The sequence below is a fragment of the Narcine bancroftii genome, chromosome 1 (assembly GCF_036971445.1).
Source record: "Narcine bancroftii isolate sNarBan1 chromosome 1, sNarBan1.hap1, whole genome shotgun sequence".
Lineage (NCBI taxonomy): Eukaryota > Metazoa > Chordata > Chondrichthyes > Torpediniformes > Narcinidae > Narcine > Narcine bancroftii.
In genome coordinates, this window is record NC_091469.1 from 494,241,294 (window position 1) to 494,385,472 (window position 144,179).

Below are 144,179 nucleotides of genomic sequence, written 5' to 3' on the forward strand. Positions count from 1 at the left end.
CAGCTGGTCCACACCGGGGAGAGGCCATTTATCTGCCCTGAGTGCGGAAAGGGGTTCACCCAGTCCTCTAGCCTGAGGACCCACCGGCAGCGTCACACCAGGGAGGGGGCGATATCCTGCTCCAAGTGCGGGAAAGGGTTTACCCAGTTCTCTCACTTGCTGACCCACCAACAGGTTCACACCAGGGAGAGGCCATTCGCCTGCTCTGAGTGTGGAAAGAGATTTGCCCGGTCCTCCCACCTGCTGGCCCACTTGCGTGTCCACTCTGGGGAGAGGCCATTCACCTGCTCAGAGTGCGGGAAAGAGTTTGCTCAGTCCTCCAACCTGTTGACCCACCAGCGGGTCCACACCAGGGAGAAGCCATTTGTCTGTCCCCAGTGCGGAAGGGGGTTTGCCCGGTCCTCCAACCTGCTTGCCCACTTGCGGGTCCACTCTGGGGAGAGGCCATTTGTCTGCCCCCAGTGTGGAAAGGGGTTTGCCCAATCTTCCCAACTGATGACCCACCAATGGGTCCATTCCAAGGATAGGCCATTTGTTTGCCCTGAGTGTGGAAAAGGGTTTGCCCGGTCCTCTGACCTGCTGACCCACCAGCGAGAACACACTGGGGAGAGGTTGTTTACCTGTTCCGAATGCGGGAAGGGATTCACCCAGTCATACAATCTGCGGAGGCACCAGCGGAGCCACACCGGACAAAAGCCATTCACCTGCCCTGAGTGTGGCAAAGGTTTCAGCTGGCGATCAAACTTGCTGACCCACCAGAAGATTCACAGCATTGATAGGCCATTTATCTGCCCAGAATGTGGAAAGAGCTACACCCAATCATCCGACTTGCTGAGACACCAGCGGGTCCACACCATGGAGAGATCGATCATCTGCTCCGAGTGTGGGAAGGGCTTCACCCATTTGTATAACCTACTGACCCACCAGCGAGAACACACTGGGGAAAGGCCGTTCACTTGCTCCGAGTGCGGGAAAGGGTTTGTTTGGTCCTCCCACCTGCTGACCCACCAGCGAGAACACACTGGGGAGAGGCCATTCATCTGCTTCGAGTGCAGGAAGGGTTTCACCCAGTCATCCAACCTGCTGATCCACCAGCGAGAACACACCAGTGAGAGGCCATTCACCTGCGCCGAGTGCGGGAAGGAGTTTACCCAGTCGAACAGCCTGGTGAAACACTAGCAGGTTCACTCATAAAGTTTTCAGAGTGTGGAAAATTTAAACACCACTCACTCAAACACCAGGAGTGACTGGAGTCTGTGGTTATTGAGGCCACAAAGCAAAACAGGTCTTTGTATTGTTGTCAATTTGCAATGTATTTTCAGGTTCAAGTTTATTGTCACATGTACAAAGGTGCATTGAGGAAGTTTATTTTGAAGCAGTCCAGCTAGATATCCTGTACATAGTCCAGCAAATAGATCACAGTGCAGGGTTACAGGGACGGATCTGTTGGTTCAAGGCAAAAGCAGCTTATTTACAAGTGCAAGGATCATTCAAGAGTCTGATAACACAGGAAAGGAACTGTCCTTGAATCTAGTGGTGCATGATCTCACACTGGTGAATCTTCTCCATGGGGAGAATGGTGAAGAGAGGGTGTCTGGGAAGGGGGGAGTCTTTTAATATGTTGGTTGTTTTTCCAAGGCAGCAGGAAGTGGTGGAGGAATGGATGCCCTCGTCAATGTTAGTGTCTCCGATTAACTTTAAAAAAAAAATTAACAATGCAGTATGATTGAAGGCTCTCTTGTGCTGCCCACTTAACCTACCAATCACAGGGGGCGGGGCGGGGGGGGGGGTGGAAACGTACAGGCAGGACTGGATTCTAACCTGAGTCATTAGTGCTATAATAATGTTTTGGTAACCCTGCCACCCAATTACAGGAACTGAATTTCATGTCCTGGATCGATACCAAATAAAGCAGCTGTGTTTGAAACTGTCTCACCCGCTTGTATCGCTGTAATACACTCAATGAAGACAACGGACACCAGGCCATTCAGTCCATCTGGGACCACACTGTATCTCCCCTCCTGTCTGTGTTTCTGCTCCATACCAGCCCCCAACCATACTCTTCAGTTTCTTTCTTCTCTCTGTGTTCACTGAGCTGCCAATCATTAACCTCACTATAGTTACCAAAGAAAGTCAATATGCCAGACATGTCATTGGGAACTCAAAGTACCTTATTTTCTCTCTCACACTTGTTATTCCTCCTGGTGGTCATGCTTCATTTGAAAATTGCTCTATTTCTGCTACAGTGCTGGTGTTCCACATTCCTCCTGCGGGCAAGCATAGTTTGATTCTATATCCCAAGTTACTCCCTTTGTTCAGAAAGGGTACTGAGAGATCAAGGTCACTTGCCTGCCTCACTGGGCGTCATCATTGACGTGCTTAGTGGGGCCATCCCTACGCCAGTGTCCTCTCCCCCTCCATACTGTTCTTGGTAGATGGGGGAGGAGGTGGGCCATAATCCCTTCTCTTGTAGGATCTGTCATTCATTTGCTTCATAGGCATAGGGGATCTTCTTCCTCACCTCTATTTTCTGGGACAGGTGGTTGAGCCCTTTGAAACAGGACCCGAATCCTGTCTTCCCTGGCAGCTTCTCTGTTGTCCCGTAAGTCTGACCATTTGGGACAGTATTCATAAACTACGGTCCTCATCGAGAGACATCATAATGACAGAGAGGAAATTCATATTTAAATGTTGGCTTTGCTATTGGTTCTTCTTTCCTACCCTGAGGCCAGAAGGCCAGCTCTGCATATTATTGCTGTTCCCTTGAACTGTATGCCCAGTCAGGATTAGTTTTTATGAAGGTGGCCGTCTTATCAGGGAATCCCTGCATTAATATGGCATTAAATTGCACGGATGCTCCTGCATTAATTATCAATCTGATCTCACCTGCATTAGTGCAATAAGTGGTTGCAAATCTCTCCCCAAAATCCTCTGCTGCTTCCTAAGAGAGTCGGGCACTTAATCACCTTAATCAAATCTATTGGGTACTTCAGGCACTCAGCCTGCTCCTCGAGTGTGTCGTTTACTGGTGCCTATTCTGTGTTATGGGTTCAGGATGTGGGGAAATCTGTGTTTGCTGATGGTATCTCTCCCATAGCCTGCTGCATACTTAATTTCCCAGTCTCTAGGTCACAACTGCCAGAGAGTGTGATGGCAGTCTTTACCATGGTTTGGATGCAAATAACACATCTGTTGTACCAGGGTGGTCCCCATCACTTTTGTCCATAGCATGTCCTGTTTCCATAGCCTGCTTTCCTAAACGATTCTCACAATAACAATGTTTTTACCAGGCTAACAAACTATGTGACAATGAGCAGAATTCTATTCTTATCACATTTGTTGCACCCCATCACTTTTGTCCATAGTCTGTCCTGTTTCCCTAGCCTGCTTTCTGAATTAGTTAAGTAACAGTACCATTTACCCAGGCTAACAGAACTATGTGACAACGAGTCAAAAAATAATCACTTTTATTTTCTTATTACCTGGTTCTTTTCTGGATCTTGGCAGGGAACCAGATCAACCACAAATGAGAGACTGCAGTGTTCCCAGGAATCAGCTATGGAGACTGGGCTAAAGGTGCATTTCAACTCTGTCCAAAGTCTCTGTTTCCTCATGGCCTCTTACTTTATTTGTGGCAATTGCTCCAGTTTGATCCTGCCGACGACACCAATGTAAAAGTTTTCCTGCACAGCAAACTTATCTGTGAATAAAGAATACAGCAGGGAACCACAGAGCCAGTTTAAAATACAAATAGTTTATCACTTCAACAGCAGTAGCGCTAGCAGGAGAGAGGAGGCACGAGGAAACATTGCACATCTTCTCTGGTTGACAAGGTAGGAGGAATATGAGAGAAGTGAGCTGGGCTTGTTGGGAGCCTGCTGGAGGTGAGTGCTTTAAAGAGCAATTAAGGATTAAACAGGAAAGTGGTGGGAGTGTGTACTTAAGATAATTGGCAGGGACAATTAAAAGGGAGGGAAACTAAAGGAGCAGCCAGTGTGTGAGTGGCCCAGAGAAGTTTTGGCTTGAAATGCTTTGGCGAGAAGAGGAAGAGTTTGCTCCTATTGAGGTAAGGCTTGTAAGTTTATTTAATTAACTTAGGAGTGGATAATGGAGACAGGAGTTAGGCCAGTCCAGTGCTTTAGTTGTAGGATGTGGGAAGTCAGCGAGTTTTTTTAAACTTTATTTTTCATTTGCATCCATAACAAATATGTTTCTCCTTGATTGTACACAATAATAAATAATGCAAAAAGAATACATTATTTTATATTTTCTCCCCACCCTCTTCAAAAAAGTAAAACAAAGAAAAAAGCCTACCTGAATTTGTCATATATCATTCATTAATTAATTAAATTTCAAATTTACAAATATAATATTAAACCTCTAAATTAACTAGGTAGAGTTGGAGCGGGAGTGGTAGATGCTGTAGATGAACTCTTACCATTGAAATCCAGATATGGTTTCCAAATCTTGTAAAACTTTTCTGGTTGATTCTGTAAATTATACATTATTTTCTCTAACGGTATACAATTTTGTAATTCCATTTGCCATCTACTCAACCCCACATCATTGTCTCATTTCCACATTCTGCTGCTATTGCTACACTTAGAAACTTCCTCCAATAAATATTGAACTTCAAATCATGAATATCACTTAGCAAAAATATTTTTGGAACTTGTATCTTCATAATTTGTCCCAGTAAAATACTCATATCTTCCCAAAATTTTTCTACTTTTTCACATTGCCAAACTGCATGTAAAAAGGTTCCTACCTCTTTATTAAATCTAAAACATTGATCAGAGCAAATGGAATTAAGTCCATGTAATTTATGTGGATTATAATATTGGTGTAAAAAAAAATTAAATTGTACCATTTGATATCTGACATTAATTGTATTAGTTACACTTTCATAACATATCTTTGACCATTCTTCTTGAATTTATATATTTAAATCCCTTTCCCATCTCAATTTAGATTTAAATAGACCATTTTCTGTATAGTCTTGCAATTTTATTGACATATTAGTAATAAATCTTTTAATAAATGTATCAGCTATTAAATATTCAAATTGACTATTGAGGTAATCTAAAATTCAATCCTAACTTTTTAAAATATGATTTAAGTTGATAATAAGAAAAAAGGTATTAATTGGTATGTTATACTTTCCCATAAAACAATCCTTTGCCCTTTTTATTGCACAGTTATACCAAATGTCAAAAAATTGAATAAACTGTAAAAGCAATAAGAGGGTTTTGCTTTAATAACATTTTGGCCATTTGGTAATTCTTCATTCCTCTTTCTACATCTGGGATTCCCAACCTTTTTGTTCCTCTGTATCCCTTGGTCATTTTAATAGGTTCCTGTGTACCCCTAAAAATTAAGGATTAAAAAAAACACGACATTGTGCAATCTGACTGCAGATTACAACATCATGTATTGTACAGTAGTGGTTATTCTTTCAGACTCAATATACCCCCTGAAAAGTGAAAATGTAGCACCGGAGATACATGTATCCCAGGCTGGGAACCCTTGTTCTACATGGATTCCTTTCCATACCTTAAGTATATGTTTCAAAATGGTGTATCTATTTCCCTTTCAACAGTTCTTCATGCCATTTATACAAAATATGTTCAGAATTATTTTCTCCTATTTTACTTATTTCAATTTGTACCCACGCTGTCTTTTCACCAGTCTAATAACAGGATGACAAGAATCTAAGTTGAGCTGCTTTGTAATAATTTTTAAAATTAGTCATTTCTAGTCCCCCCCAATCATATTTCCATGTTAATTTTTCTAATGCTATCCTAGGCATTTTGTCTTGCCAAATAAATTTCATATATTTTTATTTAAATCTTGAAAAAACATTGTTGGTACAGAAATTGGTAATGATTGGAATAGGTATTGTATTCTAGTAAAAATATTCATCTTCACACAATTTATCCTTCCTATTAAAGAAATTGGTAAATCTTTACATCTTGCTAAGTCTTTAATTTTCTTCAATAAATGTACATAATTCAATTTAAATAAATTATTCAAATTCTTGTCAATCTTTCTTTGGCTTGGCTTCGCAGATGAAGATATATGGAGGGGTAACGTCCACGTTAGCTGCAGGCTCGTTTGTGGCTGACAAGTCCGATGCGGCACAGGCAGACACGGTTGCAGCGGTTGCAAGGGAAAATTGATGGGTTGGGTGTTGAGTTTTTCCTCCTTTGTCTTTTGTCAGTGAGGTTGGCTCTGCGGTCTTCTTCAAAGGAGGTTGCTGACTGCCGAACTGTGAGGCGCCAAGATGCACGGTTTGAGGCAATGTCAGCCCATTGGCGGTGGTCAATGTGGCAGGCACCAAGAGATTTCTTTAGGCAGTGCTTGTACCTCTTCTTTGGTGCACCTCTGTCTCGGTGGCCAGTGGAGAGCTCGCCATATAACACGATCTTGGGAAGGTGATGGTCCTCCATTCTGGAGATGTGATCTACCCAGCGCAGTTGGATCTTCAGCAGCATGGATTCGATGCTGTTGGCCTCTGCCATCTCGAGTACTTCAATGTAGGTGATGAAGTCGCTCCAATGAATGTTGAGGATGGAGCGGAGACAACGCTGGTGGAAGCGTTCTAGGAGCCATAGGTGATGCCGGTAGAGGACCCATGATTCGGAGCCGAACAGGAGTGTGGGTATGACAACGGCTCTGTATACGCTTATCTTTGTGAGGTTTTTCAGTTGGTTGTTTTTCCAGACTCTTTTGTGTAGTCTTCCAAAGGCGCTATTTGCCTTGGCGAGTCTGTTGTCTATCTCGTTGTCGATCCTTGCATCCAATGAAATGGTGCAGCCGATATAGGTAAACTGGTTGACCGTTTTGAGTTTTGTGTGCCTGATGGAGATGTGGGGGGGGGGGGGGCTGGTAGTCATGGTGGGGAGCTGGCTGATGGAGGACCTCAGTTTTCTTCAGGCTGACTTCCAGGCCAAACATCTTGGCAGTTTCCGCAAAACAGGATGTCAAGCGCTGAAGAGCTGGCTCTGAATGGGCAACTATTGATATTGATGCTTGAATATACCTGCCTCCTTCTGTCATTTAAATTTTGTAATTTTCTTCATTTGAGTATAACCAGTCTCAATTATTGGCATCACTTCACTTTTATCAATATTTACTTTATAACCTGATATTAACCCATACTCCTCCAATTGTATGTTTATTTTTTTTTAATGAAATTTCAGGGTTTGTAAGATATATTACATCTGCAAAAAGACTAATTTTATGTTCCTCATCCTCATACATATTCATGCAACCCCAGCCGCTGCTCCCCACCCTCATACATATTCATATAACCCCAGTACTGCTCCCGACCTTTGTACATATATAACAATTACAGCATGGACACAGGCCAATTTGGCCCTTCTAGTCTGCACTGATCCAAATACCCTCCTCTAATCCCACTTACCAGCACTCTGCCCATATCCCTCAATCCCCTTCCCATCCATGTACTTATCCTACTCTTTCTTAAATGACAAAATTGACCCTGCCTCCACCACCTTTCCTGGAAGCCCATTCTACACAGTAACCACTCTCTGAGTAAAGAAGTTCCCCCTCATGTTACTCCTAAACCCTGCCCGTCAACTCTCAACCCATGATCTCTTGTATCCCTCTCTCCTACTCTCAATGGGAAAAGCCTTTCCACATCAACTCTATTTATCCCTCTCATTATCTTAAACACTTCTATCAAATCCCCACTCAGCCTTCTATTTTCCAAGGAATAAAGACCTAATTTGCTCAATCTTTCCTTGTATTCCAGATGCTGCAACCCAGGAAACATTTTTGTAAATCTTCTCTGCACTCTATCTTGTTAATATCCTTCCTATAAATCGGTGACCAGAACTGCACATAGTACTCTAAATTTGGCTTCACCAATGCCTTGTACAGTTTCATCATTACTTCCCAACTCCTATATTCCATGCACTGATTTATATAAGCAAGCTTACTAAAGGCCTTCTTCACCACCCTGTCCACATGCGCTCCTACCTTCAAGGAATAATGCACTGTTATTCCTAGATCTTTCTGCTCCACTGCATTCTTCAACCCCCTCCCATTTACCATATATGTCTTGCTTTGATTATTCTTTCCAAAATGAAGCACCTCACACTTATCAGCATTAAACTCCATCTGCCATCTTTCTGCCCACTCCTCTAAGCAGTTTAAATCCCTCTGCAATCTTTGAAAACCCTCTTCATCATCCACAATTCCCCTATTTTAGCATCAACTGCATATTTACTAATCCAATTTACCACCCCATCCTCCAGATCATTAATATATATGACAAACAGCAACAGTCCCAATATCGAACCCTGAGGTACACCACTTGTCACCGGCCTCCATCCTGACAAACAGTTATCTACTCTCTGGCACCTTCCTTCCAGCCATTGTTGAATCCATTTGACTATCTCCAAATTAATACCCAAGGACTTAGCCTTCCTAACTAACTCCCATGCGGAACCTTATCGAAGGCCTTACTGAGGTCCATATAGACAACATCCACTGCTCTACCCTCATCAACATTCCTAGTCACCTCTTCAAAAAATTCAACAAGATTGGTCAAACACGACCTTCCACGCACAAATCAATGTTGAGTGTCCCTGATCTGACCCTGTCTCTCCATATACTTATATATACTATCTCTAAGATTGAGTGTCCCTGATCTGACCCTGTCCCTCCATATACTTATATATACTATCTCTAAGAACGCTTTCCATCAATTTACCTACCACAGGCATCAAACTTACAGGCTGATAATTGCTAGGCTCGCTCCTCGAACCTTTTTAAAACAAAGAAACCATATGCGCAACACGCCAATCCTCTGGCACTATACCCGTCTCTAATGACATTTGAAAAATCACTGCCAGAGCCTTTGCTATTTCCTCACTAACTTCTCTCAAGATCTTGGGGAAATTCCTGTCAGGACCTGGAGACTTATCCACCTTTATATGTTTCAAAAGCTCCAGTCAACCTCTTTCTTAAACACCATAGTCTCCATATTTACCTCCTTTGCTTCCTTTACCCTGCAGAGTTCAATATCCTTCTTCTCAGTAAATACTGAGGAAAAGAAATTGTTCAAGACCTCCCCCATCTCTTTTGGCTCCACACACATTTGTCCTTTCTGATTCTCTATTGGACCAATTTTATCTTTCACTTTTGCTATTTACATATTTGTCGAAACCCTTTGGATTTATTTTCACCCTGCTTGCTATAGCCACCTCATACCTTCTTTTAGCTTTTCTAATTTCTTTCTTAAGATTCTTTTTACATTCAATATAGTACCCAAACATCTCCTTTTTTCCCTGTTTCTTATATTTATTGCAGTACTCCCTCTTTTTTTGAACCAAGTTTCCAATATCCTTTGAGAACCATGGCTCTCTCAAACTTTTGACCTAACCTTTCAACCTAACAGGTATATAAAGATTTTGTACACTTAAAATCTCTCCTTTAAAAGACCTCCATTTCTCTATTACATCCTTCCCAGAAAACAAACTGTCCCAATCCACCCCTTGTAAATCCTTTCACATCCCCTCAAACCTAGCTTTTCCCCACTCAAAAACCTCAACTCTGGGCCCAGACCTATCCTTTTCCATAATTACCTTGAAGCTAATGGCACCATGATCACTGGACCCGAAGTGCTCCCCCACACATACCTCTGTCACCTGTCCCATCTCATTCCCCAACAGTAAATCCAATCCAGCTCCCTCTCTAGTTGGTACCTCCACATATTGATGTAAAAAGCTATCCTGCACACATTTTACAAACTCCAACCCATCCAGCCCTTTCACGGAATGGGTTTCCCAATCAATATTTGGAAAATTAAAATCCCCCACTATCACTACCCTGTGCTTATTACAAATATCTGCTATCTCCCTACTAATTAGTTCCTCTAATTCACGTTCCCCATTCGGTGGTCTATAATACACCCCTATAATTGTAACTTCCCATTCCCCAATTCCACCCAAATAGCCTCCCTGGATGAGCCTTCTATTCTATCACACCTAAGCACCACTGTAATATTTTCTCTTAACAAGTAGTGCAACACAACCTGCTCTTGCCTCCACCCCAGTTCGATCACACCTAAAGCAATTAAATCCAGGAATATTTAGCTGCCAGTCACATCCCTCCTGTAACCTTGTTTCACTAATCACTACCACATCATACTTCCAAGTGTCAATCCATACCTTCATCTCATCCACCTTCCTTTACCAACAGCTCTCTTATGATCTTTTGCAATTGACCTCTGTCCATCTTCATATAGAGGATCCCCCTTTTCTATCACCTGGCTTTCCCCCCTCAAACACTGTCTACAAGCTTTCTCTGATTGCACTCTAACCTTCTCCTTGCTGTTCTCTTTCATTTGGTTCCTCCCTCCAGCCATTCTAGTTTAAAGTCTCCTGAGTAACACTAGCAAACATCCCCGCCAGAATCCTGCTCCCCCTGGGGTTCAAATGCAACCTGTCCTTTTTGTACAGGTCACACCTACCCCAAAAATTGTCCCAGTGATCCACAAACTTGAATCCCTGCCCTTTGCTCCACCCCTTCAGCCACACATTCATCCTCCATCTCATTCTATTCCTGCTCTCACTGTCGTGTGGCACAGGCAGTAATTCCAAGATTACTCCCTTTGTGGTCATTTTTAACTCTCTACCTAACTCCCTGTACTCACTTTTCAGGACCTCTCCTCTAATCCTCCCTATGTCGTTGTACCACGACTCTGTCTTATCTCGCTCCCCCTTTAGGATGTCCTGGACTCAAGCAGCAACATCCTGGACCCTGGCACCAGGGAGGCAAACCACCATCCAGTTCTCCTTGCTCTGTCCACAGAATCCCGACTATACTCCTATCAAGTCCCCTATGACTATTGCCCCCCTTTCCTTTCCCTACCCTTGAGCCTCAGATTCATATTCATATAACCCCAGCAGCTACTCCCCACCCTCATACATATTCATGGACTTCAATGTAGACAGAAGTTCCTCAAATAACCAACTTATCAACAAACCCCCCTCACACACAGGCTGCAAGGATCCAACATGGCAGCCCCAGCAAGTGACCCCCACCAGCCAATCAGATGGATCATTAACCTGGACTGCACATACACCAGGTGGGGCTGAGAACTACATCTCCATGACGCCATCTGCTCTTTGATTTCCTGGATCAGGATCAGGATATACTGTGTGAACAAGGCCTGAAATTCGGGGTGTGTGGCAGCTCACAGGGCAAACCTGCCCATTCTAACCATCTCTCTTATCAGTGGAGCAGTGAGGCCATGTCAGGTTCACTGATCATCCCAGAATCTGGTGGCAGAGGGGAAGAAGCTGTCGGGAGCTTGTCTTCAGCCCCCTGGACCGTTTCTCTGATGGAAGCAGAGTGAAGAGGGCCCTGCCTGGGTGGGGGGTCTTTGAGGATAGAGGCTGCATAATTAAGACCCCACCTCATGTAGACATCCTCGATGGAGTGAAGTCTGGTGCCTGATGTCGCAGCTGAGTTACCAACCCTTTAGAGTTTATTCTCGTCCTGAGAGTTGGCACCTCTATAACGGAGTGCTGCAACCAGCCAGAATACTCGACACGGTCCACCTGTAGAAGTTTATGAGAGTCTTCAGTGACATAACAAACAGCCTCAGACACCTCACAATGTATAGCGACTGGGGAGCCTTATTTGTGATTGCATTAACGGGGAGGCTCCAGGACATATCCTCGGAGATGTTGTCACCCAGGAATATGAAGTTCTTGACCCTCCCCACTACTGTGCCCTCAATGAGGACTGGGTCATGTTCCCCTGACTTCCTCCTGAAGATAGGCAGAAAGCACAGGGGTTGGTGTTGGGGCAGCTTCTTTTTACAATGTATATCGATGATTTAGAGTTTGGATTAAGTGGTTTTGTGGCAAAGTTTGGAGGAGCAGGAAGTGTTGAAGAATTGAAGTATAGGGAGGAACTGAGTGGACGGATTATCAGGAACTCCATAATCACAACCTTGAAAATCATCTAAAAACATCAAACTAGTTAAAAAATAAGCGTCCAAAATCCTACTGTGATGGGAAAAATCAGAGCAGCCCCTCTGGGATCAGTTGAGACCAACAGGCAAGATGAAATGCTGTTGGAGCCATCACAAAGGAGCAGTGAGAGAGAGGAGTCTGGCATAATGTCGGAATGCTCAAGTCCAACAAGAGACAGATCAATGCCAACAATTGGCAATGTTATGAGTACCACACAGACGCTAGCAAACGGTTGAGACACTCGATGGGAGGATACTGAAGATAATGGAAGGAGTGGGTGAGTTGAAAACTGCACTCACCACTTGATGCACAATCAGTTACGCAAAGAATGAAGTTAGTGGAACTGAAGGCTTTTATTAGCAAGAGATGGACAACATCCCTTGTGTTGCTGGCTCTCCCTGACCCAGACTCGAACTGGGGGCAGGATTGTGGCAGCCTTTATGGGGATAAAGGGAAGGAGTCACCAGTCAGTGAGATTAGGGTTGCCACATCACCCCCTCTTTTATAAGAAGTCCTGGGGTGGGATGGGGGTGTTGCAGTCAGGTGACCTCATAGGTTCAGTCTTTTTGGTGGCCTCCTTTGGTGGTGTGACCATCGTACCCCTGTCCTGGGGTTTGTGGTGGTCTTTGTCTGCTGTGCTGCTTCATCTCGGTTGGCCTGGCTGGGGTGCTTGGTTGAGCTGGGAGGGTGGAATGTGTGTGTGTCAGCTGGCGGGTTGGCCAAGTTGGTGGGGGTAGGGGACTGAGGCCCTGGGGAGCTGGGGGTGGGGGTGGTTGAATGGTGGGGGGTTGGTTGTCCAGATGCTTCGCATGCTTCAGATCCAGGATGGATACTGTGTCCTCATGTCTGTCTGGGAATGCCACATAGGTGTACCATGGGTTAATGTGGAGCAGCTGGACCCTCTCGACCAGAGGGTCGAACTTATGGGTCCTCACATGCTTGCGAAGTAGGACAGGCCCAGGGAACATCAGCCAGGTGGGTAAGGTAGTTCCTGACACCTATCACCTGGGGAATGTAAAGAGTCTCTCATGAGGTACCTCGTTGGTGGCCATATACAGGAGGGAACAGATAGCACGGAGGGTCTCTGGGAGAACCTCTTGCCAGAGGGGGACAGGGAGGCCTTTGGACTTTAAGGCCAGTAGTACTGCCTTCCAGACCGTGCTGTTCTCCTACTCCATCTGGCCATTCCCTTTAGGGTTATAGCTGGTGGTCCAACTAGATGCAAAGTCTGACCTCCGACCTCAGAAACAAAATACAGCACATTCAATAGGGAACTGCTGGTACTGTACCCAGTGGTCGGACACTTCCACTATTTTTTGAAAGGCAGGGATTTCACAGTTTTTACTGAACACAAATGGCTAAAGTTCCCTGGTCAGTCCGCCAGCAACACTACCTGTGTTATATGTATCCGAGTTTTCAATCAGGATTAAACATATCTCCAGTAAGAGTAATGTGGTGGCTATGCCCTGTCCTGCTCCTCTGTTCACGCAGAATGTGCCCTCTCTCTGGGTGTAGACTACATAGCGCTCACCAAAGCTCTGTGCCAGGTTGATGAATTCCTGCCTTATAGAACTGTTGTCATGAGCCTGCAACTTGAGGATGTAACCTTTGGGCCGCAAGGTACCACTTTCCTGTGTGACACTTCCACAGGTCAGCCTCGTCCTATTGTTTCTGCTGTGTGGAGACGTGCAGTTTTGATGCCATTCACGGACTGTCCCACCCTTCCGTTCGAGCGATGGTTCGCCTGTTAACCATATAACCATATAACCACTTACAGCACAGAACAGGCCAGTTCGGCCCTACTAATCCATGCCGTAGCAAATCCCCACTCTCCTAGTCCCACTGACCAGCACCCGGTCCATACCCCTCTAGTCCCCTCCTATCCATGTAACGATCCAGTCTTTCCTTAAATGTAACCAATGATTCCGCCGACAAGATTGTATGGCATGGACTCAAAGAGTAGATCACGTACTGGGCAAGGATGTGCATGGATGGCCAATCTGCAAAAGTGCAAAGGCGCATGAAGGTGCCACTTCAGCCTTTCCAGCCACCGCAGCACAGATTCGACCATGTGCATGTTGACATTGTCAGCCCGCTTCTGGTGTCACGAGGGTCTAGAACCACGTACTTGTTAACGGTCATCAACTTGGTGGCTGGTGGCGGGTCCTATGACGGGCTCATCGACCAATTCATGTTCCAGAACTTTTATTTCTGCCTTGGTCTCTCAGTTTGGCTGAACCACACATATCACATCCGACAGAAGCCCAAAGTTTTCCTCTGTGCTCTTGGACATTTTGTCACGACTGCTGGGAATACAGCTCCATCACATGACAGCCCACCACCTGCAGTTGAATGGCCTGGTGGAATGGTTCCATAGGCACGTGAAGGCTGAGCTGATGGCCTGCCTCCAGAGGTCATCCCACTGCCATCCAGTGAAGCTAAGACATGCACCATGAGTGTTTATTGCCAATTGGATTGCAAGATTCTGAGTTCCCATACATATCACATCAGACCGTGGAGCACAATTCACCTCCGCATTATGGACTGTCCTTGTGTACTTTAGTGGCACGAAACTGCACCACACCACAGCGTACCACCCGCAGTCCAATGGTCTTGTGGAACGTTTCCATCGACAACTCAAGGCTGCATTCAAAGCCCGACTCACCAGACCCGGCTGGGTAGATGAGTTGCCATGGGTTCTGCTGTGAGTGTGCATCGCCCTCAAGGAAGGGATGCCAGCGTCATCCACAGAAATGGTTCATGGTTCAGTTCTCTCAGTTCCAGGTGGCATTCACTTCTCGTCTGACTCCTGCCCTCTGTGTATCAGCAGCTTTGAAACCACATCGCAGTAAGGAAACCAATTCCAACCAACTGGCATTGACTGTCCAAACAGCATATGCCTCCAGCCCTCCTCGACACTGACTTTGTCTTCGTGCATAGACAAGCCCCAGGAACACCATTGCAATGGCTGTACAATGGCTCTTTCCACATGATCAGTTTAGACATTGGGTGACATTCTGAACTGTTTACCATGGACAGACTCAAACCAGCACATTGGGACCCGACCCCAATATGCCACAGCTCAGGAGACAAAGGCACCCACCGAATGCTCACGCAGCCAGTTTATCATCTTTGGGTGACAATTCTGGTGTACAGGCCGAATGGCGGGCCAAATGGCCGCCAAGCAGTTGGCTGAACAGCCATGCAACATAGCGGATCAAATCACCACCCGTGCAGCTGGCCGAAGGGCTGTGCAACTCCATGATTAGGCCCGCAGCATTGCACAGCCCTTTGGCCAGCTGCACGGGTGGCGATCCGGCCTGCTACAACTTATCTAAACTTAACTAGATTTATCTACACTTATGTCACTTAAATGTGCGTGAATATATTGGTGTGTGGGGACGACCCCAAGCCATGAGAGCTCAAGGTTCAATTCTCGTAAAGCATCAGTGATGACATGATGGTTAAGGCATTAAGGCATACAGACCTTAGATGGGTCAGATATGCAGGCTTAAGATGAAGAGGGAGAAAGACATAGCGGTGGGGGGGGGGGGGGGGGGGGTTGTCAGAACGTTGATTCACTCACAAAATTCTTGTTGAGGTGCTTCAGAGAAATTCCCTTTTTAGCAAGTGTTTGATTCACTCACAAAATTCTTGTTGAGGTGCTTCAGAGAAATTCCCTTTTTAGCAAGTGCCAACCAAAACTCCACTCTTCTTTGGCACAGGGACACAAAACAAGTGATGCTCACAAATCTTCCAGAATCCTTTTTGTGGATCAGCCAAACTCGTGATCCTCACTCTGGTCCCTATCCAAGTACAGTATTTCTTCTGCAATTAGAACCTTTTTCGTGGGTCAGTTGAAGTTGTCTTCTCATCTCTCCATAACAGGTGGAAGGGATGACAATTTGTCCATAACCACACAGTGAGGCCACGTGAGTTCCTCATTCCTACAAAGGAGGTCAGAGAGCTCTTTACTCTTGTGCTGCCTTCTTAAAATAGCCTCCTGAGCAAACTGTGCACTGTCTTTTCAATAAGCTAGTCTCATGGGCTCTGCCCTGGCTTCTCCAGGGCCTCCCTTCACTCTGAAAATGCATCAACTAGTGGAACATGCTGACTTCAAAGCCTGCTGCTAGTTCAAAGTTATTTTCCAAAACCTGCAAGGTTGTATTAAATCTATTCTCTTAAAGGGACAGTCCCACATAAATAAATGAATGGAACAATGGGAGAATGTCACAGCAGGTTGATTCTGTGGTTAGGAAGGGATACCATGTATTGACCTTCATTAATCATGGAATTGAATTTAGGAGCCGAGAGGTAATGTTGCACCATCACCTCTTGGAGGACTGTGCGCAGTTCTGGTCCTCTCACTACCGAAGGATGTGGAAGCCATAGAAAAGGTGCAGAGGAGATTTACGAGGATGTTGTCTGGATTATGGAGCATACCTTATGAAAACAGGTTGAGTGAACTCAGCCTTTTCTCCTTGGAGCGGTGGAGGATGAGAGGTGGCCTGATAGAGGTGTCTAAGATGATCAGGCATTGATTGTGTAATTAGTCAGAGGCTTTTTCCCAGGGCTGAAATAGTTACCACAAGAGGACATGGGTTTAAGGTGTAACTAGTCAGAGGCTTTTTCCCAGGGCTGAAATAGTTACCACAAGAGGACATGGGTTTAAGGTGTTGGGGAGTTGGAAGAGAGATGTCAGGGTTACGCTTTTTTATATAGAGAGTGGTGGAAGCGGGTCCTTTAAGAGACTTTTGAATAGGTACATGGTGCTAAGAAAAAGAGGGGGCTATGGGCAAGCCTAGTAATTTCCAAGATGGTTCAGCAAAACTTGTCAGGCTGAAAGGCCTGTATTGTGCTGTAGGTTTTTTTTTTATGTTCAGAACTGGAGACAGAGCCTCAAGTTATGGGGGAGTAGATTTAAGACAGGCATAATGAGGACAATGCATAGAAGTGCCTGGAGGGACTCAGCAGGTCATGTGGCGTCCAGGGAAAGTGATTGGCAGTTTACATTCCAGGCCTCAGCCCTTCTAAATTACGCCAAAAATCAGGCAAACATGAAAATAGGGTGAGGGTGGGCAGAGCTCAGACCAGCAAATAGATACAGATGGATAAAGGAGCCAAGAGGTGATGGGGAAGAGTCAAATATGCTCTCTAATAAGGGAAAGGAATGGGGGAGAGAGCTGGAGGAAGGAAGTCAGAGAGATGGGAGAAAGAGAGAGATGGGGAAGGGGTGACTGAAAATTGGAGGTCGCCATTGGCACCATCTGTTTGGAGTTAAACAAGAACATCTACAGATGTGGGGTTTCGGGTTGAGTACAATACACAAACTTCCTGGAGAAACTCAGCAGGTCACGCAGCATCCGCAGGAAAGAAAGGATCAGCTGAGGCCCAAAATGTTGGTTCCCCTTCACTTTCTACGATGTTTGATGACCTGGTGAGTTTCTCCATAGCATCTCACCATCTGGGCAGAACCAGAAATTGGCTTCTCACAGAATGGTGAATCTGTGGAAATCTCTGCCTAATGAAGTATTTTCGACACAAATGGATCGATTTTTAACATATCAGCCATGATCTTATCGACTGGCAGAGCAGACTCGAGGGGCCAGATGGCCTACTCCTGTTTCTTACCCTGAAGTGGAAGTTCAGTGAACACAGAGAGGAGAAAGAAACAGAAGAGTTTTCCAGCAGGGTGAGGTGGTTGGGGGCTGGTATAGAGCAGAAACACAGACAGGAGGGAGATACCAGGATGCGCCCAGTGTGGCCCCAGATGGACTGAATGGCCGGGTCTCTGTTCTCTACATTGAGTGTATTACAGAAATACAAGGGGGTGAGACACAGTTCAAACACATCTGCTTTATTTGGTATCGATCCAGGACATGAAATTCAGTTCCTGTAAATGGTAGAACGGTTACCAGAACATTATTATAGCACCAATGACCCAGGTTCAAATCCAGTCCTACTTGTAAGGAATCTGTACGAATACCCTCCCCCCTTCCCCTCACTGGGTAGGTTAACTCAGCAGAACTGGTTTTATGATCCAGAGAGCCTTCAACTTTGCTGTATTATCAGAGTCACTAACATTGATGAGAGCATCCATTCCACCTCCACTTCCTGCAGCTTTGAAAAAGCAACCAAGACAATAAAAAGACTCCCTCCTCCTCATGGAGAAGATTCATCAGTGTGAGATCACGTACCACCAGATTCAAGGGCAGTTTCTGTCCCGTTCTCAGACTCTTGAATAATCCCCACACTTTCAAAATGCTGCTGCTTTTCCCCTATGTGGTGATACTCTTATATCATTGGTACTGTATCTCTGTGTATGACTGGCCCACCCCCTCCCTGTAACTCCTCCCCCTGGAATTCCACAATAAAGGCAATTACACCCGAGTCCCTCCCTCAGTATGAATCCTGGAATTGGGCCAGCAACAGGAGCATGTGTCCGTCTTATGGTAATAAAAGCCTGTCGTCAAGTAACTCCGCCTTTTGGTGTTATTGATAGTATCAGTTTTATTACCATGAAGTTTATTTATTGCAATGGACAAGTTGCTGAGGCCAGACAAGTGAGACATTGATTCGCAATAGCCAGAGGCTGCAGGGACGTTACTGCTGAGGTCTATACAGTGAACTCATTCAGGACACAGCATAGCAGACATCCCATCAGACTACACCAGCCGGTGACTGCTGGAACTGAACAAACTGACCTTTCAGTGGGCTTTCGAAGTAGCCCTCAGAACATGGACTTATTTTCCTCCAACAACGCGACCATCACATGGGGAACGCAGGCACTGCCATCTTGAGGAATATTGGAAATTTGGTTAGGAGAAAAAGGGAGGTGTAAAGAGCAGGGAGCTGAGAAGTTGAAGGAGGACTACAAGGAGTGTAGAAGGAATCTTAAGAAATAAATTAGAAAGGCCAAAAAAAGCCACGAAGAGGCTTTGGCTGACAGAGTAAAAATAAATCCAAAGGGTTTCTATAGGCACATTAAAAGTAAAAGATTAGTGAGAGATAAAATTGGTCCCTTGTAGATAGCGAGGGTAGGCTGAGTGAGAAGTCTGAGGAAATGGGGGAAATTTTGAATGATTTCTTTGCCTCGGTATTCACTAGGGAAAAAAATGTTGAACCAGTTGAAGTCAAGAAAAATAGTGGGGAGGTCATGAAGCATATAAGGATAACCAAGGAGGTAGTGATGGCGGTGTTAAAAAAGATAAAGGTGGATAAATCACCCGGACCGCACAAAATATTCCCTAGGACACTCAGGGAGGCTAGGGGATAGTTAGTGGGGCCATTAACAGAGATATTTAGGATGTCACTGGCCACAGGGGTGGTGCCAAAAGATTGGAGGGTGGCGCATGTGGTTCCTCTGTTTAAGAAAAGGTCCAAATGCAAACCTCGGAATTATAGGCCTGTAAGTCTGACGTCTGTGGTGGGCAAGTTGATGGAAAGTGTTCTGAGGGATGCTATTTCCAAATTTTTGGAGGTACAGGGATTGATAGGGAGTAATCAGCATGGTTTTGTCAGGGGTAGATCATGCTTGATAAACCTGATTGAGTTCTTCGAGGGGGTTACAAAAAAGGTTGATGAAGGGAAAGCTGTGGATGTTGTCTATTTGGACTTTAGTAAAGCTTTTGACAAAGTTCCCCACAGGAGGTTAGAAAAAAAGGTGGAGGCATTAGGTATAAATAAAGAGGTAGTGAAATGGATTCAGCAGTGGTTGGATGGGAGGTGTCAGAGAGTAGTGGTAGAAAATTGTTTGTCCAATTGGAGGCCGGTGACTAGTGGAGTTCCTCAGGGTTCGGTCCTGGGTCCACTATTATTTGTTATATATATTAACGATCTGGATGTAGGGGTGGAGAATTGGATAAGCAAGTTTGCGGATGATACAAAGATTGGTGGTGTTGTGGACAGTGAGGTAGATTACCATAGATTAAAAGGTGATTTAGGAAGGCTGGAGGTGTGGGCTGAGAAATGGCTGATGGAATTTAATACAGATAAATGTGAGGTGCTTCATTTTGGAAAGGCAAATTTAAATAGGTCATATACATTGAATGGTAGACAATTGAGGAGTGCAGAGCAACCAAGGGATTTAATAGTACCCTCAAGGCTGATACTCACATAGATGGTGTGGTGAACAAGGCATTTGGAATGTTGGCCTTCATAAATCGGAGTACTGAATTCAAGAGTAGGGAGGTTATGATGAAATTGTACAAGGCATTGGTGAGGCCAAATTTGGAGTATTGTGTACAGTTTTGGTCACCAAATTATAGAAAAGATATAAACAAAATAGAGAGTGCAGAGAGGGTCACGAGAATGTTGACAGGATTTCAGGGTCTGATTTACAGGGAAAGGTTGTGCAGACTGGGGCTTTTTTCTCTGGAGTGTAGAAGATTGAGAGGGGACTTGATAGAGGTGTTTAAGATTTTAAAAGAGACAGACAGAGTAAATGTGGATAGACTTTTCCAATTAAGAAAGGGGGAGATTCAAACTAGAGGACATGGTTTAAGATTGAAGGGGGAAAATTATAAGGGGAACATGAGGGGAAATTTCTTTACGCAGAGGGTGGTGGGGATGTGGAATAAGCTTCCGGCAGACGTGGTCGAGGCGGGATCATTGGTTACATTTAAGGAAAGACTGGATCGTTACATGGATAAGAGGGGACTAGAGGGGTATGGACCGGGTTCTGGTCAGTGGGACTAGGAGGGTGTGGATTTGCTACGGCATGGACTAGTAGGGCCGAACTGGCCTGTTCTGTGCTGTAAATGGTTATATGGGACATCTTGACTTCACCTCTGCCACCGCAGAACACCAGAAGTGCTACTTCTGCGGCCAACAACAACATCCCCAGAAGAGCTGCCCAGCCAAGGAAGCAGTGTGCTCAGGATGTAGGAAAAAGGGACACTCTGCCAAAGTCTGTAAGTCCAGACCTTCCCCTCTCCCCAGCAGGGCTGTGTGCAGGCAGTGGGGGCCGGCGCCATGTTGGCCAGAATCACTTCCAATTGCTGAATGACAGCTTTGCATGCAGATATAGGGGGCCGCTATCTTGGTTGGTGCCACTTCTGCCCCCGAGCAACAGTACTGCGTGCTCGCCATCTCATCAGCCTGGGTCTCAGACACCATCTTGCTGGTCCGAATCGGAGAGCAACTCCGACAACAACCTGGTCCTGGCATCGATTGTACTCAACCAGGACAGCCCCCACCAGCTCATCCATTTGATGATGGAGGTCAAGGTAAATGGTCATCTCACTAACTGCCTATTTGATAGTGGGAGCACAGAGAGCTTTATGCACCACAACACCTTGTGGAACTACTCTCCTGGCAAATTGCAACATCTCAGTTGGCGGGGAGTTGTGGCTACTGCATGGTGACAATGACCGTACACGGCACAACCTACAAAAACTTTAAACTGTTAGTAATGCTGCAGCTCTGAACCCCAATGATACTGAGGCTGGACTTCCACTGCCACCTCAGGAATGTCACTATGGAATTCTACAGGCCCCATCCCCCACCATGGTCTGCAACCTCCAGCTTTAAACTGTCTGCCCTCCCGCTGCACATGACGAAGTGGCATAGCACGATCTGCCCACCATGTCCCACCTGCGGGCTCTCCACCCTCCGGACACCACCTGTCCCTGTTCGTTAATCTCACCCGACTGAAGGCCAGTTGTTACCAATACAACACTGGAGACAGGGCATTCATTAGGTCGGAGGTGCAACAGCTTCTGCCAAGAGTGTCAATGAACCGAACATTAACCCTTGGAGAGCCCAGGTCGTGGTGGTCAAAAACAGGGAACAACTCTGCAGCCGGGTATGTATCCCCTCCTCCATACTGCCAACACAGTGAACCAGATCACCCACCATAGATTTAAAATGGCCATACCGCCTGCTCCCCATCAACCCAGAGGACTGCCACATTCACCACATTCAAGGCAGAGAGCCAACTCTACCCCTTCGGAGTCATCACTGGTGTCTCCGTCTTTCAGAGAGAAATGGACCAGATGGTGGACCAGCAGGGGTTCAAGGCCACATTCACTTATTTGGACAATGTCACCATCTGTGGCCATGACCTACAGGACCATGATGCAAACTTAGAAAAATTCCTCCAAACAGCCAAAGCTCTCAATCTCACTTATAATAAAAACAAATATATGTACTTGGCCATCCTTGGTTGCGTTGTGCAACATGGCATCATCAGTCCTCACCCCACGTGCTCCCTGATAGAGATCCCACTCCCTCACAGCCAAAAGGCCTAAAGAGGTGCCTGGGCTTCTTCTCATACTACGCCCAGTGAGTCCCCAATTATGCAGACAAGGCTCCACCCCGAGTGAAAGCCACCTCCTTCCCCTTATCAGCGGAAGCCTGGGCAGCCTTCACCTGCATCAGAGATATTGCCAAGGCCACAACTTTGTCCTGGCCGCCACTCTTAACCAAGTGGGCAGACCTATGGCGTTTTTATCCAGCACTCCTCTATCGAGGAGGCCCAGGCAGTCAGTGAGGCAGTGTGACACTGGAGGCACTACCTGGATAGCAAACGATTTACCCTGCTGACTGACCAACGTGCAGTCATTTTATGTTTAACAATTAGCAGGGGAAAATCAAAAATGATAAGATTCTGAGGTGGAGAATAGAAGTCTCCAACTATAACTATGATATCTTGTACCAGCCTGGGAAGCTCAACAAGCCCTCAGATGCCCTGTCCCAGGGGCTTGTGCCAGATTGCAGTCCAACCGACTCCAAGCTCTCCATGACGACCTCTGCCACCCTGGGGTCACTAGGCTTTTTCCTTCCAGCCTTGAAATCAAGAGACCTACTTGTTTCCCATTGGCAAGAGGTCCTCCATGTGATTAGATCTCTTCTGTGTACAATCACAAACACCATGCCACAAGAATAAATGTTTTACTTACCCAGGAAGTCCACGTCGGGGACAACGCTACCATCCTGGCTGACATCCCCTGCTCCGTAGACGTGCATGGCCGTAAGACCAACCCACTGGTTGAGAAGGTTCACGTCATCCATGCCAATCCCCAATACGCCTACATAGTGTATACCCAGATGGGCACGAAGACACAATCTCTGTCTGGGAACTGGTATGTACAGGAGATTCCAAGATCGTCACTGATCCAATGAGACCCACAACCACCATTAACCAGTACATATCCTGGCACCCTATCCTGACCAATGCACCAGCTGTCCCGATCCACGCCCCACCCCAGTCACCAGGTACATGAACTGCCAACCAGTTCCAAATCGACCAGGAACCAGTAGCAACATCGCAGCTATCACCACAGTGATCCCCAAGACACAGAAGACCACCGGATTAGGTGAATTTGTAATGGACACTAAACCCACTCCACCCCGTCGGACTTTTTTTAAACGACGGGATGAATGTGGTGATACCACTGTGATGTTGGTACTGTATGTCTGTGTACGGCAGACCTGCCGCTTCCATGTAATTCCTCCCATTGGAATTCCCCAATAAAAAAAATTAGGCCCGAGTCCCTCCCTCAGTACAAATCCTGGAATCGGACCTGTAACAGGAGCATGTGTCCAGTCTTATGGTTATAAAAGCCTGTCATCATGAAACTCCAGTCTTTTGGCATTATTGATGGTGCATAACCTTATACCAGTTGATCTGTCCCCAACTCTGCATGCTAACTTATTTGCTGGATTATGTATGGGATGTCAGCTAGACTGCTCCAAAACAAATCTTATCACTGCACCTTTGAACATGTGACAATAAACTTGAACCTGAAAACATCGCAAATTGACAATACCAAGACCTGTTTTGATTTGTGGCCTCAATAATCACGGACTCCAGTCTCTCCTGGTGTTTGAGTGAGTGATGTTTAAATATTCCACACTATGCAAACTTTACGTGTGAACTCGCTGGTGTTTCACCAGACTGTTCGACTGAGTGAACTCCTTCCCACACTCGAAGCAGGTGAACGGTTTCTCTTTGGTGTGAACTCGTTGGTGGATCAGAAGGTTGGAGGACTGGGTGAAGCCCTTCCCGCACTCGGGACAAACGAAGGGCCTCTCACCAGTGTGGAACCTCTGGTGTCTCAGCAGGTGGGAGGATTGGATGAAGCCCTTACCGCACTCGGGGCAGGTGAATGGCCTCTCCCCAGTGTGGACCCGCTGGTGGGTCAGCAGGTGGGAGGAAAGAGTGAAGCCCTTCCCGCACTCGGGGCAGACAAATGGCCTGTCACTGTTGTGAATCTTCTGGTGGGTAGTCAAGTTTGATCGCTCGCTGAAACCCTTGCCGCATTTGGGGCAGGTGTAAGGCCTCTCCCCGGTGTGGACCCGCCGGTGGGTCAGCAGATGGGACGACTCAGTGAAGCCCTTGCCACACTCGGGACAGATGAACGGCCTCTCCCCGGAGTGGAGCAGCTGGTGCCTCCGCAGGTTGGAGGTCTGAGTGAAGCCCTTGCCACACTCAGGGCAGGTAAAGGGCCTCTCCCCGGTGTGGATACGCCGGTGTTTCTTTAACTCACTCAGCCTTTTAAAGTTCTTCCCGCAGTCGCACTGAAGTGGGTTCATTGCTGTGGGGATGATAGGGTGTGAGCAGGTGATAAACAAAGTAGTCCTTTCCAGGGGCGCACAGCACAGCACAGCACGAGACTCCCAGAGAGCTTGGCAGTAGGTTAAATCAACACTGAGACTGGGACTAGGGCTAAGATCCGGGGTGAAGCGTTCTCTAGCCGGGTTTTGCAAGTCCTGGAACCACGGGAGCACTCCGTTCCGGGACCCAGTGCTGTGCTCTGCTCCCAGTGCCTGGTGCTGAATTGGCTTTGATCCCCGACAAGTGCCTTACCCAGAATGCACTGCAAACTCCCCCAAAAGGCGCACGCATGTTGCTCAGAATGGCTACTGCGGAGCCCTTTGCCAAGTGTGGGGCTTTGTGGTCAGAGAAGCCTTCATTGAACGGGTGCTTTGTGGATGGCGAGCAAACCCCTGCCTTGGGGGAAGTGGTGCAGGGCACTAGGAGCTGAGATTATCTCTGACACACAGGGGCCGATTTAAAATCCAGGTGAAGAAACTTCTCCCAGTGCTGCGAAGTTCACAGACCTGATGTCTGCTGCTGCCTGTAATATAAGAAGGTAAACAGGTTAGGCCATTTGGTCCATAAAACTTGCCCCGCCATTCCATCATGGTTGATTTACTTTTCTTTTCAACCCCATTCTTCTGCCTTTCCCCACCCCCCCCCAACCCTTGATTTGCTTCCTACCGCCGCTTTTAAATATCCCTAATGAATCAGCCTCCACAGCCACTCGTGGCAACGAATTGCCCAAATTCACAACCATCTGCGTAAAGAAATTCCTCCTCTCTGTTCTGAAGGGACGTTTTGTATTCTGAGGATGGGCCCTCTGGTCGCAGACTCCCCCACCAGAGAAAACATCTTCTCCACGTCCACAATATTCAGGCTTTTCAGTATTCTATGGGTTTCAATAAGACCCCATCCTCATTCTTCTAAACCCTAGCGAGTACAATCCTAGAGCCCCCAAATTCTCCTTGTATGAAAATTCCTCACTCCAGGGATCATCCTTGTAAATCCTCTCTGGGCCCTCTCCAATGCCAACACACCCTTCCTTTGATATGGAGCCCAAAGCTGTGCTCTCACTAATGCTTCATAAAACCTCATTACATCTCTGCTTTCATATTCTATCCATCTGGAAATGAGCCAGCATTCCATTTGCCTTCCTTCCCATTCATTCTTTGTGCGTTCACTTTTAGGGAGTCTTGCATGAGAACTCCCAAGTCCCTCTGAATGCTAAAAGTCCATGCCTTTATTCCTTCTACAAAAGTGCATGATCATACACTTCTCCACACAGCACTTTATCTGCCATTCCCTTGCCCAATCTTTCAACCTGTCTAAACCCTTCTGCAGACTTCCTGCACTACCTGCCCCTCATGATCCCACCTCTAGGCACATTCTCCCCTCTCTGCTTTCCACAGGGACCACACCTCCAAGACTCCCTTGTCCACTCCTCCCTTCCCACCCACTGTCCACTTGGAACCTACTCCTGTATCCGCATGAGATGCTCCACTGTGCCCACTCGGGCCTCATCACCATTCAGGGCCCCAAACTGTCCTTCCACGTGAAGCAACATTTCACTTGTGAGTCTGCAGGGGTCAACGACTGCATCCGGTGCTCCTCTACATCGGAAATATTGGACACAGACTGGAAGATCGATTTGGCTTTGTCCAACACAATAATGTGGATCTCCCAGTGGCCACCTATTTCAGTTCCCCATCCCATTCTCTTGTTGACATGTCTGACCATGGTCTCATGTGCCAGACTGAGAATTGGAGGAACAACACCTCATCTTCCCACTGGGCACCTTCCAACTGGATGGCATTGACTTCTTTGGCTTTTGTTAATCTCCTTTGCCCTGTGACCTTTCCTTATCTCCGTCTCTACATTCCCTGTCTCCTTTCGTACAAACATGATCAATTCTCACCTTCTCTTGTCATATCCAATTAACACCTTTTGTTGGCCTGGGTTCCTGTCTCTTTGCTTGAATTCTGAGATTTCCAGTTTCTGTAATATATCTTTGTCTCCTACAGACGCTAAAAAGACCAGCTGAGTTTTGGTGTGTTTTTAACTAAATGCCTCTCGTCCCATCTTTGCATCATTGGGGCAAAGGAAAAACCTCTTTAGGTGTGAATTGCTTGAAGAGACTTCGCGGTGGAGCAGCTGAACGGAGTTAAAGAGGGAAGTTTGCAGTTGCTGCTTGAGAGCAGAGCATTCCAGAGGGGGAACAGTTAGAGAGACTCTCACAGAATTCCCTTCAAAGAGAGACTTGTATGTTAGTCTGACTTTGGTGGTTGGGAAGATATTAGAGTCGATCCTCAAGGATGTGATGAACTACCTAGAGATGCATGACAGGGTAGGTCCAAGTCAGCATGGTTTTTTAAAGGGTAGATCCTGCTTGACCAACCTATTAGAGTTTCTTGAAGAAATTTCATGCGACAAAGGAGAGACTGTGGATGTTGTATAATTTAGATTTTCAAAAGGTTTTCAATAAGGTGCCACACATTAGGCTGCTAAATAAGATGAGGGCCCATGGAATTACAGGGAAGTTATTAAACTGGATAGAGAAGTGGCTGATAGGCAGGAAGCAAAGGGTTGAAATTAAGGGTTCTCATTCTGGATGGCTGCCTGTAACGAGTGGTGTTCCGCAGGGGTCGGTATTGGGGCCACTGCTGTTTACAATTTATATTAATGATTTGGATGGTGGTATCAGTGGTCTTGTGGCCAAATTTGCAGATGACACCAAGATAGGTGGCATAGCAGGAAGTGTGGTAGAAAACATAAAGTGGCAGAAGGATATAGACAGATTAGGAGACTGGGCAAAATTATGGCAGATGAGATTTAACATAGAGAAACGTATAGTTGTACATTTTGGCAGTGGAAATAAACAGGCAAAATACTATTTGGATGGGGTGAAGATTCAGACCTCGGAGGTGCAAAGGGACCTGGGTGTCCTTGTGCAAGGAAACCTAAAAGTTAATGACCAGATGAAACTGGTATTGAAGAAAGTGAATGTGAATGCTATGTTGGCCTTCATTTCAAGAGGAATAGTGTATAAGAGCAGAGAGGTGTTGATGAGGCTCCATGGGGAACTGGTGAGGCCTCATTTGAAGTACTGTGTGGAGTTTTGGGCCCCCTATCTTAGAAAGGATGTGATGTTGTTGGAAAGGGTGCAGAGGAGATTGACTAGTATGATTCCCAGAATGCAAGGGATAATGTACGAGGAGCGTTTGGCAGCTCTTGGGTTGTATTCATTGGAGTTGAACAGCTACAAATTGAAAGATAGGACATTGTGGCCATCGCTGAGGCATGACTTAATGATGGATGTAATTGGGAGCTAAATGTCCAAGGGGAGAGATAGGCAGTTAGGTAGAGGGGGTCATGTGGCCCTAATGGAAAGTGATGATGTTAAATCACTAGAAAGAAGTGACATAGGGTCAGAAGGGGTAGAATCCTTATGGGTTGAGTCACGGTTAGTGCTAGGGGGAGGGGCATTCGTGGGCTTGACCCCTCATGGGCTAGATATAGGTTTGATTTAAATGATGCTGGAGAAATTACAATGGGTAACAAAGAGATGGCAGAGGAACTAAATGAGGATTTTGCCTCAGTCTTCACTGAGGAAGACAATAGCAATATAGCCGATAGTCAGGGGTCTCAGAATAGAATAAAGTACAGTCAATATTATGAGAGAGAAAGTGCTTGTTAAGCTAAATAGACTAAAGATAGATAAGTCTCTCAGACCAGATGAGGTGACCAACGGATCCTGAAGGAGGTGGCTTTGGAGATTGTGGAGGCATTGGAAATGATTTTCCAAGAACCAATAGATTCTGGCACGGTTCCAGAGGACTGGAAGGTCACAAATGTAGTTCCGCTGTTTAAGAAAGGAGGGAGGCAGAAAAAAAGGAAATTATAGGCTGACATCGGTAGTTGGAAAGTTATTGGAGTCGATCCTCAAGGGCAAGGTTATGAAATACCTCAAGGAGCATGACATGACAGGTCCAAGCAGGCATGAGTTCATGAAGGAAGCATCCTGCCTGACCAACCTATAGGAATTTTTTGAGGAAATCCCAAGTAGGATGGACAAAGGAGAGGCTGTGGATGTTGTGTATTTAAATTTCCAAAAGGCCTTCGATAAGGTGCTGCATAAGAGGCTGCTTAATAAGATGGGAGCCCATGGAATTTCAGGAAAGATATTAAATTGGATGGAACATTGGCTGATAGACAGGAAGCAAAGGATGGGAATAAAGGGATCCTGTTCTGGTGGGTTGCCAGTTATTAGTGATGTCCACAGCATTCGGAGTTGGGGCAACTTCTTTTTACAACATATATCAATGAGTTAGATTATGGATTGAATGGTTTTGTGGCAAAGTTTGCAGATGACACCAAGATAGGTGATGGAGTAGGAAGTGTTGAAAAAACTGAAAGGTTGCAGAGATTTGGAGTTTATGAGAGCGGGTAAAGAAATGGCAGATGAGATTCAATGTGGAGAAATGTGCAGTTATACACTTTGGAAGAGGAAATAAACAGGTAGATTATTATTTGCATGGGGAGAAAATTCAAAATTTGGAAGTGCAAAGAGATTTGGGGGTCCTCATGCAGGATAACCTAAAGATTAACCACCTGGTTGGATCGGCAGTAAAGAAAGCGAATGCTATATTGGTCTTCATTTCAAGAGGAATAGTGTTTCAGAGTAAAGGGGCATTGATGAGGCTCTAGGGCAGGGGCGTCAAACTCCAATTCACAGAGGGCCAAAATTAAAAACTTGGACTAAGTCGTGGGCCAAACTAAATATTTATTGAAAATTTTCAACAACATCTGCATGTTTTCTCTTTCAACATATGTAATGTTAAACTTTTTCTTATTAAAATAAATGTTTAATAATAGTTTGGGTTAAACTCTTTCCAGAAGAAGCATGAACAAACGAGAAATAAAATATTCAATAAATAATATTTCTCTCTAGCCTTTAAGCTCCTTTTAAATGTATTTTTTTTCACAAGCCAACAAGTCAAAAAAATAACAACTTGCTTCAATGAAAATCCAATCTTTCAACTACGAACAGTCCAAAGTGAACCAAAGAAAATATGAATCCAAGCTTAGCTTGCTCCACTGTGATTTACTCTGATGCACCTGGGTCTAAACCAGATACTTGGCATCTCTTCTTAGATGCAAGTTCATCAAACTCTGGGGTCAGAGTTTGCCTCCCACCTGTCTTGAAAGGTCCTGTTTTCTGTCTTTCGTTTGGCCATTTTTCGTGAGGGGTTTATTACATGTGAGTTGGGTGACAGGTCACAGATGCTAATGAAAGTAAAGAGAGGAGGTGGGGGCGATTAGCGGGCTGACGGGCCGACACCAACGCATTTGCAAAGCATTCTGGGATTTGTAGTATTAGCTGTGCATGCGCTATACTGGCGCAGTGGCCAGCGGGCCAGCTCTAATACATATTTGATATGATCTTGCGGGCCAAATATAATTATATCACGGGCCAAATTTGGCCCGCGGGCCTGAGTTTGACATGTGTGCTCTATGGGGTACTGGTGAGACCTCATTTGGAGAACTGTGCGCAGTTTTGGGTCCTTTATCTGAGAAGGGATGCAATAATGTTGGAGAGATGTCAGAGAAGATTTATCAGGATGATTCCTGGAAAGCAAGGGGCTAACATGTGAGGAACATTTAGTGACCCTTGGACAATATTAATTAGAGTCTAGAAGAATGAGAGGGAATCGCATAGAAACATATCAAATGCTGAAAGGATTAGACAGAGTGGAGGTGAATAAGATTTTTCCCTTGGTGGGTGAGTTGAGGACAAGAGGGCACAGTCTTAGAATGAGAAGGGACCCATTAAAAATAGAGATGAGGAGACATTTCTTTCGCCAGAGGGTCGTGAATTTGTGGAATTCATCACCACATACAGCTATAGAGGCCTGTTCTTTTGGGGAGTTTAAGGAGGAGATTGATAGGTATCTAATTAGTCAGGGTATCAAGGGATATGGGGAAAAGGTCAAAATTTGGAATTAGAGGTGTGACTGGTTTAGCTCATGTTGGAGTGGCAGAGTAGACTCAATGGGCCGAATGACCTTCTTCTGTTCCTTGATCTCGTGACTGCAAATTTTAGAATGTGAAGCAAATCCAATCTGCTGGAGGAAGTAAATGCCTCAAGGGACTTTAGTGGGAGGAAAAGAATTGTCAACACATGGAGTTCGAGCCCTTAGACCAGTGGTTCTTGACCTTTATCTGCTCCCACTCAAACTACTTGAAGAAATCCCTTACTAATCACAGAGCACCTGCAGCATGCAATGTAAGGGATTAGTAAGGGATTACTTCAACTGGTATGTGAGTGGAAAGAAAAAGGTGGAGAACCACTGCCTTCCACGCTGCCAGTGTTTTCTGCTTTGTGTCAGTTCCAACTGTAGCCAAATTCCTACCAGGGTTTGGATCCCAGCAAGGTCTGTAGAACTGAATAGCCACAATTCGCCTGTCCACCTTCCCGGACTCCGTCAGCTGAGCAAAGGAAAGAGAAAGTAATGGTCTTTGTTACACATAAACCCCCACATAGCCAGAACCGCTCTGCCAGCACCAGAGAAATGCACGTGCCTGCCGCCCACAATGCATCACAGCAAGATTGATGATACAAAGCAGAAGAAATCTATGGGGGCCATGGATGAGGAGTACAGGGTGGGAGGCATCAGTGCAGCAGCCCACGGCATCGCATGCACCCTGTGGTGCTGAGAAGTGCCTGTTGAACCAGACTTGGTCTCTGCACTGATGGAAGTTGTTCCCCTGTGCTGCCATCCTACCTCCCGCCTGTCAGGGAAGAACACACTTCGCATGCCTGTGAACTCCCTTCCAGCGTCAGCATCGGGTCTCGGGACCAGGCGCCCTGCTCTCCTTCAGGAATTCTTGGGTATCCGCAGGGTCCCAGCGCTGTTCGAGGTGTATGATTCACGGAGCCTGTCCAAATGTTTCTATAATCCCCATTTGCATTGTGTCGTAGTCTGTGATAAACAGTGCCAAAAGCAAGACTTTCTTCTTTTCTCTACACTGCAATTCAAATTCAGTTGATTATCATCTGTCTGTACATCTACAACCAGATGAAACAGCATTCTTCCACAGGCAAGTGGAACAGAAGCTGCACTTCCTGAGAAGAATGAAGCACTCACCATTATGTCAACCTTCTATTGATCTGCATTAGTGTGATACAGTTGCTGCAGAGAACTGGATTGGAAGTCAATCCACAGGATCATAAGGAGTGTCAGAGAGGATCACTGGAGTCTCCCCCCCCCCCCCCCCCCCCCAGCCATCAACATGATTTAACAGGATTGTTGAATGAAAAAATGCACAAAAATCATTGAGGATCCCCTCCACCGTGCACACAGCATCTTTCAGCTGCTCCTGTCAGGGAAAAGATATAGGAGGATCAGAGCCAGCACCACCAGGCTGAGGAACAACTTCTTCCCATGGGCAGTGAGAATGCTGAATGACCAAAGGAACGTCTCCCACTGACCATCCGAGACTCTCCTTTGTACAAAACAATATGTGTATTGTTTGTCTGTACGTGTGTTATGTCTGATTATGTGTCTGCATGTTTTGCACCGAGGACCGGAAAACGCTATTTCATCGGGTTGTTCTTGTACAATGAGATGACAATAAACTGGACTTGTAAAAAGCTCGGTCACCAGAGACTGCTGGAGTCTGGAGCTAAACATCATCTGTTGAATGGTCAACACTTTGAGCCAAACCACTTTATCGAGTCTCGATGAAGGTTCCTGGCCTGAAACACTATTATTTTTCTACCACTGATGATACCTGAACCACTGAGTTTCTGCAGCTGCCGGTATCTTTGACCCACTGGTAGAAGATATTAGAGCATCAAAATCAGGGCTGCCAGGCTGGGAAACAGCTTCTTCCTGCAAGCTCTGAGATTCTTTTTTTATAATTTTTTATTTTTCACACTGTGAACCATATCAACCAAAATATGTACAAACGTATCTCATTAAATTTACAAAGTGATCTTTCCTCCCCTTTTCCCTCCCTCCCCTCGACCCACCCCCTCCAAAACCTATAAATATTCCACATATACAATACAATAAAACCATAAAACAATATTTTCACACAAAGAAAAATAAACAAGAAAAATGTGTCATCTATTTATTACACACTGAATCTAGTCATTTTGTCTTATCATTTTCATTCTCATTTTAGGGGATGGAGGTCGTAGGCAAGCTCTCTCTGATATGTTCCATGTAGGGTTCCGAAATTTGTTCAAACATTGTGACTTTATTTTTTAAATTATATGTTATTTTTTCCAATGGAATCCATTTATTCATTTCCATGTACCATTGCTGTATTGTCAGGCTCTCTTCCATTTTCCAAGTTGACATTATACATTTTTTTTGCTATCGCTAAGGCTATCATAATGAATTTTTTTTGCACTTTATCCAATTTGAGGCCTAATTCTCTACTTCTTATGTTACTTAAAAGAAATATCTCTGGTTTTTTTGGTATGTTATTTTTTGTAATTTTATTTAGTATCTGATTTAATTTTCCCAAAATGTATTTACTTTCGTACATGCCCAAGTTGCATGTAATGTTGTTCCCATTTCCTTCTTACAGCGAAAACATCTTTCTGATAATGTTGAATCCCATTTTTATTTTTTTTTTATTTTTCACCCATTCTTTTAATTTTTGAAGAGTAATATATACCCGGTGTAACCAATTATACTGTATCATGCGTAACCTTGTGTTTATTGAATTCTTCATAGTTCCAGAACATAACTTTTCCCATACTTCATTTTTTATCTTTATGTTTAAATCCTTTCCCACTTCTGCTTAGGTTTATAGTTTATTTCATTTTCCTTCTCTTGTAGCTTAATGTACATGTTGGTTATAAATCTTTTAATTATCATTGTGTCTGTAATCACGTATTCAAAGCTGCGTCCTTCAGGTAATCTCAAGCTGTTTCCCAATTTATCCTTTAAATAAGCTTTCAATTGATGATATGCAAACATTGTACCATGAGTTATTCCATATTTGTACTTTAACTGTTCAAATGTTAATAAATTATTTCCCAAAAAAGTTTTCTATTCTTTTAATTCCTTTTCTCTCCCATTCTCTAAAGGAAAGGTTGTCTATTGTAAAAGGGATTAGCAGATTTTGCGTCAATAGTAATTTTGGTGTTTAATAATTTGTTTTTTTCCTTTCTAAGTGGATCTTCTTCCATGTATTAAGTAAATGATGCAGTACTGGTGAGTTTTTATATTGCACCAGTTTTTCATCCCACTTATAAAGTATATGTTCCGGTACCTTCTCCCCTATTTCATCTAGTTCTATCTTAGTCCAGTCTGGTTTTTCCCTTGTCTGGTAAAAATCTGATGAATACCTTAATTGTGTGGTTCTATAATAATTTCTAAAATTTGGTAACTGTAAACCACCTTGATTATACCTCTCTGCTAATTTATCTAATGCTACCCTTGGATCCCTCCCTTTCCACAAGAATTTCCTTATTATTCTCTTTAGTTCCTTAAAGAATTTTTTTGTTAAGGGAATTGGTAATGTTTGAAATAACTATTGTATCCTTGGGAACAAGGATACAATAGTTTACCCTCCCTATCAATGCTAGTGGCAATTCTTTCCAATGTTCTAAGTTTTCCTGCAATTTCTTTATTAGTGGGTGATAATTTAGTTTGTATAAGTGGCTTAAGTTATTATGTAATCTGATCCCTCGGTATTGGATTGCCTGTGCTTGCCATTTAAATGGTGATTCTTTTAATTTAAAGTGACTCAATACATATCCATTTACTGTTACCTTTGCCAACAGTCCATCATACAATGCTTTAATCCAATTTATATATTTTTCTGGTAGACTGAACTTCTGTAATACTTTAAATAAGTAATTCCACTCTACTCTGTCAATGGCTTTTTCTGCGTCTAGAGCAATAGCCACTGTTGGTTTCTTATTTCCTTGAACCGCATAGATTAGATTAACAAGTTTGTAGACATTCTCTGCTGTTCGTCTTTTCTTAATAAATCCAGTTTGATCTTGTTTTACTATTTTAGGTGCACAATCAGCCAATCTGTTTTGCATGAATCTGCCAAGTTTTGTGTTTCTTCTATCTAGTTCATTACTTCCAGGAGAGGAGGAATTAATAACTCTTTAAATGTTTTATAAAATTCTATTGGAAATCCATCCTCTCCTGGTGTTTTATTGTTCCGCAGCTTTTTAAAAATATATCCTGAACTTCTTCTATTTCAAATGGTTTTATTAGCTTGTTTTGTTCCTCTTCTTGCAATTTCGGCAGTTCAATTTTATCATCTTTCCCCTCGTTCTCAGTTTGATACAATTGTTCAGAAAATTCCTTAAAATTTTCATTAATCTCTGTTGGACTATATGTAATTTGTTTGTCCTTTTTCCTTGATGCCAATATCATTCTTTTATCTTGTTCTGTTTTAAGTTGGCAGGCTAATATTTTGTGTTTTTTCTCCCAGTTCATAATACTTTTGCTTTGTTTTCATTATGTTCTTCTCCACCTTGTACGTTTGTAATGTAACATTTTTAATGTAATGTTTCTTTAATTTTTTTGTCTGCCAATTCTCTCCTTTTCATTATATCATCCCTTTCCACTAATTCCTTTTCTGTACTTACTATCTCCTTACCAACTGCTCTATTTCCTAATTGTAATCCTTTTTCATCTTAGTCACATAACTTATTATCTGCCCTCTAATGAAGGCTTTCATTGCGTCCCATAATATAAATTCACTGATCCTGTGTTTATTTCAAAATATGTTTTAATTTGGCATTCAATAAACTCCCTAAATTCCTGCCTTTTAAGTAACATGGAGTTTAACCTCCATCTATATGTTCTTGGTTGGATGTCCTCCAGTTCTATTGCTAATAATCGGGGTGAATGATCCGATAGTAATCTAGCTTTATATTCTGTTTTCCTAACTCTCCCTTGAATATGGGCCGACAACAAAAACATATCAATCCTTGAGTAAGTTTTGTGCCGACTCGAATATTATGAAAATTCCTTCTCTCTTGGGTGTTGCCTCCTCCATAAGTTTCATTTTCTGCATTGGTTTAACCATAAATTTGGCTACTTTATTCTTTTTACTTGTCTTTTGTCCAGTTTTATCTAACATTGGATCCAAATTAAGGTTAAAATCCCCTTCTATCAATATATTTCCTTGTGTGTCTGCAATCTTCAAAAAAATATCCTGCATAAACCTTTGATCCTCCTCGTTAGGTGCGTATATATTGAGCAAATTCCAAAATTCTGAGTATATCTGACACTTTATCATTGCATATCTCCCTGCTGGATCTATTATTTCCTCCTCTATTTTGATAGGTACATTTTTGTTAATTAGTATGGCTACAACTTTTGCTTTTGAATTATAGGATGCTCCCGTTATGTGTCATATAACCATCTAACTATATAACCACTTACAGCACAGAACAGGCCAGTTCAGCCGTACTAGTCCATGCCGTAACAAATCCCCACCCTCCTAGTCCCACTGACCAGCACCTGGTCCATACCCCTCTAGTCCCCTCCTATCCATGTAACGATCCAGTCTTTCCTTAAATGTAACCAATGATCCCACCTCAACCACGTCTGTCGGAAGCTCATTCCACATCCCCACCACCCTTTGCATAAAGAAATTTCCCCTCATGTTCCCCTTATAATTTTCCCCCTTCAATCTTAAACCATGCCCTCTAGTTTGAATCTCCCCCTTTCTTAATTGAAAAAGCCTATCCACGTTTACTGTCTGTCCCTTTTAAAATCTTAAACACCTCTATCAAGTCCTCTCTCAATCTTCTATGCTCCAGAGAAAAAAGCCCCAGTCTGCACAACCTTTCCCTGTAATTCAAACCCTGAAATCCTGTCAACATTCTCGTGAACCTTCTCTGCACTCTCTCTATTTTGTTTACATCTTTCCTATAATTTGGTGACCAAAACTGTACACAGTACTCCAAATTTGGCCTCACCAATGCCTTGTACAATTTCATCATAACCTCCCTACTCTTGAATTCAATACTCCGATTTATGAAGGCCAACATTCCAAATGCCTTCTTCACCACACCATCTACCTGAGTATCAGCCTTGAGGGTACTATTTACCATAACTCCTAAATCCCTTTGTTGCTCTGCACTCCTCAATTTTCTACCATTCAATGTATATGACCTATTTAAATTTGCCTTTCCAAAATGTAACACCTCACCCTTATCTGTATTAAATTCCATCAGCCATTTCTCAGCCCACACCTCCAGCCTTCCTAAATCACCTTTTAATCTACGGTAATCTTCCTCACTGTCCACAACACCACCAATCTTTTTATCATCCGCAAACTTGCTTATCCAATTCTCCATCTCTTCTTCCAGATCGTTAATATATATAACAAACAATAGTGGACCCAGGACCGATCCCTGAGGAACTCCACTAGTCACCAGCCTCCAATTGGACAAACAATTTTCTACCACTACTCTCTGACACTTCCCATCCAACCATTGCTGAATCCATTTCACTACCTCCTTATTTATACTTAATCCCTCCACCTTTTTTCCTAACCTCCTGTGGGGAACTTTGTCAAAAGCTTTACTAAAGTCTAAATAGACAACATCCACAGCTTTCCCTTCATCAGCCTTTTTTGTAACCCCCTCGAAAAAACTCAATCAGGTTTGTCAAGCATGATCTACCCCTGACAAAACCATGCTGATTACTCCCTATCAATCCCTGTACCTCCAAATATTTGTAAATACCATCCCTCAGAACACTTTCCATTAACTTGCCCACCACAGACGTCAGAATCACGGGCCTCTAATTCCCAGGTTTACATTTGGACCCTTTCTTAAACAGCGGAACCACATGCGCAACCCTCCAATCCTTTGCCACTACCCCCATGGCCAGTGACATCCTAAATATCTCTGTTAATAGCCCCACTCTCTGTCCACAAGCCTCCCTGAGTGTCCTTGGGAATATTTTGTCCGGTCCCGGAGATTTATCCACCTTTATCTTTTTCAACACAGCCATCACTACCTCCTTGGTTATCCTTATATGCTTCATGACCTCCCCACTATTTTTCTTTACTTCAAATGGTTCCCTAGTGAATACCAAGGCAAAGAAATCATTCAAAATTTCCCCCATTTCCTCTGACTTCTCACTCAGCCTACCCTCGCTATCTACAAGGGGTCCAATTTTATCCCTCACTAACCTTTTACTTTTAATGTACCTATAGAAACCCTTTGGATTTATTTTTTACTCTTCTGCCAAAGCCTCTTCGTGCCTTTTTTTGGCCTTTCTAATTTCTTTCTTAAATTCCTTCTACATTCCTTGTAGTCCTCCTTCAAATTCTCAGCTCCTTGCTCTTTATACCTCTTGTACACTTCCCTTTTTCTCCTAATCAAATTTCCAATATTCCTCGAAAACCAAGCCTCCCTATGACTTCCAGCCTTTCCTTTGATCCTCACTGGGACATATCTACTCTGTACCCTCAAAATTTCTTTTTTAATATCCTCCATTTTTCATTTACATCCTTACATGAAAATATCCTGTTCCACTCAATACTCCCCAAATCCCATCTCATTCCTTCAAAATTTGCTCTTCTGCAATGCAGAAGCTCAACTTTAGGCCCTTCCTTGCTTTTACCTAAAACTAACAGAGTTATGATTACTAGACTCAATTTGTTCTCCAACAATAATGTCCGATACCTGACCTAGCTCGTTCCCTAACAGGAGATCCAGTATTACACTGTCCCGAGTCGGTTCTTCTACTAATTGATTCAGAAAACAATCTTGAACACATTTAACGAACTCTAGCCCATCCAGCCCTCTAACTGTATGGGTATCCCAATCAATGTGAGGGAAGTTAAAATCTCCCATGATCACTACCTTATGATTCTCACACATATACGTTATCTCCCTACAAATTTGTTCCTCCAATTTTCTTGGTCCATTTGGTGGTCTGTAATACACCCCTATTAGCACCCTCATGCCTCCTTCACCCCTCAATTCCACCCAAAGAGCCTCACTGGACGATCCCTCCAGACCATCCTGCCACCTCACGGCAGTAATGTCCTCCTTAACAAGCAAAGCAACTCCTCCCCCTTTTTTACCCCCTGATCTATCACATCTAAAACAAATGTATCCTGGAATATTAAGTTGCCAGTCCTGCCCCTCCTGTAGTCAGGTCTCACTAATTGCCACAATATCATGACCCCAAGTATCTGTCCATGCTCTAAGCTCATCTACCTTGTTCACTATGCTTCTTGCATTAAAAGATATGCATTTCAGAGAATGACCCTCACATATATTCTCTCTTCTACCTTTTACCCTAATCGCCATCCTACCTTTGTTACAGTTATTATTCCTAACTAGGTGGCCATGCTCCCTTGACTCTGCTCTCACACTCTGTTCCCACCCCCCCTGCCAAACTAGTTTAAACCTTCCCCCACAGCTCTAGCAAATCTGCTTGCCAGCACATTGGTCCCCCTCCAGTTCAAATGGAGTCCGTCCCTTTTGTACTGATTCGACCTTCCCCAGAAGAGATCCCAATGATCCAGAAATCTTATCCCTTGCCCCCTGCACCATCTTGTTAGCCACGCATTCATCCTCCTATTTCTACCCTCACTAGCACATGGCACCGGCAGCAAACCAGAGATTACTACCTTGGAGGTCCTGTTTTTTAACTTCCTACCTAATTCCACATAATCCTGTTTCAGGACCTCTTCCCCACTTCTAACTAAGTCATTGGTCCCCACATGGACCACGACTTCTGGCTGTTCTCCTTCCCCTTGCAGAATGCTATGAACTCGATCAGAGATATCCTACCCAGACTTGCTTTAGTTTATGTTCTGCTTCAGTTAGATGCATTTCCTACACAAATGCTCTATCTATTTTGTCCTTCTTCAATAAATTTAGTAGCCTCTTCCTTTTAATTTGGTTATGTATTCCATTAATGTTTATGGCCATCTTATATCTTGCATACACCTCTTTGCCTCCTCTATCCCCCTTTTCCCCATTTTCATCTCTTAGTTTTCTCTTATTACACTTAATGTACGACAACACATTTAAGACATAAAGTACCCCCGCAGTTCCCACATTCACTAATAACTTAACCCCAATAGTTCCCCCCCTCTCTGAGTTGCCCCATACCCTTGCCGGGCAACCACAACTCCCCTTTTCATTTGGATTGCGATCTTGTTCACAGCGTCAACTGATTTTGCAGTGACGGTTTTCCCCCTCTACCCAGTCCTCTCCAGAAAACACTTTCTTTAAAAAACACATAAAGCAAAACTCTCTCTCTTCTTTTTCTCCCCTTACTCCCTTCCTTCCCTTCTCTTTCCCTCTTTAGTTCTTTACATATACATTGTTTTTACATCTTTATATACACTTTATCGCCATTCTTCATTCTTGTTACATCTCTTCATCTCTTCTCCTGTCCTGCAAACATTCTGCGAATTCTTGCACTTTCTCTGGATCCGAGAACAGTTTGTTTTGCTCCCTGGGTATAAATATTTTAAGCAAGGCTGGATGTCTTGATATGAATTTGTAACCTTTTTTCCATAAAGTTGATTTCACTGTATTAAATTCCCTCCTCCTCTTTAAGAGTTCAAAACTTATGTCTGGGTAAAAAAATATTTTTTGGCCCTTGTTTTCCCATGGTTTATTATCTTCTCTAATTTCATTCCTTGCCCGTTCCAGTATATTTTCTCTTGTCGTGTATCTCAAAAATTTTACAAAGTTGGATCTTGATTTTTGATGTCTCTGTGGTTTCGGAGCTAATGCTCTGTGTGCCCTTTCTATTTCCATTTCTTCCTGTATTTCTGTTATTTCCAGGACCTTTGGGATACATCCTTTTATAAATTCCTTCATGTCTGTGCCTTCTTCATCTTCCTTCAGGCCCACTATTTTTATGTTGTTTTGCCTACTATAATTTTCCAACATATCAATTTTCTGAGAGAACAACTCTTGTGTCCCTTTAATTTTTTGTCACCTTTCTTCCAATTTTTCTCGTCATTTACTGCCATTTCTACAGCCGTTTCCCTCTCTTCCACACTCTCTACTCTTTTCCCTAATTCTGTCATTACCAGTTCTAACCTTTGCATTTTATCTTCTGTTCTTTTCATTTTCCTTTTAATTGCATTAAACTCTAATGATGACCATTCTTTTAATGATCTCATTTGTTCTTCAAAAAAGTCTATCTATATTCAGTTCATCAGTTTTACCTTTTATTTCTCTTTGTTCATCAGTTTTACCTTCTATTTCTGTGAAGATCTTGGTCTTCTTCTTCCTCTTTTTCTGTGTCTGTATCTGTGTTTGTGTCTTCTTCTTCTCTTCTTTGTTTTTCCTGATGAGCTGCTTGTATCTCTTTGTCAGGCCTCTTCTTGCTGTTCCTCCCCTCCTGGGCTGCTCGTCTGTTGTGCTTCCTGACATTGGTCTTCTTGTCGATCTTCCCTCTGTCTGTCTTCCATGTCTGTTTTGTCGCTCCCTCTTCTGCTGTCTTCCTTATCCTCCAGCTGAGAGCCCTGGTATCGGGCATCCCTCAGCTGCTCGCTCTGTGACAGCCCGCTCCTCTGCTGAGCCCCCCTCCTGCTGGTGTCCTCTTTCTCCTTTGATTGAGCACTGTGCATGCGCGACTCCTTGTGCATGCGCCGTTGCGCACTTTTGTTTGGCTCTGAGCACCATTTTTGTAGTGCACTGGCTGGTGGGGCAGGCACTGACCTCGAGGGTCGGGCGCTCCTCATCACCACAGCGTTCTGTTCCTTCCTGCAGGTAAGGCCTTCTTCTTTCTTCTCCGGCGACTTTTTTACTACTTTTTTTCCCAGTTGCTCTTACTTTCTCCTTCTTGGAAGCCATCTTCTTTCTCTTTGTATCTTTATCTTCTATTTCTTGTACTCTATTTTTGTTATGCTTTGCTCTTTCCTAACTTTTTTCCTATTTTCCTGGAGAGGGCTGGTTTTTCCGACCGGTTACTACTCCATCACGTGACTCCTCAAGCTCTCAGATTTTTGAGTAGTACCTTGCTCCCGAGTAAAATATTTATACATAAATATTCACACATGGGTGGCATGGTTAGTGCAGTGATTAGTGCAATGTTGTAACCGAGACAGGGGTTCAAATCCCAGAGTCTGTAAGGAGTTTGGACATCCTCCACATGTCTGAATGGGTTTTCCCTGGGGGCTCCAGTTTCCATAAAATATACGGGGGAATTGTAGGTCATTTGGGTGGCACAATGGCTCATGGGATGAAAGTGCTTCTTACCATGCTGTATATCTAAATGTAAGCTTAAATAAATAATTTGCTTCATGCTGTTTTTCTGGTTGTATCAGTGAGACGATAATAAACGAACCTATTAAATGAGAGGGTTAATGACACATCTTTTTGTTTAAAATGGAGCTGTCTGATCACAGATCTCAAAACAAGCAGGCATATTAACTGAGAAGATAAACAAGGTCCTGTTTTATGAAGTGCATGAGACCTTCAAACCTGCACACGAGACACAAAGCATTGTAATAAGATGAATTATGTGTGAACAATGCAAGGCCTGCCTTTCACTAGTGGTGTTGAGAGTTATGGCCAACTGGAATGTGTAGATTAGGACAGAACCTCATTCAGATATACCCTGGCTTACAAAATTTTGAAGTTACGATGGTTGAAATCTGTACTTTCAATTTTGAGTTCCAATGTTCATCTGCACTTGCGATGTCCGTACACTACTCGAACGCATACAGCACACTCTCTCACGTTTCTGACTCAATCCACTACTCTCACACTCCTCGCCCCTGCCGCTTGCTCATCCGATCCCCCAACCGTTCATCCTTGTCCCAGCCACCCGCCCATTCGGACTCATGACGCTTCAGTCACCCGTTCGTCCAAGCTCCCGACACCCCAGCCGCTCACCCATTCAATCTTCCAAGCGTGGATCCTCGCCCCGGCCATCCACCTGGGCCCCTGATGCCCGGGCCACCAGCCCATCTAGGCTGCCGTCACCCCGGCCACTCGCTCGTCCAAGCTCCTGACATCCCAGCCACCCGCCCATCCAATCTCCTATCTGCGGATCCTCGCCCTGGCCACCCGCCCATCCAGACTTACGATGTCCCAGCTGCCCACCTGGGCTCCCGATACCCTAGCCACCTGCCCATCCAATCTCCCAACAGTGAATCCTCACCCCGGCCATCCATTCGAGTTTCTGACGCCCTGGCCACCTGAGCTCCCAATGCCCCGGCCGCCTGCCCATCCGAGCTCCTGATGCCCCAGCCTCCGCCCATCCAAGCTCCCAATGTTCCGGCCGCCCACCCGTCCAAGCTCCTGACACCCCGGCTGTCCGCGCAACAATTTCCACTGCTGTTCTTACATGCTACTCACTGCACTTTACTACATTTCTGCACCCTGGAAGTGTTATTTCCCCCTCAATGATCTGAGTCCTTGAAAACCTGCAGATTTTATCTCATTACAACTTGCACTTGAAATTGGACAAGGTGCTGAGCTGCTCCCATACGATCCTTCCAAATTTTCTTTTGACATACTGCATGTTAACAGGCCTTTTCAACCCACAAGCCAGTGCTGCCCAATCACACCCAACTGACCTACAAACCCACGATGCTTGATGATCTGGTTTCTCCAGCACATTAGTTTCTCGCCATCTGGGCGGAACTGGAAATTGGCTTCTCACAGATTGGTGAATCTGTGGAATTCTCTGCCCAATGAAGTACTTTCAACACAAATGGATAGATTTTAACGGATTGGGGAATTAAGGGTTGCAGTGGAGTTGAGTCCACAGCCAGATCAGCCGTGACCTTATTGACTGGCAGAGCAGGCTAGAGGGGCCGGGTGGTAAACTCCTACTCCTGTTTCTTTCCCTGAGGTGAACAGCACAGCTGTCCAGAAGTGTAAGTTCAGTGAACACAGAGAGGAGAAAGAAACAGAAGAGTATTCCAGCAGGGTGAGGTGGTTGGGGGCTGGTATAGAGCAGAAACACAGACAGGAGGGAGATACCAGGATGCGCCCAGTGTGGCCCCAGATAGACTGAATAGCCTGGTCTCTGTTCTCTACATTGAGTGTATTACAGCAATACAAGGGGGTGAGACACAGTTCAAACACAGCTGGTTTATTTGGACTTGATCCAGGACAGAAAATTCAGTTCCTGTAATTGGGTGGTAGGGTTACCAAAACATTATTATAGCACCAATGACCCAGGTTAGAATCCAGTCGTGCTTGTAAGGAATTTGTACATTCCCCCAGTGATTGGGTAGGTTAATTGGGCAGCACGGATTTCATAGGCCAGAGAGTCTTCAAACGTGCTGTATTGTTATTATAAACAGAGTCACTAACATTGATGGAGAGGATCCATTCCACCTCCAATTCCTGCCACCTTGGAAAAGCAACCAACATATTAAAAGATTCCACCCTCCCTTTACCCTCCTCCCCATGGAGAAGAAAATTCACCAGTGTGAGATCATGCACCACCAGATTCAAGGACAGTTTCTTTCCCCTTTTATCAGACTCTTGAATGATCCTCTCACATAAAGTAATGCTGCTTTTGCCTTGTACCAACAGATCGGTCCCTGTAACCCTGCATTGTGATCTATTTGCTGGACTACATACAGGATATCTAGCTGGACTGCTTCAAAACAAACTTCCTCAATGCACCTGTGTACATGTGACAATAAACTTGAACCTGAAAACACATTGCAAATTGACAATACCAAGACCTGTTTTGATTTGTTGCCTTAATAACCATAGACTCCAGTCGCTTCTGGTGTTTGAGTGAGTGATGTTTAAATATTCCACACACTGCAAACTTTATGAGTGAACCTGCTAGTGTTTCACCAGGCTGTTCGACTGGGTAAATTCCGTCCCGCACTCAGCGCAGGCAAATGGTCTCTTCCTGGCAGAGTCAGCTTCGGAAGAGATCTAATCGGGGAGAGGGACATTAGGGGAACTGGGGTGGTGGTGAGGAGGCATCAAGGGGAATGAGGTTGAGGGGGAATTTGGGGAACTGTGGTGGGGTGAGGGGGCATTTGGAGAACCGTGGTGGGGTGAGGGGGCATTTGGGGAATCGTGGTGGGGTGAGGGGGCATTGAGGGAACCGTGGTGGGGTGAGGGGGCATTTGGAGAACCGTGGTGGGGTGAGGGGGCATTTGGAGAACCGTGGTGGGGTGAGGGGGCATTTGGAGAACCGTGGTGGGGTGAGGGGGCATTTGGGGAATCGTGGTGGGTTGAGGGGGCATTTGGAGAACCGTGGTGGGGGTGAGGGGGCATTTGGGGAACTGTGGTGGGGTGAGGGGGCATTTGGGGAACCGTGGTGGGGTGAGGGGGCATTTGGGGAACCGTGGTGGGGTGAGGGGGCATTTGGGGAACCGTGGTGGGGTGAGGGGGCATTTGGAGAACCGTGGTGGGGTGAGGGGGCATTTGGAGAACCGTGTTGGGGTGAGGGGGCATTTGGAGAACCGTGGTGGGGGTGAGGGGGAATTTGGGGAACCGTGGTGGGGTGAGGGGGAATTTGGGGAACCGTGGTGGGGTGAGGGTGCATTTGGAGAACCATGGGGGGTGAGGGGGCATTTGGAGAACCGTGGTGGGGTGAGGGGGCATTTGGAGAACCGTGGTGGGGGTGAGGGGGCATTTGGGGAACCGTGGTGGGGTGAGGGGGCATTTGGAGAACCGTGGTGGGGTGAGGGGGCATTTGGCGAACCGTGGTGAGGGTGAGGTGGCATTTGGGGAACCGTGGTGAGGGTGAGGTGGCATTTGGGGAACCGTTGTGGGGTGAGGGGGCATTTGGAGAACCGTGGTGGGGTGAGGGGGCACTTGGAAAACCGGGGTGAGGGTGAGGGTGAGGGGGTATTTGGAGAACAGTGATGGGGTGAGGGGGCATTTTGGAGAACCGTGGTGGGGTGAGGGGGCATTTGGAGAACCGTGGTGGGGTGAGGGGGCATTTGGAGAACCGTGGTGAGGGTGAGGGGGCATTTGGGGAACCGTGGTGGGGGTGAGGGGGCATTTGGGGAACCGTGGTGAGGGTGAGGGGGCATTTGGGGAACCGTGGTGAGGGTGAGGGGGAATTTGGGGAACCGTGGTGAGGGGGCATTTGGGGAACCGTGGTGGGGGTGAGGGGGCATTTGGAGAACAGTGGTGGGGTGAGGGGGCATTTGGAGAACCGTGGTGAGGGTGAGGGGGCATTTGGGGAACCGTGGTGAGGGTAAGGGGGCATTTGGGGAACCGTAGTGAGGGTGAGGGGGCATTTGGGGAACCGTGGTGGGGGTGAGGGGGCATTTGGGGAACTGTGGTGGGGGTGAGGGGGCATTTGGAGAACCGTGGTGGGGGTGATGGGGCATTTGGAGAAACGTGGTGGGGTGAGGGGGCATTTGGAGAACCGTGGTGGGGTGTGGGGGCATTTGGGGAACCGTGGTGGGGTGAGGGGGCATTTGGGGAACCGTGGTGGGGTGAGGGGGCATTTGGAGAGCCGTGGTGGGGGTGAGGGGGCATTTGGAGAACCGTGGTGGGGTGAGGGGGCATTTGGAGAAAAGTGGTGGGGTGAGGGGGGCATTTGGAGAACCGTGGTGGGGTGAGGGGACATTTGGAGAACCGTGGTGGGGTGAGGGGACATTTGGAGAACCATGGTGGGGTGAGGGGACATTTGGAGAAACGTGGTGGGGTGAGGGGACATTTGGAGAACCGTGGTGGGGTGAGGGGGCATTTGGAGAACCGTGGTGGGGTGAGGGGGCATTTGGAGAACCGTGGTGGGGTGAGGGGGCATTTGGAGAACCGTGGTGGGGTGAGGGGGCATTTGGAGAACCGTGGTGGGGTGAGGGGACATTTGGAGAACCGTGGTGGGGTGTGGGGGCATTTGGGGAACCGTGGTGGGGTGAGGGGGGCATTTGGAGAACCGTGGTGGGGTGAGGGGGCATTTGGAGAACCGTGGTGGGGTGAGGCGGCATTTGGAGAACCGTGGTGGGGTGAGGCGGCATTTGGAGAACCGTGGTGGGGTGAGGGGGCATTTGGAGAACCGTGGTGGGGTGAGGGGGCATTTGGAGAACCGTGGTGGGGTGAGGGGGCATTTGGAGAACCGTGGTGGGGTGAGGGGGCATTTGGAGAACCGTGGTGGGGTGAGGGGGCATTTGGGGAACCGTGGTGGGGTGAGGGGGCATTTGGGGAACCGTGGTGGGGTGAGGGGGGCATTTGGAGAACCGTGGTGGGGTGAGGGGGCATTTGGAGAACTGTGGTGGGGTGAGGGGGCATTTGGAGAACCGTGGTGGGGTGAGGGGGCATTTGGAGAACCGTGGTGGGGTGAGGGGGCATTTGGAGAACCGTGGTGGGGTGAGGGGGCATTTGGAGAACCGTGGTGGGGTGAGGGGGCATTTGGAGAACCGTGGTGGGGTGAGGGGGCATTTGGAGAACCGTGGTGGGGTGAGGGGGCATTTGGAGAACCGTGGTGGGGTGAGGGGGCATTTGGAGAACCGTGGTGGGGTGAGGGGGCATTTGGAGAACCGTGGTGGGGTGAGGGGGCATTTGGAGACCGTGGTGGGGTGAGGGGGCATTTGGAGAACCGTGATGGGGTGAGGGGGCATTTGGGGAACCGTGGTGTGGTGAGGGGGCATTTGGGGAACCGTGGTGGGGTGAGGGGGCATTTGGGGAACCGTGGTAGAGTGAGGGGGCATTTGGAGAACCGTGGAGAGGTGAGGGAGCATTTGGGGAACGGTGGTGGGGTGAGGGGGCATTTGGGGAACCGTGGTGGGGTGAGGGGGCATTAGGGGAACCGTGGTGGGGTGAGGGGGCATTTGGGGAACCGTGGTGGGGTGAGGGGCATTAGGTGAACCGTGGTGGGGTGAGGGGGAATTTGGAGAACCGTGGAGGGGTGAGGGGGCATTTGGGGAAACGTGGTGTGGTGAGGGGGCATTTGGGGAACCGTGGTGGGGTGAGGGGGCATTTGGGGAACCGTGGAGAGGTGAGGGGGCATTTGGGGAACCGTGGTGGGGTGAGGGGGCATTTGGGGAACCGTGGTGGGGTGAGGGGGCATTAGGGGAACCGTGGTGGGGTGAGGGGGAATTTGGGGAACCGTGGTGGGGTGAGGGTGCATTTGGAGAACCGTGGGGTGTGAGGGGGCATTTGGAGAAACGTGGTGGGGTGAGGGGGCATTTGGAGAACCGTGGTGGGGTGAGGGGGCATTTGGAGAACCGTGGTGGGGTGAGGGGGCATTTGGAGAACCGTGGTGGGGTGAGGGGGCATTTGGAGAACCGTGGTGGGGTGAGGGGGCATTTGGAGACCGTGGTGGGGTGAGGGGGCATTTGGGGAACCGTGGTGGGGTGAGGGGGCATTTGGGGAACCGTGGTGGGGTGAGGGGGCATTTGGGGAACCGTGGTGGGGTGAGGGGGCATTTGGGGAACCGTGGTGGGGTGAGGGGGCATTTGGAGAACCGTGGAGAGGTGAGGGGGCATTTGGGGAACCGTGGTGGGGTGAGGGGGAATTTGGGGAACCGTGGTGGGGTGAGGGGGCATTTGGGGAACCGTGGTGGGGCGAGGGGGCATTAGGGGAACCGTGGTGGGGTGAGGGGGCATTTGGGGAACCGTGGTGGGGTGAGGGGGCATTTGGGGAACCGTGGTGGGGTGAGGGGCATTAGGGGAACCGTGGTGGGGTGAGGGGGCATTTGGAGAACCGTGGAGGGGTGAGGGGGCATTTGGGGAACCGTGGTGGGGTGAGGGGGCATTTGGGGAACCGTGGTGGGGTGAGGGGGCATTTGGGGAACCGTGGAGAGGTGAGGGGGCATTTGGGGAACCGTGGTGGGGTGAAGGGGCATTTGGGGAACCGTGGTGGGGTGAGGGGGCATTAGGGGAACCGTGGTGGGGTGAGTGGGCATTTGGAGAACTGTGGAGTCGTGAGGGGGCATTTGGGGAACCGTGGTGGGGTGAGGGGGCATTTGGAGAACCGTGGTGGGGTGAGGGGGCATTTGGAGACCGTGGTGGGGTGAGGGGGCATTTGGAGAACCGTGATGGGGTGAGGGGGCATTTGGGGAACCGTGGTGGGGTGAGGGGGCATTTGGGGAACCGTGGTGGGGTGAGGGGGCATTTGGGGAACCGTGGTGGGGTGAGGGGGCATTTGGAGAACCGTGGTGGGGTGAGGGGGCATTTGGGGAACCGTGGTGGGGTGAGGGGGCATTTGGGGAACCGTGGTGGGGTGAGGGGGCATTTGGGGAACCGTGGTGGGGTGAGGGGGCATTTGGAGAACCGTGGTGGGGTGAGGGGGCATTAGGGGAACCGTGGTGGGGTGAGGGGGCATTTGGGGAACCGTGGTGGGGTGAGGGGCATTAGGGGAACCGTGGTGGGGTGAGGGGGAATTTGGAGAACCGTGGAGGGGTGAGGGGGCATTTGGGGAAACGTGGTGGGGTGAGGGGGCATTTGGGGAACCGTGGTGGGGTGAGGGGGCATTTGGGGAACCGTGGAGAGGTGAGGGGTCATTTGGGGACCCGTGGTGGGGTGAGGGGGCATTTGGGGAACCGTGGTGGGGTGAGGGGGCATTAGGGGAACCGTGGTGGGGTGAGGGGGAATTTGGGGAACCGTGGTGGGGTGAGGGGGCATTTGGAGAACTGTGGGGTGTGAGGGGGCATTTGGAGAAACGTGGTGGGGTGAGAGGGAATTTGGAGAACCGTGGTGGGGTGAGGGGGCATTTGGAGAACCGTGGTGGGGTGAGGGGGCATTTGGAGAACCGTGGTGGGGTGAGGGGGCATTTGGAGACCGTGGTGGGGTGAGGGGGCATTTGGAGAACCGTGATGGGGTGAGGGGGCATTTGGGGAACCGTGGTGGGGTGAGGGGGCATTTGGGGAACCGTGGTGGGGTGAGGGGGCATTTGGGGAACCGTGGTGGGGTGAGGGGGCATTTGGAGAACCGTGGAGAGGTGAGGGGGCATTTGGGGAACCGTGGTGGGGTGAGGGGGAATTTGGGGAACCGTGGTGGGGTGAGGGGGAATTTGGGGAACCGTGGTGTGGTGAGGGGGCATTTGGGGAACCGTGGTGGGGTGAGGGGGCATTAGGGGAACCGTGGTGGGGTGAGGGGGCATTTGGGGAACCGTGGTGGGGTGAGGGGCATTAGGGGAACCGTGGTGGGGTGAGGGGGCATTTGGAGAACCGTGGAGGGGTGAGGGGGCATTTGGGGATCCGTGGTGGGGTGAGGGGGCATTTGGGGGTACCGTGGTGGGGTGAGGGGGCATTTGGGGAACCGTGGAGAGGTGAGGGGGCATTTGGGGAACCGTGGTGGGGTGAGGGGGCATTAGGGGAACCGTGGTGGGGTGAGGGGGCATTTGGAGAACCGTGGAGGCGTGAGGGGGCATTTGGGGAACCGTGGTGGGGTGAGGGGGCACTTGGAGAACCGTGGTGGGGTGAGGGGGCATTTGGAGACCGTGGTGGGGTGAGGGGGCATTTGGAGAACCGTGATGGGGTGAGGGGGCATTTGGGGAACCGTGGTGGGGTGAGGGGGCATTTGGGGAACCGTGGTGGGGTGAGGGGGCATTTGGGGAACCGTGGTGGGGTGAGGGGGCATTTGGAGAACCGTGGTGGGGTGAGGGGGCATTTGGGGAACCGTGGTGGGGTGAGGGGGCATTTGGGGAACCGTGGTGGGGTGAGGGGGCATTAGGGGAACCGTGGTGGGGTGAGGGGGCATTTGGAGAACCGTGGAGGCGTGAGGGGGCATTTGGGGAACCGTGGTGGGGTGAGGGGGCATTTGGAGAACCGTGGTGGGGTGAGGGGGCATTTGGAGACCGTGGTGGGGTGAGGGGGCATTTGGAGAACCGTGATGGGGTGAGGGGGCATTTGGGGAACCGTGGTGGGGTGATGGGGCATTTGGGGAACCGTGGTGGGGTGAGGGGGCATTTGGGGAACCGTGGTGGGGTGAGGGGGCATTTGGAGAACCGTGGTGGGGTGAGGGGGCATTTGGGGAACCGTGGTGGGGTGAGGGGGCATTTGGGGAACCGTGGTGGGGTGAGGGGGCATTTGGGGAACCGTGGTGGGGTGAGGGGGCATTTGGGGAACCGTGGTGGGGTGAGGGGGCATTTGGGGAACCGTGGTGGGGTGAGGGGGCATTTGGAGAACCGTGGTGGGGTGAGGGGGCATTTGGAGAACCGTGGAGGGGTGAGGGGGCATTTGGGGAACCGTGGTGGGGTGAGGGGGCATTTGGGGAACCGTGGTGGGGTGAGGGGGCATTTGGGGAACCGTGGTGGGGTGAGGGGGCATTTGGGGAACCGTGGTGGGGTGAGGGGGCATTAGGGGAACCGTGGTGGGGTGAGGGGGCATTTGGAGAACCGTGGAGGCGTGAGGGGGCATTTGGGGAACCGTGGTGGGGTGAGGGGGCATTTGGAGAACCGTGGTGGGGTGAGGGGGCATTTGGAGACCGTGGTGGGGTGAGGGGGCATTTGGAGAACCGTGAGGGGGCATTTGGGGAACCGTGGTGGGGTGATGGGGCATTTGGGGAACCGTGGTGGGGTGAGGGGGCATTTGGGGAACCGTGGTGGGGTGAGGGGGCATTTGGAGAACCGTGGTGGGGTGAGGGGGCATTTGGGGAACCGTGGTGGGGTGAGGGGGCATTTGGGGAACCGTGGTGGGGTGAGGGGGCATTTGGGGAACCGTGGTGGGGTGAGGGGGCATTTGGGGAACCGTGGTGGGGTGAGGGGGCATTTGGGGAACCGTGGTGGGGTGAGGGGGCATTTGGAGAACCGTGGTGGGGTGAGGGGGCATTTGGAGAACCGTGGAGGGGTGAGGGGGCATTTGGGGAACCGTGGTGGGGTGAGGGGGCATTTGGGGAACCGTGGAGGGGTGAGGGGGCATTTGGAGAACCGTGGTGGGGTGAGGGGGCATTTGGAGAACCGTGGAGGGGTGAGGGGGCATTTGGAGAACCGTGGAGGGGTGAGGGGGCATTTGGGGAACCGTGGAGGGGTGAGGGGGCATTTGGGGAACCGTGGTGGGGTGAGGGGGCATTTGGGGAACCGTGGAGGTGTGAGGGGGCATTAGGGGACCGGGGGATGGGGCCGGGTGGTGCCGGGGGTCGATGGGTGGGTATGAGGGGGTGGCGGCCGGTCCGCCCCTCACACTTGCCATGTGTGGGAGCCCGTCTGCCTTGTGTCCGCCCCGTCCCTCCTTCCCCTTCCCTCCCTCGACCCAACCCTCACCGCCCGGGGCAAGTCTCACCTCTCACCCTGGACAAGCCGCGGCCTCCTCCGTGGACCGGCCCGTTGCCGAGGTAACGGCCTCAGGGGCGCTCGCGGACCCGGTGACATCAGCGCGCACACGTTTCGGATGGGGCACGGCGTCACGTGTCGGGGCGCATGCGCACAGGGACTTCTGCAGCCCTCTCCAGACGTCATCTGTACCGGGAAAGAGAAGGGGGAGAGGAACAAGGGGATAAAGGGGCGAAGGGAGGGGATCAGGGGGGATAAAGGGGAAAAGGGAGGGGAACAAGGGGATAAAGGGGCGAAGGGAGGGGAACAAGGGGGATAAAGGGGTGAAGGGGAGGGGAACAAGGGGGATAAAGGGGTGAAGGGGAGGGGGAACAAGGGGGATAAAGGGGTGAAGGGGAGGGGAACAAGGGGGATAAAGGGGTAAAGGGAGGGGGAACAAGGGGGATAAAGGGGTGAAGGGGAGGGGGAACAAGAGGGATAAAGGGGCGAAGGGGAGGGGAACAAGGGGGATAAAGGGGTGAAGGGGAGGGGGAACAAGAGGGATAAAGGGGCGAAGGGGAGGGGAACAAGGGGGATAAAGGGGTGAAGGGGAGGGGAACAAGGGGGATAAAGGGGTAAAGGGAGGGGGAACAAGGGGGATAAAGGGGTGAAGGGGAGGGGGAACAAGAGGGATAAAGGGGCGAAGGGGAGGGGAACAAGGGGGATAAAGGGGTGAAGGGGAGGGGGAACAAGGGGATAAAGGGGTGAAGGGGAGGGGGAACAAGAGGGATAAAGGGGCGAAGGGGAGGGGAACAAGGGGGATAAAGGGGTGAAGGGGAGGGGAACAAGGGGGATAAAGGGGTAAAGGGAGGGGGAACAAGGGGGATAAAGGGGTGAAGGGGAGGGGGAACAAGAGGGATAAAGGGGCGAAGGGGAGGGGAACAAGGGGGATAAAGGAGTAAAGGGAGGGGGAACAAGGGGGGTGAAGGGGAGGGGAACAAGGGGGATAAAGGTGTAAAGGGAGGGGGAACAAGGGGGATAAAGGGGTGAAGGGGAGGGGGAACAAGAGGGATAAAGGGGCGAAGGGGAGGGGAACAAGGGGGATAAAGGAGTAAAGGGAGGGGGAACAAGGGGGGTGAAGGGGAGGGGAACAAGGGGTTAAGGGGAGGGGAACAAGGGGGATAAAGGGATGAAGGGGAGGGGAACACGGGGATAAAGGGGTGAAGGGGAGGGGAACACGGGGATAAAGGGGTGAAGGGGAGGGGGAACAAGGGGGATAAAGGGGTGAAGGGGAGGGGAACACGGGGATAAAGGGGTGAAGGGGAGGGGAACGGGGATAAAGGGGTGAAGGGGAGGGGGAACAAGGGGGATAAAGGGGTGAAGGGGAGGGGAACAAGGGGGATAAAGGGGTGAAGGGGAGGGGAACAAGGGGGATAAAGGGGTAAAGGGAGGGGGAACAAGGGGGATAAAGGGGCAAAGGGAGGGGGAACAAGGGGGATAAAGGGGAGGGGAACAAGGGGGATAAAGGGGTAAAGGGAGGGGGAACAAGGGGGATAAAGGGGCAAAGGGGAGGGGGAACAAGGGGGATAAAGGGGTGAAGGGGAGGGGAACAAGGGGGATAAAGGGGTGAAGGGGAGGGGAACAAGGGGGATAAAGTGGTAAAGGGAGGGGGAACAAGGGGGATAAAGAGGCAAAGGGAGGGGAACAAGGGGGATAAAGGGGCAAAGGGAGGGGAACAAGGGGGATAAAGGGGTGAAGGGAGGGGGAACAAGGGGAACAAGAGGAATAAAGGGGAGGGGGAACAAGGGGGATAAAGGGGTAAAGGGAGGAGGAACAAGGGGGATAAAGCGGCGAAGGGAGGGGAACAAGGGGGATAAAGGGGCAAAGGGGAGGGGGAACAAGGGGGATAAAGAGGTGAAGGGAGGGGGAACAAGGGGGATAAAGGGGAGGGGGAACAAGGGGGATAAAGGGGCAAAGGGGAGGGGGAACAAGGGGGATAAAGGGGCGAAGGGAGGGGGAACAAGGGGATAAAGGGGCGAAGGGGAGGGGGAACAAGGGGGATAAAGGGGCGAAGGGAGGGGAACAAGAGGGATAAAGGGGAGGGGGAACAAGGGGGATAAAGGGGCAAAGGGGAGGGGGAACAAGGGGGATAAAGGGGTGAAGGGGAGGGGAACAAGGGGGATAAAGGGGTGAAGGGGAGGGGAACAAGGGGGATAAAGGGGTGAAGGGAGGGGAACAAGGGGGATAAAGGGGTGAAGGGAGGGGAACAAGGGGGGTAAAGGGAGGGGAACAAGGGGGATAAAGGGGTAAAGGGTGGGAACAAGGGGGATAAAGGGGTCAAGGGAGGGGAACAAGGGGGATATGAAGGGAGGGGGATAAAGGGTCAAAGTGGATTCACCAGGAGGTTGCCTTGAATGGAGCCTTTGAGCAGGGGTGTAGTCATGTTCTGGTCCCAAAAACAAGGAGTCACACTGGTTCAGGGTGGGGGGGCTGGGCGAATGGATGTGGGTTGGTGTTCGGTCGCACCCCTGCTCTCCACACCTTCAAATATACCATGAGGTTACTTTAAATAGAGTCATTGCAGGATGAGGAGGCAATCTCTTTGTGACAGGAGATGCTTTCACCTTAAGGGTGGCAGCAGGAGCCGATCTTAACTTGTTTGCAGTGTTGCCTGGTCCATCTGAACGAGCCGAATTCTGCCACATTCAGGTGAGTACGTCTTTAGCCATGAGGAGGGAGATTATGTGGCTTTACAATGGGGTGTTAAGCCCACCTGAAAGGACCTGTTGCTGTGAGAATGAACCAGGTTAATGAAGCAGGTTAATAAGATGGGTTTGAACCAGGTTAATGAGGTGGGTTAATAAGTTGGGTTTGAGCCGGGTTAATAAGTTGGGTTTGAGGCGGGTTAATAAGTCGGGTTTGAGGCGGGTTAATGAGTCGGATTTGAGCCTGGTTAATGACTTGGGTTAATGAGCTGGGTTAATGACACGGGTTAATAAGTCAGGTTTGCGCCGGCTTAATGAGCCAGGTTTGAGCTAGGTTAATGAGGTGGGTTAATGAGTCAGGTTTGAGCTGAGTTAATGAGCCAGGTTTGAGCTGGGTTAACGAGGCGGGTTTGAGCTGGTTTAATGAGGCGGGTTTGAGCCGGGTTAATGAGATGGGTTAATGTTGGGTTTGAGCCGGGTTAATGATCCGGGTACATGAGCCAGGTTAATGAGGTGGGTTAATAAGTCTGGTTTGAGCCGGGTTAATGAGCTGGGTTAGTAAATTGGGTTTGAGCCGGGTTAATGAGCTGGGTTTATGAGCTGGGTTAATAAGTTGGGTTTGAGCCCGGTTAATGAGCTGGGTTAATGAGCTGGGTTAATGAGCTGGGTTAATGAGCTGGGTTAATGAGCTGGGTTAATGAGCTGGGTTAATGAGCTGGGTTAATGAGCTGGGTTAATGAGCTGGGTTTGAGGTGGGTTAATAACACGGGTTTGAGCTGGGTTAATGTGCCAAGTTTGAGCTGGGTTAATGAGGCGGGTTAATAAGTCAGGTTTGAACCGGGTTAATGAGCTGGGTTAATGAGCTGGGTTAATGAGCTGGGTTAATGAGCTGGGTTAATGAGCTGGGTTAATGAGCTGGGTTAATGAGCTGGGTTAATGAGCTGGGTTAATGAGCTGGGTTAATTATCTGGGTTAATGAGGTGGGTTAATAAGTCTGGTTTGAACCGGATTAATGGGCTGGGTTAGTAAATTGGGTTTGAGCGAGGTAATGATCCGGGTTAATGAACCAGGTTAATGAAGTGGGTTAATAAGTCTAGTTTGAGCCGAGTTAATGAGCTGGGTTAATGAGGCAGGTTAATGAGCTGGGTTTGATGTGGGTTAATAACGCGGGTTAATAAGTCAGGTTTGGGCTGGGTTAATGTCTCAGGTTTGAGCCCGGTTAATGAGCTGGGTTAATGAGCTGGGTTTGAGGTGGGTTAAGAACGTGGGTTAATAAGTCGGGTTTGAGCCGGGTTAATGAGCTGGGTTAATGAGGCGGGTTAATGAGGTGGGTTTGTAACGCGGGTTAATAAGTCGGGTTTGAGCTGGGTTAATGTGCCAGGTTTGAGCCGGGTTAATGAGCTGGGTTAATGAGGCGGGTTAATAAGTCAGGTTTGAATCGGGTTAATGAGTCTGGTTTGAGCCAGGTTAATGAGTCGGGTTTGAGCCGGGTTAATGAGTCAGGTTAATAAGTCGGGTTTGAGTTGGGTTAACGAGGCAGGTTTGAGCCGAGTTAATGAGCTGGGTGTGGAAGAAATTGAAAGTGTTGGACTAAGCAAAAGGGCATGGCTCAGCTTAAAACATGTTATTGCAGGGAATGATTAATCAATAGGGGTCTTCCAAGAACAAACAAGTCGAAACCAACTGTTAGATAAGAACCAAATGCTCTCTAATCACCAATCTTTGTGTGTTCCCATGATCATGTTAAACACACCTTTCTGTAAAAACTGTTTGTCTCAGTAATTTCGTGATCATGTCAAATAAGAGAAAAGACCTTGCCTATAAAAGATCGAATTCTGTAACATTAGGTCTGGCGAGACTCTTGCAGATGCTGGACCGCTGTGGGACACTCCCTCAATAAAGTGGAGGCTTGAATCTTACCACTTGTGTTAGTTATTTAATTAACTAAGTCTAGAAGAATTTTCTTGACATAAACTTGGCACCCAACATGGGGCCTGACATCACTGTGAAGCAGTCCTGGTCTACTGTAAGGGAGTTCCAAGTAAGTAACCAGACTGCATTGAGAATGACGGGACAAGATGTACTCACAACAAGTGGTAGGATTTTGGCATTCGTTCAAGAGAGAGAACTGACCTGATTATTTAATTGCGTGATTTTTTAATAGAAAATTAATCGGAGAGGATTAATTGAGTGGTTGGACCATTCCGAAATCTGGGACTTTACCAAGTTGGACTTGGTACAAATGAAATAAATTAAGGTCACACAATGGGGTCGGCTTTCTCTAAAGAAATTTTAACTGGAACAAAAAATTTATGAAACATCAGGACCTCAAGAATTGTAAATATGTTATAATGTGGAAAATGCACTATGGGTTTGGGGGAAAACTTAATGTAGATGACTGTTGTAAATTAATTGTTGCTATAGTAAAAGACACTCATCAGAAAATAAAAGATAAAAGTAAATTAGAACATGGTAAAGCTTTTAGAAGCACAAAACAGAAAAGGAGAATTTAAAAAGAAAACCGCGGATGAACATAATAATGAAAATAAAACAGTTAACAAAGTAACTAATGCAAAGTAACTAAAGAAGATAATGAAGTGTGTTGGTGTTCACATCCGCCGAGGCTTCAAGCGGAAACGAACAGACCATAACAATTATGACATCCAATGCCGAGTGTCCCTCCGCCATATACTGCAGATACACAGAGTGTGATCTCTGGCACAGAACAACTGTATCCATCACTGAAAGAGAGGGATTGTGAAGGCGGACGGGAACTGATTCCGAAATAGTCGCCTAGTCCAAACCCTCTGCCTGAAGAAACATCAGGAAACAATCGCATATACAGGTAATCCTGTATATGTATTCAGACCACGGACAGTGAAGGATGTTAAAAAAGCTACTGAAGGAATTGTCCATCCAAAATAAAATGTTAACTGATTGCCACAAGATTTTAATAACTTAATAGCAAGTTACCGACAACGCTGTCGAGTTGGAACAAGCCTTAAGATCGATGTTGGGATGTGATTGGTGTTTGGTAGAAAGGGATTGGAATCCCTTGGGGGCCAACCATGAGCCATTATTATGGGTGGCAGGAAATGGAGATTACCAAACAAGAAAAAATAACCTCTTTGATAGAGTACGATGACATTACCAGGACTGTAACAAGGTGCATGAAACAATTCAATCCAAAGACGAAACAGTCTTACATTTCTTTGTAGAATGAAAAAAGCCTTTGAATTAAATAGTGGTCAAACAGCACCCATTCTGTTGGATGATCAAGGATCATATGCCCAACAACTAAAAATTGAATTTCTGAATGGAGTAAGGCCAGAAATAAGTGGTCAGGTTAAAAGACACCTAGTGGGGTCGCGAACTAAGTCACTTTCAGATGTAAAAGATTGGGCTGTACATGCCGAAAAAAAACTGTCAGCAAAAAAGGACTGTCCAGAATGTGGTTGTGTACGATGAAAGGACAGAGGATGATTCAGAAATATCTCTATACTCTGCGGAAGAAGATAATAGAAGAGGAAATCATAAAGGAAGAGGTAGAGGACGGGGAGGAAGGCCGAACAAAAGATCAGAAGGGTGTTTAGTGTGTGGAAAATTTGGACATTGGGCGAGAGACTGTCCGAAAGCAAAGCACAATGTTGCTCGAGAAGCAGACGATGATAAATAACTAACTGACAAAAAGAAATTCTGTGACAACTCAGAGAATGCAGAGGTTATCCAGATATTGGACCTCGAAGAAATATTTAGTATATTTAAAAATACTAATGAAAATACAAGACCAAATGTTGATTTAAGAATAGAAAATAAGAAGTTGATAACGTTCCTGTTCGACACCGGCGACCACAACTCAAGATGCACGCAACGAGATAGAATTATCCTCAGATTATATAATAGCGAAGTCTGCATCAGAACATTTGATGCCAGAACAACTCACAGAACCTGTAGAAATTGATGATCCACTCACCGGAAGAAGATGTAGGGAACAAATTCTCATATCTAAGTCCTGTACAGGGAATTTGTTGGGAAGGGATGCTATGGGTTTCCTGGGAATAGGTGTGGTGCCAGGACCTAAAGGAATGCGAGCTGTGTGGATACAGGGCAAAGAAGCATTCGTACAAGAGGCAAGTGGGTCACCATACTATTACTATTCCATTGACCCTATCACTCGTGGGCCACGATCTATATCCAAGGCCCTAATACAGGAAGGAAAAAGGAGAGCAACAGGAATATTTGATTGAAAAACTGAAGAAAAGTCACATTGTACTATGGAGTTTAAACTAACTCCAGGACCAAATAAAACCTATGAGAAGGAGTTCTTTAAAGAACGAACATCGATATTGTGTTTACCAGTTCTCCTTTGGGATAGTCAAAGGAATACAGTGGCTGCTGTACAACTGAGTTCCCAAGATCAGAAAGTTTTCCGTCCCTGCTTGGCAGGTCCACACATTTCAGTCACCAAGAAGAAGACAGGGTCATGGTGGTACTTTGGAGAAATGGTGGCTAACGGCGAGAGAGCGAAGAACTGGGAGGAGACCAGTCCCGGATCCAGGATCTGGTACAAGAAAGAACAAGGGTTATTTAAACGAGACCTGAACTGGTCTACGGTGGGAACTAAGGAGATCCATCTGGAAGGAGGCAGAGTTTGGGAAACATACACTCTCACAGCAGAGGAGGAGGAATTGTTGTCTGACCTACTGTCTTGGGTAAACTTATACCTCTCATTTTGTTCATTTTAGATTGGTCACAGTGTTTGAGCTACTGAAAGAAAACAGAGACACGCACCGAGAGCACTTCAGTTTACACAAATCTTTATTACAAAGTCTTAAGCAGATTTCAAACTACAATATGTGAGCCCTCCCTAATCATAATTAACAACGCCTGGACTGGTCCCAACTGCCAAAGCGAGGCAATGACGGCACACTTGTAGTAGGTTGCCGGGGCGCCGGTAGCAGCTTCTTCACTTCCCCCGACTGGGACGTTGCTCGGACTCTGGCTGTTCTTCCTTCTTGACAAGGGGTGTTCCCACCCCTCAGAGAGTCTAAACTTCAGCAGCAGGACCACAGGCTTATATACCCCAAAAACAATTAATCATGCACCTACTCCTTCTAATATTTGTCAGTCAAAATCAAAACTGAACATTATATTCTACAATTTAGAAGATTAATTATTATGGAACCAGGATGCTATGATTTCCTGGTTTATCTCGTAGATACAAAGACTTATTAACACTTCTCAGACTTTGCAATGCCATGCTATCCTACATTTAGGAAAGAACAATTAATCATGCGCCTACTCCTTTTAACATTTGTCAGTCAAAATCAAAGCTGAACATACTACAATTTAGAAGATTAATTATTACGGAACCAGGATGCTATGATTTCCTGGTTTATCTCATAGATACAAAGTCTTATTAAAACTTCTCGAGCAAGAAAGGTTGTGACCAATTCGTCAATTTGAGTGTCGCATTTGACAACTGCTTTCCCTGGGCCTCACAGTGGAATTCCATTTCAAAGTGCATCTTCAGATAAATCCCCATGGCTGAGCTTAATTACATCTGCTAGTTCTGACAGTAAGGTGACCTGAGTGTGGACCCAGTGTCGTCAGTTCCACATAAGCAAAAAAGCATCTGGGCACATGGTTTTAATCTTCCATTACACCTACCAGAAGGGTTGTGGTTGTCCAAACCACCTGATGTGGGACTGATGCAAGGAGTTGCACCAGTACATGTCAGCCCCGGTCTACCTATCGACCCTATCAAAGATAATATCCTCTGAAGAAGGAAGCCATTGAAGGCATACAACCAGTGTTTGAGGACCTCTGCCGAAAGGGAGTAATTGTTGCCTGTCCAGATTTCCCATGTAATACTCCAATGTTCCCTGTGAAGAAGGCACCCCCTTCTAACGGATGGCATATGGTACAAGACCTACAAGCTGTGAACCGAGCCATCATTCCCCATGCCCCGTGTATCCCTGAGCCTAGCATTTTACTGAATGACATGGGACCACAACATAAATACTTCAGCATCATTGATTTAGCACAATTTTGGTTCTCAGTCTCCTTTGAAGGGAAAAGATGGACCTCTACCAGACTGCCACAAGGTTATACTGAAAGCCCGACTATCTTCTGCTTATCTGGAGCATTTTGAGCATTCACCTACCACTTTGTTATTACTGTATGTAGATGACATACTCCGACATTCTCCTACTAAGACTGACTGTCTGTGAAACCCCTTGGCCTTCCTGAAAGTCCTGTATGAACAAGGACATAAGGTGAGCAAAAATAAACTACAATTGTGCCAGACCACGGTAAAATATCTGGGATATCACATCTCTTGGGAAGGATGTGAATTGGATCCAGAAAGAAAGCAAGCCATTCTCACTGCACCCAAACCCCGCATCAAGAAAGAGGAAACTGTTTGTGTGTCTTTTGGTCAGTATGGTTCAATGTGTGAAAAATTTTTTTTTAATTTAAAAAAAGAAAGAGAGTTGCAATTTCTTGGAATAACGACCTTCTGCAGATAGAGAAAAGGCTTTCAAAGAGGTCAAACCAACTCTTGTGTCTTCTACCATGCTTGCATTACCAAACTCTGATAAACCATTTATTGCAAGGAGTCGTACATGACTTCTATATTGCTACAAACCCATGGGGGAACAATTTAAACCTGTAGCTTATTATTCATCTCAGCTGGATCAAGTAGCACGCGTATTCCCTCCATGCTTGCGCGCTTCAGCTACCAGACCCCTGACTCTGCCAGTTCTCCATGCAGTCGCAATTAAAGTGATCTTACCTTTCACCAGCACATCTGTCTTGTATGATAGTGTTATTATCTCAACCTAACCCTACCATTGAGCGGTGTAACACTCTTAATCCTGCTACTTTGCTTCTAACTGCAGAAGATGGGGAACCACATGACTGTTTGGCGGAAACAGACCAACTTGTTACGCTATGACCTGATTGAAAGGACGAATCACTTACTAATGCAGATCTAATACTCTATGTTGATGATTCCTGCAGGAAAAACAATCTGGGACAAAATCAAACTGGCTATGCAGTGGTAGAAAAAGATGAAGTCAGGAAATCTGGTTACCTACGGACCCACAACTCTGCTGAGTTTGTGGCACTTACCAAAGCTTTCATTTTAATAGCAGGACTGTCAGTTACCATCAACACTGAGAGTGCCCACACATTCCCTACAGTGCATGTTTTTGCAGCTCAATGGCAGAACAGAGGGATGGTCACATCAACTGGGAAGCCCACACAGCACACCACTCTGATACTAGCACTACTGGATGCTTTCTTGAAACCCAAAAGATTGGCCATTTGTAAATGTGCGGCGCAGATGAAGGGAACAGACGATATTGCCTGTGGAAATAGACTTGCTGATGAGGACGCAAAACAGGCTTCCCAGAGACCATTGGAAACAGAAGAAGATTTAACGTTACAAGAGATTGACCGTGAAGTTCTCCGCACCGTGCAGCATTCTGCACCGCCTACTGAAAAACACATTTAGTCCACCCATGAAGCAAGTCGCCATACAGATGGTTTGTGGTGATCGAAAGAGGGTAAATGGATACTGCCTAAATCATTATTTAGATTTGCTGCATTAATGAGTCGTGGGGTAACCCATGTCTCATCAGAGAGGATGGTACAAATGATTAACCAAGTATTCCAAACATATGGGTTTGTAGCCTCGGCACAAAGACATTGTGCTCCATGTGAGATATGCACCAGGTACAATCCACAGGGACAGATAAGGCAAAGGGAAGGGCCAATTCCTACAACCAAATGACCCTTTTCCAATTTTACACATGGACTTTATTGAGCTATCTCCATGCCAAGGTTCACAACATTGCTCAGTAATAATTGATGTTTTTTCTAGATGGACTGATGTATACATCTGCAAAGGCCTATGCTTCCACAGTAGCAAAAGCTTTACTGAAAGATATAATACCGAGATATGGCATACCGGAAAAATTATATAGAAGTAATGGGCATCTCTTTGGAAATGAAATAATTGATCGACTCACTATGACTTTAACTATTCAGTGTAGACATTACTGTGCCTTTCACCCTTCATCTGCAGGTTTAGTGGAAAGAACTAATGGGACAATTAAGAACAAATTAAGAAAAGCAATGGCAGGCACAGGTCTTTCCTGGCTTGGTTGCCTTCCATTGATACTGTTAAACATAAATGATGCCCAGTGTAAAAGGGATATCACCTTATAAGGTCCTGTTTGGGAGACCTCATCAATACCCTCCCTTACAGGGCATCACTAAAACAGTACAGAAAGAATGTACATTGGCCGAATACATGAGAAATTTGCTGATTAAAAAATCTTCTGTATTCAGACCCCCAACAGGTAAAGGGGGAACAGACCGCACCTTGGATCAACTGCTCAGACCAGGAGATTGGGTCTTTATCAAGGTCATCAAGAAAAAGAGGTGGTCAAATCCCAGGTGGGAGAATCCATTCCAGGTATTATTAACAACACCAACTGCAGTAGGCATTGCTGAAGGAAGCAGCTGGATACATATTACACATTGTAAAAAGGTAAAAGGAGACCTTTCAGGACCAAGCTAAGGGACACTCAGGTCTGGCCGATGGCAGTATCTGCCCGGTAACGACTGGGAGTCCTGGCTCTTGGAACTGTCCAGTAAAATGAGAACTTTAACTCTCACAGGAATATGGATAACCTTGACTATTGCCATGGTAACAGCTAAAAACTTACAAAAATGTATAGAAAAGAGTGAAATATGTGCCTTTGAAGTGGATTTGTGTCCTGAGAAGCACATAGTGGGTTCCAGGCAAGTTGGGGAAGGAATCCTATTCAAATGTACCATAGCTGTGGGAGCATTTGTATGTTGTGGAAGGTGCACCAGCTGGTGGTCTGTATTCTAGCACTCTCAACCTGAGGGATAGAAAAGTCAAATAGATGGTCTGTTTTAAAGCCAAGAGGGAGAAGAAATAATGTAATAGTTACCATTAGGAATGTTAAGAAGGAAGATGAATTCAGATATGGGTATGTTCTGATGAAGTTGGGAAAGATATTTGCGAGGAAGTAAACATTATATTTCCGAGGAAGTAAACCAGCGTCCACTCCCACTGCAGCACCAAAAGTACCAGAACCAGAAGCAAAACAAGATCAAACAAGAGTTAAAACTAGATCCTTAAAAGACCTAAAGGACACAGTAGCTCTCAAGGCAGGATTTAGAGACGACAAGCATGGTTAGAATGGGTATCCTATACAGTTAGGTCTCAGAATAGAAAGAATTGCTGCAGCCAGAGGACAACTATTACCTGCACCCTTTCCACTTTACTAATTCCCCTCAAGGAGTCACTCTCTACACCACAAAAAATAAGCCGACTAATGCCAATTGTAGTGACCTACATGACCTCTTCCCTCTCATAACTGATCGAGTCCCTCCTCCATTTATGGTACCCAAGGGTGGAAATTTTAGTTGCTTTACTCATATAGAAACAATGGGAAAAAAGGCAACTGTGGGTGAGATACAAGGATGTGCTGAAGTAATAAACTTGAGCAACACAAATGGGGCAAAGAAATTACTGCCTTGTCTTAATAAGACATGGATGACCAGCCAGAAGGTCAGAAGAGCTGATGTATGGGAGTATTGTGGAGGGAAAATCATACATCCTAAGTGACCACATAACTGGGAAGGTAGATGTGCAATGATCAAACTATTAATACCTTTTTCCATTATAACACGAAGAACAAACCGCTGCATCAGATCATACAAAAATAATGAAACGTGCAATAGAGCCCAAGGGTAACTTTGACCCTCACATATACATAGATTCTAGTTGTGACTAGTTTGGCCCTACTAGTCCATGCCGGAACAAATCCCCACCCTCCTAGTCCCACTGACCAGCACCTGGTCCATACCCCTCCAATATTCTCCCCTCCATGTAATTATCCAGTCTTTCCTTAAATGTAAATAACGTTCCTGCTTCAACCACCTCCGCTGGAAGCTTATTCCACACCCCAACCACCCTTTGCGTGAAGAAATTTCCCCTCATGTTCCCCTTATAATTTTCCCCTTTCAATCTCAAACCATGGCCTCTGGTTTGAATATCCCCCACTCTTAATTGAAAAAGCCTATCCACGTTGACTCTCTCTGTCCCTTTTAAAATCTTGAACACCTCCATCAAATCCCCCCTCAATCTTCTACGCTCCAGAGAAAAAAGCCCCAGGCTGCTCAACCTTTCTCTGTAACTCAAACCCTGACATCCTGTCAACATTCTCGTGAACCTTCTCTGCACTCTCTCTATTTTGTTTATATCCTTCCTTTCATTTGGTGACCAAAACTGTACACAGTACTCCAAATTTGGCCTCACCAATGCCTTGTACAATTTCATCATAACCTCCCTACTCTTGAATTCAATACTCCGATTTATGAAGGCCAACATTCCAAATGCCTTCTTCACCACACCATCTACCTGAGTATCAACTTTGAGGGTACTATTTACCACAACTCCTAAATCCCTTTGTTGCTCTGCACTCCTCAGTTGTCTACCATTCAATGTATATGACCTATTTAGATTTGCCTTTCCAAAATGCAACACTTCAAACTTATCCGTATTAAATTCCATCAATCATTTCTCATCCCACTCCTCTAGCTTTCCTATCTCTCTTTTTAAGCTATGGTAATCTTCCTCACTGACCACAATACCAACAATCTTTGTATCATCTGCAAACTTACTTATCCAATTCAGCACCCCTTCTTCCAGATCGTTAATATATATAACAAACAATAGTGGACCCAGGACTGATCCCTGAGGAACTCCACTTGTCACCGGCCTCCAATTGGACAAACAATTTTCTACCACTACTCTCTGACACCTTCCATCCAACCATTGCTGAATCCATTTCACTACCTCCTTATTTATACCTAATGCCTCCACCTTTTTTCCTAACCTCCTGTGGGGAACTTTGTCAAAAGCTTTACTAAAGTCTAAATAGACAACATCCACAGCCTTTCCTTCATCAATCTTTTTCTTAACCCCCCTCGAAAAACTCTATAAGGTTTGTTAAGCATGATCTACCCCTGACAAAACCATGCTGACTACTACCTATCAATCCCTGTTCATCCAAATATTAGTAAATGCCATCCCTCAGAATACTTTCCATCAACTTACCCACCACAGATGTCAGACTCACAGGTCTATAATTTCCAGGCTTACATTTGGACCCTTTCTTAAACAGCGGAACAATATGAGCCACCCTCCAATCCTCTGGGACTACCCTGTGACCAGTGACATCCTAAATATCTCTGTTAATGGCCCCACTATCTGTACACTAGTCTCCCTGAGTGTCCTTGGGAATACATTGTCTGGATCCGGAGATTTGTCCACCTTTATCTTTTTTAACACAGCCATCACTACCTCCTCGGTTATCCTTACATGATTCATGACCTTCCCGCTATTTTTCTTTACTTCAACTGGTACAATATTTTTTTCCCTAGTGAATACCGAGGAAAAGAAATAATTTAAAATTTCCCCCATTTCCTCTGACTTCTCACTCAGCCTACCCTCGCTATCTACAAGGGGTCCAATTTTATCCCTCACTAATGTACCTATAGAAACCCTTTGGATTTATTTTTACTCTGTCAGCCAAAGCCTCTTCGTGCCTCTTTTTGGCCTTTCTAATTTCTTCCTTAAGATTTTTTCTACACTCCTTGCAGTTCTCTTTCAATTTCTCATCACTCTGCTGTTTATACCTCTTGTACATTTCTCTCTTTCTCCTAAATAACGAGGATAAATTCAGAGAAAAGTTTCAAAAGTGTTCACATCTTTTCCATGGTGATTCCAAGAATGAGAACAAGTTTCTCGTCCGTTTGGATATTACATCATATGACATCAAAGTAACTCTAAAAAAACAATGAATCCTTAAAGGAAAAGTCACAAACACAAGGTTTTACCTATACAGACGCTCCTCCACCTCCCTCAACCACACTTTCACTGTCTTCACCACTGGTGCTGTGATCCACAGTCTCTGTACAGCAGGAGTAGAAGTTCAGCTAGGTGATCAGACTTGCCGAAGTGCGGTCGAGGCATGGCTCAATAGACATTTTTCATGGTGGGTAGCAGTGGTCAAATATGTTGGTTTCCTTGGTCTCTCATGTGACATGTTGGTTGTAGTTTGTGTAACAGAGTATATAGATCTGTTTTTGGGAGATAAATTGGGGCAGGTTTTTTTTAGTGTAGTCACATACAAACACTTTAAAACAGATCTTATTTAAAATACTGGAGCTCTGTTCATGCTAGACATGCTGGGGCCAATAGCCTTTGCAAAACCTTTCGAGAGTGCCCAATAGACTTCCCTAATGGATTGTTGTTTACAAAAAGGCAACAAATGAAAAATCTTGTCAGAGCTGCATTCTGTCTGGAGTGGAAGGTCATAGAGGGTCATGTGGTTTTGCAAGCAGAGAGAGTCAATCAGGGTTTCTTTCTGAATTCTACAGTCAGCAGCAGCAGCTTGGTCTGGAACAGGACAAGCTAGCAAGCTTGTGGAAAACCCCTATTTGGGTTGTGAGTGCTTGGTTCAGTTTGGTCAAAGCCCTTGTGGTTCATGCAAGAGAAGAGGACTGGCTGTCTAATGTTTCACTTGGAATAAGTGAATCAAGAAGGAACTCTGTAGTGACCTGAAAGAAAGAGGTGATCATCTGGAGAACCCTGAGGGGGCAAGTTTCAACAGCAAGTCACTGAAGTGGCTGATTAAAAATGATTCAGTTGTGGGTGTCCAGGAACAGCAAATCTCTCTCTGAAACCCAACAGGAACCTTCCTGAGCAGTAACCATTTACCTTTCAAGCACCAAAGCCTGGTGAACTTTATAAATGTTAAATTCTGTGCACAGTATAAGAATTGCCTGCAACCAATTAGAAGGGGGTTGAGTTAGATTAGTTAAGTCAATAGTGATAAGTTAAAGTTTGATTCTGTTTTCATGTTTAAAGATAATTAAAAGCAACTTTTGTTTAAGTAACTATTTGTCCTGGTGAATATCTATTGCTGCTGGGTTTATGGGTCCTCTGGGCCCATAACATTTGTCAGATACATCTTCAGGGTGACCTGATTGATAGCAATGATCAGGAAAGTGCTGTCTCATGGTTGTTTATCACAGAGCTCAGTCCTTCCAGTATCAGCCTGATATTGGTGCGGGGGGAGGTATTTACACTGTGACCAGGATGATGGGGTGAACTCCCTCGGCAGATAGAATGGGCGACACTTGATCACCAGATGTTCCAGGACAGGCGAGCAGGACTGAGAAATCACTGTGCACCATGACATCCCCTGGCTTTCCAGGTGCCAGTGTCCAGTCAGCGTGATGGAAGGTGACGTCCTTTTGAGCATCTCCAGGTCCGGAATGTCCAAGTTTAACCATGTTTCTGTAAAGCACATCATGTGGCACTTCCTGATGTCTCTTTGATTTGAAATTTGGCTTGGAATTCATCAAGTTTGTTCACCAAGGACTGTACGTTGGCCAGGATGGTAGGGAGTAGAAGCCTCAGGTCCTTGGTCTCAGCTTGACCAAAATCCCCCCTCCCCCAAATGTGTTCATGTGGTTGGGTCTTCTTTACATGGCTTGTGGGTCTACTGCTGGTCACTCCTGTGTGTTTAAATGGTCCGTGTGCTGCCCCTTTAAATCCTCTGAGATGTTTAAATGTGCTGAGTGTCTATGTCTGCGACTCCTGTAAAGTTTAAATGGGCCGATCGTAAAACTCCCGCAGTGTTGTTGTTGGACTTGCAATGAGCTGTTTAAAGGTCCCACAGCCCAACAGAGATGGCTAGTTCTAAGGTCTGCCAGCAATATTTGGACTCCCATGTTGTTGGGTAAGTTTGATTTTCTGTTTCTTCTTTGATTTGTAGAATTTCCGAATGGGAATATTTGATTATTCCCCGAAGCTGCTCACAGAGACCGCGCTGGAAGGCGACATGATCAACACTGTCTCGCTGTTGTAACCTGTGTCTCTTCATAGTGCTCACAATCTTCATTTTCTTTAACTCTCTCGGGTCTCTTTCTCTCTGCACGATGTTATAAATACTGCTCTCCAGTTGAAATTTGCCTCCACTCAGTTCCCTTGTGGATTCTGTAACGTGCTGATCAAGGACGTGAGCACGGATCTGTGAGAGATGAGTAACACTGATCTAAAAGAAAAGTGAGGATTATGAGAGATGAGTTAAACTGATATAAAAATATGAAAGATGAGGAAACTAGTATGGATATATGTGTAATGAATAAAGCCAGGATGAATAGAAGAAGAATAGATATTAGAATGTGGGAAGTAAAGTTAGTCTGAATAAGATAAGGGTCTTCTAGCCTTAGACAGAATTAGCAAGTTCACCAGGTATGAATAAGATAAGGATAGATAATAGATAATAGAATGTAGGAAGTAAAGTTAGCCTGAATAAGATTAGGGTCTTCTAGCCTTAGACAGAATTAGCAAGTTCTGCATGTAAGAAGTTAGTCAGCCCTGAGAGTCAGGAAGGTGTGAATAAGGACAATGACATGATGGGACACCGACAGGATACCCCCTGGTCCTCCAAGTTCACAGAAACAGCACGTAGGTAGACAGGATTACCTAATGCCAAACTCATCCAGGAGGCAGAAGAATGTAAGGGGGAGGGGTCTTCTATACTGAAATCAACTGTATAAGAGTTGGGTGAGCCCCAGAGTATGTGTGTATTCCCAGGGTAAGGGGAAGCACCCAACTTTGCATTGTTGGATAATAAATGTTCTTTGTTCTCAATTTTTGTCTCGAGCAATTGCTGTTTTATTTTCGAAACTTTATTTATTAATTTTAACATATGAAAAAAGTAAGTAATTCACGTACAGAAAAAATACAAAATAAAGTAATACAAGTACAAAGTAACATAGTTAATACAGTACCAATCTCGGCATCTCCCCCTAACAACTAAAAACTAAGACTAAAAAAAAAACTATTTTTAACCCCTAAACACCTCCTCCCCACCCCACAATAAAGAGTGAAGAATTAATACTATTAGTATAATAAAAAAAATAAAAAATAAAAATATATATCTTAAAAAAGAGATCGATATATATATAAAAAAACAAAAAAATTTTTAATTAAGTATTAATTATTAATCCAAAAAAATTTATTATATAAGAATATATATGAAAAAACAAAAACAAAAAGAACTTAAACAAAAAAAACAACTAATAAAAAAAACTAAAAAAAAGGAAAAAAAGAAAGAAAAAAAGAAAACATATATATAGAAAAAATATATAATAAAAAAAAGTTTTTTTGAAGAAAAAAAATGATTAATTCAAACTTATTTAAATTGTATATAATCAATAAATGGGATCCATTTTAACTCATAAAAAGACATCTTATCTTGCATAGAAAAAGATATTCTTTCCATAACCAAACAAAACTTCATCTCTGAATACCACCTATCTAAAGACAATACATTTCTATTCTTCCAAGTCATCGCTATACATTTCTTGGCCACTGCCAGCGCTAAGTAAATAAAAGAGATCTGGTAATTATCTAATTCAAAATCCATCAACGGTTGCATATTCCCTAATAAAAATATATCAGGGTCTAATACAATATGAAGATTATATAGATTATTAAATACAGATTGAATACCTTTCCAAAATTGTTGTAACCGATCACACAACCAAACAGCATGTAAAAAAGTACCAGAAACCTGATCACAACGAAAACAAAGATCTGACTTACTTAAAACAAATTTTTAAAATTTTTCAGGTGTTAAATATAATTGATGTATAAAACTATAATTAATCATCGCCAATCTAGCATTAATCAATTTTCGAACACTATTACAGCAGATTTCAGACCAATCTTATCCAGTTATTGTTAAACTTAAATCTTTTTCCCATTTCATTTTATCTTTATCCCAATCTATTTTACTTTCACTTTCCAACAAAATACGATACAAACCTGATATATAACCCTTTTTTGGAAATGAGAGCACATATTTCTCAAAATCAGTTTCAGACAGTAAATTCATTTGACGACCGCATACCTGTTTTACAAAAGATCTTAACTGATAATACACAAATATAGAATAACCACTTATATCAAATCTTTTTTGCAATTCTACAAAAGAACAAAAATGACCTTCTAAAAAGCAGTCAGATAAATTATGTATTCCTTTCTCCTCCCATTGTTTCAAAATAGTATTAGATGCTGTGAAAGGAACAAGCTGATTATTATATAATGGTAATCTTCCCGACCACTTATTTTTCAATCCCATTTTATGTAATTTACTTGTCCATAAATTCATTAAATGTTTCAATATTGGTACATCATAAGTTCGTAACAAGTTTTTATTCCATCGAAATAAAAATTCATTCGAAAATTTTTCAGAAATAACTGCCAATTCTATCTGTGCCCAACCACACTCCTGTTCAGCTCCGAATCATGGGTCCTCTACCGGCATCACCTACGGCTCCTAGAACGCTTCCACCAGCGTTGTCTCCGCTCCATCCTCAACATCCATTGGAGCGCTTTCATCCCTAACGTCGAAGTACTCGAGATGGCAGAGGTCGACAGCATCGAGTCCACGCTGCTGAAGATCCAGCTGCGCTGGGTGGGTCACGTCTCCAGAATGGAGGACCATCACCTTCCCAAGATCGTGTTATATGGTGAGCTCTCCACTGGACACCGTGACAGAGGTGCACCAAAGAAAAGGTACAAGGACTGCCTAAAGAAATCTCTTGGTGCCTGCCACATTGACCACCGCCAGTGGGCTGATATCGCCTCAAACCATGGATCTTGGCGCCTCACAGTTTGGCGGGCAGCAACCTCCTTTGAAGAAGACCGCAGAGCCCACCTCACTGACAAAAGGCAAAGGAGGAAAAACCCAACACCCAACTCCAGCCAACCAATTTTCCCCTGCAGCCGCTGCAACCGTGTCTGCCTGTCCCGCATCGGACTTGTCAGCCACAAATGAGCCTGCAGCAGACGTGGACTTTTACCCCCTCCATAAATCTTCGTCCGCGAAGCCAAGCCAAAGAAAAGAACTAGGCGTATCTTGTGTGGCCATTAATGCGCTAAGAAATCTAAATTGAGCTGTTTCATAATAAAATTGAAAGTTAGGTAGCCGTAACCCTCCAAATTGAAAATCTCACATCAATTTTTTCAACGCCACCCTAGGAAATTTTCCTTTCCACAAAAAATCCCTAATTACTTTATGTAAATCCTTAAAAAATCTTTTTTGTAAACAACAAGGAATTGATTGAAATAAATATTGTATATGAGGAAAAATATTCGTTTTTATAGTATTATTTCTTCCTAATAAACCCAAAGGTAAATCTTTCCATTTAACTAAATCTGCCTTAATCTTCTTCATTAATGGAAGATAATTAAGTGAATATAAATTTTGGTAGTCAGTATTAACATTAATTCCCAAATATTTAATTTGTTTCGTCCACTTCAAATTCGTAATATTTCTAAACATTGAATAATCATCTTTACTAATTGATAAAATTTCACTTTTAGTCCAATTAACTTTATAACCAGATAATTGACCATAAATCTCTAAGGAATCTTGAAGTGCTGGCAGAGAAACATCAGGATCCACCAAATACAGCAAAACATCATCCGCAAATAAATTTATTTTATAATCTTCATTCAAGACTCTCATACCTTTGATACTATCATTCTGACGTATTAATTGTGCTAGAGGTTCAATAACTAAAGCAAACAAGGTGGGTGATAATGGACATCCTTGTCTAGTAGATCTTGTTAAATTAAAGGATTCTGAAAGCAAACCATTAGTAACAACTCTAGCTTTCGGATCATTATACAGAGCCCTAATCATACCAATAAATGAGAGACTAAACAAAAACTTTTCAAGTACTTTAAATAAAAACTTCCATTCTACTCTATCGAATGCCTTTTCTGCATCCAATGAAACCACCATTGGATAATTCTTCTGAGATTTAGATCTATTTATCAAAGTAATTAATCGTAGAATATTATCCGAAGCATACCTATTTTTTATAAAACCTGTTTGATCACGATGTATTATCTTTGGTAACTGAGCCAACCTATTAGCCATAACTTTAGCCACTATTTTATACTCTACATATAGGACGGTAAGAAGCTACCTGTTCTTCTTTGGCTTGGCTTCGCGGACGAAGATTTATGGAGGGGGTAAAAGTCCACGTCAGCTGCAGGCTCGTTTGTGGCTGACAAGTCCGATGCGGGACAGGCAGACACGGTTGCAGCGGCTGCAGGGGAAAATTGGTTGGTTGGGGGTGGGTGTTGGGTTTTTCCTCCTTTGCCTTTTGTCAGTGAGGTGGGCTCTGCGGTCTTCTTCAAAGGAGGTTGCTGCCCGCCAAACTGTGAAGCTACCTGTAAGGGATCTTTATCTTTTTTTGGTATAACTGTAATTATAGCATTAGAACAGGACTCAGGTAATTGAAAAGTATCATAAAGTTGTTGTATTACATTCTTGAATAAGGAAGATATATCAACATAAAAAGTCTTGTAAAACTCAATAGAAAAACCATCTCCACCAGGCGCCTTTCCATTTGGCATATCTTTTATAGCCATTTCAATTCCACTATCCATAAAAGGATTACCTAACTTGTCTGTCTTCTTGAGATAACTGTGGTAAATTAATATTTTTCAAAAAAGAGTCTATTGCATCTTCTTTTATCTCTTTACATTCAGTCAAATAAAGTTTTTTGTAAAAATTACAAAATTCATCATTAATTTCTTTTTGACTAAAAGTAATACCCGATTTATTTCTAATAGCTGGTATAATCCTAGATAACTGTTCTTTTTTTAATTGCCAAGCTAATACTTTCTGGGCTTTCTCACCCCATTCATAAAATTTATTTTTTGAACGATTCAACAAACATTCAAATCGATATGACTGTAACTTATTATACTTCAACTTTAAATTAGTTAATTGGATCTTTTGGAATTCAGTAGCTTTCTTTTGAAATTCTTTTTCACAGATTGTTATTTTCTTCTCCAAATCCTCAGTTTCTCTAACTCTCTCTTTCTTCAGTTTGGATGCATAACTGATAATTTGACCTCGTAAAAAAGCTTTCATTGCGTCCCACAAAACAAACTGATCAGAAACAACGCTCAGGGAAGTGCTTACCCCTGGATTGGGGGGGGGGTGGGTCAGGTAAGTGGACTACTGTCAGGGGAGGTGGGAAAGTTGCTAGCTCTGTGGTAAGCACCCCGGTGGCTACTGCTCTTAGCAACAAATATAGTGTATTGGATGTAGTTGGGGAAGATAACCTGCCAGAGGTTGCACCAAGGGAACCGGTGGTGCGGAAAGGAAGGAAGGGGAACAAGGTGGTCATTGGGGACTCCATCGTCAGGGGAACAGACAAAAGATTCTGCGAACCTGACAAGTGTTCCCGTATGGTGTGTTGCCTCCCAGGAGCCAGGGTGTGAGATGTCTCGGATAGGGTTCAGAGTATCCTGGGGGTGGAAGGTGAACGGCCAGAAGTCCTGATACACGTGGGTACAAATGACGTGGATAAGATGAAGGAGGAGAACCTGAAGAGGGACTACCATGAGCTCGGAAGGAGGTTAAGAAGCAGAACCTCCAGGATTGTAATCTCGGGGCTGCTACCTGTGCTGTACATGGGTGGGGGCAAAAATAATAAAATCAGGAGGTTAAATGTGTGGCTGGAGGAATGGTGCAGAATGCAGGGATTCAGGTTCATTGACCATTGGGATCTCTTCTGGGGAAGACAAGACCTCTACAGGAGGGATGGTTTACACCTGAATGCAATGGGGGCCAATATACTGGCAGTTAGGTTTAAAAATGCTGTCAGATTTAATTTAAACTAATTTGGCAGGGGGAAGGGAACAGGACTGATAGGGAAGCAGATAGGAGAGTGAATATAGGGGTGGTTCCGTTAGACAGTGAAACAATAAGGAAAAAGGGAACTAAAAAGAATAGGAGAGTAGGGGGAAGTGCATCGAGAACAAAGGTGGAGGGAGAAAGGAGATATGGTATCAAGGTATGGTGTATGAATGCACGGAGTGTAAGGAATAAAATGGATGAGCTTGAGGCACAAATGGCAATGGGAGGTTATGATATTGTCGGAGTAATGGAGACATGGCTGCGGGAAGGGCAGGATTGGGAAATAAATGTTCCCGGGTACACGTCCTATAGAAAAGACAGAAAGTTAGGAAGAGGAGGTGGGGTAGCTCTGTTGGTAAGAAATGAAATTCAGGCGTTTGAAAGGAAAGACATTGAAACAGGTGGGGTAGAGTCTGTTTGGATAGAATTAAGAAATTGTAAAGGCATGAGGACCATAATGGGGGTCATTTACAGGCCTCCGAAAAGTAGCTCAGATATCGGTAGAAGTATAAATCAGGAATTAAGAGTGGCATGTCAAAGTGGTAGCAATACGGTAGTTATGGGGGACTTTAACATGAAGGTGGACTGGGATAATCAGACGGGGGCAGGAGCACAAGAGACTGAGTTTATTGAATGTCTACGAGATACTTTCTTGGAGCAGCTAGTGGAGGAACCTACCAGGGGGAAGTCGATTCTGGACTTGGTGCTCTGCAGTGACGCAGAGTTAATAAGTGACCTCGATGTAGGAGAGCCATTAGGGAATAGTGACCATGGTATGGTTATTTTTGAGCTGCAATTAGAAAGGGAAAAAGAAAGGAAGTCGGAAGCATCTGTACTGCAGTTAAATAAAGGGGATTATGCAGCTATGAGGGAGGAGCTAGCCAAAATAAAATGGAAAGATACACTAGCTGGGAGGACAACTGGGGAAAAATGGCAGGTATTTTGGGACATTTTTCACAGGTTTCAGGACAAATTTATTCCAAAGTGGAGGAAAGGCTCTAGGAGATGCAAATGGCAGCCATGGCTAACTAATGAAATCAAGTGCAATATCAAATCCAAAGGGTGTAAGTATAGGATAGAGAAGCGGAGTGGGAAGTTAGAGGATTGGGAAACCTTCAAAAAGCATCAGAGGGTAACTAAGAAAGTCATAAGAGAGGGGAAAATGAACTACGAGAGGAAATTAGCAAATGATATAATGGAGGATAGCAAAAGCTTTTTTAAATATGTGAAGAGGAAGAAATTGGTTCGGTCTAAAATTGGTCCATTAAGAATGGAAAAGGGTGTAATTATTACCGGAAACAAGGAGATGGCTGAGGAATTTAACAAATACTTTGCAACGGTCTTCACCAAGGAGGATATAGGTTATGGTCAGTTAGGGGGTAGTGGTCATGCGGTATCAAGAGACTTGGGGAACTTTCCTGGGGAAGTAGGGGATCTAATAGATATCCGGATCCATAAGCAGGAGGTTGTGAGTAAATTGTTGGGACTGAGGGCTGATAAATCCCCAGGGCCTGATGGGCTGCATCCCAGGGTGCTTAAAGAAGTTGCTATGGAAATTGTGGAGGCACTAGTCGACTTTTTCCAAAGTTCCATAGATTCGGGGGAGGTCCCTGAGGATTGGAGAGTGGCTGATGTGGTGCCGATTTTTAAGAAGGGAGGGAGGGAGAAAACGGGAAATTATAGACCGGTCAGCCTGACGTCAGTGGTGGGGAAGATATTGGAATCTATCATAAAAGGAGTAATAGCAGAACACTTAGGCAGAAATAATAGTATAAGGGCTAGTCAGCATGGATTCCTTAAGGGTAAGTCATGCTTGACTAACCTTCTGGAATTTTTCGAGGATGTGACAAAGAGGGTGGACTTGGGAGAGCCAGTGGATGTGGTGTATTTGGACTTCCAGAAGGCCTTTGATAAGGCACCGCACGGGAGACTAGTGGGCAAGATCAGGGAGCATGGTATTGGAGGTAAGGTGCTGACATGGATAGGAAATTGGTTAAGAAATAGGAAACAAAGGGTTGGAGTAAGCGGGTCTTTTTCATGATGGCAGGATGTGACGAGTGGATTGCCGCAGGAATCGGTATTGGGTCCTCAGTTGTTTGTAATTTATGTAAATGATTTGGATGAGGGGATTATTAATAACTTGAGCAAATTTGCAGATGACACTAAACTGGGTGGCGGTGTGGGGTGTGAGGAGGATGTCAGGAAAATGCAGAGGGACTTGGACAGGTTGGGGGAGTGGGCGGCTGAATGGAAGATGACGTTCAATGTGAGCAAATGTGAGGTTATCCATTTTGGGGGCAATAATAGGAAAGCTGAGTATTATTTAAATGGAGACAAGCTAGGGAGTGGGGAGGAGCAAATGGATCTGGGAGTACTTGTTCACCGGTCATTGAAGGCTAACATGCAGGTTCAGAAAGCTGTGAAGAAGGGAAATGGCATGTTGGCTTTCATAAAGAGGGGATTGGAGTATAGTTACAGAGACGCCCTTCTGCAGTTGTACAGGGCCCTGGTGAGACCCCACCTGGAGTATTGCGTCCAGTTCTGGTCTCCAATTTTGAGGAAGGACATACTAGCTATAGAGGGTGTGCAGCGCAGATTTACAAGGTTGGTTCCAGGGATGGCGGGGTTGACATATGCTGAAAGGCTAGAAAAACTGGACTTGTATCCGATGGAGTTTAGAAGGATGAGGGGGGACATGATTGAGGTATATAAAATCATCAGGGGGATAGACAGGGTGAAGTCTGATTACTTGTTCCCAATGATGGGGGAGACGAGGACCAGAGGGCATAGTTTAAGAATACAGGGTAAGCCCTTTAGGATGGAGATGAGAAAACATTTTTTTACCCAGAGAAGTGTGAATCTGTGGAATGCTCTGCCACAGAGGGTGGTAGAGGCAGATTCGCTGATTATGTTCAAAAGAGAGTTAGATAAGACTCTAGTGGGCAAAGGAGTTAAGGGTTATGGGGATAAGGCTGGAAAGGGGTACTGATAGTAGTGATCAGCCATGATCTGTAAAATGGCGGTGCTGGCTCGACGGGCCGAAGGGCCTACTCCAGCTCCTATTGTCTATTGTTTATTGTCAGAGTGAACATTATTAGCAATGAAATCCTCAATTTGTTTTCTCAAATAAACAATAAATTCTGGTTTTTGTAGTAACATAGTATTAAATCTCCATCTTAAAGTATGTTGTGTAACTTGAGAACTTTGATATTCCAGTAATAACAATGAATGGTCTGAGACTAACCTTGCCTTATAATCCACAGATATAACCTTATCCTGTAAATGTGCTGAAATTAAAAAATAATCAAGTCTTGAAAAAGAATTATGTCGAGAAGAATAAAAGGAAAAGTATTTCTGTGTAGGATTAAATCTACGCCAAATATCAACTAAATTCAAATCTTTCATCATATTAGCCATATGTATCGCCATCTTAGATTTCTTAATTACCTTTGGATACTTATCCAATAACGGTTCTAATACCATATTTAAATCCCCCCAATCATCACATTGGAATTAGCTTGTCCCAATAATAAATATATTTCTGTAATAAAAGCAGTGTCTTCAACATTTGGAGCATAAACATCAATCAAAGTCCAGGCTTCATTAGAGATCATACAATTCAACTTAAGTAGTCTTCCTCCATTTTTCTCCTCGTCTTGCAATTGAAACGGTAAATTGTTATGTACCAAAACCGCAACTCCTTTTGCCTTTGAATTAAATGAAGAATAGAAGACTTGTCCAACCCAGTCCCGCTTAAGTTTCAAATGTTCTTTATCTGTCAAATGAGTTTCCTGTAAAAAGGCCACATCTACTTTAAATTTTTTAAAATAAGCAAGTACTTTCTTACGCTTTATAGGATTATTCAAACCCTGAACATTAAGAGAAGCAAATTTAAATTTCGACATGTCTTACAACAGTTAGAAAAAAAACCCTAACTCTTACCCCCTTACCCTCTCTTAATACGATCAAAAAAAAAGAAAAAAAAGAAAGAAAAGAAAAAAAAGGAAAAAACGGGTAGGAGGTTAAAAATACTCCCTCCCGTCTAAACCGTGCAATGCGGTAACTCCCAAAAAAAAATGGGTGTGAGATAACTCACACGTAGCAGATGACTTTCAGAAAATAGTGCCTATCCAGTTCTCTCCCCCAACTCTCACTTCATCTTAAACTAACATCATCATTATTTAATATCCCTTTTTTTAAAAAAAAGCATTAGAATAAAAAAGGACAACTCTTCTTTTAATCAGCTCCAACTGCCGAGTCACCATTATGACCATTCCTTCTTGGAGCACGGCTCTTTTCTTCCATCTCTTGTCTCCTTGGAGATCGCGGCGGACTATATCTCTGTTGAAACTGAGTGATTGGGAACTCTTGAGCAAATGCTATAGCTTCCTTTGGAGAATCAAAGAACTTTGGTTGGTAACCATCTTGAAAAACCTTCAAAACAGCTGGATATCTAAAGGTTGCCTTATAACCTTTCTTCCACAACAACTCTTTAGCAGGGTTGAATTCCCGTCGTTGGAACATAACCTCTTGACTCAAATCCGCATAGAAGAAAACTCGATTATTTTGAATCATCAAGGTTGATTTTCTCTGTTGTGCATTTCTAATAGCCACTCGTAAAATTATTTCTCTGTCATAATAATTCAAGCAACAAACCAAAACAGGTCTTGGACTTTGACCTGAAATAGGTCTTGGACTTTGACCTGAAATAGGTCTTCTACGCAAAGCTCTGTGAGCACATTCCAGTATTATACCTTCTGGGAAATGTTCTTGACCCAGCACCTGCGGAATCCATTAACATAACAATTACAGCACGGAAACAGGCCATTAGGCCCTTCTAGTCCGCACCGAACCAAACACCCCTTTCTAGTCCCACCTCCCTGCACAATGCCCATAACCCTCCATCTTCTTCTCATCCATATACCTGTCCAACCTTTTCTTAAATAATACAATTGACTCCGCCGCCACTATTTCTCCCGGAAGAACATTCCACACAGCTACCACTCTCTGAGTAAAGAAGTTCCCCCTCATGTTACCTCTAAACCTCTGCCCCTTAATTCTTAACTCATGTCCTCTTGTTTTAAACTTTCCTCCTCTTAACGGAAATAGTCTATCCACATCCATTCTGTCTATCCCTTTCATAATCTTAAATACTTCTATCAAATCCCCTCTCAACCTTCTACGCTCCAAAGAATAAAGACCCAATCTGTCCAATCTCTCCCCATACTCCAGATGCTTAAACCCAGGCAACATTCTGGTAAACCTTCTCTGCACTCTCTCCACCCTGTTTATATCCTTCCTATAATTAGGCGACCAGAACTGCACACAGAACTCCAAATTAGGCCGCACCAACGTCTTATACAATCTCAACATCACCTCCCAACTCATATTCCATGCAATGATTGATAAAGGCCAGCATACTAAAAGCCTTCTTCACCACCCTATTCACGTGAGTTTCTACCTTCAGGGAACGATGTACCGTTACTCCTAAATCTTTCTGCTCTTCTGTATTCCTCAATGCTCTCCCATTTACCACATATGTCCTATTCTGATTCTTCTTACCAAAATGAAGCACCTCACACTTATCAGCATTAAATTCCATCTGCCATTTTTCAGCCCACTTTTCTAAGCAGCCCAAATCCCTCTGCAATCCTTGAAAACCTTCTTCATTATCCACTATTCCACCTATCTTAGTATCGTCTGCATATTTACTAATCCAATTCACCACCCCATCATCTAGATCATTAATGTATATAACAAACAACAATGGGCCCAATACAGATCCTTGAGGTACACCACTGGTCACCGGCCTCCAACCTGACAGACAATTATCCACTACCACTCTCTGGCCTCTCCCTTTCAGCCAATGTTCAATCCACTTGACTATCTTAAAATTTATACCTAAAGACTGCACCTTCCTAACTAACCTTCCATGTGGTACCTTATCAAAGGCCTTACTGAAGTCCATATACACAACATCCACTGCACTACCCTCATCCACATTCCTAGTCACCTCTTCAAAAAATTCAATCAGATTGGTCAAACATGACCTTCCTCCCACAAATCCATGTTGAGTGCTCCTGATCAGACCCTGTCTATCCAGATGTTTATAAGTACTATCTCTAAGAATTTTCTCCATTAATTTACCTACCACAGACGTCAAACTTACAGGCCGATAGTTGCCAGGCTTCCTCCTTGAACCCTTTTTAAATAACAGAACCACATGCGCAATGCGCCAATCCTCCGGCACTATCCCCATATCTATTGACATTTGAAAAATTACCGCCAGAGCCTCTGCTATTTCCTCCTTCACTTCTCTCAATGTCCTGGGGAAGATCCCGTCTGGTCCCGGAGACTTATCCACCTTTATATTCTTCAAAAGCCTTAAAACTACACCTTTTGTAATCTCTATATTCCCCATATACCCAATTTGCTTGGGTCTGGTCCCTCCATACCTTCCGGCAAACCAATATTCTTTATATTGTTCCGTCTGGATTGGTTTTCCAAATAATCAATCTTTTTCACCAAATTTTTATTTTGAGTTTGTAAGTCTTCAACCATTTTGGTCACATCAAGAACTTGATCCCGTATTTCGTCTATATGTTCTTCACACGAATTAAATTTATCTCTCACTTCAAGCTTAAAAGCTCCAAACTCAGCCATCTGTTGAGAATGTTCCATTATTTAAAAAGGGTTCAAGGATGAAGCCTGGCAACTATCGGCCTGTAAGTTTGACGTCTGTGGTAGGTAAATTAATGGAGAAAATTCTTAGAGATAGTACTTATAAACATCTGGATAGACAGGGTCTGATCAGGAGCACTCAACATGGATTTGTGGGAGGAAGGTCATGCTTGACCAATCTGATTGAATTTTTTGAAGAGGTGACTAGGAATGTGGATGAGGGTAGCACAGTGGATGTTGTCTATATGGACTTCAGTAAGGCCTTCGATAAGGTACCACATGGAAGGTTAGTTAGGAAGGTGCAGTCTTTAGGTATAAATTTTAAGATAGTCAAATGGATTGAACATTGGCTGAAAGGGAGAGGCCAGAGAGTGGTAGTGGATAATTGTCTGTCAGGTTGGAGGCCGGTGACCAGTGGTGTGCCTCAAGGATCTGTATTGGGCCCATTGTTGTTCGTTATATACATTAATGATCTAGATGATGGGGTGGTGAATTGGATTAGTAAATATGCAGACGATACTAAGATAGGTGGAATAGTGGATAATGAAGAAGGTTTACAAGGATTGCAGAGAGATTTGGGCTGCTTAGAAAAGTGGGCTGAAAAATGGCAGATGGAATTTAATGCTGATAAGTGTGAGGTGCTTCATTTTGGTAAGAAGAATCAGAATAGGACATACGTGGTAAATGGGAGAGCATTGAAGAATACAGAAGAGCAGAAAGATTTAGGAGTAACGGTACATCGTTCCCTGAAGGTAGAAACTCACGTGAATAGGGTGGTGAAGAAGGCTTTTAGTATGCTGGCCTTTATCAATCATTGCATGGAATATAGGAGTTGGGAGGTGATGTTGAGATTGTATAAGACGTTGGTGCGGCCTAATTTGGAGTTCTGTGTGCAGTTCTGGTCGCCTAATTATAGGAAGGATATAAACAGAGTGGAGAGAGTGCAGAGAAGGTTTACCAGAATGTTACCTGGGTTTAAGCATCTAGAGTATTGGGAGAGATTGGACAGATTAGGTCTTTATTCTTTGGAGCGTAGAAGGTTGAGAGGGGATTTGATAGAAGTATTTAAGATTATGAAAGGGATAGACAGAATGGATGTGGATAGACTATTTCCGTTAAGAGGAGGAAAGTTTAAAACAAGAGGACATGAGTTAAGAATTAAGGGGCAGAGGTTTAGAGGTAACATGAGGGGGAACTTCTTTACTCAGAGAGTGGTAGCCGTGTGGAATGATCTTCCGGGAGAAATAGTGGCGGCGGAGTCAATTGTATTATTTAAGAAAAGGTTGGACAGGTATATGGATGAGAAGAAGATGGAGGGTTATGGGCATTGTGCAGGGAGGTGGGATTAGAAAGGGGTGTTTGGTTCGGTGCGGACTCGAAGGGCCTAATGGCCTGTTTCCGTGCTGTAATTGTTATGTTATGTATTTTCACCTAGTACCAAGTTCAGTCATAATCTTGGATAATCCCTGCATTGTATAAGATAATTTAGATTCAAGATTCACAAGAATCTTTTCAATTGGAAGAGATTCTGGCTCAACAGATTCCTGCTTCTTCTGCATAACCAAAGGATCTTCTGTTCCTTCCTTCATTCTTGTTGCCTTCCTTGTAGTATGACTGCGTGTGGAAACCCCAGCCACAGCCTCTCCAGCAGTGACTGGGGGACGCTGGCCAGGGGTTTTCCCCAGTCCATAATGTATTAAGTTCTCCCAGTACATCAAGTTGTATAGGTTCTTCTATCTCAAGAGGTGCAGTTTGCAGCGCCACCACTACAGTTGACAAATGCCTTTCCCCAGCCGGTGTTTCAGCTGGTAATACTTCAGCTGATGATACTACAAGCGGTTCATTCATAACATTGCCGTCAGATGCTACTGCGCATGTGCGTACCTGAGAAACTCTTTGTTCTAAAGGCTGTTTGGCGCCCTCTTTAGGGGGCTCTACCGATGTAACATAGAGCTCTGCATCCGAACACTGTACCTCTCTCCTGGGATCCATTTCATGCTGAGTCCCGGTGCTTTTTCTACAGGTAGGCTCCAAAACTTGAACTTTTGGAAAATGTAGTTTTTTGATGATCTGTTGTCATTTTGTTTTGCTCTTTTTCACCAATTGTACCATCAGAAGTTAAATTAACAGCACTGAAGTTATCTAAACTTTTAAAGAATTTTAATGGGCATTTCTAGACAAAACAATAAGATAGAGTCAGGAGAGAACTGGAAGGCACGTCTGATCCTTACGCCATCTTGCCACGCCCCCCTCGAGCAATTTCTGTGAAGGTACTTCTGTTTCTAACAGATCCATTCCACAACCCCTCATCAGACTATCTCTCTCCACATTCACCTCCCTGTGTCTGGCCATCCCACCAGCCCGTCCGGATGGTCTGCACCTGGACAGAACTGTGATCAATGTCCTGGGGGGATTGTTTGCCAGTACTGTTGAGGAGGGTAAGATGACTATGGCAGGGGAATGGCATGAACTGCAGGAAGGCAGAGGAAGTGAAATAGAAAGTAGAAAAGGGAAAGTCATCGTGGAGGAACAGAAAAAATTCAGTGAAACTGTGGTGGGAATCAGACTGAACAACAGGCTTAAATCCACAAAAACCTCCACAGTGCCAGACTGGCTGTAGCTGCAGTAAATCTGAGTGAGGCTTTAGGAGGCAGCCGCAGGCTTATATCCCTGAGGGTGATTGACATCCGACTGGCTGGGGCTTGATCCATTTATGCCGACTGATTGGCAGCCGGCCAGGTGTTGTCCTGTCCCCTTACTCTCCTGCAGGTACAGAGGTTGTCCCCTGCAGGAGGACAGTGGTACACTCCTGCAGGTACAGGTGTTGCCCCCTGCAGGAGGCCGGTGGTACATTCCTGCAGGTACAGGTGCTTCCCCCTGCAGGAGGCCGGTGGTACACTCCTGCAGGTACCGGTGTTTCCCCCTGCACGAGGCCGGTGGTACACTCCTGCAGGTACAGGTGTTGCCCCGTGCAGGAGGCCGGTGGTACACTCCTTGCAGGTACAGGTGTTGCCCCCTGCAGGAGGCCGGTGGTGTAGCACCACAGAAATAAAAAGGCCACATTCCAACTTAACTGAAAAATGCCCAGAGCTTTAGAAACAAGGCGATTAAACTGCTGGCACAAATCAGCCAGAAAGAGTGTGATTTAATGACCATAGCACAAACAGAATGCAGATTCATGATCACTGGGAATTATACTCCAGTTATTGTCCAATTTTTGGGGCCAAAAAGAGGTGGAAGGGGTTGAATTTTACACAGGCCAAACATTTTACCTTGTGAAATAACCTACCAGACAGCAAAAGTTCAATGGCAGGGGCCTGCTGGAAAGTCTACGACCCGAGCATGGGGTGGGCGGTGAGGGCACTGGGTGTTTGGATATGTGGCTGACTAGAGCGTCGGAGTTCAGATCCACGGGCGGCCAGGGCGAGGATCCATGTTGGGAGCTCAGATGGGTGGGCTGCCAAGACGGCAGGAGATCGGATATGCAGGTAGCCAAGGTGTTGGGAGTTCGCATGTTTGGATGGCCAGGGAGTGGAGCCATGGTCAGGAGTTTGGATATGCAGGCAGTTCAAATGGGCAGGTGAGGTGAGGATCCCCAGTTAGTTGGGAGTTGGCTGGAGAGGTGGTTAGTCCCAAAAATAGAAGGGGTGGGGGGGGGTCAATGCTTACACGGGTATAAGTACATTAAAAGTAAAAGATTAGTGAGAGATAAATTGGACCCCTTGTAGATAGTAAGGGTAGGCTGAGTGAGAAGTTTGAGGAAATGGGGGAAATTTTGAATGATTTCTTTGCCTCAGTATTCACTAGGGAAAAAAAATGTTGAACCAGTTGAACAAAAGAAAAATAGTGGGGAGGTCATGAAGCATATAAGGATAACCGATGGCTGTGTTAAAAAAGATAAAGGTGGATAAATCTCCCGGACCGGACAAAATATTCCCTAGGACACTCAGGGAGGTTAGTGGACAGTTAGTGGGGCCATTAACAGAGATATTTAGGATGTCACTGGCCACGGGGGTGGTGCCAAAGGATTGGAGGGTGGTGCATGTGGTTCCTCTGTTTAAGAAAGGGTCCAAATGCAAACCTTGGAATTATAGGCCTGTAAGTCTGACGTCTGTGGTGGGCAAGTTGATGGAAAGTGTTCTGAGGGATGCTATTTACAAATTTTTGGAGGTACAGGGATTGATAGGGAGTAATCAGTTTTGTCAGGGGTAGATCATGCTTGACAAACCTGATTGAGTTCTTCAAGGGGGTTACAAAAAAGGTTGTTGAAGGGAAAGCTGTGGATGTTGTCTATTTGGACTTTAATAAAGCTTTTGACAAAGTTCCCCACAGGAGGTTAGGAAAAAAGGTGGAGGCATTAGGTATAAATAAGGAGGTAGTGAAATGGATTCAGCAGTGGTTGGATGGGAGGTGTCAGAGAGTAGTGGTAGAAAATTGTTTGTCCAATTGGAGGCCGGTGACAAGTGGAGTTCCTCAGGGATCGGTCCTGGGTCCACTATTATTTGTTATATATATTAAAAATCTGGATGTAGGGGTGGAGAATTGGATAAGCAAGTTTGCGGATGACACAAAGATTGCTGGTGTTGTGGACAGTGAGGTAGATTACCGTAGATTAAAAGATGATTTAGGAAGGCTGGAGGTGTGGGCTGAGAAATGGCTGATGGAATTTAATACAGATAAATGTGAGGTGCTACATTTTGGAAATGCAAATTTAAATATGTCATATTCATTGAATGGTAGATAATTGAGGAGTGCAGAGCAACAAAGGGATTTAGAAGTGATGGTAAATAGTGCCCTCAAGGCTGATACTCAGGTAGATGGTGTGGTGAAGAAGGCATTTGGAATGTTGGCCTTCATAAATCGGAGTATTGAATTCAAGAGTAGGGAGGTTATGATGAAATTGTACAAGGCATTGGTGAGGCCAAATTTGGAGTACTGTGTACAGTTTTGGTCACCAAATTATAGGAAAGATATAAACAAAATAGAGAGAGTGCAGAGAAGGTTCACGAGAATGTTGACAGGATTTCAGGGTCTGAGTTACAGGGAAAGGTTGTGCAGACTGGGGCTTTTTTCTCTGGAGCGTAGAAGATTGAGAGGGGACTTGATAGAGGTGTTTAAGGTTTTAAAAGGGACAGAGAGAGTAAATGTGGATAGGCTTTTTCAATTAAGAAAGGGGGAGATTCAAACTAAAGGACATGATTTAAGATTGAAGGGGGAAAATTATAAGGGGAACATGAGGGGAAATTTCTTTACGCAGAGGGTGGTGGGGATGTGGAATGAGCTTCCGGCAGACGTGGTCGAGGCGGGACCATTGGTTACATTTAAGGAAAGACTGGATCGTTACATGGATAGGAGGGGACTAGAGGGGTATGGACCGGGTGCTGGTCAGTGGGACTAGGAGGGTGGGGATTTGTTACAGCATGGACTAGTATGGCTGAACTGGCCTGTTCTGTGCTGTAAGTGGTTATATGGTTATATGGGTAATATAAAACACCAGAATTTTTTGGGCCAAAAAAGTTGACTATTAGTTAGTATTGTTGATTACATGAATATATACAGTAAATACCCAGGGTTATCCGGGAATTGTAAGTAGCAGAATGTTGAATCGATCTGGGAAGGGAGTAGGAATGATAAGGGGACAAAAATTGCTGGTGGGAGTCGTCCACAGGTCCCCAAATAGCAGCATTACAGTAGGGACTGGTCTAGCAGTTTTAAAGAACATTCAGGCAATGACATGCGGATGGGTCTGGATATAACGTCACTAAGGAAGTGCTTCGGAAGTCAAGAACGAGGCCAAAATCTTCTGGTCGCAGCCATTTTTATTCAATGTCCATCAAGGTACAGGTCAGACAGGGCCCGTCCATACCAGCCAATACAAAGGGGAAGTGACCCAGGAGATCTAATGCAGTTTAGATGAAAAATCCGATGAACAGGTGAAGCAGGTTGACTGGGGATTATACAAACACACAGAGAGCTGGAGCTGCAAGGAAAATCCCATCGTCGACCCCATTGCAAAATAGAGGGACAACTCCTTGTATTCTGTCCCCACAATCTCCAACGAGATGACATGAACATTAACATCCAATTTCCATTCACCCCCTTTTCCGAGTCTCTCTCTCGTCTGACTCCTTTCCCCAGCTCCCCCCACCCTTCTCCAAAGAGAAACCCTCCGCCCTCTCACGTCACTTCTCAGCTTTCTCTTCTCCCCCCACCAGTATCCACCTATGACCTCTGACCAGTGACCCTGTGCTGCTCCCCCTGCCCCTCCCTCCTTTTCCTTCGGGTGACTGCCTAATTTCCTCATTCCTGACAAAGGGCCCAAATCTGAAACATCGACTGCCTTTCACTTCCTGAGGCTGCTGTGTGTCCTGCTGGGTTTCTCCAGCACTAATGTGCATTGCATCCTGGATCCAACCAGATGGCATCAATATCAATTTCCAGTTTCTGTCACCCATCCATTACCTCTCCTCCTGCTCCCCACCCCTTCCCTTCCTTCTCCAATCAGATATCCTTAATGCTCTCTCCTGCACTTCTCTCTTCTCCTCTCCCATCAGTGTCCACATTTAAACCCGTGCTACCCCCTCTCCTTTTTATTCAAGGTCTGTCTCATTTTTGTGACTCCTGGCGATGGGCTCAGGCCCCAAATCGTTGACTCCCTGTCTCTTGTTCTGGACGCTGCATGACCTTCCCTCATCACCTGAAAATCCAGAGGTTGCAGCGCAGAGTTTCAAACAATCAACTGCAAACACCAAAGGGGAACTTGCATGGCTGAGTCTCGTCCAACAGTTAATGACGCTGACGTCTTTTGTCTGGTTTACAATCTCGACACAAAAGCCCAGCCTCAGACCAGAGGGCTGAGTGAACTTTTCCCACACAGAGAAAAGGTGAACATTCTCTCCCCGATGGAAAATCAACAGTGGGCCTGCAGAGAGGAGGAATCGGCGAATCCCTTTCCACACTTGGGAGAAAACGGTCTCTCCCCAGTGTGAACTCTCTGGTGCGTCCACAAGCCGGAGGACTGAGAGAACCCCTTCCCGCAAAGCAGGTGAATGGTTTCTCCCCGGTGTGTGAACTTGCTGGTAAGCCCGCAGGCCTAGAGAACCCCTTCCCATAGAGGGAGCAGGTGAATGGTTACTCCACGGTGTGAACCCGCTGGTGTAACTGCAGGCTGGAGGACTGAGAGAACCCTTTTCCACACACAGAGCAAATGAATGGTTTCTCCCCAGTGTGAACCCGCTGGTGTACTTGCAGGTTGGAGGGTTGAGAGAACCATTTCCCGCACAGGGAGCAGGTGAATGATTTCTTCCTGGTGTGAACCCGCTGGTGTGTTTGCAGATCAGAGGGCCAAGAGAATCCTTTTCTGCACAGGGAGCAGGTGAATGGTTTCTCCTCAGTGTGAACCCGCTGGTGTGCCTGCAGGCCAGAAGGCTGAGAGAATCCCTTCCCACACAAGGAGCAGGTGAATGGTTTCTCCCCAGTGTGAACTCGATGGTGTACCTGCAGGTTGGAAGGCTGAGAGAATCCCTTCCCGCACAAGGAACAGGTGAATGGTTTCTCCCCTGTGTGAACACGCTGATGTGCCTGCAGGTGGGAGGGCTGAGAGAATCCCTTCCCACACAGAGAGCAGATGAACGGTTTCTCCCCAGTGTGAACCCGCTGGTGGGCCTGCAGGTGAGAGGGCTGAGAAAATCCCTTCCCACACAGGGAGCAGGTGAATGGTTTCTCCCCGGTGTGAACCCGCTGGTGTGCCTGCAGGTCAGAGGGCCGAGAGAATCGCTTCCCGCACATGGAGCAGGTGAATGGTTTCTCCCCGGTGTGAATTCTCTGATGTTGTAGCAGGTTGGAGGACTGGGAGAACCCCTTCCCACACAAGGAGCAGGTGAATGGTTTCTCCCCGGTGTGAACCCGCTGGTGTGCCTGCAGATCAGAGGGCCGAGAGAATCGCTTCCCGCACATGGAGCAGGTGAACGGTTTCTCCTCTGTGTGAATTCTCTGGTGTTGTAGCAAGTTAGATGACTGAGAGAACCCCTTCCCACACAGGGAGCAGGTGAATGGTTTCTCCCCGGTGTGAACCCGCTGGTGTGCCTGCAGGTCAGAGGGCCTAGAGAATCGCTTCCCACACAGGGAGCAGGCGAACGGTTTCTCCCCAGTGTGAATTCTCTGGTGTTGTAGCAGGGTGGAGGACTGAGAGAACCCCTTCCCACATAGGGAACAGGTGAATGGTTTCTCCCCGGTGTGAATGTTCTGGTGTTGCAGCAGGGCAGAGGATTGAGAGAACCCCTTCCCACACAGGGAGCAGGTGAATGGTTTCTCTCCGGTGTGAATTCTCTGGTGTTGCAGCAGGTTGGAGGATTGAGAGAACCCTTTCCCACATGCACAGCATTTAAAGGCTCTCTCCATGGAGTGAATGCTCAGGTGCTGCAGGAGGCTGGAGGACTGGGTGAACCTCTTCCCACACACACGGCAAGTGAATGGACTCTCCCCAGGGGCAACATACCCCTTCCCACACACACGGCACGTGAATGGACCCTCCCCAGGGGGAACACGCCCCCTCCCACACACGCGGCAGGTGAACGGACCCTCCTTAAGGGGAACACACCCCTTCCCACACACGCAGCAGGTGAACGGACCCTCCTCAGGGGGAACACATCCATGATCCTCCAGGTCCTTGGAGGTTTGAAAACTCTTCCCACAGTCAGAGCAGGGAAATGGGCTCCCTCTAGTGGCAACACACTGGTGTTGCAGCAGTACATCAGAGCTGGCGAATACGTCTCCACACTCGGAACAGAGGAACAGTCTCTCCCCAGGGTGAGCGCAGGGATGCGATTCCAAAGAAAGCCCCTCCTCACCACACGCTTCAATGGTCACTTGACCCTCCACGTCAGCCATTCAGCTGAAGTGCAATTCACACACTCAGCGGGTGTAGGGATTCTCCGTGATCCTAATCCACTGAGAAATCTGGCTGATGCTACAGTCCTGAGGAGTCCAGTCGGAGTGTAAGACACAATGTGGTGTTGTCTGAAGCTTCCTGTCTGGAAACGCACCACTTTCTTAACGCTGTGAAGAGAAGATGGTGGAGTGAGAGGGAGCAAGGCATTCTCCGCAGCCAATGTTCCAGGACGACACACCCTGGAGACATGGCCAGCAACACAACAAACCGTGGAGTGTCCTGAACTGTGACAAGGATCACTATGGACATGAAGACACACATGGGTGAAATTTAGCACAGAGAAACGAGCGTGATACATTTCTACAGAAAAAAAGAGACAACACATGTTAGAGAGCAAGGAACATATTATGAACCCAGGATTTACTGTTCTATGGGGTCGAGTTCTATGAACAACATTTTAGTAAACACATGATAATGAGAGATATAGCAGGCATTAGTTCACATTTTTAAGCAGAAGGCTAGGCTCAAGGTAGTTTTGGAGGTTGATGACCGCATTATTACCCAGAATCCTTAATGGTCCATAAACAGCTCTGTCCAAAGAGCCTCAATTGGGCACACATAAACTGCTTCCCCACATCAAACTTTTCACTGTGACGGTAAAAGGATGTGCATCTTCCAGCCAATTGGAACCACCTGACCCTTCCATAGTTGCATTAGGGACCTGTCACTCAATCACTATCACCCCACGTGACAACGTCAAAGTGTCAATCACGTTCGCTTGCATCTGGGCACAGGACTCCCTGGCAATGGTGGGGGATGGAAAAGGGGGTTCCTTTGTAAAGACGCTGCTGGTGGCAGGAATTCAGCCACATCCAAGAGTTGAGTAAGGTCAGGGCAAAGAATAGGGAGTACAAAGACCTGGATATTGGCACCTCTGGCTACAAAGTGGAATCTCTAGGCCCTTTTATAGTGAAAATTAGCGATCTGTAAAGATGGTTTCCTCTGCCTTTAAGACGCCCCACTCACTACCATAAAAGTCCAGAGGAAGATTGGCAGGTCCAACTTGCTACACATTTCCTCCACTTAATGGGGTTGTGTCAGAGGTGGAGCGAAGTCGATTGCTACTGAAAGCGTCACCAAACAGGAAGGAAAGATGATTGATGTTGTAATGAAGCCCCGTTGCCCCGCTGCACTGACACAGAGCGGCCGGGGCATCTGTCAGGCTGGGTCTACTCACTCTGCCTGCCCTCTCACACCACCCTGCGCCCTCCCTCACTATTAGCAGAAATGGTTGCAGCCCTCAAGCCAGAGCGGCTGTCAATCGACCAGTCTGCCCCAAGGGCTAGTAAATTTTCAACCACTGGATTGCTTGTTTCGATTACTACATGTCTCGAAACAACATGGTCGATGAGGCGATACAGTGGGGCCACCTGAATTCCGTGCTGGGTGAGGTCCCTTTTGCCGTAACGCAAGGAGCTACCACTCTGGCTATAGCCTGTTACTATACAGCATCACGGAACATGGTGCTTGCTCGACACCAGTTCCTGACTAGATGCCAGAAACCCAAGGAAAGTGATGTTGCCTATGCACTAGCCCTCGACTCACTGGCAAACAAATGTGATGTCAGGGCAGTCAATGTGCAACAACACCGCAATGCCTTGAAGCTGGATGCTTTTGTCAACGGAATCGACTCCAGTTACATCTGTCAGAGGCTGCTGGAGACGGAGCCCCTAACCTACGACCGGGCAGCCACTCTAGCCAAAACATTGCGGTCCAGTGAAATGCTAGAAACCGAAAGGCAAACATCCAGGAGTGCTGGAACCCTGAAAGAAAGAAAAAGGCGAACCCCTGGAAAATGCTACTTCTGTGGTAAGAGCTGGCACCCCAGACAGAGTGCCCAGATCGATATGCTCCCCGCAGGTATTGTGGGAAACTCGGCCACTTTGCTAAAGCGTGTAGGGTGAAAAGTACTCCCACTGATAAGAAGAGAATGCCAAGAAAATTCATCCTGAAGCTTTGGGAATGGAAGACAACTGTGAAAAGGAGGAATCTTCAGACGAGCCGGTTGAATCGATTTCAAGTGACGGCGAGGTGAGATCCCCGGTGATAGCTCAACTGACTGTAAAGCTTGGGGGATGTTACGGACTGGAACGGTCGACTATGAAGGGGGAGGTGAATGGTGGGACTCTCGATTACTTAATAGACTCAGGGAGTACTGACAGCTACATCCACGAGAAGGTCACCAAAGCCTTAAATTTGTGGAGATATCCAGCGAACCGAAAGATATCGACGGTTTGTAGTGAAGTGTAAAGTTACTTTGAACTTGCAGGGACATTGCCTTGCTGATGTTTGGCTTATTGTAATGCCTGAGCTCTGTGCTCCTGTGTTACTGGGGTTGGATATTCAATCTCAGATGAAAAGTGTAGTGTTAAATTTCGATGGGCCACAACCCACACTTACCATCCCCTGCACTAGTTACTGTGGTATGTCCACATTAAAGATCAAAGCTCCCTCCCTGTTCAGTAATTTGTCTACCGAGTGTTGGCCGATGGCTACTTAGAGCCATTCTTACAGCAAAGAGGATCATGAGTTTATTAAAGCTGAGACCCAGAGATTGCTTAAAGAGGGAGTGATTGAACCCAGTAGGAGTCTGTGGCAAGCCCAGGTGGTAGTTGTGAAAAATCACACTAAGAAATGACTGGCTATTGACAACAGCCAGTCAATCAACCGTTACACTAACCTGGATGCCTACCCCTGCCACGCATCAATGAAATGATTAATCAGTTAGTGCAATACAAGGTGTACTCGACTATCGACCTCAAAGCAGCTTAACACCAAATCCCCATTTTAAAAAAAAGGGAACGACCCTCTACGGCCTTTGAGGCTGATGGGCGGGGGGGGGTTATACCAGTTTTAAAAAGTACCTTTTGGAGTCACTAATGGTGTGTCCGTGTTTCAGAGGGAAATGGATAAGATTGTTAGAACGTATGAGTTACAGGGTACGTTTTCCTATCTGGATAATGTCTCTATCTGTGGGAAAACACAGACTGAACACAACAACAACTTAAAGAAATACCTAGCTAGCATCAGCTAAAGAACTCACCCTTACATTTAACGAGGGCAAATGTCTTTTCAACGCAACAGAGCTACCCATTCTGGGCTACATTGTTCACAAGGGCGAAATCAACCCCGATCCTGAAAGAATGGCTCCCATTAAGAAGTTACCACCCCCAGACTCAGCAAAAGCCCTCAAAAGGTGTATGGGATTTTTTTCCTACTACTGCAAATGGGTACGTGACTATAGTACGAAGGCCCGCCCTCTGTTTGACACAAAATCTTTCCCTCTCCAATAGCTTTGAAAGCTTTCGAGAGAATTAAAGCTGATATTGCCAAAGCTGCACTCTCGTCCATTGACGAGGATGTCCCTTTCCAGTGGAAAATGATGCCTCAGATTGTGCCTTGGCAGGAACCCTTAATCAAAAGGGCAGACCTGCGGCATTCTTCTCCTGCACGTTATGTGGACCTGAACTTAAACATCTGGCCATTGATAAAGAAGCCCTGGCTATCACTGAAGCTGTTCGCTACTGGAGACACTTTCTAGTCGGCAGAAAATTTACCCTGATCACTGATCAGAAATCTGTAGCCTACATGTTTAGTACTAAACATAAAAGTAAAATCAAAAACGATAAGATGGCACACTGGAAAATAGAAGTCTCAACTTACAATTATGAGATCCAGTCCAGACCGGGCTGGTTAAATGACCCCTCTGACACATCGTCATGATCTGCTGCCGGTGCTCAGCTTGAAGGACTAAAAGAGATCCATAGCAGACTGTGCCACCCTGGGGTCACAAGATTCTTCCACTACATAAGGGCTAACAACCATCCTTACTCTCTGGAAGAAGTCAGGAAACTGACTAAAAGCTGTCCTGTTTGCACAGAATGCAAACCACAATACTTTAAAGCTCCAGAGGCCACTCTCATCAAGGCAACCTGACCTTTTGAGAGGATTAGCTTAGATTTTAAAGGGCCATTACCTTCCAACAACAAAAATGTTTTCTCCTTACTGTAATTGACGAATATTCCAGGTTTCCCTTCGCGATACCCTGCCCTGATGCCTTGACAGCGTATGTCATTAAGGCACTTGACAGAATTTTCAGTATTTTTGGTTTTCCCAATTACATTCATACAGAGGCTCAGCATTCATGAGTTATGCAAGCGGATTGGCACCAGCCACATCATGAGCTACAACCCACAGGGCAAATGGGCAGTTCGAAAGGGCTAATGCTTCAGTCTGAAAGACTGTTCTTCTTTCTTTCTTCTTTGGCTTGGCTTCGTGGACGAAGATTTATGGAGGGGTAGGTCCACGTCAGCTGCAGGCTCGTTGGTGACTGACAAGTCCGATGCGGGACAGGCAGACACGGTTGCAGGGGAAAATTGGTGGGTTGGGGTTGGGTGTTGGGTTTTTCCTCCTTTGTCTTTTGTCAGTGAGGTGGGCTCTGCGGTCTTCTTCAAAGGAGGTTGCTGCCCGCCGAACTGTGAGGCGCCAAGATGCATGGTTGGAGGCGATATCAGCCCACTGGCGGTGGTCAATGTGGCAGACTGTTCTTCTTCATTGGCTTGGGTTCGCGGACGAAGATTTATGGAGGGGGTAAAAAGTCCACGTCAGCTGCAGGCTCGTTTGTGGCTGACAAGTCCGATGCGGGACAGGCAGACACGATTGAAGCGGTTGCAAGGGAAAATTGGTTGGTTGGGGTTGGGTGTTGGGTTTTTCCTCCTTTGCCTTTTGTCAGTGAGGTGGGCTCTGCGGTCTTCTTCAAAGGAGGTTGCTGCCCGCCAAACTGTGAGGCGCCAAGATGCACGGTTTGAGGCGTTATCAGCCCACTGGCGGTGGTCAATGTGGCAGGTACCAAGAGATTTCTTTAGGCAGTCCTTGTACCTTTTCTTTGGTGCACCTCTGTCACGGTGGCCAGTGGAGAGCTCGCCATATAAACGATCTTGGGAAGGCGATGGTCCTCCATTCTGGAGACGTGACCCATCCAGCGCAGCTGGATCTTCAGCAGCGTGGACTCGATGCTGTCGACCTCTGCCATCTCGAGTACTTTGACGTTAGGGGTGTAAGCGCTCCAATGGATGTTGAGGATGGAGCGGAGACAACGCTGGTGGAAGCGTTCTAGGAGCCGTAGGTGGTGCCGGTAGAGGACCCATGATTCGGAGCCGAACAGGAGTGTGGGTATGACAACGGCTCTGTATAAGCTTATCTTTGTGAGGTTTTTCAGTTGGTTGTTTTTCCAGACTCTTTTGTGTAGTCTTCCAAAGGCGCTATTTGCCTTGGCGAGTCTGTTGTCTATCTCATTGTCGATCCTTGCATCTGATGAAATGGTGCAGCCGAGATAGGTAAACTGGTTGACCGTTTTGAGTTTTGTGTGCCCGATGGAGATGTGGGGGGGCTGGTAGTCATGGTGGGGAGCTGGCTGATGGAGGACCTCAGTTTTCTTCAGGCTGACTTCCAGGCCAAACATTTTGGCAGTTTCCGCAAAGCAGGACGTCAAGCGCTGAAGAGCTGGCTCTGAATGGGCAACTAAAGCGGCATCATCTGCAAAGAGTAGTTCACGGACAAGTTTCTCTTGTGTCTTGGTGTGAGCTTGCAGGCGCCTCAGATTGAAGAGACTGCCATCCGTGCGGTACCGGATGTAAACAGCGTCTTCATTGTTGGGGTCTTTCATGGCTTGGTTCAGCATCATGCTGAAGAAGATTGAAAAGAGGGTTGGTGCGAGAACACAGCCTTGCTTCACGCCATTGTTAATGGAGAAGGGTTCAGAGAGCTCATTGCTGTATCTGACCCGACCTTGTTGGTTTTCGTGCAGTTGGATAATCATGTTGAGGAACTTTGGGGGACATCCGATGCGCTCTAGTATTTGCCAAAGCCCTTTCCTGCTCACGGTGTCGAAGGCTTTGGTGAGGTCAACAAAGGTGATGTAGAGTCCTTTGTTTTGTTCTCTGCACTTTTCTTGGAGCTGTCTGAGGGCAAAGACCATGTCAGTGGTTCCTCTGTTTGCGCGAAAGCCGCACTGTGATTCTGGGAGAATATTCTCGGCGACACTAGGTATTATTCTATTTAGTAGAATCCTAGCGAAGATTTTGCCTGCAATGGAGAGCAACGTGATTCCCCTGTAGTTTGAGCAGTCTGATTTCTCGCCTTTGTTTTTGTACAGGGTGATGATGGTGGCATCACGAAGATCCTGAGGCAGTTTACCTTGGTCCCAACAAAGCTTGAAAAACTCATGCAGTTTGGCATGCAGAGTTTTGCCGCCAGCCTTCCAGACTTCTGGGGGGAATTCCATCCATACCTGCTGCTTTGCCACTTTTCAGTTGTTCGATTGCCTTATATGTCTCATCCAGGGTGGGAACCTCATCCAGCTCTAGCCTTAGGGGCTGTTGAGGGAGCTGGAGCAGGGCGGAATCTTGGACTGAGCGGTTGGCACTGAAAAGGGATTGGAAGTGTTCTGACCATCGGTTGAGGATGGAGATCTTGTCGCTGAGGAGGACTTTGCCGTCTGAGCTGCGCAGCGGGCTTTGGACGGGGTGAGGGGCCGTACACAGCCTTTAGAGCCTCGTAGAAACCCCTGAAGTCGCCAATGTCCGCGCTGAGCTGTGTTCGTTTGGCGAGGCTAGTCCACCACTCATTTTGGATCATTTTGGTCAATGTGGCAGACTGTTAACCTTGTGTTAAAGACACATGGTTTCCCAGTTACCCAGTGGCAGGAGGTGCTGCCTGAGGCGCTACATTCTATTCAGACTTTATTGTGTACTGCAACAAATCAAATACCTCATGAATGTATGTTTGCTTTTCCTAGGAAATCAGGAACTGTGATGGACTGGCCAGCCTGTTTATCTGAGCCTGGAACCGTACTGCTGAAGAGCCACGCTTGGCGTAAAATGGACCCTCTAGTCCAACCAGTTCATCTACTTCACATTAACCCCAATTATGCCCATGTTAAATTCCCAGACAGGAGCACAGACACTGTACACCTCAGAGATCTGGCCCCGCCTAGTTCGCCCCTTCCTCACACCCCTACTCAGAGTGATCCTGAGAGTTTGGATTCAACCCCCCCCCCCAGCCTGTGACCCCTAGTAAGCAGTCAGATGGCAATGCTGAGGCTCCAATGCCTCACGTTGGAGATTCTGGAGTGGGTCCAGAAATCCAACCTTCCCACACAACAGACCAGGGAACTGTATCAACACCACCAGCTCCCAAAGTTGCAATGCTGGCACCTGTCCCAATTAGAAAATCTACTCGTATCCGTAAACAACCCGAACCCGAGGGGCTCCAGTATTCATAAACATCTTATTATATTGTAACAATATTAATATTTGGGAGAATTTTATTAGATTTAGATTCACACATTTTAAAACAGATCTTATTTGAAAGACTGAAGAATTCACATTGCAGGATCCCTGGAGAATAAGCACCCTTTCACAAGTAGGTGTTGATTGAACTCACTTCATAAAATGCTTGGCCATTGTCTTGCTGGAGTCATGCTGTTTATCATACCTTCCTGAAAAGTGCTCATAGAAAGGTCACTCCTGCATTTTGTTTATCTAACAACAGATGAAAGAACTCCTGTTGTTTTGCTCAGGAAGGTGGGGTTTTGTAAGAAGTGAGTCACATGCTCTCTTTGGGGAGAGAGAGAGAGAGAGAGTTGAGTTAACAGTCAGTGTGTGGGACACTGACAAGTAACTAAAAATTGCAATCCAGGGAAAAATGTTTGATGAAAGCAAGTTCCAGCGCGTTAGATGGCTGGAAGTGCGATCTGTCTGATGTTCCTTCTCTTGAAATAGAGGAAGGAATGGAACTCTGTGGTAGCTTGAAGAAAGAGGTTACTGTGAGAGATAAGTAAAACTGATATGAAAATATGAAAGATGAGGAAACTAGTATGGATATATGTGTAATGAATAAAGCCAGAACTCAAACTACAGGAGAATCACGCTGCTCTCCATTGCAGGCAAAATCTTCGCTAGGAGTCTCCTAAATAGAATAATACCTAGTGTCGCCGAGAATGTTCTCCCAGAATCACAGTGCAGCTTTCGCGCAAACAGAGGAACTACTGACATGGTCTTTGCCCTCAGACAGCTCCAAAAAAGTGCAGAGAACAAAACTAAGGACTCTACGTCACCTTTGTTGACCTCACCAAAGCCTTCGACACCGTGAGCAGGAAAGGGCTTTGGCAAATACTAGAGCGCCTCGGATGCCCCCCAAAGTTCCTCAACATGGTTATCCAACTGCACGAAAACCAACAAGGTTGAGTCAGATACAGCAATGAGCTCTCTGAACCCTTCTCCATTAACAATGGCGTGAAGCAAGGCTGTGTTCTCGCACCAACCCTCTTTTCAATCTTCTTCAGCATGATGCTGAACCAAACCATGAAAGACCTCAACAATGAAGTCGCTGTTTACATCCGGTACCGCACGGATGACAGTCTCTTCAATCTGAGGCGCCTGCAAGCTCACACCAAGACACAAGAGAAACTTGTCCGTGAACTACTCTTTGCAGACGATGCCGCTTTAGTTGCCCATTCAGAGCCAGCTCTTCAGCGCTTGACGTCCTGTTTTGCGGAAACTGCCAAAATGTTTGGCCTGGAAGTCAGCCTGAAGAAAACTGAGGTCCTCCATCAGCCAGCTCCCCACCATGACTACCAGCCCCCCCCACATCTCCATCGGGCACACAAAACTCAAAACGGTCAACCAGTTTACCTATCTCGGCTGCACCATTTCATCAGATGCAAAGATCGACAACGAGATAGACAACAGACTCGCCAAGGCAAATAGCGCCTTTGGAAGACTACACAAAAGAGTCTGGAAAAACAACCAACTGAAAAACCTCACAAAGATAAGCGTATACAGAGCCGTTGTCATACCCACACTCCTGTTCGGCTCCGAATCATGGGTCCTCTACCGGCATCACCTATGGCTCCTAGAACGCTTCCACCAGCGTTGTCTCCGCTCCATCCTCAACATTCATTGGAGCGAGTTCATCCCTAACGTCGAAGTACTCGAGATGGCAGAGGCCGACAGCATCGAATCCACGCTGCTGAAGATCCAACTGCGCTGGGTAGGTCACGTCTCCAGAATGGAGGACCATCGCCTTCACAAGATCGTGTTATATGGCGAGCTCTCCACTGGCCACCGTGACAGAGGTGCTCCAAAGAAGAGGTACAAGGACTGCCTAAAGAAATCTCTTGGTGCCTGCCACATTGACCACCGCCAGTGGGCTGATATCACCTCAAACCGTGCATCTTGGCACCTCACAGTTCGGCGGGCAGTAACCTCCTTTGAAGAAGACCGCAGAGCCCACCTCACTGACAAAAGACAAAGGAGGAAAAACCCAACACCCAACCCCAACCAACCAATTTTCCCCTGCAACCGCTGCAACCGTGTCTGCCTGTCCAGCATCGGACTTGTCAGCCACAAACGAGCCTGCAGCTGACGTGGACATTTACCCCCTCCATAAATCTTCGTCCGCGAAGCCAAGCCAAAGAAGAAAGAAAGCCAGTATGAATAGGATAAGGATAGATATTAGAATGTAGGAAGTAGAGTTAGTCTGAATAAGATAAGGGTCTTCTAGCCTTAGACAGAATTAGCAAGTTCCGCATATAAGAAGGTTGTAGCCCTGAGAGTCAAAAAGGTGTGAATTAGAACAAAGGCAGGTTTGTGAATAAGGACAATGGGGATAATGACATGATGGGACACCGACAGGATATCCCCTAGTCCTCCAAGTGCACAGAAACAGCACGTAGGCAGACAGGACTGCCTAATGCCAAACTCATCCAGGAGGCAGAAGAATGTAAGGGGGAGGGGACTTCTATACTGAAATCAACTGTATAAGAGTTGGGTGAGCCCCAGTGCATGTGTGTATTCCCAGGGTAAGGGGAAGCATCCAACTTTGCAATGTTGTATAATAAATGTTCTTTGTTCTCAATTTTTGTCTCGAACAATTTCTGTGAAGGTACTTCTGTTTCTCACAATTGGGGACTCGTCCGGGATCCCACTCCCTCCACTGATAGAGTGCCCGACGACGAGGGTAGGTGCACCCCAGCTGATTCAGCTGGATTCACGGACGGCGGATGACTAGTCAGAGGATGAAATGAGTAATATCCGAGAAGAGGCATTGAGAACAAACGACGGGAGGATGTTAAGGAAGCGCGCTAGGAATAGCTACTGGATCCCGGTAAGAGGAATTTTACTTACCTGTTAGTATGGGAGGTGTGAGTAGCAAGGGAAATAGTCCTAAGGAAGGACGGGACAATCAGATAACTAAGCAAAGTCCGTTACGATTAACGCTATCTGATTGGGGTGCGGGGAAAACCTGTGGGAAAGACAAACAGACCATGGTCAGGTATTGCTGTCTGGAATGGGTTAAAAGCCCGATAAAAGGGAATTCGGTGTATTGGCCAAAGTTCAGATCCGAGGTGGACTGGATGTGTCAGGTTTTGAACATCTGGTTCTATCAAAACCAAAGAGATAATATTGAGAGCAGAGAATATGCAGCCTGTTGGCTCAGTGGATCGGTTGATCAACTGGTTTTGAATGAAAAGGAATGTAAGGACAAGAAGGATGAGGAACCTTTTGTCCCTGAAACACAAGGATGGGATGTGTTACATTCCCTTCCTCCACCTTATGCTCCTCCTATGCTGGCTCCTATCTTTCCCCTCTCTCCTATGCTCTCCCCTTCTGCACCTTCCCCTCCTCCCCCACAGCTAAAGAAAGGAGAAGAAAGTAGGGGTGGTATGATGACCCGTTCACAAAGTACTAGATTACCACCTCAATTGACAAGAGAGGGAGGAGACTTGGACTCAGAACAGTGTGAGACCCTCCGGGAGGGAAGGGCAGAGCCCTTTGATTCATTTCCCAGAGAGCAGGAACCTAGACGTTATAAGCCAGAAATTAACTGGATGAGACCTCTACGGGAAGTTCCCGTGGGAGGGGGTCTCGGTTTCTTAAATGTGCCCCTGACTAGTACGGAGGTGCGTAACTTTAAGAGAGAAATGACCTCCCTGATAGAGGAGTATTGATGTGGATTGAGAACTGGCTGGAAGGTAGAAGACAGAGTTGGGATAAATGGCTCGTTTTCTGAGTGGCAGGCGGTGACCAGTGGGGTGCCACAGGGATCTGTTCTGGGATCCCAGCTGTTCACAATTTACATTAATGATCTGGATGAGGGGATTGGATGTAATATCTCCAAATTTGCAGATGACACTAAGCTAGGAGGGGTTGTGTGCACGGAAGAGGGGGTCAGGAAGCTCCAGTGTGATTTGGACAAATTGAGGGACTGGGCAGATACATGGCAAATGCACTACAATGTGGATCAATGTGAGGTTATCCACTTTGGTAATACAAACCAGAGGGCAGATTACTATTTGAATGGCAATAGATTAAGAGATGGGGAAGTGCAGAGAGACCTAGGGGTACTTGTACATCAGTCTCTGAAGGCGAGCATGCAGGTACAGCAGGCAGTTAAAAAGGCAAATGGTATGTTGGCCTTCATATCAAGAGGGTTTGAGTCTAGGAACAAGGATACCTTACTGCAGCTGTACAGGGCCTTGGTGAGACCCCACCTGGAGTATTGTGTGCAGTTTTGGTCACCTTATCTAAGGAAGGATGTTCTTGCAATGGAGGGAGTGCAGAGGCGATTCACCAGGCTGATACCTGGAATGGCAGGAATGACTTATGAGGAAAGATTGCGCAAATTGGGATTGTACTCGCTGGAGTTTAGAAGATTGAGAGGGAATCTCATAGAGACATATAAAAACATAGAAACATAGAAGATAGGAGCAGGAGTATGTCATTCGACCCTTCGAGCCTGCTCCGCCATTCAACAAGATCATGGCTGATCTTAAAGTTCAGTACCTCGTCCCCGCCTTCTCTCCGTAACCTTTAATACCCTGAAACTGAAGAAATATATCTAATTCCCTCTTAAATATATTTAATGAACCTGCCTCTACTGCCCTCTGTGGCAAAGAATTCCACAGATTCACCACCCTCTGGGTAAAGAAATTCCTCTTCATCTCGGTCCTAAATGGTTTGCCTATTATCCTCAAACCATGGCCCCGGATACTGGATTTTCCCATCCTTGGAAACATCCCATCTGCATCCATTCTGTCCAGTCCTGCCACGATTGATAGGAAGGATATTAACTCAGAAGATGCGGAATCTATATGGGTAGAACTAAGGAATAGCAAGAGGCGGAAAATGTTAGTGGGGGTGGTATATAGGCCTCCAAATAGTAGTGTAGAGGTGAGGGAAGGCATTAAAAGAGAAATTAGAAAAGCGTGCACCCCTATTAGCACCCTCATGTCTCCTTCGCCCTTCAATTCCACCCAAACAGTCTCACTGGACGATCCCTCCAGACCATCTTGCCACCTCACGGCAGTAATGTCCTCCTTAACAAGCAGAGCAACTCCTCCCCCTTTTTTACCCCCTGATCTATCACATCTAAAACAAATGTATCCTGGAACGTTAAGTTGCCAGTCCTGCCCCTCTTGTAGCCAGGTCTCACTAATTGCCACAATATCGTGACCCTAAGTATCTGTCCTTGCTCTAAGCTCATCTACCTTGTTCACTCTGCTTCTTGTATTAAAATTTATGCATTTCAGAGAATGACCCTCACATATATTCTCTTTTCTACCTTCTACCCTAATCTCCATCCTACCTTTGTTATCGTTTTTATTTTGATGTTATTCATTGTTTGGCTGGGGAGGGAGAGATTTTCTCTAAGTTCTTTACTAGTCATCAGCCACTGGTGGGTGACCCACACCTAATTTTTGTTTAGGGATCTTTTGGTAGTTTTTTTTTGGGGGGGGGGATTTTCTTTTTTTTTCTTTATTTTTTTTTATTTTCATTTTAGTTAGCTTTTAATTTGTGATTTTTTTTCTCCTATTGGAGGGCCTATATACGTTGATTTGAGTTTTCATATAAAGATATTATTGGTAGTTAGTAATAATAGTAAATATGTCGAAGTTGAGGTTTGCTACTTTTAATGTTCGAGGTTTAAACAGTTCGATCAAGCGTAAGCGAGTCTTGGCGTATATTAAGAAAATGAAAATTGATGTTGCTTTTTTTACAAGAAACACATTTGAATGTGAAGGAAAGTACGAAATTAAAGGGGGACTGGGTTGGGCATATATATTCTTCTTCATTTAATTCTAGGGCTAAAGGCGTAGCAATTTTGATACAGAAAAAAATATCTTTTGAATTACAATCAATGGAGGAAAAGGCAGGATGTATTCTTAAATTGAATTGTAAGATTTTTAGTGAATTTTGGGCTTTACTTAATATTTATGCTCCAAATACAGATGATGAAATATTTATTTCAGATGAATTTTTATGTTTGGGTCAGGCTAATGATAATATTTTAGTTGGTGGTGATTTTGATTGTGTTTTGGAACCTTTATTAGATAAATCTCCGAAGAAAGTTAAGAAATCTAAGATGGCAGTTCAGGTTCTAGAGTTGATGAAAGATCTTAATTTAGTAGATATTTGGAGACGTCTTAATCCGACAGAGAAAGATTTCTCCTTTTATTCATCTTGTCATGAATCGTTTTCAAGGATTGACTTCTTTTTAGTATCGGAACATTTACAAGGGGAAATACAACAAGTGGAATATAAAAGTAGGGTGTTTTCAGATTATTCTTTGTTATATTTTACATATGCAACTTCTGAGAAAATTCAAGTAGCCTATCGTTGGAGGTTTAATACAAATTTGTTAAAAATACGGAATTTATTGATTTTTTTTGAAAAAACATTAATTTTTTTGAAAGAAAATTATAATTCTGTTCAAAGTAAGTGTGTATTATGGGATGCTATGAAAACTTATTTGAGAGGACAAATAATTAGTTATACTTCTCAAATAAAAAGAATCGATTAAATCAGTCTTGAATTAGAGAAACAGATTGATGAGTTAGAAAAGGAATTCCAGAAAGATGCTACAGAAGATCAGAAAATAGATTATCTAGGTTGAAATTGGAATATAATACTTTATAGGAACATAGGAAGTAGGAACAGGAGTCGGCCAAAAATGGCCCATCGAGCCTGCTCCGCCATTCAATACGATCATGGCTGATCTAATTTATGACCTAACTCCACCTACCTGCCTTCTCCCCATATCCCCTAATTCCTCTATCATGTAAAAATTTATCTAACCGAATTTTAAATATGTTTAATGAAGCAGCCTCAACCACTTCCCAGGTTAGAGAATTCCAAACATTCACTACTCTCTGGGAAAAACTATTTTTCCTCATCTCTGTCCTAAATCTACTCCCCCGAATCTTGAGACTGTGTCCTCTGGTTTTAGTTTCCTGGCCAGCTCAAAAAAACTTCCTACATCTATCCTATCCATACCCTTCATAATCCTATATGTTTCTATAAGATCTCCTCTCATTCTTCTGAACTCGAGCGAATACAATCCTAGACGATTTAATCTTTCATCTTAAGTCAACCCCTTCATCCCAGGGATCAACCTAGTAAACCTCCTCTGGACCGTCTCCAAAGCCAGTATATCCTTCCTCAAATATGGAGACCAGAACTGGACACAGTACTCCAGGTGCGGTCTCACCAGTACCTTGTACAGTTGCAACATGACCTCCCTACTCCTGAATTCAATTCCTCTAGCGATGAAGGACAACATTCCATTTGCCTTCTTAATAACCTGCTACACCTGCAACCTAACTCTTTGCGATTCATGCACAAGCCCTCCCAAGTCCCTCTGCACAACAGCATGCTGTAGTTTTTCACCCTTTAAATAATATTCAGCTCTTTTATTTTTCTTGCCAAAGTGGATAACTTCACACTGACTAACATTGTACTCCATCTGCCAGACCTTTGCCCACTCATCCAGCTTAACTCTATCCCTCTGCAGACTCTCCACATCCTCATTACAATTTGCTCTTCCACTCAATTTGGTGTCATCCGCAAACTTGGCTACACCACATTTTGTCCCCTCCTCCAAATCATCAATGTAAATGATGAACAGTTGTGGGTCTAACACTGACCCCTGCGGCACCCCACTTACCACTCTCTGCCAACCTGAAAAACTCCCATTTATTCCGTCTCTCTGCCTCCTGTCAGACAACCAATTTTCAATCCAGGCCAATAGACTTCCCCGGACTCCACTTTCCTGTAACTTACTGATAAGTCTCTTGTGAGGCACCTTATCAAACGCTTTCTGGAAATCCAAATATACAACATCAACCTGTTCCCCTCTATCCTCAAAGAATCCTAACAAGTTTGTCAAACAAGATCTTCCCTTTCTAAAACCATGCTGCATCTGCCTGATTGAACCCTTACGTTCCAAAAGTTTCACTATTTCATCTTTAATGACGGCTTCAAGCATTTTTCCAACTACAGACGTCAAGCTAATTGGCCGATAATTTCCAGTCTTCTGCCTCCATCCCTTCTTAAAAAGTGGCGTGACATTTGCTGTCTTCCAGTCTGCTGGGACCTGCCCAGAATCCAAGGAATTTTGGTCTATGACCACCAATGCATCAACTCTAACTTCTGCCATTTCCTTCAGAACCCTTGCATGCATATCATCAGGACCAGGTGATTTGTCTGGCTTTAGTCCCATTAGTTTCTCCATCACTACTTCCTTTGTAACAACTATTTTATCAAGGCCCTCCCCAATATTCGCATCCTTAACTCCACACTTGGGCATGCTGGACGTGTCTTCCACCGTGAAGACTGACACAAAATATTTGTTCAATGCCTCGGCCATTTCCTCATTTTTTGCTACCAGTTTTCCTTTCTCATCCTCCAAGGGTCCTATGTTAACTCTGGCCACCCTCTTCCGTTTTATATCTTTATAAAATTTTTTGCTTTCTGTTTTTACATTTTGTGCCAATTTACTTTCAAAATCCTTTTTCCCATTTCTTATTACCCACTTTGTAACCCCTTGTTGTCTCTTAAAGTTATCCCAATCTTCCAGTTTCCCACTGCTCTTTGCAGCTTTGTAAATCTGCGGCTTCAATTTTATACTCTCCTATATTTCCTTTGTTAACCACGGTTGAGTTTTCCTCCCTTGCTGCCCTTTTTCCTGACCGGAATATATTTTTGTTGAGCATCACAAAATATTTCTTTGAAAATCTTCCACTGTTCCTCAACTGTTTCATCAATGAGCCTGTGCTCCCAGTCCACTCTGCCCAATTCCTCCCTCATCCTATGGTAGTCACCCCTGTTTAAGCATAATATATTAGTTTTAGATCGAACTATTTCCACTTCCATCTGAATGAGAAATTCAATCATACTATGATCGCTATTTCCCAAATGCTCTCTGACTATTACATCATTTACTCTACCTATCTCATTGCACAACACGAGATCCAGGAGTGCATTTTCTCTTGTGGGTTCCTTAACATGCTGCTCAAGAAACCTATCACAGATGCATTCTATGAAGTCCTCTTCCAGACTCCCACAACCAACTTGATTTTTCCAATCTATGTGGAAGTTAAAGTCCCCCATGACTACTGCCGTATCATTATTACATGTCTCACTTATCTCTCTATTTATTTCCTGTGCCATTAAACTATTGTTATTTGGTGGGCGATAGATAGCACCCACCAATAATTTTTTCCCTTTGTAATTCTTTATCTCTACCCAAATGGACTCAACATTATGCTCTTTAGATCTTATATCATCCCTCACTACTGCCTGGAGCTCATCTTTAAGTGCAACTCCACCTCCCTTACCATCCTGTCTATCTCTTTGCACCACCTGATACCCTTGAAAGTTTAATTCCCATTTAGGGTCCCCTTGTAGCCATGTTTCCGTGATGGCGACCCAATCATAGGCATGGGTACCGATTTGCGCCTCAAGTTCACTAACCTTATTTCTAATACTGCGGGCATTCAGATAAAGTGCCCTTATGCTCTTTGTCCTTTTAATATCTAGTGACTTCTGTAACCTTTTCTTTTGATTTTTCTGCCCACTATTTTTCTTTGTAATTTTCTTAACACTCTCATTGACCCGAAAACTCACTGCACCATCTGATTTTTTACATTCTCCTCCCAACATTACTTTTCCTATTTTACTTTTCCTGGCCATTTCTTTATCTTCCCTACCCCTTTTCCCTATCACTCTGGTTCCCATACCCCTGCCAAATTAGTTTAAACCTTGCCCCACTGCTGTACCAAACATACTTGCCAAAATGTTGACACCTTTTGGATTTAGGTGCAACCCGTCCCTCTTGTAAAGATCATGCCTTCCCCAAAAGAGATCCCAATGATCCAAGAAGCCAAATCCTTGCCTTGTACACCAGCCCCTCATTCATTTTCCTTATCCTTACATTCTTTTCATCACTTGCATTTGGAACAGGTAGTAATTCCAAGATCACCACCCTAGCGTTCCTGTCTTTCAGCTTTCGTCCCAGCTCACTGTAATCCCTTTTCATCATCTCCTCCCTTCTCTTGTCAATGTCGTTTGTACCCACATGTACCAAGACATCAGGCTGCTCTCCCTCTTCTCTCAGAATATTTTGGACCCGGGGGCGTGGCAAGATGGCGTAAGGAATAGACGTGCCTTCCAGTCCTCTCCTGACTCTTTGTTATTGTTTTGCCTATAAGTGCCCGTTAAAACTTTCTAAAAAATTTATAAATAGTTAGAGGTGTTGAACTAGCTTCTATTGGTACAATTGTTGAAAAAAAAATAAAAGAAAACGGCAACAAATCGCTAAGAAATTACATTTCCCAAAGTTATCTGAGCCTACCTGTTTACAAGAAGCCAGGACTCAGCGTGGAATGGATCCAAGAGGAGAAGTGCAGGATTCGGCAAAGGAGCTCCGCTCTGTACCGGTAGGGCTCTTTAAAAATGGCGCCCGGCAGCCTTTGGAACAAAGGGCTAGCCAGGCGCGTGTATTTCAATCAACGCCCGCTATGAGCGCTGTCACTGAACTTTTGACACTTGAAACAGCTGGGACGCCGCCAGCTGAAGACCCGACTTTAAAGAGACGGCCGCCGATTGATGTAGCGGTGGCGCTGCGAAATGCACCACCAGTTATGAAGACTTCAACAGGTCTTGATGTAATGAAGGCTTTTGATGTAATATGGGTTAAGGATAACCCTGACTATCAGTCTTCTGATACTGCTGAGGAGGTTGTGGCAGGGGTTTCTACACGTAGTCATACTGCAAGAAAAGCAGTTAAACTAAGGGAAGGAAAAGAAGATCCTTTGGTTATACAGAAACAGCAGGATCCTATTTTGTCTGAATCTATTCCAGTTGATATGCTTATCAAGAATCTTGAATTTAAGTTATCTTCTTCAATCAAAGAGATAGGTAAATTTTTGGTTCAAGTTAATACTAAGTTAATACCTTGGTGGATATTAATACTCAACAGATGGTTGATTATGGAGCTTTTAAGCGTGAAATGAATGAAAGACTTGATGTTTGTGACCAAGGTATAGTTGAGGTACAAGATCAAATACAAGACGTAAATAAAACAATTGAAACTTTACAAAGTCAGAATAAAAATTAAGCGAAAAAGGTCGACTATTTGGAGAATCAGTCTAGACGGAACAACGTAAAAATTGTTGGTTTGCCAGAAGACATAGAAGGACCAGATCCAATAAAAATTTTTACCGAATGGATTCCACAAGTGTTAAGACAAGATAAGTTCCCGGAGGGCTTAATATTGGAACGTGCTCATAGAGCTTTGAGAAGAAAGCCTTTTTCAAGACAGAATCCAAGACCTGTTCTGGTTCGTTGTTTAAACTATTATGATAGAGAGACAATTTTACGTGTGGCTATAGAAATGCGCAACAAAGTAGATCTCCTTTGATGGTCAAGAACAATCGTGTTTTTTTTAAATCCGGATTTGAGTCAAGAAGTTATTTCTCAACGACGTGAATTTAATCTTGTGAAAGAAGTGTTATGGAAAAAAGGATATAAAGCAACATTTAGATACCCTGCAGTATTGAAGATTTTCCAGGATGGATGTCAGCCAAAATTTTTTGATAACCCTAAAGAAGCTATGGACTTTGCTCAATTGTTACCAATCACGCAATTCCAGGAATGATGTAGTCCTCCACGGTCTCCAAAGAGAGTAGAGACACAAGATTGGAATCGAATTTCAAGAAGAAATGGAAGCAATGGTGGTTGGAGTGACAAAGCTGATTAACAAAAAAAGAATTTTTTTTTCTCTCGAGAAGATTTAAATAATGATGATAGTTTAATGTGAAATGGGAGTTAGGAGAGGGAACTGATTGGGCATTATTTTCCAGAAGTCGTCAGCTACGTGTGAGTTATCTCACAATATTTTGTGGGAGTTACCGCATTGTGTGGTTTAGACAGGAGGAGGTAGCTGTAACCTCTTACCTGTTTTTTTTAAATTAATTTTTGGATTAAGGAGTGAAGTTTCTTTTTATTATTTTTTAAAAAATAATTTCCTTTTTTTGTTGTAGTTTTAAGAGGGGATAAGGGGAGGGGTCTTTTTTTTCTTTTCTTGGTGTTTTTTTTTCTCTTTTTTTTTCTTTTTTTTTCTTGTGTTGTTGTAAGAAAGGTCTAAACTAAAGTTTGCTTTTTTTTTAATGTCCAGGGTTTAAATAATCTTATTAAGTGTAAGAAAATACTTGTTTACTTAAAAAAAATTAAAAGTTGATGTGGCTTTTTTTTTCCAGGAAACTTAATTAACAGATAAGGAACATGTGAAGCTTAAACGTGAATGGATCGGATAAGTTTTTTAAAATTATTCTTCATTTAATTCAAAGGCAAAAGGAAGGCAAAAGGAGTGGCAATTTTGACGTACAAGAATCTACTATTTCAGTTACAGAATGAAGAGAAAGATGGTGGAAGATTATTAAAACTGAATTGTACAATCTTTAACGAGGCTTGGACTTTGCTTGATGTTTATGCTCCAAATGTTGAGGATACAGCTTTTGTTGTGGATATGTCTTTATTATTTGGATAAGTAAATTCTACTGTGATGATTGGGGGAGATTTAAATGTGGTGTTGGAGCCTCTATTGGACAAGTATTCAAGAGTAATTAAGCCATTATATAATAATCAACTTGTTTTTTTTTACACATACTGTTTGGATTTGTGATTGATTGCAACAGTTTTGGAAAGGTATTCAATCTATTTTTAATAGTTTATATATCTATGTTGTATTAGATCCTGATATATTTTTATTAGGGAATATGCAATCATTAATTGATTTAGGCTTAATTGACTATTAGATTTCTTGTATTTATTTAGCCTTAGTGGTGGCCAAGAAATGTATAGTACTTATTTGGAAAGATAGAAATATATTAATCTTAGATAGGTGGTATTTAGAGATGAAGTCTTGTTTAATTATGGAAAAGATATTCTTTTCAATTCAAGATAGGATGTCTTTTAGCTGAAGTGGACTCCATTTGTTAAGTACATGTAATTAAGTTTGACTTAAATATGTCTTATGTGTGATATTTTAGATTTGATAACTTTTTTTATTAGTATTTTTACTTGTTATTTTTCTTTTTGTTTGTCTGTGAGCTTTTTTTATATATATTATTAACTTTATTAATTCTTCACTCTTTATTTTGGGGGGAGGGGTGGTTATTTTTCTATATAATTTTTTTTTAAGTGGCCGTATATATGGGGGGTGGGGTTAATACTAATCTAAGTTAGGTCATTAATGTTGTTTTGTAATAATTACTTTATTTTTCATTTTTCTTTAAATGTAATTTTTTCTGTTTTATTCATGTGATAAAATCTTTAAATAAAGTTTAAAAGAAAAGAATATTTTGGACCCGATTTGTGATATCTGGTACCCTTGCACCAGGGAGGCAGCACACCATGCGGGTATACTTATCTGGGTCACAGAACCTCCTGTCTGTATCCCTGACAATGGAGTCCCTAATAACTACTGCATTTCTCCTTTTCCTTGTCTTTTGCACCACTCTGCCAGGCTCATTGACATTGACCTGGTGCCCGTGGCCATCTTCTGTCTGGTCATCTCCCTCAACAGAATCCAACACAACATAACTGATGCTGAGTGGGATAATCACTGGTGTGCTCTCCGTTTTTCTTGCTTTTTTCTTTCCTCCCCTGACGGTTTCCCACTGACCTGACACGGGTTCTGGAGTATTTATCGCCCTGAAAGTTGAGTCGATTAACTCCTCACTCTCCCTTACAAGCCGCAGGTCATCAATTTGCAACTCCACATCCTTAATTCGCTCCCTTAGTAACTGCATCTCGGTACACCTGGTGCAGATGTGGCCATTTGGGAGGGTGGAGGTCACCCATTGTTCCCACATCTGACACCCAGTACAGAGCACAAACCCTATTGGCATGACTCTGAATACAAAGTAAAATCACTCAGCTTACCTTTTCTCCTTGCCTGCTTTTGCCGAAGCCTGATAAGCCAAAGCCAGGAAGTCTCACTCCTTCACTGCTCCACTCACTCACTAAATGTTAAATGAAACCACTTGAATCTTAAAAGTTGAAACAATTTTTGTTAAAAATAGTATTTTAAGTTAACAGTAGTACCTTTTCTAAAGACTATGCTGAGACTTTTAATTTTGTTGTCTTTGCTTCCCTTATCGCCTTCCATATAAGGAAATACACGTGCCTGGTGGGTCCAAAAGTAGTCATTTGATCCAAAGAAATGAACTGGAAATTCACCATTCTCATGATTCATGTTTTGAATATTTGTAGGAACGTTCCTTGGATGACATATCTCTGCGGGCCACCACCTGCATCAACAGAAAAGTAATATTTTGGCTATTGTAACAATTTTTTTTGTTTAATGAGAGGCTAGTTAAATATTTCAATGACAGTAAAATATAATTGCCAATGCCAAATATTATGAATACTTGAAATCTGAAATAAAAGTGGAAAATAGTTGAATTGCTCTTTAGGTTGGGTATCACTTTAATAGGACTAAACAACAGTATTACGAATGGGGAGAGAAAGCACATAAGGTATTGGCGTGGTAATTAAAGAAAACAGATTTCTGTTAGACGGAATTCTCTTATTATTTATATACCTCGTGAGATTAATGATGAATTTTGTTCATTTTATAAAAAGTTATATACATCTGAAGGAAAACAAGAAACTGGATCGATTGATTTTTTTTTAATCACAGTTGAATTTACCGATATTAGAGGATGCAGATATATAGGAGTTAGAAGAACCATTTACTGATTTGGAAATTAAAATGGCTATGATGGAAATGCCGAATGGTAAATCGCCTGGTGATGATGGATTTTCGGTTGAATTTTATAAAATTTTTAATGATGATTTATCTACAGTGTTTGGGGATGTATTACGTCAAGTTGGAGAACATTATGAATTACCTGAGTCTTGTTCTAGTGCTTTAATTACAGTAATCCCAAAAAAAGATAGAGATCCTTTGAAAGCATCTTCATATAGACCAATTTCGTTGTTAAATGTAGATGATAAAATAATAGCTAAAATATTAGCAAATAGATTGGCTAAATTTTTACCTAAGTTGATTCATATGGATCAAACAGGTTTTATAAAGAATAGATATGCTTCAGATAATATTCTGCACGTGATTAGTTTGATTAATAGATTTTGACAATCTTCAGATCACCCGATGGTGATATCTTTAGATGCAGAAAAAGCATTTGATAGAGTTGAATGGATTTTTTTGTTTAAAGTTTTGGAGAAATTTAAGTTTGGTCCTTTCTTTATTGGTTGGATTAAGGCTCTATATAGTAAACCGGTAGCTAGAGTATTGACGAATGGTTTGATTTTGAAACCTTTTAAATTGACTCAATCAACTCATCAAGGTTGTTCTTTATCATCAGCTTTGTTTGCGTTAGTGATTGAACCTTTAGCACAGCTGATAAGAAAAAATACACAGATACAAGATTTGAAAGTTTTAGACGAGGAGTATAAAATTAATTTATTTGCTGATGATGTATTGGTGTATTTAACAAACCCAGCTCAGACATTTTTGCACTTGAAGGAGTGTTTAATACAATATGGATGTCTTTCTGGATATAAAGTTAATTGGGAAAAAACTGAAATATTACCGGTAAGTGAAGGAAATTATTCAGTTTATAAGAATATTATTAATTTGAAATAGACTGATCGAATTAAATATTTGGGTATAATTTTGAATGTTAATTATCAATCTTTATATAAATTATGTTCCGTTAATAAAAAAAAATTAAAACTGATTTGATTAAGTGGAAAGATTTACCTATTAATTTATTGGGTAGGATAAATACAATTAAGATTAATATTTTTCTGCATTTGCAATATTTGTTTCAATCTATTCCGTATTTACTTGATATTTTTTTTCAAGATTTGAATAAAATGGTTAGGGAGTTTTTATGGAGAGGTAAATTTTCGAGAGTAGCTTTGAATAAATTAACTTGGCAATATGAGTTAGGGGGATTACGTTTACCATATTTTCAAAATTATTATGAAGCAGCCCAACTTAAATTTATTAGTTCATTGATGGATTTGGTACGGCCTCCGAGTTGGGCCAAAATTGAGATGGCAAATATTTCTGAATTTGAAATACATCAATTTTTGTTTAGATGGAATATAAATTTGTTACAGCAGTATAATGTGCCTATACTAAAACATCTAATGAAGTTATGGATAAATAAAAATAAAATGATAGGCTCTAGAGGTGAATTATCGGCTTTGACTCCGTTGTAACATAACATAACATATTACAGCACAGAAACAGGCCATTAGGCCCTTCTAGTCCGCACCGAACCAAACACCCCTCTCTAGTCCCACCTCCCTGCACAATGCCCAAAACCCTCCATCTTCTTCTCATCCATATACCTGTCCAACCTTTTCTTAAATAATACAATTGACTCCGCCACCACTATTTCTCCCGGAAGCTCATTCCACACGTCTACCACTCTCTGAGTAAAAGAAGTTCCCCCTCATGTTACCTCTAAACCTCTGCCCCTTAATTCTTAACTCATGTCCTCTTGTTTTAATCTTTCCTCCTCTTAACGGAAATAGTCTATCCACATCCACTCTGTCTATCCCTTTCATAATCTTAAATACTTCTATCAATTCCCCTCTCAACCTTCTACGCTCCAAAGAATAAAGACCTAATCTGTCCAATTTCTCCCTATACTCTAGATGCTTAAACCCAGGCAACATTCTGGTAAACCTTCTCTGCACTCTCTCCACTCTGTTTATATCCTTCCTATAATTAGGCGACCAGAACTGCACACAGAACTCCAAATTAGGCCGCACCTAATTTGTCTTATACAGTCTCAAAATCACCTCCCAACTCCTATATTCCATGCAATGATTGATAAAGGCCAGCATACTAAAAGCCTTCTTCACCACCCTATTCACGTGAGTTTCTACCTTCAGGGAACGATGTACCGTTACTCCTAAATCTTTCTGCTCTTCTGTATTCCTCAATGCTCTCCCATTTACCACGTATGTCCTGTTCTGATTCTTCTTACCAAAATGAAGCACCTCACACTTATCAGCATTAAATTCCATCTGCCATTTTTCAGCCCACTTTTATAAGCAGCCCAAATCCCTCTGCAATCCTTGAAAACCTTCTTCATTATCCACTATTCCACCTATCTTAGTATCGTCTGCATATTTACTAATCCAATTCACCACCCCATCATCTAGATCATTAATGTATATAACGAACAACAATGGGCCCAATACAGATCCTTGAGGCACACCACTGGTCACCGGCCTCCAACCTGACAGATAATTGTCCACTACCACTCTCTGGCCTCTCCCTTTCAGCCAATGTTCAATCCATTTGACTATCTCAAAATTTATACCTAAAGACTGCACCTTCCTAACTAACCTTCCATGTGGTACCTTATCGAAGGCCTTACTGAAGTCCATATAGACAACATCCACTGCGCTACCCTCATCCACATTCCTAGTCACCTCTTCAAAAAATTCAATCAGATTGGTCAAACATGACCTTCCTCCCACAAATCCATGTTGAGTGCTCCTGATCAGACCCTGTCTATCCAGATGTTTATAAGTACTATCTCTAAGAATTTTCTCCATTAATTTACCAACCACAGACGTCAAACTTACAGGCCGATAGTTGCCAGGCTTCCTCCTTGAACCCTTTTTAAATAACGGAACCACATGCGCAATGCGCTAATCCTCCGGCACTATCCCCATATCTAATGACATTTGAAAAATTACCGCCAGAGCCTCTGCTATTTCCTCCTTCACTTCTCTCAATGTCCTGGGGAAGATCCCGTCTGGTCCCGGAGACTTATCCACCTTTATATTCTTCAAAAGCCTTAAAACTACACCTTTTGTAATCTCTATATTCCCCATATTTATCCAATTTGCTTTTTTTATCCCACATCTCCCAATATCCTTCTCCTTAGTGAATACCGAAGAAAAGAAACTGTTCAATATCTCCCCCATTTCCCTAGGTTCCACACACAGTTTTCCACTCTGATTTTCTAAGGGACCAATTTTGTCTCTAGCTTTCCTCTTACCATTAACATATTTGTAGAACTCTTTTGGATTAGTTTTCACCCTGCTTGCCATAGTTTTCTCGTACCTTCTTTTAGCTTTCCTAATTCCTCTCTTAAGATTCCTCTTACATTCAATGTATCTTTCAAACATCTCCTTAACTGCATGCTTCTTATATCTAATGTACGCCTCCCTTTTTCTTCGTACCAAGTTTCCAATATTCCTTGAAAACCACGGCTCTCTCAAACCTTTTGCCCCTCCTTTTAACCTAACAGGAACATAAAGCTTTTGCACTCTCAAAATCTGATCTTTAAAAGACTTCCATCTCTCTACTACATCCTGCCCATAAAACAAATTGTCCCAATGCACACCCTGCAAGTCCTTTCGCATCTCCTCAAATCTAGCTTTTCCCCAATCAAAAACCTCAATCCTTGGCCCTGATTTCTCTCTTTCCATAATGACATTGAAGCTGATGGCATTATGATCACTGGACCCGAAGTGCTCGCCAACACTAACCTCCGTCACCTGACCCATCCCATTTGCCAACAATAGATCTAACACTGCTCCTTCTCTGGTCGGCACCTCTACATATTGTTGTAAAAAACTATCTTGCACACATTTCACAAACTCTAACCCATCCATTCCTTTCACAGAATGTGTTTCCCAATCTATATGTGGAAAATTAAAATCTCCCATAATTACAACCCTGTGCTTATCACAAATATCTACTATCTCCCTACAGATTTGCTCCTCTAGGTCTCGGTCCCCTCCGGGTGGTCTATAATACACCCCTACAAGTGTAACCTCTCCTTTCCTACTCCTCAGTTCCACCCAAATAGCCTCCGTGGATGTGCCCTCTAATCTATCCTTCCTAGGCACCGCTGTAATATTTTCCCTGACAAGCAATGCAACCCCACCTCCTCTTGCCCCTCCGACTCTATCACACCTAAAACAACGAAACCCAGGGATATTCAGTTGCCAATCACATCCCTCCTGCAACCATGTCTCACTAATCGCTACCACATCATACTTCCAAGTATCAATCCACACCTTCAGCTCATCCACCTTTTTTACAATACTCCTGGCATTAAAATATATGAATTTCAGAGATTTCCCAATTTTTAATCCCTGTTTTCCCTCATCTTTAATAACAACATTATTTACTTTTCCTCAGTTCAAATCCTCAAAAAGACTGAGTCCCGACTCACTGACCAATTCCCCACCCTCCAATAGACTCACCATCCAATTCCCTAACCTCCCCCCATAGATTGAGGACCCTGATTCACTGGTCATTAGGCCATTTCACCCCCCCCAAAACCCTGAGGCCCCTGACCCATTGTTCAATTTCCCCCAACCCCCCAACAGACTGAGGCCCCTGACTCACTGACCAATTTCATCCCCAATACACTGAGATCCCTGACTCACTGTTCAATTGCCCCCCCAATAGACTGAGGCCCATTTGACCCACTATCCAGTTCCACCCCCCAATAGACTGAGCCCTCGAATTCACTGTCGAACTCCCCACCCCCCAATAGTCTGATGCCCCTAACTCACTGTCTCGATCCCCATCCACCCAATATACGGAGGTCCCTGACCCACAGTCCAGATCGCCCCCCCCCAAATAAACTGAGGCACCTGACTCACTGTCCAGTTCTTCCCCCCCCCCATAAATTGAGGCCCCTGACCCGCCATCCAATTCCCCTCCCCCCAACAGACAGAGGCACATGATTCACTGTGCAATTCCCCTCTCCCCAATAGACGGAGGCTCATGACTCACTGTCCAATTCCTTCCTGAATAGACTGAGGGCCTTGACCGACTCTCCAGTTCCCCTCCTGACCAACTGTCCAGTTTCCTCCCCAATAGTCTGAGACTCCTTATCAACTGTCCAGTTTCCTCCCCCAATAGACTGAGGGCCCTGACCCACTGTCCAGTTCCCCTCCACAATGGACTGAGGCCCCTGACCCCCTGTCCAGTTTCCTCCCCCAATAGACTGAGACTTCTGACCCACTCTCCAGTTTTCCTCCTCAATGGACTGAGGCCCCTGACCCACTGTCCAGTTTTCTCCCCCAAAAGACTGAGACCCGACCCACTCTCCAGTTCCCCTCCACAGTAGATTGTGCTGCTTGACTCACCGTCTAGTCCTCCCCCTCCAATAGACTGAGGCCCCTGTCTCACTCTCAATTTCCTCAACACCAAGTAGACTGAGTCCCCTGACTCATTGTCTAATCCCCCCCACCAATAGATTGCAGACCTTGACTCAATCTCCAATTCCCCACCCTCCCCCCACCAAAAAAGCAACTGGTGGCTTCCAAAAATCACCAAATTTATAGTTTCTCATCTCTCGTTTTAGAACCAGCAAAGGGACTGCTCACATCCCTTAAAATTATCTCAGAACTCCCCTAGATAAATCACAGAATTTATAGTTTCTCATCTCTCATTTCTGGATCAACCGCAACCAGTGACCTATACCTGTGGACAGCCCCCAGTAGGGTCCTGTGGACAACCCCCACCGGGGATCTGTGGACAACCCCCACCGGGGACCTGTGGACAACCCCCACCCGGGACCTGTGGACAGCCCCCACCCGGGTCCTGTGGAGAACCACCACCCGGGACCTGTGGAGAACCCCCACCCGGGACCTGTGGAGAACCCCCACCCGGGACCTGTGGACAACCCCCACCCGGGACCTGTGGACAACCCCCACCCGGGACCTGTGGACAACCCCCACCCGGGACCTGTGGACAACCCCCACCCGGGACCTGTGGACAACCCCCACCCGGGACCTGTGGACAACCCCCACCCGGGACCTGTGGACAACCCCCACCCGGGACCTGTGACCAGCTTCACCCCCCCCTCACCCCGGGCCTTTTGTCCCAATTATGATTGATTCTGTCCCCAGTAAGGGTTTCATCCCCCCCCCCCCCCCAGGGACCATGAGAGGAATTCCCCAGTGAAGAGACGAGAGCAGCTCTCCCCCCACCCCCACTCCCGTCCCCGTCGGCCCCGATGGGTCCGTTTCCCGGCCTTTCGGCCCCAAACTGGCCCGGGCCCCAACGTGGATCCTGCTCCACAAGCACGGCCCGGGATCCACAGATCAGCAGCTCCGGTGCCAGCATCCGCTCCCCGCCCTCATACATCATCATGACTCCCCCCTCATACATATTCATGACCTTCAATCTGGACAGAACTTCCCCAAATCACCCACTCACCAGCGAACCCTCCTCACACACAGGATGCAGGGATCGAACATGGCGGCACCGACACGTGACCCCCACCGACCAATCAGATACATCGTCAACCTGGACTGCACATACACCAGGCGGCCAGCAGGTGGGGCGGAGGACAGCGACGTCATGACATCTCCTGCTCCCTGATCTCCAGTCCAGGACCAGGATCTGGATCAGGGCGAGGATTAGGACCTGGATCAGGATTTACTGTGTGAACACGGCCTGAAGTTCGGGGTTTGTGGGCAAACTTGCCCATTCAAGCCATCTCCCTCATCACTGGAGCAGAGAGGCCGTGTCGGGTTCACTGATCCTCCCGGAATCTGGTGGCGGAGGGGAAGAGCCATCCTTGTGCCACTGGGAGCTTGTCTTCAGGCCCCTGGATCCTGGAAAATCAGAGAGAAGGAAGGGGTGAGGAACTAGATGAGATGAGGGCGAGATTGAATACATTCTTCTCGTCAAGTGTTCATGAGGGAAAGAGATATTGAATTGTGCGGGATCAGTGAGGCAAAAGGGTTAGTTATGGAAAAGATAGGGATTAGTAAAGAGGGGATTTTAGAACTTCTGGGGTGTATAAAGGTAGATAAATCTCCTGGTCCTGATGGGATTTTTCCTAGTACCTCAAGGGAAGTCAGGGAGGAAATAGCCGAGGGTCTGAAGGTGATTTTTCATCGGTCACTGGATGAGGGTGTGGTGCCGTGGAATTGGCGGGTTTCAAACGTGGTTCCACTGTTTAGAAAGGGTGCAAGGTGTAGCCCAAGCAATTATCGGCTAGTATGTTTGACATTGGTGGTGAGGAAACTAATGGAAGGAATTCTTAGGGATAATATGTATAAAAAATATCTTGAAAGGTTACATGGTTTCCCAATGGGAGCAGAGGGCAGAGGGCCCTGCCTAGGTGGGGGCTTTTTGAGGATAGAGGCTACTTATTATGGCCTCACCTCATGTAGACATCCTCGATGGAGTGAAGTCTGGTGCCTGATGTCGCAGTCGAGTTACCGACCCTCTGGAGTTTATTCTCGTCCTGAGAGTTGGCATCACCATTACCAGGCAGTGATGCAACCAGCCAGAATGCTCTCCACGGTCCACCTGTAGAAGTTTACAAGAGTCTTTGGTGACATAACAAACAGCCACAGACACCTCACAATGTATAGCCACTGGCGAGCCTTATAAAATCATGTAACCATATAACAATTTATAGTACAGAAACAGGCCATATCGGCCCTTCTAGTCCACACTGATTTATGTGAAATTCCACTAGTTCCATCTACCCACTTCCTTGCCCATAACCCTCCAACCCCCTCACATCATGTATTCATCCAACCTCCTTTTAAATAACAGAATTGACCTTGCTGCAACTACCTCTTCCGGAAGATCATTCCATTCTGCCACCACTCTCTGAGTGAAGAAGCATTTTCTTATATTACTCCTTAAGTTTTGCCCCCTAACCCTTAACTTATGACCCCTTGTTCCAATCTCCTCTGCCCTCAGGGAAAAGAGCCTATTCACATCTACTCTATCTATTCATAATTTTAAATACCTCTATCAAATTCCCTCTCAACCTTCTACGCTCCAATGAATAAAGTCCCAGTCTACTCAGACTTTTTCTGTATTCCAGATACTGCAATCTAGGTAACATTTTTGTAAACCTTCTTTGGACCCTCTCTACCTTATTTATATCCTTCCTATAATCTGGAGACCAGAACTGCACACAATACTCCAAACTTGGCCTCACCAATGCCTTAAACAGTCTCAACATCACCTCCCAACTCTTATATTCTATGCTATGATTTATAAAGGCCAGCATACCAAAAGCCTTCTTCCTACATGGAGTCCACCTTCAAGGAACGCTGAACCATTATTCCAAGATTCCTCTGTTCCTCTGCATTCCTCAATGCTCTCCTCTTCACAGAATACATCCTATTTTAGTTATTTTTCCCAAAATGAAGCACCTCACACTTACCTACATTAAACTGCATCTGCCACCTTTTAGCCCACCTTTCCAAACAGTCCAAATCATTCTGTAACACATGAAAACCCTCCTCACTATCCACAAATCCCCCTATTTTTAAATAGTCTGCATATTTACTCACCCAATTCACCACCCCGTCATCTAAATCATTAATATAAATAACGAACAACAAAGGACACAACACCGATCCCTGAGGAACACTGCTCATCACCGGCCTTCATCCTGACAGACAGTTGTCCACCATGACTCTCTGGTGCCTATCTCCCAGCCACCTTTGAACCCATCTGATTATCTCTATATTAATCCAGAGAGACTGAACCTTCTTCACTAACCTTCCATGTGGAACCTTATTGAAAGCCTTACTAAAATCCAAACAGACCACATCAACTGCTCTACCATCATCAACCTTTCTGGTCATCTCTTCAAAAAATTCAACAAATTTCGTCAAACATGACTTTCCCCTCAAAAACCCATGTTGGGTGTCTATGATCAATCCCTGCCTATCCAGAAATTAATACATATTAACCGTAAGAATTCCTTCCAATAGTTTCCCCACCACCAATGTCAAACTTACTGGCTGAGAATTGCTTGGCCTACACATTGCACCCTTTTTAAACAGCAGAACCATGTTTGCAACCCACCAATCCCACGGCACCACACCGTCCTCCAGTGACCTTTGAAAAATCACTATCAGAGCCTCTGCTACTTCCTCCCTGACCTCCCTTAAGGTCCTAGGAAAAATCCCATCAGGACTAGGAGACTTATCAACCTTTATACACCCCAGAAGTTCTAAAATCCCCTCTTTACTAATGCCTATCTTTTCCATAACTAACCCTTTTGCCTCACTTATCTTACACAATTCAATATCTCTTTCCTTTGTGAACACTGATTAATAGAATGTATTCAATATCTCCCCATCTCATTTAGTTCCTCACATATACCCATGCTCTGATTTTCCAGTGAACCTATTCTTTCCATAATTTTGCTATTCACATATTTGTAAATACCCTTCGAATTTGCTTTCACCCTATTTGCTATAGCCCCCTCGACCCTTCTTTTTGCCTTTCTAATTTCCCTCTTAAGGTTCTTTCTACAATCTATGTATAATCCATACATCTCATCAATCCTTTGCTTCTTGTATTTAACGTTAGCCCTCCCTCTTCCTAATCTCTCCAGAAAACTATGGCTCCCTTGAACATTTGTCCTTGCCTTTTGTCCTGACAGGAACAGAAAGATTCTGCACTCTCAAAATCTCACCTTTAAATGCTCTCCAATTCTCCTCAACATCCTCCCCAGAAAAAAGATCATCTTAAACTACTCCCTGCAAATCTCTTCTCATCTCCTGAAATCTGGCTTTCCCCCACTCAAAGACCTTCATCTTTCCATAATTAAGCTGAAACTCATGGTGCTATGATCACTGGATCCGAAGTGCTCCCCAATGCACACCTCTGTCACCTGCCCTATCTCATTTCTCAACAGCAGATCTAACACTGCCCCCTCTCTAGTGGGTACCTCAACATATTGATGTAAAAAACAGTCCTGCACACATTTTACAAGCTCTAAGCCATCCAGCTCACTCACTGACTGTGTCTCCCAATCTATGTTAGGAAAATTAAAATCCCTAACTAACACCACCCTGTGCTTACTGCACATCTCAGCTATTTCCCTACACATTTGTTCTTCCAGTTCCCTCTCCACATTTGGTGGTCTATAATACACCTCTATAATCATAACCTCACCTCTTTTATTTTTTAGCTCCACCCACACTGCCTCCCTTGATGAGCCCTCCAATCTATCACACCTCAGCACTGCCATAATATCTTCCTTGACAAGTAATGCCACACCCCCTCCCTTTACCCCTCCTATTCACACCTAAAGCAGCGAAATCCTGGAATATTCAACTGCCAGACACAACCCTCCTTCAACCATGTCTCACTAATCACCACCATGTCATACTCCCAAGTGTCTATCCACACCTTCAGCTCATCCACCTTCGTTACAACACTCCTTTTCTTTGGCTTGGCTTCGCGGACGAAGATTTATGGAGGGGGTAAAAAGTCCACGTCAGCTGCAGGCTCGTTTGTGGCTGACCAGTCCGATGCGGGACAGGCAGACACGATTGCAGCGGTTGCAATGGAAAATTGGTTGGTTGGGGTTGGGTGTTGGGTTTTTCCTCCTTTGCCTTTTGTCAGTGAGGTGGGCTCTGCGGTCTTCTTCAAAGGAGGCTGCTGCCCGCCAAACTGTGAGGCGCCAAGATGCACGGTTTGAGGCGTTATCAGCCCACTGGCGGTGGTCAATGTGGCAGGCACCAAGAGATTTCTTTAGGCAGTCCTTGTACCTTTTCTTTGGTGCACCTCTGTCACGGTGGCCAGTGGAGAGCTCCTTACATTGAAGTAAATGCATCTCAGAGATTTCCCACATCTTACCTTCTGCCTAACCCCCTCTCTGCCATCCACACTATTATTTGTTACCATCCTCCCTTCCACATCATAGCATCTATCCCTTTCCTCCTCAGTCAACTGCTGTTCCATCCCCAAATAAGCCATTTCCCTTTACCTACAATACCTCTCTCTGCTGTCCTCCCTTACATGGACCCCTTTCCCCCAACCATACAAGGTTAAAGCCCACCTGGTAGCCCTAGCAAATGCCCCCACCAGGAGACTGGTCCCTCTGGGATTCAGATGTAATCCGTCAGGTCCCACCTCCCCCAAAAAGGTCCCAGTGATCCAAGAATTTGAATCCCTGACTCTACTCCATCCCCTTAGTCACACATTCAGCCTCCACCTGATTCTATTTCTGCCTTCACTATCACGTGGCAAAGGAAGTAATCCAGAGATTACTCCCTTTACGGTCCTACTACTGACCTCCCTACCTAACTCCCTATAATCATCCTTTAGGACCACTTCCTCCTTCTTCCGTATGTCATTGGTACCAACATGTACCACAACCTCTGATTCCTTACCCTCCCCTTTTAGGATGTCTTGGACACGTGTAGTTATATCCCGGACACTGGCACCAGGGAGACAAACCGCTATCCGGTTTTCTTTATCATATCCGCAAAATCCCCTATCCGTCCTCCTGACCATCAAATCCCCTATAACTATTGCCCTCCTTTTCCTTTCCCTACCCTTCTGGGCTACAGAGGCTGACCCTGCACCAGAGGTTCTTAGCCTGACTGCCCCCCCCCCCCAACAGTACTCAAGGAAGAGTACCTATTACTGAGGGCTACAGGCTCAGGTGCTTGCCTTGAACCTGACCCCTTTCCTCCTCCAAACAGTGATCCAACGCCTCTCCTGTGGCCCTAGTGAGACCACTTGACTGTAACTCTTGTCTATGATGGCCTCACTCTGCCTGGCCAGAGCGAGGTCATTGAGCTGCAGCTCCAGTTTCCTGACTCGGTCCCTAAGACGTTGCAGTTCAGCACACCTAGTACAGACATGAATGTCCAGGAGGCTGGAAGACTCCATGACTTACCACATCTTCTTTGTGATTACATCAATGGGGAGGCTCCAGGACATATCCTCAGAGATGTTGACAACCTGGAAAATTCAAGGGAATTTTAACTCTTGAGTTAAAATTCAGTTATAACTAAACAGTCTTAAAATCAATAAAGAGATAACATACACAATATACAACATGTACAGTAATTCAATTTTTAGAGCATTTCTATAAATGAGCAATTTTAACACCTTGACAAGCAATCGGCAATCACATTATTTACACCTCTGATCTAGTTAATTTGCAGATCATATTCTTGTAATATCAAACTCCAGTTTAACAATATTCTGTTTTTATTCTTCATTTTATTCAAAAACTCCAGAAGATTGCGGTCAGTGAATATAACAATTGCTTCATGAGAGGTACCAAGATACACGTCCAAATTCTGCAGAGCAAATAGGATAGCTAAGAGTTCTTTTTCAATAGTGGAATAGTTCCTTTGATGAACATTGAATTTTTTAAAAAAGTGGGCAACTAGTTGGTCAATTTCATTTTGTTTTTGCAATAAAACTGCACCCGCTGCTCCCTCACTGGTGTCCACTGCTACAGAAAATGGTCTGTCAAAATCAGGAGATTTTAACACAGGGCAGACTTGGAGAAATGAGAAGGGATTTGCAAGAGTTGTGTGGGCTGACCTTTTGGCCAGAAAGGATGTAGAGGAAATTTGGGGGGCATTTAGGGGTGAGATTTTGAGAGTACAGGATCTTTACGTTCCAGTCAGGCTGAAAGGGAAGTCTGAAGGTTCGAGTGAGCCGTGGTTTTCTGGTGAAATTAATAAGTTTGTTTGGGACAAGAGGGAGGCCTATACCAAATTTAAAAAAAAAAGGGTTTGAGGAGATGTATGGTTGTTACTTCGATTGCAGGAAGAACCTTAAGTGGGAAATTAAAAAGGTAAAAAGAAGGTATGAGGTGTCCATAGCTAATAAGGCGAAGGTGAATCCTAAGGGTTTTTACAGATATGTGAAGAGTAAAAGAAGGGTTAAGGATAGAATCAGTCCACTGGATGATGGGACTGGTGAACTATGTCAGGAGCCATATGAGATGGGAGAAGTATTGAACAATTTTTTTCTTGTCCGTATTCACAAAGGAAAGTGACATTGGGCTGTGCAAGATAAGAGAGGTAGAGGGTTTAGTTATGGATAGGATAGGGATTAGTAAAGTGAAAGTTTTGCAGCTTCTTGGGTCAATTAAGATGGATAAGTCTCCTGGTCCTGATGGGATTTTTCCCAGGACATTAAGGGAAGTCAGGGAACAAATAGTGGGGGCACTGAGAGTGATTTTTCAAAGTTCCCTGGAGGAGGGGGTGGTATCACATGATTGGAGTTCCATTGTTCCAAAAAGGCAGTAGGTGTAAGTCAAGTAATTATCGGCCATTAGGTTTGACATCGGTGGTGGGGAAGGTTATGGAGGGTATTCTTCGCGATAGTATATATGTATATCTGGATAGGCAGGGGTTGATTAGGGGCACCCAGCATGGGTTTGTCAAAGGAAAGTCATGTTTGACGAACCTTGTTGAGTTTTTTGAGGAAGTGACAGAAAAGGTGGATGAAGGTAGAGCGGTGGATGTGATCTATTTGGATTTTAGTAAGGATTTTGATTAGGTTCTCCATGGAAAGTTAATAAAGAAGGTTCAGTCACTAGGAATTAGTGGAGAGATTGTGACATGGGTTCAGAGGAGGCTGGGAGATAGACAGCAGAGAGTCATGGTGAAGAACTGTCTGTCAGGTTGGAAGCCTGTGACAAGCGGGGAGCCTCAGGGATCGGTGCTGGGTCCCTTGTTGTTTATCATTTATGTTAATGATTTAGAGGAGGGTGTGGTTAACTGGGTAAGTAAATATGCGGATGATATGAAAACAGGGGGAGTGGTGAATAGTGAGGTAGATATTCTTGGATTACAGAAGGATTCGGTTTATTTGGGAGAGTGGGCTGAAAGATGGCAGATGGAATTTAATGTAGACAAGTATGCAGTGTTGCATTTTGGTAAAAATAACCAGAATAGGACATATACAGTTAAGGGGAGGGCATTGAGGTACGCAGAGGAACAAAGGGACCTGCGGGTTATGGTACAGAGTTCACTGAAGGTGGATTCCCATGTAGATAAGGTGGTTAAGAAGGCATATGGTATGCTGGCCTTCATAAATCGTAGTATGGAGTATAGAGCTGGGAGGTGATGCTGCAGCTGTTTAAGGCATTGGTGAGGCCAGGTTTGGAGTATTGTGTTCAGTTCTGGCCTCCAAATTATAGAAATTATATAGATAAGGTGGAGAGGGCGCAGAGAAGCTTCACAAAGATGTTGTCTGGCTTACAGCATCTGGATTACAGGGAGAGATTAAGGAGACTGGGACTTTATTCATTGGAATGTAGACGACTGAGAGGGAACTTGATAGAGCTATTTAAAATTATGAAAGTAGATAGACTAGCCATAAACAGACTCTTTCCCCTGAGGGCAGGGGAGGTTGGAACCAGAGGCTATGAGTTAAGGGTAAGGGGCAACACTTTAGGAGAAATATTAGAGGTGGCTTTTTCACTCAGCGAGTGGTGGCAGATTTGAATGATCTTTCGAATGAGATAGTTGCGGCACAGTCCTGACTATAATTTAAGAGAAGGTTGAATGTGCACATGGAGGTGAGGGGGTTGGAGGGTTATTGGCGGCGAGCGGGAGGTTTGAGCTAGTGGCATTGTTCTAGTGAACCCGTGCAGACTCGAAAGGCCGACAGGGCCTGTTTCCGCTCCTTAAATGGTTATATGTAGACATACTAGCTGAAAGAAATACAAAAACTTTAAAGAGAAATAAGAGTATTTAAAGAGACAAAAATTCAAAGAAAAATTTCTCGTGCTCACGCTTCATTCACATCTTGTAAAATAATGAGCAAGCCTTTAGTGGCTGGGTGGATATTACATTATAGTCTCCCTGGTAACACTACAAACAATAGCTGTCTTAAAGAGACAGGCACAAAATTAACTAAGAATCGAAAAAACACGTTTTTAACCTTTGCACCCCTTAGAGTGAGAGAGAAATAGAAGCATAAGAGAGTCCCTTCAGACTCACCAAGTGTCTGTGGATTCACCTCCAGTGTTCTCACGATCTCTGCAGCCACACAGAATCCTGTTCAATCCCTCAGCAACCCAACCTCCAGATCCAAACCCCTGACATGATCAGGAGCCTTAGCACCTGAGGTCCTTTGGGTGCCCTTCTTGTCCTCAGCACCCTCTTGAATCCCAGCTCTAACATTGGTTCCCATGAGCCAATCTCCAGCAGCCTGCAGCCCAAGCAGATCTCCTGACCACAGTCGACTGAAGCCTTTGCGGATGGCTTAGCCGCCGAGCCCCTCGCTGGTCCATTGTTGTGGACACCATCTCTTCTGCTTCTCCTTCTGCTCCCCATTTCTGGTGCCCTGTGTCGGTCTGCTGCTCCCCAGAGGCTGCAACCCCTCCGGGGCTGCTGCCGAGCATCTTGAACACAGGGCTCCATGGTTGCAGGATTTTAGTTTAAAAACACCTTCAGTTCCTTTAACAGACTATTTAAGGCCTCTATGGAGCCGCCAGCATTAGGACTACGTGGGTGAACCCTTTGGAGTAGCTCTATGTCTCCGCTGTCCTGGGTCTCTCCTGTAACAGCAGCTTAGACAGAGATGCTATTTTAGTTCTGGTTGTACTTGAGAAAGGATTTGGTGGCTTTGGAGTTGGTACAGAGGAGACTCACCAGATAGATTCCTGAAATGATGGGGTTATCTTATGGGAAGGGGTTAAGTCACCTGGGACTATACTCACTGGAGTTTAGAAGGATAAGGGGATCTTATAGAAACATAAAATTATTAAAGGAAGAGATAAAATAGATGCAGGGAGGTTATTTCAATGGGCAGATGATATTAGAACTATCGAATCAGAGGAGTGGATTTAAGACAGAGATAAGAAGGAAGTGCTTCTCCCAAAATCTGGGCAATTATTTACAAACAAACCAGGGGGGGCCACCTCATTGAACAGATTTAAGACACAGATTTTTGAACAATAGAATTAAGTTACGGTCCAGCAGCAGCAACAGATATTCACCACGACAAATGTTTACTGAAACAAAAGTTGCTTTTAATTATCTTTAAAGATGAAAATAGAATCAAACTTTAACTTATCTCTATTGACTTACTTCACTAACTTAAGCCCTTTCTAATTTTATGTGCGCGTGTATGTAATGTGTGTGTGTGTTAGTTCAGAAAAGTTGTTTGGTTCACATTCCAATCTCACTTCTCGTTCCTCCAAGTTCACTGGTTGCAGGCAATTCTTAGACTGTGCACAGAATTTAACATTTATAAAGTTCACCAGGCTTTGGTGCTTGAAAGGTAAATGGTTACTGCTCAGGTAGGTTCTTGTTGGTTTCTGAGGGAGATTTGTTGTTCCTTTTTAATCAGCCACTTCAGTGTCCTGTTGACGAAACTTGCACCTTCAGGGTTCTCCAGATGATAACCTCTTTCTTTCAGATCACCACAGAGTTCCTTTTTGTTTCCCTTATTCCAAGTGAAACATGAGACAGCCAGTCCTCTCTTCTTGCATGAACTACAAGAGCTTTGACCAGGTCATCTTGCAACTGGGCATAGGGTTGCCAGCTTCACTTGTTCCAACCCCAGCTGGTGGCTGCTGGTTGTATCACTGTACAAGTCATCTCTCTCTCTCTCTCTCTCTCTCGCTCCCTGAGAGAAAGCCTGCTTAACTCTCTCTGCTTGCAAAACCACATGACACTCTCAGAACAGCAAGTTCCCTTCCAGACAGCAATGGCTCTGGCATGCTCTTTTGCAAACAACAATCCATTAGTGAAATCTCTGGAGCACTCTTCAAAATCTCTTGCAAAAGCTCTGGAGCTGATATGTCTACCATGGCAGAGCTCCAGTATTTTAAATAAGATCTGTTTTAAAGTATATGTATGAAACCTACTCTAATAAACCTTTCCCAAATGATCTTCCAAAAACATATCTATACACTATGTCACAACGGAAACAGACAGGTAAATGAAGCTGAGTTAATTGCCAGATCAGCTACAGTTTATTGAATGACAGGACAGGCTAAATGGGCCAGATGAAATATGCTGCTTGTATTTCTTATGTAAAGCAAAGAACACATAGCCTTGTATTTCAAGGAGTTCAGAATTAGAGAATTGTTGTTGCATTTGTAAAGTGTACTGCTGTGACTAGACTTGGAGAGGGAAATAGTTTTGATTCATTTATTTAAGAAAGGAGATATGATCAGTGAAATTCACCTAATTCATTCCTGGAACTAGGTGATTCCTGTCATAATTGATTAACAAAATTAGATCCATTCTTCCTGGAGTTTAAAGAATTTGAAGGTCTTGTTAAAACGTGGCACTAAGGCAACACAACAGGGTCGACATTGTGATGGTTTCAGGAGTAGGAGAGTCTCCAACAAGGGGACATCATTCCAAGATAAGCAATCAGGCATTTAAATCAAAGTGCACAGGAATTTCTTCCCACCGAAGCCCTTTTTTCCATTGGCATACCAGTTAATTGGCTGTTCAGTGTCCCTGTTAAAGAAGCTGTTTTTGCTGTTTCCTCTGGGCCACTTTTAACCGGGCCATTACCTGCTTTCGCATTGACCACATTATTCTTGGGGATAGGAGAGTCTACCTTCATTAATAGTCCCGGGATGCAACTTGTCCTTTATTCACTGGGTTAATTGGTGCACTGGCATCAGCTGATGCCGGGGATGTGAGGAGGGATCGAGGCCATCAATCCCCGGTGTGATTTGACGCTGGCATGCTGATTGATTTGCTTTCCCACTGGACCCTTAACCACTAAATTGGCCGTCAATTCTTGGGACAAGGTGCCAGTGAAAAAGGGGCTAGAGTATTGTGCACCACTGGGATTCTACATTCTGGAAGGATATGCACGTTAGCTCATTGGGGATATTCAAAGAGAAGGTAGATGAACCTTTGAGAAATCAGGAAGCTGAGGATTATGTGAAACTGGGACAGAGAAGGAGTTGAGGCCTTGGGTAGATCAACTCAAGACGAAAAATGCAAGTAGGCTGCGGGGAACTGCAGATAAGGGACTTGCATCAGTCTGCTGGCGACTGTCTCCAGACTGGCTGAAGGGTTGCCAGGTATCAGAACTAGGATGCGAGAGAGTGCTGGAGGCTTCCTGATCGTGTCAGAGGTGTGTATCTGGAGCTTGGGTTGCTGATGGATTGGACTGAAGGTCGTGTGGCCTCATGGCTTCAGAGGGACGTTTTCGTTCACTGCGTGCAGGTTGCCAAACTTCCAATGGAAGTCGTTTCAAATCAAAGCCATGGGTTGAAGGATGGACCAATGGTTCCTATGTCTTCCCAGCAGCTTTAACTCATGTCCTGTCCTCACTGGTCCCTGGTGTCAGACGTGGATAATGGAAAACTTATTACTATACTCTCCAAGATAACAAAATTTCACATTCTGGAATAGATGTTAGTTTCCATAGAACATAGAGCACTGCAGCACAGCACAGGCACTTTGGCCCACGACGTTGTGCCAACCTCAATAAAAAAATGAAACCCTTCCTACCTCGTAACCCTCAATTATTCTTTCATCCATCTCGTTGTCAAAGGGTCTCTGAAATGCCCTAAATGTTTCAGCCTCCTCTATCACCCCTGATAAGGCATTCCAGGCACTAACAACTCTCTGTGCAAAATAACTTACCCCTGATGTTTCCCCTAAACCTTTCTCTCTTCACTTTATACAGATGTTAAAGTTTTTAAAGAGAAGTCATACAGTGTGGAAACAGACCCTTCAGCCCAACGTGCCCACACTGACCACACACTAGTCCCAAATGCCTACATATCCCTTCAAACTCATTCTATCTATGTATCCATCCAAATGCTGGTTCAATGAACCTGCCTAAACTATCTGCTTAGGTAGCCCATTCCATACGCTCACCACCCTCTGTATAAAAATCTTACCCCATAGGTTCATTTAAATCTCTCCCAGACCCCTCACCTTAAATCTGGTGACCAATTCCCCTACTCTGGACAAAATGCTCTCTGGATTTACCCAATCTATTCCGCTCATGATCTTCTCCACCTCTGTGAGATCAACCCTCATCCTTCTGCACTCCAAGGAATAAAGCCCCAGCCTGTTTAACCTCTCCCTGTAGCTCAGGGACATCCTCGGGAATCTTCTCTGCACATCTCCAGCTTGACAACATTTTTCCTGTAGCACCGTGACCACAACTGAACCAAATGGGGTCTCACCTACATCTTCTCCAACTGCAACATGACTCACGAACCACAATCTGATTCTGCAGTACAAAGTTCAAAGTTCAGACTTGCTGTCAAACTACCTGCATGACCTCACATAAAACCCTAAGATTCTTTCTTATCAGTAAATCAAAACTCTGTACTCAAGAAAAGATGCACATTTCTCGGGGGTGGGGAGAGTAGTGCCTGTGACATACTGGGCCGTGTCCATTACCCTTTGCAGCGATTTCCGCTCATAGATATTTGTGTCCCCATACTAGGGTGTGATTCAGCCAGTCGGCTCACTTTTCGCTATACTCTATATAAGTTTGCCAAGGTCTCTGAAGTCATACCAAAGCTCTGCAAACTTATGAGAAAGTTGAGGTGCTGACGTGCTTTTTTCGTGATGACCTTAGTATGTTGGGTCCAGGAAAGGATCTCCGAGATAGTGACTCCCAGGAATTTAAATTTGCTCACTCTCTCTACCTCTGATCAAACAATGAACCCTGGATTGCACACCTCTGATTTTCCCTTCCTAAAGTCTGCAATCAACTCCTCGGTTCACATTGTGTGCAAGGTCATCGTTAGTACACATTCTGCCAAGTTTTCAGACTCCCTCCTGTATGTTGACCCATCATCCCTTTTTATACAACCCACGACTGTGGGATTGTCAGCAAATTTGTAGATGCTATATTCTGACCAAGACACATATTCATAGGTGTAAAGTGATTAGAGCAAGGGGCTAAGAAGGCAGCCCTGTGGTGCTCCGAACTCATGGAGATTGGGGAGGTGATGTTCTTATCAGTCCTCATTGATTGTACAGTATTAACAGTGCCATAAAATGGTGAACCCAGCTTGAACTATCCCAGCAGATCTAAAGACCCAATGGCTTGATGGAGAGCAATTTCCAGTGTCCTCACCCATATTCATGGCGCCATCTGCATGACAAAAACATCGTCCTAAGTGGTTAGAAGACTCACCGAACTGTGAAATTGACGGGAACTGTGGATTTTAGAAGATGCATCATTTAATCTGGGATCCCCCAAAAGTTGCTTCAGTCCCTCAGTGAATCCCCAGAGGCTCCCATTGATCACAGCTTGATCGTGCATAAGCAAGGAAAATGGATTCAATTCTCAGAAACATCATGTACTCACAAATTCACTTTGAAATATTTTGCCCAATTCCAAACAAATTTAATATCGAAGTAAGCTGTAAGTAGAAGTACTCTCTCGCCACCCCACCCATTTCCACCCCCCCCCTGCCCCCCCAAACAAATGTTAGCTTCATGAATTCTCAGCTTTATATTTGAAAAAGGCAGCCAAAATCATGAAGGACCCCATCTCCCTGGTCACAATCTCTTCATACAGAAGATCGAGACGTCTAATGGCCAGCCAGCACCTCGAGGTTCAAGAACAGTTTTCTTCCAACAAGGATCAGACTCTTGAACCTCTCCTTGTGACACTCATTTTTAGGACCTTTCATGCAAGGCATTTACCTGGAGACCAGCTACAAGAGCAGAGGGAAAACATAGAAGGCAGCTCCAGCATCACATTCATGTTGATCAACGCTTCATGGAGTCTCCTCTGGAGACAATGTAGATGGGGTGACTGATGCCGTAGCACCACCCGTCATAAATACATGGCAGAGCAATGGCCATCTTCCCTACCCATAATTCCATACGAAGTTAGAGCCACACTGTTTCCCAGGACAGTTCCAGTTATGTGGGGGATATGGGTAGGGAAGATGGCCATTGCTCTGCCTTGTACAAAAGGCTAAAGGCCCTAAAGGCTGAAGCAGCCCAGTGACGTGCTGAAGCGGCTGGTGGGGCTGTCACAGCCCACCCAGCCTCTGCCCTGAAGGCCCCCCACTGACTGCCCCCATGCTGATGGCTCCCACTGGCTTCCCCCATGCTGACGGCCCACACCTGCTCCCCCCCATGCTGGTGGCTCCCACCAGCCACCCCTGCCCTGACAGCTCCCATCAGTCGCCTCTGATTGATTGCTCCTGCCAACCGACACTGCCCTGAGGGGTTCATGGAGGGAGAGGGGTGAGTGGGTGGGAGAGGGGTGAGTGAGTGAGTGCCAGCATCATGGTGATGTCATCAGCCCACCCCTAACCAGATGCTTGAAGCGGCTGTACATTCGTAGGAGGCTGCAGATCACAGCGCTCTGTCGATTATCCTTCCCCAAGACGGATTCCCCAAGTCGGTGCCTCGGAGCCGGCCACAGCACATTCGTACGGGTAAGTCTCCCGACCTAAGGGCGGAGCATGTCTGCCTTTGCAGTCAAGCTTGTTCACTGCGTGAAAGGGCTCTGGCACAACAAAAGGACAGCCTGTCCTCTTGAAGCAGCATTTTTTCTTTCTTGTACAATAGTGACTGTTGTAGTGGCCTATCTGATGACACTACCTTACGCAAGTGACTCTAAATGACACTGGAGACAGTAGGGTCAGGAATCAGTCCCTTTATTGAGCTTAACCACAGCTTTTATAGTTCCCTCTGCGCGTTTCACGCTGAACCTTCTGGGATGCAGTAGTGATGTCACTTTCCAGCCACAGGTGTCGGGTCCCGTAAAAAGCACGGACTCTTATTCCTGCGCTTTTTCTAATTGCTGGTGCTTGGCCTGCAGCTGGAGGACTGGGACGTCGTTGGAGGCCATTGGCTCTGGAGATGCACTTGTTTAACTGTTGTGGCTGTGCGCGATTCTGTTAAACGTGTGGGGCTCCTGCGACACTGTGAATATTTATTTCTATCTCTCTTTACTATTTATTATCTTTTTCATTTTAATTTAACGGGTGATATGGTTTTTTTGAGAAGTACCTGTCCAACTGCAGCAGCTAAGAATATTGATACATTTATACATTGTACAATGTGTATGACAATAAACCTATTTTTATTATGATCCATATACTTCAAAGATAGAATGAATTTTATTCTGCTTTAGGTTGTAGAAATCTATTTATCATTCTTCAGGTGCGACCTTAATCCAATTGAATATTTGCGGTGTGCCAAATGTTTAAAATTATAATTAAATATTTTTCTTTTCTTTCCTTTCAACAATTATTTGATGTTATTATTGGCTCATCTTGTACCAAAGCAGCCGTTCCTTCAATTTATATTTCTCATCTCTCCTTACGATAGAGTGGTCGGCCATTCTGCCACCTCTCAGGGAACAAGCATCAAATAGCCATTTTACTTCTTACTTTCTTTCAACCGATTCTCTCTCTCTCTGGGATAATCCCGAACTCCCCTCCCTGATCCTCTAACCATCGATCTGTACTAGAGGCAAATTTACAATCACCAGTTAACCCACCAATTAACTAAGATGGGAGAGGTCAACGCCAGAAAAGAAAAAAATCAATGGTGAGAGGGCCACTGGATCTCTGAAGGCAGATTACTTGACAGCTGATAGACAGTTAATCCAAACCAACGTCTGATCATTGTTGCACTGCTGTTTCTGTAAGTACACTGCATTCAATTTGTCTGTCTCCCCTCTGCAGCAAGAACTCTATTGACTTGACTGCAAATTATTTGTGCAGTACATGCCTATATAAACACTGGTTCTTTCTAATTTTGTAAAAACAAATCTTGCTTACACGCACCGTGAGTGAGAACAGTCCTCAGAATGGTAGCTGGAACATGACAGGATGAGTAAAGACATTCCCAATGGCCTCGGCCACTTCAGGGGGAGTATCGTAGATTATTTTCAAGCACATTATCCCACGCTATGGGCTGGTGGAATAAACATAGACTCTGACCAAGGAAGTCACTTCACCTCTAAGATACTTCAAGAAATAATGCAAAAGTTAGAAATAACATGGGATTTTCATATCCCACAGAATCCCCCTTCCTCAGGGCAGCGAGAACGAATGAATCAGACATTGAAGAAACAATTGTCCAAATTGGTGTTAGAAACAAAGTTACCCTGGACAAAATGCCTATAGCCTTACTGCGAATCCGAAGGTCACGTGAAAGGGATGTCAGATTGACCCCTATGAGATGCTGTTCGGACTGCCATTTTTGGGAAGAGAAGGGAAATTGCGAACTGTAGAATTCACTGACCAATTTCTAAAGACTGATGTCTTGGCTCTTGCTTCATCTTTATCAGTTCTTAGGAAAAAGGGTCTGTTGGCCCAGACACCTCCGCTTGAATTTGCTCTCCACCAAATACAACCAGGTGATTGGGTTCTGGTGAAGATGTGGTGGGACTCCAAGCTTCAGCCAAGTTGGGAAGGACCATTTCTAACCCTCCTGACCACTGAGCCGGTGATGAGAACTGCTGAAAAATGGTGAACACATCACACCAGAGTGAAAGGACTGGTGGACAACCCTGCTGAGCCGCCAACTTGGCACATACATCCCACCAAAGACCTGCTCAAGAACCAGCTAAAAAGACAGTGATGGTCATTAGAGCAGGACTTGGACTAATTTGTGAAAGATAATTTAAATACCGATGTACAACCCTCCTCCTTCGGTAGAAAGGAACATGAGATGGTGGTGGATATGGAGGACAGCGTTGGTCATTGGAAACCAGGGTGGTGCCAATGAGATTCATACCCCAATAGGGAGAGGATTAGAATCCACCGTCAAGCCCTCAGGGCCAGTAAAGTTCACCATGTCCATCCCCAAGAGTTCTAAACTGCAGGTGATACAGTTAGATGCTTATAGTTTAATAACATGTGGAGGGGTTGAGAGTCAGAGACGATATAGTGTTCAGGAGAAACATATGTGTCTTAATGGATACTGCCCCTATTGGTGTGATGTATGGTGGACCATCCAGACCTGGGGCTGGATGCCTAGTACAAGATCTGGTATAAAAACTCATATATCAATCTGGAGAGGACCCTTTGCCATTAACTGCAGGAACAAAGAGTGTAATCCTATCTATATGACCATTAAACGAACCTCAGGGATTGAAGAAATGAATGGAAAAACCTACTCAAAAGGGGTAGATGAGAAAAAAATTTGGAATGAGGATGAACATCAGGGGAAAGGTCCCATTGGTGTGTTGTTTTAGAATAATCGTAGAAGGATCCAAGACTAATCCAACTGATAGTACCTTCACAATAATGCCCAGCGTGAAACCCTATACTCCATCCAATGATCTGAAAGTAGTAAAGGTAGTCGAGGTAAAGGACCTTAGACAGACGATTGAGACGAGTTATGGGGATACAAATGTCTGGGTAGAATAGGTAAAATATACAGTGAAGAGTTTAAAAAAGAGCAATTGCTATGCATGCACTTCTGGACGTCTGATAGCACAGGTGGTTCCATTTCCGTTGGGTTGGGATAAAGACGGACAAGGAATGAGGTGAATGATGGCCTTGTATCAGGATAAAATGGCCTGGGGTAACCAGTCCTGTAAATCTCTGTCCCTGATGTTCCCTCCTCTGAAGAAGAAGGATGCCCAGAATCCACTGGCATTCTCGACTGTGTCAGGAAATCACACAGCCTGCATTTCGAGACAAGGAAGACAGTTCATGAGGAATGTAGGAAAGTTACAACTATGTACAGAGGTATAAGACGTGATGGAGGAGAGGGGAGGGAACTACTCAGCCTTGAATGTACGTCGAATGGATCTATGGTGGTTCTGCGGAGGCAGGATCCTTAGACTGATTCTTCCTCCCAACTGGAAGGGCACCTGTGCAAGCATTCAATTGGCCATACCCTTCACCTTGGAATTTGAATGGGAGAAGGTAATAGGGATAAGGAGAAATAAGAGGGAGTTCCTGGGAATGTCTTTAAATAACCAAATTTATATTGATTCAATTGGCGTGCCAAGGGGAGTACCTAATGAATTTAAGGCACGCAATCCGATAGCAGCAGGGTTTGAGTTAGCTATCTTTTGGTGGGAAACTATTAATAAAAAATGTGGATTGGATAAACTATATTTACTACAATCAACACTGGTTTATAAATTATACCCGGGATGCTGTAAAGGGGATCACTGAGCAATTGGATGCCACGAGTCACGTGGTTTGGGAAAACAGAATAGCGCTAGATATGGTGTTAGCAGAGAAAGGAGGAGACTGTGTAATGCTAGGTGGAAATTGCTGAACTTTTATCCCAAACAATCCAGCTCAGATGGAACTATTACAAAAGCGTAGCAGGGCCTCTCCACCCTGGCTGAGGAGTTGGCCAAAAAATTCGGGAGTGGACACCTCACTAACTGGGTGGCCGCAGTTGTACTTTGGAAAATGGAAGGGAATAATAGTCTCCATACTGAACTCCTTAATAGTGGTGGTAGGATTACTAACTGGTGTGGGATAAAGTATTATATATACTCTGTGTGCGCGGGCTTACACAGCGGCTTATTGAAACTGCAATTATGAAACAAATGTCCTTAAGGGACATAGAAGATGGGTCAACACGGGATAATCTGTATCTACTTGACAGTGAAAGCTTTAGAAAGTGGAAGAGACTTGTGGGATGATGTTATCCAAATTGGAGGCATTTTATGGTTCTATCTCCAGTGATGAAGAAACAGCAGGATAAATAGATAAGGGCGGGGGGGTTGTGGAAAGTAGCCAAAGGCCTGTTTCTGCAGAATGTGATGAGCAAAGTTAATAATGGCTGCCCAGAGAAAGCAGATGCGTACCTTGTGGGGGGTGGGGGGGGGTGGGGGGGGCGGTGTCTGCTGGAATACAAAGGAATGTCACTTCCTGCAAGAGATTGCAGACAAAGCCAACATGATACCAAAAAAATTGCAAAAGAACGAGACATCATACCAGATAAGGATGAGATTAAATAAGGGTAGGGGGTAGTGAAATAAGGGGAGTGGGAAATGTAAACCAGGGCTGGTTTTAATAGAGGAGAGGAAGAGCTTTTGATAGGTTAAACTAACATATAAATTACTCAGTGAACTAACCAATTAAAATAATGGAGGAGTGGTTATTAACACAAAGAAATGTAGAAAAAAAGGTTGTTGAATAGCAGTGTGTGTGCCTTTCTGAAGGACACCTGCTCTTGTAAGAATGTTGAATAAAAAGGTTATATTGCTTCATCTATTGACTGCAAAATTATTTAATCAGCGAGCTGCGATTCTCACACAAGCTAGAGTGGGACATTTATTGAAGTGCTGGGAAAATTGGGGCTGGGGCCAACTTTTATACACTGGATAAGGGTGTTTTACCGTGCGCCCAAGGCTAAAATTGTGACCAATGGATAAATGACCCCTGCCTTCCCACTGATAAGATCAAGTAGACAGGGGTGCCCATTATCTCCAGCTCAGTTTGTTTGAGCCATGGGGCCATCAGCCAAGGTTATTTGCCAGGATCCAGTCATTAAAATTTTCACAACAGGCCAGGAAGAGCATAAAATCAATTTATTTGCTGAGATGTTCTGATAGATCTAACAGACTGGACACTCTCGTTGTCCAAGCTTTGCTCCACTCTGAAGGTCAATGGGGAGATCTTTGGGTACAAGATCAATTGGGATAAATACAAAATCATGTCACCTATTAAGGGAGATTAGAGTCAATGTCAATGTCAAGAAAATAGTCAACTAAAGTGGCCGCAAAATGGAATCAAATATCAAGGAGTTGGAAGAGATAACAACTCAGGTATCTTATACAAGTTGAACTATTCCCCCCTCCCCCTTTGCTTGGGAAAATTGAGGAGGATTTAAATAGCTGGATGTCCCTGGCCATTACACTAGTGGTGTCACAAAGAGGGGAGGTGACACAGATGGGGAGATGATGTCACAGAGTGGGGCAACTGCTGCTGTGTTGCCATAGCTGAGCTGCACCAAGGCAGAGCAGTACGAGTAGGATGTCTCTACTGGAAGGGCAATGAGGCCCGCATGTGGGAACATCACAGGGACCCTCTCTGATCAACGGCATTGTGTTTGGATGCGCCCCGCACCCATGGGTGAGATAAAGATCCTGTCAGCGGCTCCTCTACTGGGACAGAGCCTCCTCCAGCACCATCCTGCACCCGGTGTGAGCGGAGAGAATAGAGGCCACATTTAACACCCTCTCCCCATCCTGAATGTAAGGCGCTTTCTTGGCAGCTGCGAGAGAGCAGTGGGGTGGGCAGGGATACAGGGATGGGGTCTGTAGCAGCGGGGGTTAAGTGGAGGGTAGAATGAAAGTATGGGGGTGTACCACAGGCAGAGGGAGGTTGGATCAGAGGTAGGGTTGAGCTGGAGTGCTGGGGTGGGAGGGGATGGAAGGCACTGGGGGAACTGGGAGTGTGGTATTGGGTGAGAGATGAGAAAGGGGTAGAGGAATTGGCGCGGGGCACGGGTGAGATATCGTGGGGAGAGCAGATGTCGGGAGTGGGAGGGAAGGTAGCCCTTCCAACAGGAATGGTAAAGAACACTCCCCTCCCCCCAGAATGGGATCTCTCCCAATGAGAGACAAAACCGCCCTTCCACACCCCACAACACTGGATTATAGAACCTGATCATCTTTTCCCACACACCCCCCCCCCACCAACGAACCCAGATCAAGGTGCTGGAAAACATTGCTGGTGTGGCAGCTCAACCGGATTGAGCGATGAAGCGAGGGGCTCCCTCCACTCCACGAGCTGTCTTGGGGACGAGGTCTCGTTTGCATTGTGGAAGGTCACAGTACTGCTGAGCATTTGGGATTGGGGAGGAGTTCAGAGTGCTCCATCTCCCTTGGAGCATGCTGGAGGCTGAGGGGTGACCTGAACTTCTTGGGGAAGGAGGGTTGTGGACAAAGGGAATGGCTGTTGACCCTATTCCTCCAGGTAGATGGTTCTACTTCGAGAGAAGTTTGGTATATCACAAACACTTTATTTGCTTATTATCAAGTACGATATTTATTTATTAGAATGTTTTGGTAGAGAGCTAGTATTGCCTGGTCAAATGAAATTTGAGAAATTTATTGTTGATAAGGGCAAAAAGGGATTTGTTTCAGAAATTTAGGTTACTACAAGAAAAGATGACGAAGGTGGATATATTTAAAACATATATGCTTATATGTGCCTATATCTGTGGAGGAGTGGTCTGATATGTGTCTTGATAGAGTTATGAAGTTAATTAATGTACAGTATAGTTTGGTTTACGATAAATATTTGCATCAGTTATATTAAACTCCTGAAACATTGAAAAAAGATGGATCTAGTGTGTCAGATTTGTGTTTTCGATATGGTGAAAAGACAGGTACTTTCTTACATTAAGTATGGCAATGTACAAAAGTTAGGTTCTTTTGGGAAGAAATAATTAACTTTTTGTGCGGTTTATTCAAAATAGATCTATATGTCGACCCCTGGGTATGTTTATTGGGAGCTATGAATACGATAATGACAGGTTTGCGATTGGAGAAACTCAAATTGCATTTATACGTCCACGGTTGGCAGTAGCTAGAAAACGTCTCGCTGTCACTTGGAAAAATGATGTTGAACTGAGTAGACAAAGATGGCAGAACAAAATTCAATCATGTATTCATTTGGAAACAATAAGGTCGTTTTTCTCTGTTTGATAATTGAAGCTTCGATGTCGATAACTGTATCCTGTTCTCTTCTGCTGCATCTTTCTGAAACATCTTCTCCAATACTGCAATTTCTTTTTCTAAATCTTGAAGTTCTGCTTTATATTGCTTCTTCATTTTTGCTGTGTAACTAATAATTTGACCCTGTAAGTATGTTTTTAAAGAATCCTATAGCGTAAATTTACTTTGAACTGATCCCGCATTTGTTTCTAAAAAATACTTAATCTAATCTTTTACATACAAAATAAATTCAGGCCTTTGTAACAACATCTCATTACATCTCCAACGATAGTTAATTCCCGCCATCTCGGCAACATTACAGGAAATTAAGTTCAACGAATGGTCTGATAAAATCCTACTCTTATACTCAGCTTGTTCAATCCTACCCTGCAAATGTGCTGATACCCAAAAAAATCTATTCTTGAGAATGACTCATGCCGTGCTGAATAAAAAGAATAATCCTTCTCGGTCGGATTCATCCGTCGCCATATTTCAACCAAATTGAAATCCCCCATCAACTCAATTATTCTTTTTGCCAATTTGGTTCTCTGAGAGATGTAAAAACATGGCACACCATCCAGCAACCTGTCATAATCGGTATTACTGTCTTTTTAAAACAAATAAGCTCTGAAGTGGGGAGGATTGAAGGGGGTGGGGTGTAGAGGGGCTGGGGAAGGAGGGCTGTAGTAGGAGTTAGTTTTAGATTTTTTTTTGATTTTGTAAAATTCTTCAATAAAATTTTCAAAATAAAAAGACTGGAAGGAACCACCAGAGGATCAATTCTGACATTTAGGTGATGTTTGGAAGGGAGTTAGAGGGAAGGATAGAGACCATCTTGGACAAATGGCCTGTTCTGTACTCTCTGGATGTGTAAATACTGCTGCTTCTGCCCCACAGGAGATAGCAATAAGGCCACAACAGTGCTGGCCACACTGGATCATGGACCCTATGGCCCCAAGGAGGTGCCCTACGCAGATGTTAAAATTTTCGGCAATGGGACTTTCAGTGTGGTGAACCAGGCCAGGATGGTGGATGGTGGAGAGCTGATTTCTATCAAGAAGATCTTGCAGGGCAAAAGATTCAAGGTGAGCGGGAAGAGCAGTCTTTCAGAAATGGGACAGCCTGAAATTTAAATTTAGACATGCAGCACGGACACAGGTCCTTTCATCACATGAACCCCGGCGACCCAATTACACCCAATTGACCTACACCCCAGATGTGTTTTTGAAGGGTGGGAGGAAACTGGAGCAGCTGATGGAAACCCACGTAAACCCAGGAGACAGTGCCGGATTCAAACCCCGGTCGCTGGCGCTGTCACACCTTTGCACTTACCGCAACACTAACTGTGCCACCTCTTGGTGGGCGGTCCTGCACCAAGACACAGTGTGACCGGACTGGCCTAGTTAGCTCACCCGGGGCTATTAATGGTACCACTAACCCCAGTTTCAAATTTGACGCTGTCTTCCAGGGAGGTTAGAACCTGTTCTGAAGGACGGTTAATCTGAACTAGAGGGAGATGATTATTCTTGCAGGAAGGTTTGCTAGTGTTGCTCTGGTTGGGTGGGGGATGGGTGGTGTTTAATCTAGATTTGCAAGGAGATTGGAACCAGAGTGACAGAGCAGATAGGGGAGTGGAGGAGGGAAAATATGATGTCCAGATTGTGTCAAGTCAGAAATCAAATGTATCTGGTGGAAATGTTCTCAGGTGTATCTATTTCAATGAAAGGGGTATTGTCTGAAAGGCAGATGTTCAGAGCATGGATTGGCACATGGAATTTTGAAACTGTAGCCATTAGTAAGGCTTGGTGGGAAGAAGCCCAGTACTGGCAGCACAACGTTTCAGTGGTTTCAGATGTGATAGAGAGAGAGGAATGAAAGGGGGAGGAGTGGCTTTGCTCATCAGGTAAAATATTAATTCAATGCTCAGACAGAACAGACCCTTGGGCTTGACTATTGAGGGTCTATGGGTGGAGCTGTTGAATGGGAAAGGGATAACCACACTCATGGGCTTGTATTATAGACTGCCCATCAGTAAATGAGAACTAGAGGAGCAAATCTGGAGAAAATAGCAGACAGCTGCAGGAAACATAAGGTTGGAATAGTAGATTTTAACTTTCCACATATTGACTGGGACTTATGGTTTGGAGTCTGTCAAATGTGTCCAAGAAAGTTTTTTAAATCAATATATAGAGTTACCAACCAGAGAGAGTGCAGTACTGGATCACCTATTGTGAAACAAGACAAGACAGGGGACAGAAGTATATGGAGGGGAATATTTTGGGTCCAGTGATGATAATGCCATTTGTTTCAAGTTTATTATGGAGTCTGGAAAAACAACCACCTGAAGAAACACACAAAGATCAGCGTATACAGAGCTGTTGTCATACCCATGCTCCTGTTCAGCTCCGAATCATGGGTCCTCTACCGGCATCACCTACGGCTCCTAGAACGCTTCCATCAGCGCTGTCTCCGCTCCATCCTCAACATTCATTGGAATAACTTCATCACCAACATCGAAGTACTCGAGCTGGCAGAGTCCACAAGCATCGAATCCATGCTGCTGAAGACCCAACTGCACTGGGTGGGTCACGTCTCCAGAATGGAGGACCATCGCCTTCCCAAGATTGTGTTCTATGGCAAGCTCTCCACTGGCCACCGAGACAGAGGTGCACCAAAGAAGAGGTACAAGGACAGCTTAAAGAAATCTCTTGGTGCCTGCCACATTGATCACTGCCAGTGGGCTGATATCGCCTCCAACCGTGCATCTTGGCACCTCACAGTTCGGCGGGCAGCAACCTCCTTTGAAGAAGACTGCAGAGCCCACCTCACTGACAAAAGGCAAAGGAGGAAAAACCCAACACCCAACCCCAACCAACCAATTTTCCCTTCCTACCGCTGCAACCGTGTCTGCCTGTCCCGCATCGGACTTGTCAGTCACCAACGAGCCTGCAGCAGACGTGGACATAACCCTCCATAAATCTTCATTTGCGAAGCCAAGCAAAGAAGAAAGATTATGGAGAAGGATTGGTCTGGACTTTGGGCTGAGATTTTAAATTGGAGAAAGGGCAATTTTGAGGAAATTAGTTATATAGAATAACATCCTTAGTCACAGGTGAGGTGCCGGAGGATTGGAGGAGAGCTCATCTTGTCCCGTTGTTTTAAAAAGCTCCAAAAATAACCTAGGAAATGATAGGCCGGTGAACCTAATATCAGGAGTAGACAAGTCATTAGAAGGTGCTTTAAGAGATTGGATATAGAAGTATTTTGACAGTTAGGGACAAATAAGGGCCAGTCAACACGGCTTTGTACACAGTAGGTCTTGTTTAACAAAAACTGGTTTAAGCATTGGCTTTGTGAGAGAAACTAAAGGGTGGTTGTGGATGACTGGCTCTCTGACTGGAGGCTATGACTCTTGGTGTGTCTCAAGGATGTCCCCAAATTTTTTAGACCATCAACCCCTTCATGGAACGTTTGATCCCACATCGACCCCCAGGCATGGAATCCCGACGGTTTGATGGTGGTGGCTGGGGGGGTGACTTGGCTGGCCCTGGATAGGTGGAGGGGGAGGACTATCAAAGGTACAAAGA

At 45.1% G+C, this 144,179-nt stretch overlaps 2 protein-coding genes, 1 long non-coding RNA gene and 1 pseudogene across 4 annotated transcripts in view; 3 read left to right on the forward strand and 1 right to left on the reverse strand.

Annotated features, from left to right (window-relative positions):
• Nucleotides 1-17,855: 17,855 nt before the first annotated feature.
• LOC138752021 (zinc finger protein 271-like) lies at nucleotides 17,856-118,546 on the reverse strand. The gene is made up of 4 exons (XM_069915183.1): nucleotides 118,444-118,546; nucleotides 111,306-111,511; nucleotides 88,084-89,963; nucleotides 17,856-24,510 (listed from the first exon to the last, which is right to left on the reverse strand). Exons 3-4 carry the CDS (start codon nucleotides 89,793-89,795, stop codon nucleotides 23,883-23,885), a joined length of 2,340 nt encoding a protein of 779 aa, XP_069771284.1. The 5' UTR covers nucleotides 89,796-89,963; nucleotides 111,306-111,511; nucleotides 118,444-118,546; the 3' UTR covers nucleotides 17,856-23,882.
• LOC138752026 (uncharacterized) lies at nucleotides 54,083-69,441 on the forward strand. Its single transcript, XR_011350323.1, has 3 exons — nucleotides 54,083-54,376; nucleotides 62,731-62,838; nucleotides 68,265-69,441. It is a non-coding gene; the product is annotated as an uncharacterized lncRNA (long non-coding RNA).
• A 17,658-nt stretch (nucleotides 118,547-136,204) lies between the features above and the next one.
• Nucleotides 136,205-137,568, forward strand: LOC138762479 (uncharacterized; annotated as a pseudogene).
• A 1,282-nt stretch (nucleotides 137,569-138,850) lies between these two features.
• The window catches only part of LOC138753922 (glycogen synthase kinase-3 beta-like), a 12,604-nt gene continuing 7,275 nt past the window's right edge, over nucleotides 138,851-144,179 (forward strand). The window contains exons 1-2 of one of the 2 annotated variants that reach the window (XR_011351511.1): nucleotides 138,851-139,125; nucleotides 141,490-141,677. Coding sequence is in view for 1 of the 2 variants with exons in the window: in XM_069917485.1 (XP_069773586.1) it covers nucleotides 138,925-139,003; nucleotides 141,490-141,677 (267 nt within the window). In the remaining variant the exon portion in view is untranslated. The remainder of the gene's footprint in view (nucleotides 139,126-141,489; nucleotides 141,678-144,179) is intronic. The other variant, XM_069917485.1, reaches the window with a different exon arrangement.

Coding starts and splice junctions, on each gene's coding strand:
- LOC138752021 (XM_069915183.1), bottom strand. CDS start 89,795: ATGGCTGACGTGGAGGGTCAAGTGACCATTGAAGCGTGTGGTGAGGAG. Junction 24,511..88,083: donor TGTGGAAAAGGGTTCTCTCA/GTCCTCCAGCCT, acceptor GAACTTTAAAAG/GCTGAGTGAGTTAAAGAAAC.